Consider the following 144,179-nt stretch of genomic DNA (forward strand, 5'->3'; position numbering starts at 1 on the left):
AAAGCTTCAAATGGCACTGTGTGAAATTTAGACCCACTGTTTTTAATTACACAGGATGAATCATAAAAATCACTTCAAAACATCCTTTACCCCATACAGTGAATAGAGACGTAAATGTCTAAAACTGTTAATTTAAAGCCTAATGAGATGCTCACAATTTCAAGGAAATGGAAATTAGCATGATGGAGCCTCAGAGGTGCATGCCCATATATGGGTTTCCTGCCAAAGTAAGGAGCCGATCTGTCTAAGAAAAGGTTTGAAAACACAAACATTTTCAGGGATTGTAATTTTTGACAACTATTTGTAAAGTGATCCCTGCTGTGAAATTGAAGAAATGAAGGTTGACCAGCAAAGACACATGTTATAGTGTGACTACTTGAATTCCAATTTTTTTTTTTAAACAGCCTGAAAATTTAAATAACTATATAACAATCTATAATTTGCTGGATTTTTGTATAATTTTAAAGACTGCATAGAAATGAATGTATATATGGGAGATAGATTAAAATTTTGTAATAGATTAAATGGCAATTGTGATAATCCCATTGTTGAAGTATATATAACATGGTTTTTCTATCTTTCAGATGGGGCTAAAAGATACTAAATACAGGATTGCATGCATGGGATGATCTGAGTCATGTCATTTGAATATACACTAAATGTTTATGAAAGTTTAAACACATCTCTGAAAATATAACAGATGTATAAATGCTATAATTTTGGAATAATTAACAGTATAATTACTTTGATATAATATAATGTTGAAAACATAAGGTGCTTGGTATTGGGGTAAACAGGAAAATGATATGATACTACCCAATCTATAATTAATATTGTAATTGATTAATGCTATGTTATAGTATTGTTTAAATGACCATTATATGGGAGATATTTCAGATATAGCAAAGATGAATGTTAAGAATGAATCTGTTTTGTTTGTCATGTTGCCCCCCGGTGTTGTGATGCGAGAATTACAGCCAGAAGGCCTTTTGGCTGTTACAAATGAAATTTCCCAGGGCCAATCCGATAAGATATCCCAGATATCCAATCCATGCTCAGCTCCGTAAGGGCCAATAACAAAGCAGGTTTTCTGAAAGGGCCTCCCATATTCTCACCTATGATGTAAATATATATAAGCTTAATGCAATATAGGAGAAGGGACAGATGCTGCTAAGCTGACTTGTAACTGGTTACTGGGCATTTGAAATACCATTACTCTAGCAAAGCTGGCCTACCTTATCTCATTAATTGCAAAATATACTTATTCGTATTCTGAGATGAGATTGGACCTGTTGAGAAACATTGGAAACTGGATATCGATTTGTTTATTTGGTAAAGTATATATATAAAGGTTATTAATTACATTAATATTTAACACAAATATATGCATAGTCACTGCAGTTTAAATTATAGTTGATAGATTAAAGAGAGTAGTTTGTATTTTAGCTTATATTCATAGTCTGTGTATTGTTAAACATATATCCTTAAAGGGGCATGCCACTCACATTTTTTCTTTTATGATTTATAAAGAGAATGTAATTTTAAACATCTTTCTAATTTACTTATATTATCTAATTTGTTTTATTCTCTTGATATTCTTTGATGAAAAGCATATCTAGATATGCTCACTAGCTGCTGATTGGTTGCTGCACATAGAAGCATCATGTGATTGGCTCACCATGTGCATTGCTTTTTCTTCAAATAAGGATATTAAAAAAATGAATCAAAATAAATTATGGAAGTAAATTGTAATGTTGCTTAAATTTCTATTCTCTATCTGAATCATGAAAGAAAGATTTTGGGTTTAGTGGCCCTTTAATGCTAAGTTGTTTTATCTGTGCAAATATAGAGTTATAACTCAGAGTTTGGTTATCGGCACAAATAATATTTACAATTTCTGATGTTTTAATAAAAGTGTATATTATCCTATTGTTTAACTTAGCACTGTTAATTGTTGCTGAATGTTAGTAGCTGCTATCTTAAGTCTCATTGTGATATTTTAAATGCAACTCTGATTTGGAAGGCTATTGTGAATAAGGCTATTTTTAAAGGTAAACTTTTATGAGCATTGTAAGGAGTATAGTATATTTTAATAGTTTTAAACGTGTATAATATTGATTCATATTCTGGTTCCTACAAATATATTTCAAAGTGTTCATAGAACTAATAATAAATAATTTAGGAATTTATATTAATTTTATGGTTTCTAGTATATGCATATTTTATTGGGTACAGATTAAATGATAATTATTAAATATATTCACCTAGATTTAGAGTTTTGCGGCCAAAGGGGTGCGTTAGCTACGCGTGTTTTTTCCCCCCGCACCTTTTAAATAACGCTGGTATTTAGAGTTCTCTGAAGGGTTTCGTTAGGCTCCAAAAAGGGAGCGTAGAGCATAATTTACCGCCACTTCAACTCTAAATACCAGCGTTGCTTATGGTAGCTTGAAAAACGTGCATAGGAAACAATGGGGCAGTTTGAGCTGAAAAAAAACCTAACACCTGCAAAAAAGCAGCGTTCAGCTCCTAACGCAGCCCCATTGTTTCCTATGGGGAAACAGTCTCTAAGTCTGCACCTAACACCCTAACATGTACCCCGAGTCTAAACACCCGTAACCTTACACTTATTAACCCCAAATCTGCCGCTCCGTACACCGCCGCAACCTACATTATCCCTATGTACCCCTAATCTGCTGCCCCCAACGTCGCCGACACCTACATTATATTTATTAACCCCTAATCTGCCCCCCCAACTTCGCTGCTACATTACCTAAACTTATTAACCCCTAATCTGCCGACTGGACCTTGCCGCTACTCTAATAAATGTATTAACCCCTAAACCACCTTACTCCCACCTCGCAAACCCTATAATAAATTTTATTAACCCCTAATCTGCCATCACTAACATCGCAGACACCTACCTTCAAGTATTAACCCCTAATCTGCCTACCGGACCTCACCGCTACTATAATAAATGTATTAACCCCTAAAGCTAAGTCTAACCCTAACCCTAACACCCCCCTACGTTAAATATAATTTAAATCTAACGAAATAAATTATTTCTTATTAAATAAATTAATCCTATTTAAAGCTAAATACTTACCTGTAAAATAAACCCTAATATAGCTACAATATAACGAATAATTATATTGTAGCTATTTTAGGATTTATATTTATTTTACAGGCAACTTTGTATTTATTTTAACTAGGTACAATAGCTATTAAATAGTTAATAACTATTTAATAGCTACCTAGTTAAAATAATTACAAAATTACCTGTAAAATAAATCCTAACCTAAGTTACAATTAAACCTAACACTACACTATCAATAAATTAATTAAATAAACTACCTACAATTACCTACAATTAAATCAACTAAACTAAATTACAAAAAAAACTAACACTAAATTACAAAAAAATAACAAAAGATTACAAGAATTTTAAACTAATTACACCTACTCTAAGCCCCCTAAAAAAATAACAAAGTCCCCCAAAATAAAAAAATGCCCTACCCTATTCTAAAATAAAATGTTAACAGCTCTATTACCTTACCAGCCCTTAAAGGGCCTTTTGCGGGGCATGCCCCAAAGAAATCAGCTCTTTTGCCTGAAAAAAAACCATACAATACCCCCCCCAACATTACAACCCACCACCCACATACCCCTAATCTAATCTAAAGCCCCCAAACCCCCCTTAAAAAACCTAACACTAAGCCCCTGAAGATCTCCCTACCTTGTATCCGATTGAACTTGAATCTGATTGGCTGATTCAATCAGCCAATCAGATTTTTCCTACCTCTGACAATGCAACCAATCGTGTTGCGAAACGCGTAAGGCTCCGCCCCCCCGCCACACGTGTTGCCTGATTCTCGAAGCACCAGTACAAAACAGTACACTGTATCACACACATTATTGTGTGATCGTGTTCAACTGGTATTTGGTGCAGAGATGGCTTATATTTTTACACTACAAGCAGCTAAATAACGGTAGGCATATAAGTTATATATATATATATATACACTTACCCTATCCGTTAGTGCTGCATATATCAGTTACTACAACAAAAGAAGCAGACACCAGGTAATGGCAGTTTCGAAATCCAAATTTATTTCTGTGAGACAGTGCAGGAACAATGTGCCCCAAACATGTAGAGAGAACAAGGCCTCTTACGCATTTCGTGTGAGAAAACACACTTCGTCAGAGAGACCTTGTTCTCTCTACATGTTTGGGGCACATTGTTCCTGCACTGTCTCACAGAAATAAATTTGGATTTCGAAACTGCCATCAGTTACTACCACACGTGGTTTCTATGTATTGTGATTTTACGTATATGTAATCGTCTATGTACTTTGTATCAATAAATCTGATTCTTTTACATACATATATATATCTCTGCCTATAACTGCCCCTATATATCCTAAACGGCCCCTGAGTCTGCAAGTGGATTAACCCTCCAGATCCCAGTCTGGAGACGTAGAGACTGCACAGCCACAGCTCAGGAGTAAAGGACCTGCAGTGGGAATTCGATAAGGAGAGCAGAGGGAGAGATCAACTGTTACCAGTGTCTTATCTATACCTCATATTGGATGAGGTTGAATCACGTGAGTCGTTTACTTTATTTGCGTTGTTTACCCTAACAATATAAACAGGCTTCACTAGGGGTGCCTTTCTTGTGCACTTCTTCACTCTTTATTTTTCTATATATATAAATAAGATTCCAAAATACCAGAGTAATGCGGTATGAAATGATACCTTTATATTGTACTAACTTAATACTTAAAAGACAAGCTTTCAAGAGTTTTCCTTTCTTCCTCAGTTATTGCTTCAGTGCAAAACTCTCAAAAGCTTTTCTTTATAGTTTAAAGCAATTTTAGCAAACACCAGGGCTCTGTAAATCAGGGTTCTTCAAACTTTTTATCCCCAAGACCCAGTGCCATTATACCACATACCTTTGTGACCCTATGTTTGTGTTTGGTCTGAAAAAACAGACACACTCACCCTCATACTACACACATACCTCACCTCATATTACACACACACACACCACACACTCACCCTCATACTACACACACACACACTCACCCTCATACTATACACACACACACACCACACACTCACCCTCATACTACACACACACCACACACCCTCATACAATACACATACCACACCTCATATTACACACACACCACACACTCACCCTCATACTACACACACACCCACACACCCCACACTCATCCTCATACTTCACACAGACAACACACCCTCGTACAACACACACACCATAAACACACTTTAATACAGCACACACACACACTCATACCACACACCACACACTTACCCTCATACTACACACACCCTCATACTACACACACCACACCCTCACCCTCATATTATACACACACCCTTTTAATACACACACTCACCATCATACAACACACACACACCACACACTCACCCTCATACAACACACACACCACACTCATATTAATATAACTCACTCACCCTCATACAACACACACACACACCTCACTCACCCTCATGCAAAACACACACCACACTTACTCTCATACAACACACACACCACACACTCACTCTCATACAACACAAACACACCACACATTCACCCTCATACAACACACATACACCACACACTCTCATACTACACACACACACACACATACCACACACCCTCATACAACACACACACCATGCACATACTCATACTACACACACACACCCTCATACTACACAGACCACACACTCACCCTCATACAACACACACTCACCCTCATACAACACACACACACATACTCACCCTCATACAACACACACACCCCACACTCACCCTCATATAACACACAAACACACCACACTCACCCTCATACAACACACACTCACCCTCATACAACACACACACCACACACTCACCCTCATATAACACACAAACACACCACACTCACCCTCATACAACACACACACACACCACACTCATATTAATATAACTCACTCACCCTCATACAAAGCACACTAACCCTTAGACACCTCACTCACCCTCATACAACACACACCACACACCCTCATACAACACACACCACACTTACCCTCATACAACACACACACACACACACCACATACTTACTCACCCTCATACAACACACACACACCACACTCACCCTTATACAACACACACACACCACACACTCACTCTCATACAACACATACACACACATATATACCACACATCCTCATACAACACACACCACACACTTACTCTCATACAACACACACACCACACACTCACCCTCATACAACACACACCACACACTCTCATACTAAGCACACGCACATACCACACACACTCATACAACACACACACCATACACATACTCATACTTCACACACCACACACTCACCCTCATACTACACACACACTCACCCTCATACAACACACACCACACTCACCCTCATACAACACACACACCACACTCATATTAATATAACTCACTCACCCTCATACAACACACACTAACCCTCATACACCTCACTTACCCTTATACAACACACACACACCCCACTTACCCTCATACAACACACACCACACTTACCCTCATACAACACACACACACCACACACCACACACTCACTCTCATACAACACACACATCATACACATACTACACACACCTCACCCTCTTACTACACACACCACACAACCCCCCTCATACTACACACACCACACACTCACCCTCATACAACACACACACCACACACTCACCCTAATACAACACACACACTCACACTCATACAACACACACCACACACTCACCCTCATACAACACACACAACACACACACCACACTCATATTAATATAACTCACTCACCCTCATACAACAAACACTAACCCTCATACAACACACACACCTCACTCACCCTCATACAACACACACACCCCATTTACCCTCATACAACACACACCACACTTACCCTCATACAACACACACTACACACTCACCCTCATACAACACACACACCACACCCTCACCCTCATACAACACACACACACATCACACTAACCCTCATACAACACATACACTCATCCTAATACAACACACTCACCCTCACTCAAAACAAACAGCCTCACACAACACAAACACCCCTCTCAACCTCATACAACACACACACCCCTCTCACCCTCATACAGCACACACACCCCTCTCACCCTCATAGAACACACACACACCACTCACCTTCATACAATGCATTCACACCCCACTCACCCTCATACAACACACACACCACACACTCATCTTAATACAACATACATTTACCCTTATACAATACACACACCTCACTCACCCTCATACAACAAACACACACACCCTCATACAACACACACACATTCGCCCTCATACAACACACACACCCCACTCACCCTCATACAACACACACACACACGCTCATATAATAATAATAATGTTACGGTTACCCTTAGTCTCGCTGAGAGATGGACCGCTTAGTAGCCTGGATTCCTATTGCTGAAGAGGGGAGAAGCTGCTTTCCATAGTATTCTATATGAGTCTCGCAAATGTAGAATAATCCCCCTTAGCTGTAGTACAGCTAGGATACCCTTCTGCCCACAAAAACGAGTCAACGCTGCGATTGAGGGACAACCAAAACTGAGGACTGGGATGCCCAGCCTGCTTTTTATTTAGGTTACATGCACACAGGACACTCCCAGGGGGGGAAGCATAAAATCCCCCATCACACATTTAGACAACGCCCTTGTGACAGGCCACCGCAGATAACAAGTACACACAAGAAAACAATTGAGTCCTTCTTATCACCTAGCAGTGAATGCTTATCACATAAACTTAATTAAAGTACACAATATGCTAGGAAACCTGCCTCAGAAAATAGTTTTCTCAAAACTGAACAGAGTTAACCCTTTATGAAATTATACTTGTTACAGTTTTCTTGGAGCCCTTCTTAGGCGCTGGCTTGGCTGGTTCAGGCATTGCTGCTGGGAAATAAGTTCTTCACAACAAAATAACTAATACTTCTGTAACAGTGCTCCCTTTCTGTGGAACACTCTGGCAGACACGGTCTGACCCCTTTTCGGGGCAGACTAAGGCTGTCCAGACCGTTGGTTATGCGGGGCTGAGGTCGGTTTGTCTGGACAACCCGTCGGCGTTGCCATTCTGTTTCCCAGGTCTGTAAGTAATGGTGAAATTGAAGGGTTGCAATGATAAACTCCAACGTAATAGCCTGCCGTTATCTCCAGAGACCCGGTTCAGCCACACCAACGGGTTATGGTCGGTGACCAGAGTGAACTCCTGCCCATATAAATAGGGAGTCAATTTCTTTAATGCCCACACCAAAGCCAAACACTCCTTTTCGACCTCTGCATAGCTGACTTCGCGGGGCAGGAGCTTCCGGCTGATGTAGGCAACTGGATGCTCCCCTCCATCTTCGCCTACTTGGCTGAGGACGGCTCCCAGCCCGAACATGGAAGCATCTGTATGGACGATAAAACGTTTGTCAAGGGCTGGAGCCGCCAAGACAGGAGCGTTAATTAGAGCATTTTTGAGAGCCTGGAAAGCCGTTTCACAGTGGGGAGACCACAGGACCTGTCGAGGTAAGTTCTTCTTGGTCAAGTCAGTCAGGGGTTTGGCAAGTGTGCTGTAGTCTGGTACGAACCGTCTATAGTACCCTGCCGTGCCCAGGAAGGCTAGGACCTGAGTCTTAGTGATGGGGGTGGGCCAATTGGCGACAGCTTCTATCTTGGCCGGCTCTGGTCGCTGCTTTCCACACCCCACCCGGTGACCCAGGTACTGTACCTCGGCCATCCCAAAGTGGCATTTTTCTGGCTTCAGAGTCAGGCCAGCAGCCCGGATCTGATCCAGAACCATTCCTACGTGAGCTAAGTGGTCCTCCCAGGACTCACTGTGGATCGCTATGTCGTCCAGGTAGGCGCAAGCAAAACTCTGGAAGCCATCCAGGAGCCTATCCACCAAGCGTTGGAATGTAGCTGGGGCATTCTTCATCCCAAACGGCATTACCCTAAACTGATATAAGCCGAATGGGGTGACGAATGCCGACTTGGGGATAGCCTCCGGGGCCAGGGGAATCTGCCAGTAACCTTTGCAGAGGTCAATAGTGGTCAGGTAATTTCCCCTGGCTATACGATCGAGTAGCTCGTCTACCCTGGGCATAGGGTAAGCGTCCGTCACAGTCTTTTCATTGAGCCTCCGATAGTCTACGCAGAACCGGGTGGTCCCATCTTTCTTGGGCACCAAGACAACTGGGGAGGCCCAGGGACTATCGGAGGGCTCAATTACCCTGAGTTGGAGCATCTCATCGATCTCCTTCTTCATTCCTATCCTAACTGCTTCGGGGATTCGGTACGGAGCCTGGCGCAAGGGAGCTTGTCCCGGAGTATCTACCTGGTGGGTGGTTAAAGTAGTGTACCCTGGCTTTGGGGAGAAGGTGAGGTGTTTGGACTGTAGGAGTTGGTTGAGCTGCTCCCTTTCAGTGGGGCTAAGTCGGTCTCCTATCTGAACCTGAGCCACTATACCTGTGGGGAGACTCTTTTCTAATAGGTCTGGAATGGGTAGACTGTCGGGGCCTTCCTGAGGGGAACAACATACGGCCGTCACGTTCTCTGGTCGCTCAAAATATTCCTTGAGCATGTTTACATGGAATGTCTTTCTAAGATTGTTGTCGTGGCAGCTAGCTATCACATAAGTGGTGTCTCCCCTTTTCTCTACGATCTGGTAGGGGCCCTGCCAGGACGCCTGCAATTTGTCTGTCTTCACCGGCTTAAGTACTAACACCTTTTGTCCTATGGTGAAGATTCTCTTTCGGGCCCCCCTATCGTACCATACCTTCTGTCTTCTCTGGGCCAACTGGAGATTAGCCCGCACGGATTTGGCTAATTGCTCCATTCGGTCCCTGAGTTCCAGCACGTATGGCACAATGGGGACACCGTCAGCCTCCATCTCTCCCTCCCAGTGCTCCCGGATCAGGTTTAGGGGTCCCCGTACCTTTCTTCCGTAGAGCAACTCGAAGGGAGAGAACCCTGTCATTTCCTGGGGCACCTCCCGATAAGCAAAAAGGAGGTGCGGCAGGAAGCGGTCCCAGTCTCGGTATTCCTGAGTGAACGTCTTGAGCATTTGCTTGAGGGTCCCATTGAACCTCTCACACAGCCCGTTCGTCTGGGGGTGGTATGGGGAGCTCAGGAGGGACTTAATTTTGCAAACCTGCCAGAGTTGTTGGGTCAATTCAGCCGTGAATTGGGTGCCTCGGTCGGATAGGATTTCTTTTGGAAATCCTACCCGGGAGAACACCTGTACTAGTGCATTCGCTACCGTATCCGCTTGTATGTTGGATAGGGCGACAGCCTCTGGGTACCTGGTAGCGTAGTCCACTATGGTAAGAATGTAGCGCTTACCGGAGGGACTAGGGGTAGCGAGTGGTCCCACTAGGTCAATAGCAACCCGGCTGAAGGGTTCCTCTACAATGGGCATATTTACTAGATGGGCTTTAGGGTGATCGCCTCGCCTTCCTACTCGTTGACACACGTCGCAGGTGTTACAGTAAGTTCTAACGTCAGCGTGTACCCCTGGCCAAAAGAACGTGTGAGTAATGCGGTGTAGGGTACGGGTTACGGCTAGGTGGCCTGCTACGGGGATGTCGTGGCCTATCTTGAGGATTTCTTGACGGTATTTGTGGGGCACTACCAGCTGTCGCCTACGCTGTCCCCTTTTCTCTGTCCAGCGGTATAGTTTCCCTTTTTCCCATAAGAATGTTTCGTTATCTGCCCCGCCCCCTCCGGTCTCTGCTCATTCCCGGTACTTTTGTAAGGTCGGGTCAGTCTTAGACTCTGTCTCGAAAGCATCTGGGGTGTCCCAGGGTATGGGGCCTAACATGTCAGGCAAAGTCGGGGTAGGTCTTACCTGTGTCTCCCGCACTGGTGAGAGTTCTCGCTCCGTCCGGGCTTGGGCCCGTGTAGTCACTGGGTCCGCCTCGTGGTGGCATACTGGAGCATAGGCAGAAGTCATGGGGCCCAAATCATTGCCCAGTAGTACTTCGGCAGGTAAATTATCCATTATGCCCACGTTCACAGCCCCCTTTCCCGCTCCCCAATCAAGATGCACTTTAGCTGTTGGAATTTTGTACACATCCCCCCCCGCCACTCTAACGGCCACAGTCTGTCCAGATCGCTTGTGCTCCGGCACCAAATGACTCTGTACCAGCGTGATAGTAGCCCCTGTGCCTCTCAATCCCTCGGTAGATCGCCCCTCGAGCCATACCTTCTGCCGATGGTGCTGGCGGTTATCTGAGGCAGCATATACAGGGTCCGCCTCGTGAAGCGGCCCCAAATATTCCTCCATAGGGGCCTCTTGGTTAACACAGAGGGTCCGGGCCGGACGATATGCCCCAGAGGGGTAATTGTAATTCCTGGGTGTCTGGTGCGTATTAAGGGGGCAGCTAGCCATGAAATGCCCTGGTTGCTTGCATCGGTGGCAAGTCGGTCTGGGACGCTCAGAGCTGTTATTGGGTGGTCCTGAGTGTCGGGCGGGCCCTGCGGGCACCGGGGCTCGGAATTCAGCACGAGGGGGTGTACGGTAAACCTCTCTGGGTTCGACCCGTGCTGGAGCTCGGTAGTTCGTGGGTTTGTGAAGACGGGAGTCATAATGTTCATCGGCCAATTTGGCTGCTTCTTCTAAGGTAGAAGGTCGCCTGTCTCGCAGCCATTCCTTCCCTTGCTGTTCCATGCCATTATAAAAATGTTCTAAGAGAAACAATTGTAAAATTTCCTCACCAGTCACCGCTTTACTTCCGCTCATCCAGTGATTTGCCGCTCTCCGCATTCGGTGCGCCCATTCCATATGGGTATCGTTAGGCTTCTTTTTCGTGCCCCGAAACTGTCGGCGATATGCGTCCGGAGTTACCGCGTACCGTCGCAACAGTGTCTCCTTAACTAGCTCATACTGTGTCACTTCCTCAGCACCCAGAGTACGAAAGGCTTCCAGGGCTCGCCCGGATAGTTTCCCAGACAATATCGTGGGCCACTCCCTGTTGGGAATCTGGTGCAGGGCACATTGCCTTTCGAAGTCCGCCAAATATTCATCAATCCCTGTCTTGCTCTCTAGGAAGGGTCGAAATGCCGCATAGGGTATCTTGGGCCTCCCAGCATTTTCGACAGGGATGATTACCTGCGGGGCTTCAGCATTGCGGTGTGCATTCGCTAGGTTGAGTTTGTGGGCTTGAGTCTCTCGTATATCCTTGTCCGCTTCTGCCATCAACTGCTGTACCAATTCCATGGAGGGGTTCGGCCCGTACAGTGAGAGCCTCTCCCGAACAATCCTGTTTTTTTCGTCACTAATCGTGGTCGGTGTTTCCGCCATTGTGAAGCTCTGATCCAGTTCGGTCAATTCTGCGATCAGCTCTCTCCTCGGCCGGTTGCTGGCGTACCCCCCTCTGCTTTCAAGTAAATCCTTTAGGGTTGTACGCTTCAATTTTTTGTAAGCGCTCTCCATCCGTTCTGTACCTCTCCTAGGAAATCCAGGAAAAATCCCACCGCTGCCGCCAAATGTTACGGTTACCCTTAGTCTCGCTGAGAGATGGACCGCTTAGTAGCCTGGATTCCTATTGCTGAAGAGGGGAGAAGCTGCTTTCCATAGTATTCTATATGAGTCTCGCAAATGTAGAATAATCCCCCTTAGCTGTAGTACAGCTAGGATACCCTTCTGCCCACAAAAACGAGTCAACGCTGCGATTGAGGGACAACCAAAACTGAGGACTGGGATGCCCAGCCTGCTTTTTATTTAGGTTACATGCACACAGGACACTCCCAGGGGGGGAAGCATAAAATCCCCCATCACACATTTAGACAACGCCCTTGTGACAGGCCACCGCAGATAACAAGTACACACAAGAAAACAATTGAGTCCTTCTTATCACCTAGCAGTGAATGCTTATCACATAAACTTAATTAAAGTACACAATATGCTAGGAAACCTGCCTCAGAAAATAGTTTTCTCAAAACTGAACAGAGTTAACCCTTTATGAAATTATACTTGTTACAGTTTTCTTGGAGCCCTTCTTAGGCGCTGGCTTGGCTGGTTCAGGCATTGCTGCTGGGAAATAAGTTCTTCACAACAAAATAACTAATGCTTCTGTAACAAATAATAATATTATAGTAAAAAAAAAAAAGGAAACATTTGAGCAATAGTCATTGTGTTACACTGCTTGTCACTGGTGCCTAGAACAGGTTCAGTAAGTAAGTATACATAAAGCAAATGGAGGGGCGGGGGCTTAAACACTGGCAGCAAATAAAAGCTAGTGTCCTACTTGTGGCTAGCTGCTGAATACAGCGTTGGAATCCCCAGTCCCCTGCACTTCACTGTCAGGTAAACATTACACCAGCAGGAATGCAGCTGAAACGTCCTGTTGTTGCTGGCTGAAATTAAACGTCGCAGCAATCTTTTGTGGTGGAGTGCAGAAGCTGGATGTGCCCACCGTATAGATAAACCAGAACTAGTAGCAATTAGCAGGAGGGGGGGATTATTATGTGTAGGGACCAAAGCAGAGTTTAGACGTAACGGAGGAGGAGCTGCTGCAACCATGCTGATAACATATGAAAAGAAACACACACACAAACACTGTACATATACATACTTATACACATACAAATACACACTTACATATACACATACAAACTCACACACACACACAGGCACACTTACATATACACATACAAACTCACACACACACACACTTACATATACACATACAAACTCACACACACACACAGGCACACTTACATATACACATACAAACTCACACACACAGGCACACTTACATATACACATACAAACTCACACACACGCACAGGCACACTTACATATACACATACAAACACACACACACACACAGGCACACTTACATATACACATACAAATCACACACACACACAGGCAAACTTACATATACACATACAAACTCACACACACACACAGGCACACTTACATATACACATACAAACTCACACACACACACAGGCACACTTACATATACACATACAAACTCACACACACACACAGGCACACTTACATATACACATACAAACTCACACACACACACACAGGCACACTTACATATACACATACAAACTCACACACACACACAGGCACACTTACATATACACATACAAACTCACACACACACACAGGCACACTTACATATACACATACAAACTCACACACACACACAGGCACACTTACATATACACATACAAACACACACACACACAGGCACACTTACATATACACATACAAACTCACACACACACACAGGCACACTTACATATACACATACAAACTCACACACACACAGGCACACTTACATATACACATACAAACTCTCTCACACACACACACACACACATGCACACTTACATATACACATACAAACTCACACACACACACAGGCACACTTATATATACACATACAAACTCACACACACACACACAGACACTCTTACATATACACATACAAACTCACACACACACACAGGCACACTTACATATACACATACAAGCTCACACACACACACAGGCACACTTACATATACACATACAAACTCACACACACACACACACACACAGGCACACTTACATATACACATACAAACTCACACACACACACAGGCACACTTACATATACACATACAAACTCACACACACACACAGGCACACTTACATATACACATACAAACTCACACACACACACACACAGGCACACTTACATATACACATACAAACTCACACACACACACAGGCACACTTACATATACACATACAAACTCACACACACACACAGGCACACTTACATATACACATACAAACTCTCACACACACACAGGCACACTTACATATACACATACAAACTCACACAGGCACACTTACATATACACATACAAACTCACACACAGGCACACTTACATATACACATACAAACTCACACACACACACACACAGGCACACTTACATATACACATACAAACTCACACACACACACACAGGCACACTTACATATACACATACAAACTCACACACACACACACAGGCACACTTACATATACACATACAAACTCACACACACACACACACACAGACACACTTACATATACACATACAAACTCACACACACACACAGGCACACTTACATATACACATACAAACTCACACACACACACACACACACACACACACACACACACACACACACAGACACTCTTACATATACACATACAAACTCACACACACACACAGGCACACTTACATATACACATACAAACTCACACACACACACAGGCACACTTACATATACACATACAAACTCACACACACACACAGGCACACTTACATATACACATACAAACTCACACACACACACACACACACACACACACACACAAATACATATATACTTATACACATAAAAATTCACACACACACTTACATATACACATACAAATTCACACACACACAAACTACATATACATACATACATACTTATATACATACATACATACTTATACACATACAAACACACATACACACAAACAAATACATATATACTTATACACATACAAATTCACACACACACTTACATATACACATACAAACTCACACACACAGGCACACTTACATATACACATACAATCTCACACACACACTTACATATAAACATACAAACTCACACACTTACATATACACATACAAACTCTCTCACACACACATACACATATACACATAAAAATGTACACATTATCATACACAAATATATACATACACACGTGTGTGCCTAACAATACATTTTTAGTTATTTACTGAGCAGACAAATCATTGATTCTGATAAGGAACGTGATAGATCATCTTCTATATTTCTGCCGCCTCACAGTTATGCTGAGACCTTCTCTGTAGCTGTAGAAACAAAGTAAAATTAATACTCAGCACTTAACCCTTTATGGAGCAGAGACACATTTATGAGCAGAGACAAATTACCTTTGCTGTCACACCACAGAACAATTATTGCAATAGCAACTAGAATCAGGACCCCAAGCACAATTCTGGTCAAGTTGTGGATAAAGATGTTTTCTTTATTGTGTAGTCCATCTGGCTTAACTGTAAAATAAAAGCCATAAGGTAAATAAACTTCTAAACATCTGACATTTATAACAAGGGTTATATTAAATGGACACTCAAGTCAAAATTAAACTTTTATGATTCAGATAGAGCATGCCATTTTAAACAACTTTCCAATTTACTTCCATTAACAAAATGTGCACAGACTTTTTATATTTACACTTTTCGAATCACCAGCTCCTACTGAGCATGTGCAATAATTCACAGAATATGCATTTGTGATTGGCTGATGGCTGTCACATGATACAGGGGGAGTGGAAATAAACATAACTTTGAAATTTGTCAGAAAAAAAACTACTACTCATTTGAAGTTCAGGCTCAGTGCTATTGCATTGTCTTTTTATCATGCATTTCTTGATTATGCAAATCTGCTGTATATACTGGTCCTTTAAGTTGTCAGAGAAAATGTTGGTAGATGCACAGAATAAGAAAATCTATATATATAACAGTCATTATGGTTCCTAGTAGCAAACATGAAGCAGTGATTTTATTCCTCAGTGGCCACTAAGAATATTTAAAGAGCAGTGATATTACCATCCATGGCTATGGAAACCCATAGGGCAGCATTTTAGACATGTGTGTCATGAACACAAACAAAGCTACAATATTCTACCAGTAATGATTTTTTGCAAGATCAGTACCAATAACCCATCAAGCAGTGATTCAACCCTGTGTGTGAGTAGGAGCAGTATATTAAAATAATGCCAAAATTGACACTTTTAAAAATCAGGTCCAGCATCTAAGCAATTCCCTAGTTTTGCATAACCAGCACTGTTATAGAAATATACTTCTTACCTCTGTAATTACCTTGTATCTAAGCATCTGCACACTGCCTCCTTATCTCAGATCATTTGACAGACTTGCATTTCAGGCAATTAGTGATGACTTAAATAACTCCACATACATGAGCACAATGTTATTTATATGAAGCACGTGAACTAATGCCCTCTAGCTGTGAAAAACTGTAAAATGCATTTGGATGAGAGGCGGCCTTCAAGAGCTTAGAAATTAGCATATGAGCCTACCTAGGTTTTAGCTTTCAACTAAGAATACCAAAAGAACAAAGCAAATTTAGTAATCTACTCACAATCATATACACAAACACATAATAACAATAGATAGGGAGATGTTATTGCCCATCTGTGCACAGCTGTTCTGTTATTGATATGAACAACTCTCAGAGCTTTCATGCAGAATGTGCCATCACAGCTTTAGCAGGACAGGTATAGCTATAGTGCTTAGTGCTGCCTGTCACACAGATTACACTCTCACAGCTTTAGCAGGACAGGTATAGCTATAGTACTTAGTGCTGCCTGTCACACAGATTACAATCTCACAGCTTTATCAGGACAGGTATAGCTATAGTGCATAGTGCTGTCTGTCACAGATTACACTCTCACAGCTTTAGCAGGACAGGAATAGCTATAGTGTTTAGTGCTGCCTGTCACACAGATTACACTCTCACAGCTTTAGCAGGAAAAGTATAGCTATAGTGCTTAGTGCTGCCTGTCACACAGATTACACTCTCACAGCTTTAGCAGGACAGGTATAGCTATAGTGCTTAGTGCTGCCTGTCACACAGATTACACTCTCACAGCTTTAGCAGGACAGGTATAGCTATAGTGCTTAGTGCTGCCTGTCACACAGATTACACTCTCACAGCTTTAGCAGGACAGGAATAGCTATAGTGCTTAGTGCTGCCTGTCACACAGATTACACTCTCACATCTTTAGCAGGACAAGTATAGCTATAGTGCTTAGTGCTGCCTGTCACACAGATTACACTCTCACAGCTTTAGCAGGACAGGTATAGCTATAGTGCTTAGTGCTGCCTGTCACACAGATTACACTCTCACATCTTTAGCAGGACAGGTATAGCTATAGTGCTTAGTGCTGCCTGTCACACAGATTACACTCTCACATCTTTAGCAGGACAGGGATAGCTATAGTGCTTAGTGCTGCCTGTCACACAGATTACACTCTCACAGCTTTAGCAGGACAAGTATAGCTATAGTGCTTAGTGCTGCCTGTCACAAAGATTACACTCTCACAGCTTTAGCAGGACAGGTATAGTTATAGTGCTTAGTACTGCCTGTCACACAGATTACACTCTCACAGCTTTAGCAGGACAGGAATAGCTATAGTGCTTACTGCTGCCTGTCACACAGATTGCACTCTCACAGCTTTAGCAGGACAGGTATAGCTATAGGGCTTAGTGCTGTCTGTCACACAGATTACACTCTCACAGCTTTAGCAGGACAGGAATAGCTATAGTGCTTAGTGCTGCCTGACACACAGATTACACTCTCACAGCTTTAGCAGGACAAGTATAGCTATAGTGCTTAGTGCTGCCTGTCACGCAGATTACACTCTCACAGCTTTAGCAGGACATGTATAGCTATAGTGCTTAATGCTGCCTGTCACACAGATTACACTCTCACAGCTTTAGCAGGACAGGTATAGCTATAGTGCTTAGTGCTGCCTGTCACACAGATTACACTCTCACAGCTTTAGCAGGAAAGGAATAACTATAGTGCTTACTGCTGCCTGTCACACAGATTGCACTCTCACAGCTTTAGCAGGACAGGTATAGCTATAGGGCTTAGTGCTGTCTGTCACACAGATTACACTCTCACAGCTTTAGCAGGACAGGAATAGCTATAGTGCTTAGTGCTGCCTGTCACACAGATTACACTCTCACAGCTTTAGCAGGACAGGAATAGCTATAGTGCTTAGTGCTGCCTGTCACACAGATTACACTCTCACAGCTTTAGCAGGACAGGTATAGCTATAGTGCTTAGTGCTGCCTGTTACACAGATTACACTCTCACAGTTTTAGCAGGACAGGGATAGCTATAGTGCTTAGTGCTGCCTGTCATGCAGATTACACTCTCACAGCTTTAGAAGGACAGGTATAGCTATAGTGCTTAGTGCTGCCTGTCACACAGATTACACTCTCACAGCTTTAGCAGGACAGGTATAGCTATAGTGCTTAGTGCTGCCTGTCACACAGATTACACTCTCACAGCTTTAGCAGGACAGGTATAGCTATAGTGCTTAGTGCTGCCTGTCATACGGATTACACTCTCACAGCTTTAGCAGGACAGGTATAGCTACAGTGCTTAGTGCTGCCTGTCACACAGATTACACTCTCACAGCTCTAGCAGGACAGGGATAGCTATAGTGCTTAGTGCTGCCTGTCACACAGATTACACTCTCACAGCTTTAGAAGGACAGGTATAGCTATAGTGCTTAGTGCTGCCTGCCACATAGATTACACTCTTACAGCTTTAGCAGGACAGGCATAGCTCTAGTGCTTAGTGCTGCCTGTCACACAGATTACACTCTCCCAGCTTTAGCAGGACAGGTATAGCTATAGTGCTTAGTGCTGCCTGTCACACAGATTACACTCTCACAGCTTTAGCAGGACAGGTATAGCTATAGAGCTTAGTGCTGCCTCTCACACAGATTACACTCTCACAGTTTTAGCAGGACAGGTATAGCTATAGTGCTTAGTGGTGCTGACACACAGATTACACTCTCACAGCTTTAGCAGGACAGGTATAGCTATAGTGCTTAATGCTGCCTGTCACACAGATTACACTCTCACAGCTTTAGCAGGGCAGGTATAGCTATAGTGCTTAGTGCTGCCTGTTACACAGATTACACTCTCACAGCTTTAGCAGGACAGGTATAGTTATAGTGCTTTGTGCTGCCTGTCACACAGATTACACTCTCACAGCTTTAGCAGGACAGGTATAGCTATAGTGCTTTGTGCTGCCTGAACTCTCACAGCTTTAGCAGGACAGGTATAGCTATAGTGCTTAGTGATGCCTGTCACACAGATTACACTCTCACAGCTTTAGCAGGACAGGTATAGCTATAGTGCTTAGTGCTGCCTGACACACAGATTACACTCTCACAGCGTTAGCAGGACAGGTATAGCTATAGTGCTTAGTGCTGCCTGTCACACAGATTACACTCTCACAGCTTTAGCAGGACAGGTATAGCTATAGTGCTTAGTGCTGCCTGTCACACAGATTACACTCTCACAGCTCTAGCAGGACAGGAATAGCTATAGTGCTTAGTGCTGCCTGTCACACAGATTACACTCTCACAGCTTTAGAAGGACAGGTATAGCTATAGTGCTTAGTGCTGCCTGTCACACAGATTACATTCTTACAGCTTTAGCAGGACAGGCATAGCTCTAGTGCTTAGTGCTGCCTGTCACATGGATTACACTCTCCCAGCTTTAGCAGGACAGGTATAGCTATAGTGCTTAGTGCTGCCTGACACACAGATTACACTCTCACAGCTTTAGCAGGACAGGTATAGCTATAGTGCTTAGTGCTGCCTGTCACACAGATTACACTCTCGCAGCTTTAGCAGGACAGGTATAGCTATAGTGCTTAGTGCTGCCTCTCACACAGATTACACTCTCACAGTTTTAGCAGGACAGGTATAGCTATAGTGCTTAGTGGTGCCTGACACACAGATTACACTCTCACAGCTTTAGCAGGACAGGTATAGCTATAGTGCTTAATGCTGCCTGTCACACAGATTACACTCTCACAGCTTTAGCAGGGCAGGTATATCTATAGTGCTTAGTGCTGCCTGTTACACAGATTACACTCTCACAGCTTTAGCAGGACAGGTATAGTTATAGTGCTTAGTGCTGCCTGTCACACAGATTACACTCTCACAGCTTTAGCAGGACAGATATAGCTATAGTGCTTTGTGCTGCCTGAACTCTCACAGCTTTAGCAGGACAGGTATAGCTATAGTGCTTAGTGATGCCTGTCACACAGATTACACTCTCACAGCTTTAGCAGGACAGGTATAGCTATAGTGCTTAGTGCTGCCTGACACACAGATTACACTCTCACAGCTTTAGCAGGACAGGTATAGCTATAGTGCTTAGTGCTGCCTGTCACACAGATTACACTCTCACAGCTTTAGCAGGACAGGTATAGCTATAGTGCTTAGTGCTGCCTGTCACACAGATTACACTCTCACAGCTTTAGCAGGACAGGTATAGCTATAGTGCTTAGTGCTGCCTCTCACACAGATTACACTCTCACAGTTTTAGCAGGACAGGTTTAGCTATCGTGCTTAGTGCTGCCTGACACACAGATTACACTCTCACAGCTTTAGCAGGACAGGTATAGCTATAGTGCTTAGTGCTGCCTGTCACACAGATTACACTCTCACAGCTTTAGCAGGACAGGTATAGTTATAGTGCTTAGTGCTGCCTGTTACACAGATTACACTCTCACAGCTTTAGCAGGACAGGTATAGTTATAGTGCTTAGTGCTGCCTGTCACACAGAGTACACTCTCACAGCTTTAGCAGGACAGGTATAGCTATAGTGCTTAGTGCTGCCTGAACTCTCACAGTTTTAGCAGGACAGGTATAGCTATAGTGCTTAGTGCTGCATGTCACACAGATTACACTCTCACAGCTTTAGCAGGACAGGTATAGCTATAGTGCTTAGTGCTGCTTGACACACAGATTACACTCTCACAGCTTTAGCAGGACAGGTATAGCTATAGTGCTTAGTGCTGCCTGTCACACAGATTACACTCTCACAGCTTTAGCAGGACAGGTATAGCTATAGTGCTTAGTGCTGCCTGACACACAGATTACACTCTCACAGCTTTAGCAGGACAGGTATAGCTATAGTGCTTAGTGCTGCCTGTCACAGATTACACTCTCACAGCTTTAGCAGGACAGGTATAGCTATAGTGCTTAGTGCTGCCTGTCACACAGATTACACTCACAGCTTTAGCAGGACAGGTATAGCTATAGTGCTTAGTGCTGCCTGTCACACAGATTACACTCTCACAGCTTTAGCAGGACAAGTATAGCTATAGTGCTTAGTGCTGCCTGTCACACAGATTACACTCTCACAGATTTAGCAGGACAGGTATAGCTATAGTGCTTAGTGCTGCCTGTCACACAGATTACACTCTCACAGATTTAGCAGGACAGGTATAGCTATAGTGCTTAGTGCTGCCTGTCACACAGATTACACTCTCTATATTATAGTCTATGGAGCAGATAGTATGGCTCCTGAGTAATGGTGCTGGTTGGACTATATTAATAGATAGATAGTTTGATAGATGGATAAATGGATGATAAACTAATAGTTAGATGATAAATTAGTAGATTAAAAAATTAATAGCTAGATAGATGATAAATTAATAAATATATGATAGATAGATACATGATTGATAGATATATAAACAGATAGATAAATGATAAATAGATAGATAGATAGATAGATAGATAGAGAGCGAGATAAACAGATAGATAGACACATGATAGATCTATAGATGATAGATAGATAGATAGATGATAGATAGATAAATAGATAGATATATAGATAGATAGATAGATAGATAGATAGATAGATGGATGATAGATAGATCTGATAGATAGATAGATAGATAGATAGATAGATAGATAGATAGATAGATAGATAGATAAGCAGATATATAGACAAATGATAGATATATAGATGATAGATAGATAAACGATAGATAGATATAAAGATAGATGATAGATAGATTATTGATTGATAGATAGATGATAGATAGATAGATATATGATAGATAGATAGATAGATGATAGATAGATAGATAGATAGATAGATAGATAGATAGATAGATAGATAATAGATAAAAAGATAGATAGATGATTGATAGTTGATAGATAGATAGATAGATAGATATATGATAGATAGATAGATAGATAGATAGATAGATAGATGATTGCTAGATGATTGATAGATGATAAAGACTTAATAATAGCATTATAGGTGTGTCATTTTCAGCAAAGAAAATAATAAATAACAGTGCATTTGGTTTCCTCAGGAAGTGATCTTTTTAGCATGACCCTCTGTGCTGATGTGCAGAGGAAGAAAGACAACTGAAATAACCAAAAATGCAGAATAGAGACAAAGGTAACTGACTATACCAGCACTGTTTGCAGGAAAATATAAAGTGCAATGTGCACAGCCTAAACTAATTTACTCCTATTAAAGGGACACTAAACCAACATTTCTTTCTTTAATGATTCAGATAGAGCAGCAATTTTAAGCAACTATCTAATTTACTCATAGGCCTCTATTTATCAAGCTGTCAACCGCAAATACGCTGGAGTTCTGCAGCGTATTTGTGGCGAGCCTGATTCGCCGTAGTTATCAAACCCTACAGACCGGCAAAAGTAGAATTTAGTGACGTAACATACGATCCGCCGGACTCAGTCCGACACAGATCGATGGTTACGACACTCCAGATGTTCCGAACACAATCTGACTACTTTTGGAAGATATCAAAGAACTACCAGGTACGCTTGCCACTTTTCCGGCCCAGCATACCTGGTTTTCAAACCGTCGCCCTGGAGGCGGCGGATGCCATAGGAATCAATGGGAGTCTGACAGCAGCGAAAGCTTATGTTCGCTGCTGCCCGATATCCCATTGATTCCTATGGTAATGTCTAAACCTAACACCCTAACATGTACCCCAAGTCTAAACACCCCTAATCTGCCGCCCCTACACCGCCGCCACCTACATTATACTTATTAACCCCTAAGCCGCTGCTCCCGGACCCCGCCGCAACTCAATAAACTTATTAACCCCTAAACCGCCGCTCCCGGACCCCGCCGCAACTCTAATAAATGTATTAACCCCTAAGCCTCTGCTCCTGGACCCCGCCGCCACCTACATTATACCTATTAACCCCTAATCTGCCGCCCCTTATACCGCCGCCACCTACATAAAGTTATTAACCCCTATCCTGCCAATCCCGGACCCCGCCGCAACTAAATAAATTGATTAACCCCTAAACTGCTGCTCCCGGAGCCCATCGCCACCTATATTTATTTTAGCTAGGTAGTTATTAACTAGGTAATAACTATTATTAATAGTTATTAATAGTTAATAACTATTTAATAACTATTCTACCTAGTTAAAATAAATACAAAGTTGCCTGTAAAATAAAAATAAATCCTAAACTAGCTACAATGTAACTATTAGTTATATTGTAGCTATCTTAGGGTTTATTTTACAGGTAAGTAATTTAGTTTTAAATAGGAATAATTTAGTTAATTATAGTAATATTTATTTAGAGTTATTTAAATTATATTTAAGTTAGTGGGCGTTAGGTTTAGGGTTAGACTTAGGTTTAAGGGTTAATATGTTTATTATAGTGGCGGCGGTGTAGGGGGGGGCAGATTAGGGGTTAATAAATATAATGTAGGTGGCGGTGGGCTCCGGGAGTGGCGGTTTAGGGGTTAAACAATTTATTTAGTTGCTGCGGGGTCTGGGATCAGCAGGATAGGGGTTAATAACTTTATGTAGGTGGCGGCGGTATAGGGGGCGGCAGATAAGGGGTTAATAGGTATAATGTAGGTGGCGTCGGCGTCCGGGAGCAGCGGATTAGGGGTTAATACATTTATTAGAGTCACAGCGGGTCCAGGAGCGGCGGTTTAGGGGTTAATAACTTTATTTAGTTGTGGGGGGCTCCGGGAGCGGCGTTTTAGGGGGTAAAACAGTATAGTATAGTGTGGGTGCTTAGTGACAGTATAGCAAGAAAGCTGCGAATAAGCCGAAGAGCAGCGAGATCGATGACTGTTAGTTAACAACAGTCCGCTGCTCATCGCACCGTACTTGGTGCGTGGCTTTTTGACAGCTTTCTTGATAAATTTGGCGAACGTATTCAGGTCCGCGGCGGCGATGTTAGGCGATCATAGGCGAGCATATTGGTGTCGTCGAATGCAAGAAAGTCGACGGCTTGATAACTAGAGGCCCTATTATCAATTCTTCTTCAGTATCTTGCTATCTTTATTTAAAAAGCAGGAATATAAAGCTTACGAGCCGGATGATTTCAGGTCTAGCACCCTGGATAGCGCTTACTTAATGGTGACTATATTTAGCAAACCAATCAGCAAGCGTAACTCAGGTTCTGAATAAAAAATGAGCCGGCTCCTAAGCTTACATTCCTGCTTTTTAAATAAAGAAAACAAGAGAACGAAGAAAAATTGATAATAGGAGTAAATTACAAAGTTGCTTAAAATTTGCAAACAAAAAATCTCAAAATATATTCAAACTACTAAATCCTTATAATATTTTCTAGACATGTGCACGCCGAAAAAAATTAGTTTTGTTTCGTTTTCATTAGTTAAATAAATAATTTTGTTACAGCATATTAGTTATGTTAAGTTAAATCGTTTTTCGGATCCATTCGTTATTTCGGATCCATTCGTTATTTCGGATCCATTCTTTATTCATATTTATTATTCCATTCTAAAGTTTAGAATAGATAATGAATATGAATAAAGAATGGATCCAAAATAACGAATGAATCCGAAAAACTATTTAACTTAACAAAATTATCTAAACCGCCACCCCCCCACATCGCCAACGCTAAATAAAACCTATTAACCTCTAAACCACCCTCCCCTACATCGCCAATACTAACTAAAAACATATTAACCTCTAAACCGCCGTCCCCCCACATCGCAAACACTAAATAAACCCATTAACCTCTAAACTGCCATCCCCCCACATCACCAACACTAAATAAACCCATTAACCCCTAAACTGCCGCCCCCCACATCGTCAACACTAAATGATCTTATTAACCCCTAAACCACCCCCCACATCGCCAACACTAAATAAAGCTATTAACCTCTAAACCGCCATCCCCCCACATCACAAACACTAAATAAACGTATTAACCTCTAAACCGGCATCCCCCCTAAACTGTTGCCCCCCCACATCACCAACAATAAAGCTATTAAGCCCTAAACTGCCATCCTCCACATCGCAACTACCTAAATTAAACTATTAACCCCTAAACCTAACACCCCCTAACTTTAACATAATTAAAATACACCGAAATTAAAGTTACAATTACTAACTACCTAGTTAAAATAAATACAAACTTACCTGTGAAATTTAAATAAAACCTAAGCTTAAACAAAAAAAAAAATCATTACTTGTTTAAAAAAAAATACAAAAATTAAAAAACCTAACATTACAAAAAAAAAAATACAATTACAAAAAATAATAAACACTACAATTACAAAAAAAAAAAACTTCCATTACAAAAAAAATAACAAACAACATTATCCAAAATAATAAAAATTATTCCTATTCTAATACCCCAGTTTAAAAAAAAAAAAACCTAATCTATAAATAAACTACCTATAGCCCTTTAAAGGGCCTTTTGTAGGGCATTGCCCTAAAGTTAACAGCTCTTTTTCCAATAAATTAAACCAAATACTCCCTAGCATTACAACCCCCACCCTCCCAAGCCCCCCCCAAAAAAACTAACTAAAAAAATGGCATTTGTATGGGCATTGCCCTTAAAAGGATATTCAGCTCTTGTTCAGCCCATTAAAAATAAAAAAAGCCCTTATGTAAAAAAAAAAACATCCCAAAAATAAAATTAAGCCTAACACTAACCCCAAAATCGGTACTCACCATTGCTGAAGTCCGGCAAAACATCTTCATCCAGGAGGCTCCATCTTCATCCATCGAGGGTCCATCTTCTATCTTCATGGTTTAAGTGGAGCGGTTGGAGGATGCGCGGAGGCAAAGCAGAGGCCGTGGTCCATCGTTCCGACATGGAGGTCCTCTTAATGCAATCATCTGCCGCATGGGGTACCCTTGCATTCCAATAGGATGAGAGCTGCTTAAATCCTATTGGCTCTCACTAGTATAGGATATGTGCATGTTCTTTTTCAACAATGGATACCAAGAGAACAAAGTATATTTAAAAGTGTAATTGAATTTAAAAGTGACTTAAAATAACATGCTGTATCTGAATCATGCAAGTTTAATTTTTCCTTTCCTTAACCTTTTTAAGATTAACACCATATGATTTTGTCAAATACTAATAAAATGTTCTGCTCTCCTTTCTCTAGCACAATACATTGATAGGTTTTTAGCATATGGCAATACCTATCTTTCATTACTTATATAGGGTTAGATTAGTGGAGCGCTAATTTTTTGCATGCCCGTAAAAGGGCAAATTTGCCCATTTGTTGGCACGCGATTAATAACCAGCCATTACAAGGTGCCAAGGTATAAATTGTATTAAATATACACATTGCAAATTGGATGTGCAAAAAACACCAGGAGCGAAACTACAGGGGGTGCAGAGGGCGCAACTACTGTGGTCCCTTTATAAAGTACTGGGGTGGGTAGGGTCAGGCCAGCCATCTCACTGGCAGATTACAGACTGTGTCACTGACTCACTATATACAGTACTGGTGGGTTAAACAGTGTCACTATATACAGTAATAGGGGGTCAGACCATCTCACAGACTGTGGGCACAGGGTACCGCCTTTTGCAGACTGATTCAAATGTTAAAAAAAAAGGATATGTATCAAATTCACTTTTTTGGGGCGGGGGGTTTTGGGGGGGCCCTTCTTAGATTCTTGCACCTGGGCTCTGTGGTTTCTAGTTACGCCTCTGAAAAACACATAAAGTTGTACTTATAAGTACAAAACACAAAGTGGACTAAAGATATGCGTTTCATGGGCGTGTATGAAATTGTCTCGCAAATCCAACAATAATTATATAAACATTTACTAAAAGAAATAAGATAGGAGCGCCTAAAGACTAGATGAATCCTGCTACTAATACAGTTAATCCCTCAAATGAAACCAAATATGATGCAAAAAACAAATGTGTTATTAGCAGCGCTAAAAGCTTGGATTAATTAAATATCAAGTTTCAGTTAATAACTGATTTAATAAAACATATAAAATCTAGCATTCAATTAAGGGATGTCTACCAATAAGAAACAATGAAGCAGCACAAACAATGTTGTAGAACAAACATATAAAATATAACAGCACAAATTAGGAATGTCACAGTGTTGCAACACAAAAATACATATTTAAAATGTCAGTTAAGACAAATGCATTTGAGCACAATCTATCAAAAACTCTGGAGTTAGGGAGATTTGAATAAACTTGCTGCCGGTCAATGTATGGCAGTTCACAATCCCCTCTGCAGATCTCAAACCCAACCAGAGGGATGGTACAAGTTATGGAGATAGGCGTTTACCTTTACTATTTTCCCCTTGGCGGGACTGACCGCGTCCAGAGGGATTAAAAGGGTAATGGATGTAAAAAAGTACCTTTGGTTGGTTCAAGAACTTCAGTAGAGGTTTCCTTATTACCCCATTGTTCTATCCTCCTTGAAAGTAATTAGGGTTTGTGTTTGTGAGGCTCCGATTGCGAGTGGGTGGTCACCTGACTCCCATCTATATTTCAGAGGTCAGAGGTCAGGTTACAGCCCAACTGCTACGGATGACAACAATGAATGTACTATGCAATCCTCTCTGAGTTTTAACTGGTTTAGCAGATAAAGAGTCTATTTTACACCTACTCCTATATGTATCCTAGGCGCCTTAGGGAAGGAATTTGGTTGGTATAGCACCGTCACAGAGATTCATCGAAACCTCAAAAATTGGACAAAAGTTCCAGTAAACAGCCAAATATAGGTGGCTGGATGTGGCAATAGGTCTGTATAAAAGTGGCAGCAAGTCCTGGTCAACGCGTTTCATGTGGGCTTTATCAAGACATGCTCATACGTCTTACTTGTAGACTTAAAAAGGCCTCCCTTCTTTTTAATTGGTTAAAATTCATCCTGTTGTGTCTTTTAATAAAGGTGGTATTTATTTAGGGAGGAATCTTTGGATTGATTTCCAAGTTCATCTTTTTACATAAAAATAGTATAATAAAATGCTGCATAGCATATATATAAGCCATTTGTGCTGCTATAGAACATTTTATATACATTGTATGTAATGGGTGTATACAAAACTGAGATTACATACACAAAATAGTTTGGTCAAAAACTAAAAAAAAAGAAAGAAAAACAATATAAGTAAGAATATACAATTAAACGATGAGCCTGATTTTAGAGGAAATTTCAATGAAAATATAGATTTATTGGGCATAGTATCTAGAATTTCTAAAGAGTGGAATAGAGGGAAAGGGAAGAATAAGGGTTGGGACATTATTTATAGAAAGGGGGAGATATCAATTTCAGAATTTAAACCTCCTGGTTGTAAAGTATCTAATTTATAGATTATTCCTGCTTCTGCTCTGAGTAATTTCTTTTACCAATCTCCCCCTCTTCAATCTGGTTTTATTTTCTTAATACCCCAGTATCGAAAATGTTTAAGGGTATTATTATGTATTTCCCTGAAGTGACTATAAATATCTGGATCTAGGTTACCCCTATCGATACATGACAGATGTTCCCTGATTCTTTTACGTAGTGTTCTGGTCGTTTCACCAATATAGAGTTTTTTACATGAACACTGGATTGCATAAATTATACCTTTGTCTTGGTATCTAATCATATCCCTAAGGTTAAATTCAAAGTTGTTTATCTCTGATTTGAGGACTATTAATTTACTGCTGTATTGACACGCCCTACAGTCAAAACAGAAAAAAAGCCATTTAGTTGATTCCATTCTATACTTACTTCACAGCTCTTGGTTTTAAATTTTTAGTTCACTGGGAGCTAGTAGGCTTTTCAAAATTTTTGCTTTTCTATATATCACTTTGTACTGGTCCGTTACTTTTTCACCTATAATAGGGTCTGTTTGAACCAGATGCTAGTGTTTTTTTAGATTTTTTTGCTATTAATCTGTTATCATGATTGTAGTTAGTAATAGACAGCACATCTATTATAGGAGAGTCTCTTTGTTGATCTTTCCATTTTTTTGGTTGATATGTAAGGTAACTATTTCCCTTTTATCAGTTTCTTGTTTGGCTTGTTCAATTATTATTAGGTCATAACTTCTTTCTATGAATTTCTGTTCTAGAATCTGGATTTGCTTCTGATAGTCTAATGTTCTTGAACAATTTATTTTAATCCTAAGGTATTGTCCCTTAGGGACATTATCTTTCCATTTTTTTAAGTGGCAACTGTTATAATGAATTAGGTTGTTAGCATCAACCTCCTTGCAGTGTGTTTTAGTTACCAGGTTGTTGTCTATAAGCTTACTATCTAGGTCAAGAAATGTTATACAGGTTTTACTATAATTATGAGTGAATGAAATACCCATATTATTTCTATTCATATCAGTTATTATATGGTCTAGTTCAACTTCACTCCCTCTCCAAATAAAAAACAGATCATCGATATATCTTTTATATAGCACAAGATTCGCACCCAGACTATGACTGGGGAAGAAATGGTCCTCCCAATATCCCATAAAGAGATTCACATAGCTGGGTGTGAATCTTGTGCCCATGGCTGTGCCTCTCTTTTGAATATAGAATTTTTTCTTAAATGAGAAATAGTTATGATAAAGGATGAATTTGATTCCCTCCATGATAAAATCTATTTATTATTTTAGTAGTGTAGAGTCCTTATCCAAATTGAATTGTATAGCCTTCATCCCTAATTGGTGATCTATAATCGTGTATAACGATGAGACATCGCATGTCACTAATATATAGTGTGGTTCCCATTCTACTCTATCAAGGCATTTCAAAATGTCAGTTGTATCCTTTAGATAGGAGGGTAAGGTTTTTACATAATTTTGCAAGTAACAATCTTTATACTTAGAAAGATTGGATGTGAGTGAATTAATACCTGATATTATGGGACTACCCGGGGGATGAGTCAAACTTTTATGAATTTTGGGTAAGAAATATAGAATAGGAATTTTTGGAAATTTAGGACAAAGAAATTTGTATTCCTTCATATTTAAAATTAATTTAGATTTTGCATCATCTAATATATTGGTAAGTCTCAATGAAATTTCTTTTTATTGGATCTAGTTTTAGTTCTTGATATGTGTCTGTTTCACCTAGAAGTCTATGTGCTTCTTTTGTATAGTCAGACCCCCTTTGTCAGCTAGTTTTATTATTATTTGTTTATCATTTTGCAATTCTTTTAGGACTGACCTCTCTTTAAATGTCAGATTCCATGGTGTATTTTTATTTATTTTGGCCATTTTTACGTCCTTCTGTACCAGTTTTTGGAATAGTTCCAGATTTCTCCCCTTCTCATTGGTGGGGTAGAATCTGGACTTGGGTTTGAGGTCTGAATGTACTATTTAAGGGGTATCAGGGGTGTTTCCTGTATCAGGAAGAGATACATTTGTTTGTGGTTTATTATTTGGCTAATTTCTTTCTATTGGATCACACATAAAATATTTTTTGAGTGTCAGCTTCCTGACAAATTGACTTACATGGATATGAGTATCAAATTTGTTTAACCTAGTGGATGGGGCAAAACTAAGACCTAAGTATAGAATCCTTTCTTCCTCATTAGTTTTTACTTAAATTAAAAATACCATTCCTTTTATTTGTATTATTTCACTCTTTTTGTTTCTCTCTCTCTTTATTTTTCCTCCATTACTTCCTCTCTTGTTCTTTTCCTTATTCCTATTGGTGGGTCTTTTTTGTGCTCTGTATTTTTTGAAGAGCATGGTCTTTGTGGGCTCATTTGTAAAAAATAATTTACACTTTCTGGGTGTTTGTCTTCATCTAGAATTTGGAATCTGTTGTTAGTATTAACTCTCCAATTTCTAACATGTTCCCTGGAATGTGGTGAGTAATAATTAGATTGTTGATTATTGACTGTATTCCAATATCTATTGTATCCATCATTCTGCCTAAGGTTTTTTATCTTTCTATTATTTGACCAATCTGTATTGGTCATATAGCTTTTTTGTTTGTTATAACCTCCACGGTACCCTTCATAGCTTCTGTTTAGTGATGTCGCGAACCTAAAATTTTGCGTTTGCGAACGGCGGACGCAAACTTCCACATCTGTTCGCGAACAGGCGAACCGGGCGGGCCGCCATAGACATCAATAGGCAGGCGAATTTTAAAACCCACAGGGACTCTTTCTGGCCACAATAGTGATGGAAAAGTTGTTTCAAGGGTACTAACACCTGGACTGTGGCATGCCGGAGGGGGATCCATGGCAAAACTCCCATGGAAAATTACATAGTTGATGCAGAGTCTGGTTTTAATCCATAAAGGGCAAAAATCACCTAACATTGCTAAATTGTTTGGAACAACGTGCTTTAAAACATCAGGTATGATGTTGTATCGATCAGGTAGTGTAAGGGTAACGCCCGCTTCACAGTGACAGACCAAACTCCCCATTTAAAGGGACAGTCTACACCAGAATTTTTATTGTTTTAAAAGATAGATAATCCCTTTATTACCCATTTCCCAGTTTTGCATAACTAACACATTTATAATAATATACTTTTAACCTCTGTGATTATCTTGTATCTAAGCCTCTGCAAACTGCCCCTTTTTTCAGTTCTTTTGACAGACTTGCAGTCTAGCCAATCAGTGCCTGCTCCAAGATAACTTCTCGTGCACGAGCACAGTGTTATCTATATGAAATACATGAACTAACACCCTCTAGTGGTGAAAAACTGTTAAAATGCAATCTGAAAGAGGTGGGCTTCAAGGTCTAAGGTGGGCTTCAAGGTCTAAGGTGACACTGTGCCCTGGCAGGCAGGCACTGAAACGCACACGTGTGAAGGAAACTGACTGCTATTATTTAACACAGTCAAAAAAGTGTTTGTTTTTTTTCAAAATCTACACTACTGTTACACCACATATGAGTTGCACTGCTGTGACACTGTGCCCTGGCAGGCAGGCACTTAAACGCACACGTGTGAAGGAAACTGACTGCTATTATTTAACACAGTCAAAAAAGTGTTTTTTTTTTTTAAATCTACACTACTGTTACACCACATATGAGTTGCACTGGGGTGACACTGTGCCCTGGCAGGCAGGCACTTAAACGCACACGTGTGAAGGAAACTGACTGCTATTATTTAACACAGTCAAAAAAGTGTTGTTGTTTTTAAATCTACACTACTGTTACACCAGATATGAGTTGCACTGGGGTGACACTGTGCCCAGGCAGGCAGGCACTGAAACGCACACGTGTGAAGGAAACTGACTGCTATTATTTAACACAGTCAAAAAAGTGTTGTTTTTTTAAATCTGCACTACTGTTACACCAGATATGAGTGGTGGGACTGGGCAAGTGGGCACAGTATACGCTGTGAGCCTGATACACACGCTGGCAGGCAGGCAACTGCAATTAGATTACACAGGGGAAAAAAAAGCAGCCCTAAAAAGGGCTTTTTGGGGTGCTGTCCTTACAGCAGAGATCAGATGAGTCCTTCAGGACTGTAGTGGACACTGAATACACTAGCCTAGCTATAGATTTCCCTACTAAATCAGCAGCAGCTACACTGTCCCTCCTCTCACTAACAATGCAGCTTCCGAATGAATCTAAAATGGATGCTGTCCAGGAGGTAGGAGGGTCTGGGAGGGAGGGTCTGCTGCTGATTGGCTGGAATGTGCCTGCTGACTGTGAGGTACAGGGTCAAAGTATTACTCAATGATGACAAATAGGGGGCGGATCGAACATCGCATATGTCCACCCACCGCGGCGAACGCGAACATGCTATGTTCGCCGGGAACTATTCACCGGCGAACAATTCGCAACATCACTACTCCTGTTGCTTTCATTGTGTGAATATTCTGTATCATTTACATCCTTCCTTGATCTATTAGAATCTCCTCTAGATTGATAGTGTGTTGGTGCCCTGTCATATGTGTTTCTATATTCCGGTTCATCTCTATATCTTCTATTATATGTCATTCTATCTGATGGCATTCTTTCTCTTTGAGGAAATTTCGATTCATTCATGATCTCTGTTTATATGTGTTTTGTCATTCTTTTTGCTGTCTATTTGGTGGAATTTCTGTTGAGGTAAATACTTCTGTATTATTAACCCCTTCTTCCTCTGTACTAGTTGTCTTAGAATTATCTCTTTTTTAGTTTTTTTAATCTTACTTCACATAATTTGTGATTTAAAGTGTTTAATTTTTTCATAATTTCTCTTTGTGTGGTTTTATAATTCGTGGTTTCTTTTTTATCGACTAATTTATTTTTTAGTGTGACTATATCATTTTTTACAATTTCAAGTGAATATTCCCGTGATTTCTTTAACCCCTTAACGACCGAGGAGGTGCCAGGAACGTCCTACTAAAAAACACCCTTAACAACCAAGGACGTTCCTGGCACGTCCTCTGGTCTTTCAAGCGCTGGAAGCGATCCTGATCGCTTCCAGCCACTTTTGTGGTATTGCAGTGATGCCTCGATATTGAGGCATCCTGCAATACCAATTTTTTACAAACCAATGCAGAGAGAGCCACTCTGTGGCCCTCTCTGCACCGGTAGGGATGGTGCCGATCGACCATCGTTGGTGGGTGGGAGCATTGGCAGCTGGGTGGGAGCGTGCAGGGGGGCCTGTGTGGGGTGCGCGCGTGCATGTGTGCGCACGTGCAACAAACCATTACCATCAATGAAAGTGAATGGTTAGGAGGGAGAGGGAGGGGGAAAAATAAGGATTGGAGGATCTGGGAGGGGAGAGGGAGGGGGGTTTTGAGGGGGGGCTTTTTAGATACATTTAGATACATATACAGTTTTGTATACACCCATAACATACAATGTATCTAAAATGTTCTATAGCAGCACACATGGCTTATATATATGCTATGCAGCATTTAATTTTATGTAAAAAGATGAACTTGGAAATCAATCCAAAGATTCCTCCCTAAATAAATACCACCTTTATTAAAAGACACAACAGGATGAATTTCAACCAATTAAAAAGAAGGGAGGCCTTTTTAAGTCTACAAGTGAGCAGTATGTGCATGTCTTGATAAAGCCCACGAGGGAAACACGTTGACCAGGACTTGCTGCCACTTTTATACAGACCTATTGCCACATCCAGCCACCTATATTTGGCTGTTTTGTCCAATTTTTGAGGTGTTCAATGAATCTCTGTGACTGTGCTATACCAACCAAACTTCTTCCCTAAGGCGCCTAGGAAACATATAGGAGGAGGTGTAAAATAGACTCTTTATCTGCTAAACCAGTTAAAACTCAGAGAGGATTGCATAGTACATTAATCATTGTCATCCGTAGCAGTTGGGCTGTAACGTGACCTCTGACCTCTGAAATATAGAGGGGAGTCAGGTAACAACATGCTTGCAACTGGAGCTTCGCAAACACAAAGCCGAATTACTTACAAGTAGGATAGAACAATGAGGTAATAAAGAAACCTCTACTGAAGTTCTTGAACCAACTAAAGGTACCTTTTTACATTCATTACCTTTATAATCCCTCTGTCCCTCTGGGCGAGTTCAGAACCGCTGAGGGGAAAATAGTAAAGATAAACGCCTATCTCCATAACATGTACCATCCCTCTGGATGCGGTTGAGATCCGCCGAGGGGATTGTGAACTGCCATACATTGACCGGCAGCAAGTTTATTCAAATCTCCCTAACTCTAGAGTTTTTGATAGATTTTCTCAAATGCATTTGTCTTAACTGACATTTTAAAATACGTATTTTTGTGTTGCAACACTGTGTCATTCCTAATGTGAGCGGTTATATTTTATATGTTTGTGCTACAACATTGTTTGTGCTGCTACATTGTTTGTTATTGGGACACGTCCCTTTATTGAATGCTAGATTGTTACTAGATTTTTATTTTTTATGTTTTATTAAATCTGTTATTAACTGAAACTTGATATTTAATTAATCCAAGCTTTTTTTTTAATTAATAACACATTTGTTTTTATATAAACATTTATGCCATACAGATCTCACTTTTTTCCTTGAAAATTAAAAGTTAGCGAGCTGTTATCAAAATACTCAAAACACTAATTACTCTGAAAGGAAAACCTATGCATATAAAAAATAACAGGAATTTTAAGGTACAGTGGACTGTATTTCGTTTTGTATTAGGCGTAATATTACAGTTGAAACATATGTCGGGTTCTCCGTGTGTTTTTCATCCTCTATTGCAGAGCGCTCTCATTATTTCTATGGGAGACATCTCGCCACTCGCAGGGACAGACCCTTTTTTATAGAATTCCAAGAGAGCTGTCCCTGTGTGTGTTGGCGTGGGAACCACATCTAGACCAATTTTTGGAATCAGCCCCAAAGTCAATATAAATATAGCAGAACTAGCAAGCCATCCATCCACTTTAGCCAACTCTCATCTTTGCAAATGCCCCCCACTTATGTCCTATGCATTTGCCAATCAGGGAGTGATATACATGATCTTCTGCATATATCAAGCAATCACTTTGTAGTATGTACAATGGTCACAGTTCTAAATTCCACAGAATGTACTACAGCCTCTCTGGGGCAGTGGAAAACTACATTTGTAGATCTAAAGGGGCATTGTACCTCAAAAATGACTTGTTCTAATTCATTAGTGCATGTAATTTTATCACTATTCACCTCTTTCCCTTCTCTCCTCTAAGCTATACATATTTAGGTCATTCAGTCTTTCCTGGTAAATTGTATTTCTTTAGACCATGTACCATTTAGTAGTCTTCCTCGGAGGTACAGGATAGTGTAGGGCACTCCCAGGTCTTCCTAGAAGTACTGGCAACATTGCCATTAAAATGTGTGGTGATGTCAACCCTTTGCATAGTTATAAACAAGCAACAGTGCAAGAATAATATGGTCTAGGTAGGGATGGGTGAATGTTTCTAAAAATTTGAAATTTGAAATTAATTTTGATACACTCGTTCATTTGAATCAAATTTTTAATGTTTATATAGCATTCTAACATTCTATTTTGGAATTTTCATTTTCGAATTTTTCAATAACATTCGAAAATATTTGTGCGAAATAATAGAATGTTTAGCTATGTATTTTATATCACATTCAATTTCGAAATGTCACATTCAAATTCAAAATAGTATTTCTAGTCTACAACTGTGTTTTATAAATGTAATATTCAAATTTGAATGTGACATTCAAATTTGAATCTGACATTCAAAATCGAATGTGACTACATTCGTTCTGACATTTAAATTAGAATATAAACACATTCGCCCATCCCTAGTTCTAGGACAAGGCACGACAAACCAATTAGCCAAGGAAGCCACTGGCTCCTAGAAATTTACCCCTGGCTCCTAACTTTTTGGTTTATTCTCCATATATCTACATACAACTACCAGTGTCTGGCTACTAAAAGTATGTCTGGTTGCAAAATGATAAACAGATTTGTCAACCCCTGTTTGGACCCCTTCTCTAGGACATTAGAGCATTTTCTTTTGCTCCATAACTCATAACCCTACCTGCCACAGTCAGTAATGTCCCAAGGCCGTATCCTGATACCTTTTCAAAATTAAATGCAACGTGACAGATATACATCCCGTTGTCTGATGGGCCCACTCTGTGCAATACGATATTGGCCGATCTGTTTTTGATAAAATCCTCCCGACTTCCTTTGGAGATGCGGCCCATGAAGTCTGGATTACTATCAGAAACCACAGACATGTTTATCTCATGTTTGTACCACCTGAACCAGCCAACCCAGTGCACATCTTCACTGCTTATGGTGTAGTTACAGTGTAAGGTGACATTACTGCCCGGCAATGTGGTCACTGCAGGGATCTGAGATACATAGATAGTCTGTGAGTGAGACTCTGAAAAAACAAAGTGCAGAGTAAGTGGGAGAATTTGTTAAGACTGGTGTTATGCATCTGAACTAAAGCAAAGGTTAAATAATCAGCTGATCAGTAACCATGGTTACTAACCCACTCTCACCATCATCTGATTATTTCACCTGTTCTCTAGTTCAGATATCATGAAAATATGGCTTGTTAGTGTGCCCTGGACTGGAGTTGAAAAGCATTGTTTGCCTTATCTTGCTAAACTGAACATAAATAACAATCATATGAATAGAGATATGGTCGAGATATGGTCGATTATAAAAACACAAAAGATAAAGATACAACTAGTGACACTCAACCATTTGAATCAGAGACAGATAAACCCCAACAAGAAAATGATCAAAAATGGAGGATCTTCTCTAAAAAGAATAATAAAAAGAATATTAAATTTAATTCTAATATGAATAGAACTAATCTAAGGAATGATAATACCAACTATGAATATAACCAAAAAGGCTCTTTTTCAAATTTAAGACCTTCAGGTGAATATCTAAAACAAAATCCTAATTATAATTATAACAACAATTGGAATAGAGATAATGGAAACAGAGAGAGACATTTTGACAACTACAGCTCTCCTGCTTATCGAGGAAATAATTATAGAGATAGGAAAAATGACAATTATGGTTATTCTACATATCAAAGAGATAGTTATAATTATAATAGGCCCAATTATAATAGACAAAATTGGAGAGCTAATAAAGATGATTGGAGACAACCTGAACAAAATTGGTCTAATCACAATAGATTTGAACCCCTAAGAGATTTAGATCTGAGAACAAATCTAGATAGTCCCCAACAAGGTACCTCAGTCTCTTTTTTAGGAGAGGACAAAAGAGAAACAGAAAGAATGAAACAGAAAAAAAGAGAAAGAGAGGAACCAGAGGTAGAGGAGGAAAGAGAGAAAATGAGAAGAATGAGATAGATAAACAAGGGATTTTTAATTTAAGTTCCTTAGAATTAAGTGAAAACCAATATAAAGTATTGCAAAAAGGTCTAACATTTGCACCATCAAATAAACTGAACAAATTTAATACTCTAATAAATGTAAATAGTTTCATTAGAAATGTTACTCTTAAAAGATATTTTATAAAAAATCCAGTTGCACGTGAAATAACAAATGATAATAGAGGCTTTCATCATACCAATTTAAAGCCTAAATCACAATTTTTTCCATCCTCAGAAAAAGGTAGAAACATAGAAATGTTTGAAAGGGCAGTAAAAAAGGATATAGAGAACCTGAATTTAGATAAAATGAAATATAATTTAACAAAAAAAGAAAATGATATTTTAAAGAATTTACAAAACAATTCATCAATTACCATAAAGCAAGCGGACAAGGGGGGGGGGGATTGTTTTATTAGATACTATTGATTATTTAAAAGAGGCTAACAGGTTATTAGATGATGTTGAAACATATAAGAAAATTAAAATCAATCCAACTTCGAAATTAAGTAAAGAATTGATAAAATTATTAGATGAAGCACACAGCATAGGAATTATAAATGGAAAGGAATATGGCTTTTTAAACGTACAATACCCTAGAATTCCTATTTTTTATTACCTTCCAAAAATCCATAAATCCCTTAAAAATCCCCCTGGAAGGCCTATAATTTCTGGGATTGAATCTATTTCATCAAATTTATCGGAATATGTGGATAATTACCTTCAAGACTATGTAACCTGTCTCCCATCTTATTTAAAAGACTCTACTGAGTTATTAAAAATTTTAAAAAATATAAAGTGGGAGAAAGATTTTATCCTTGTAACTTGTGATGTGTGCTCGCTATACACTAATATTAGACACCATTTAGGCCTCCAAGCAGTAGAATATTTTCTAAATAAAAGAAGTGATATGCCTTTGGAACAAATACAATTTTTATTGGATAGTATTTCGTTTATTTTAAATAATAATTATTTCAATTTTAACAATCAATTTTATCTACAAATTAAGGGAACGGCGATGGGCACCAAGTTCGCCCCCAGTTATGCAAATCTTTTTATGGGATACCTAGAAGAGAAAATAATACATGGATCCCATTGGGAGGCGAACTTGGTGCTCTATCGTCGTTTCATAGATGATATTATTTTAATTTGGAAGGGTGACAGAGAAATTTTAGATATGTTTTTAGAAGATTTTAATACTAATGATTTTGATATTAATTTAACATATGAAATTAGTACAAATGAGACTAGCTTTTTGGATATAGATATAGAAATCCAAAATAATGAGATTATTACAAAAACTCATTTTAAAAAGGTAGATTCAAATGGTTATATTCATAACACTAGTTGCCATTACAAGAAATGGCTGGAAAATATTCCAAAAAATCAATTCTTACGAATTAAAAAAAATTGTACCAAACAAGAGGATTTTGAAAAACAAGCTATATATTTGGAAAATAAATTTAAAAAGAGAGGCTATAAAGAGAAAATTATAAATGAAGCCAAAATAGAAGCTAGAGAAAAAACACAACATGAACTATTACAGCATAAAATAAAGAATGTCCAGAATGAGGGATTTTTAAATATACCATTTATTACAGATTATAATATTAATCACAGTAAATTAAGAGGAGTTTTAAATAAGCACTGGCACTTACTTCAAAGAGACCCCTATATTGGTGAGGCCTTAACAGATAAACCAAAAATAGTTTTTAAAAAAACAAGAAACTTGAAAAACATTCTGGCACCTAGCACTTTTAAACCAATTAAAGCAAATCCCTCAGATGTAGACTTAAAAAGACAGAAAATAGAAGGATTTTTTCCATGCTTATCTTGTAAAGCATGCAAATACAGTAACAAAAAAACAAGTGTAAAATCAACTGTTACTCAAAAAGATTTTAAAATCAGAGATATAATAAAATGTTCTGATAAAAACGTAGTATATTTAATTGAATGTCCTTGTCATAAGCAGTACTTGGGGGAAACCTCACGTATGTTGAGGGATAGAATTAGAGAGCACATCCTAAATATTGAACATGGATATGAGAAACATCTGCTCTCTAAACATTTTAAAGAAAAACATAATCAGAATCCAAAAGGTTTAAAATACTGGGGCATAAAGAAAATTAAACCAGACTGGCGTGGGGGAGATATAAATAAAAAACTTTTAAGAACAGAAGCTGAATTAATTTTTAATTTTAAAACCCTGACCCCCCTAGGCCTTAATGCAGAGTTAGATCTTAATCCTTTTTTGTAAGTTTTAGTCCCTTTAGGACCTCCCCCCCTTTTTTATGATCCCCTTTTTTGATTTATCTAGACTATATGTATTTAATTAAAGATAATTTAAAAAAGTTTTATTTTAGTTATTTATTTATTATAATGGGAATCTCCTCACCGGGAGTATTCCATGGTGTGGAAAGTTCCAATATCCTGCCCTCAATGTTTCATGCAGAACCAAATAGATGGTCAAGGGTAACCAATGAAAGAAAATATTAACCCATTTTTTAATATGTACACTTTTTTATATGTACATTTTTATTGTAAATTCATGGTTGTATTTTAAGAAATTTCATCATCTAGTCTTTTAAATTATATTAAATAACCATACCATAACATCAATGGGAACTGCAAATATCAATATGCTTAAAATTATATACTTTCATTTTTTTGATGAATTTTTTATATTTGTATATATGTATTAGAACTGATATTCCATTATCATGATATCTCCTCCAAAAAGATGTATTTATTATAAACACCGAGGATAAACTAAAGTGAGAAACTTAAAGAAATGAGAGGTCCCTTTAAGAGAGTGAAAAAACTTTCCCTTGAAGAATTCCGGCATAAAAGACTCCCTGACAGGATGCAGCTTATCTTGACAAAGGCACTCCTGCTGAAACGCGTAGATGGTATTGGATAAGATCCGTTGGGCTGGCCAGCTTCGGTAACGGAACTTTTCTCTTGCTCACTCCTGTGGACAGCATCTTCTGTGGGAGACGGAATTCTACAGTAAGAATAAGCGGACACCTCAATAACAAATATTTTGTGCTCCTGGTAGCACTGCGAGAAAAGAACTGTACGAAAGTTTTTTGAAATAACTAACACCGGCAACCTGGTAAAGCTATTGGTGCGGCTAAGAGGTCACGTGAAGGTATACACGCCAAGGCAAAAGTAACGGCTGACCCAGAAACGCCACACAGCACCGCAAGGAAAAAGCTGATCCGGGGAAAGGTAACATTATCGTAAGCCTTTCGAATTCCGGTGAGTGTTGTTAAAACTTTCAATTTGGATTTAAAAAACCAAAAAACTTTTTTCATATAAATGCTAATAGAGGATATATCGCTACCAAATAATTGACCCTGAATACCATAGTAACTATCATAAAAAAAGGGATACCTCACAATAAGGAACTGACAACTTTAAAAGTTTATCTCCTATGGTGTTGTCTCCACTGAAAAGTTATTTATTAGTCCAAACGATACATTGGAACTAAGGACACGTTTTACTGACAATCCATTTTTGATACATAAGTTTCTCAGCAATAAATTTCTGGCAACAAATCTAGTACAACAAAATACTGACTAAATAGTATTGGAGAGATATCTTAGGATCGTGATAGCTTTTATCAATTCATGTGTTTTTAAAAATATCAATTTATATGAATTTAAAACTAATTTTGATTGTAGTATATATGAAATAAGGTGCACCTTATATATAAGTGTTTTTTGTGTAATAAAATTTAATAGTGTATAGATATATTGTATTTGTTTTTACTATATATAGTGTTTGATAAATGACATTATTTATATTATAATTTCTCTGATATTCAATATAGTGTTATTAAAATATAGGTAGAGCTGTTTAGCGCACTCTAATTGTGTATACTTATTACTTTTTGTGTGGGTACTGGGAAACCACACTTTGTAGAGTTGCTTTTATCTACCACTAAAGGGTTTAACCCTTTTTTTGCATAAATAACAATCATAACAATAACTGTCCCTGCATTCCCTATTTATTCTTATCTCTGTAAATTACCCAGACATGCTAGAGTTTCTAATATACCTCTGTTAACAAATATCAGGTTTGATCACAACTCTTTAGTCAGATTTACCTAAGGATTATCAACAGAAAAACACCATTATAGTCTATTAGGATTTTTGTAGATAAATATTTTTTTTTATGTTTTTCTAATTAATTATGATAGACCCCTTAATTAATTCTCTTGGTTTCTTTTCTTGAAACCTTCGATGAAAGCAAACTGAGGTAGTCTCTGGAGTGTGCACGTGATGATTTGCGAACTATATGGCAGCAGTGTTTGCAGCGTTATACATTAAGTGCCATAGACATGTGCACAGTCCTGAATCTCAATGCTCTCATGGAATAGAGCTAAGTTTCATACATTATGGGGTCGATTTACTAAAGTGCTAGCGGACATGATACGATGTAGCGTATCATGTCCACTGCACATCGATAAATGCCGACAGCATACACTGTGAACTGCTTGTGCAATACTGCCCCCTGCAGGGGGTGTCAATCAACCCAATTCGCCTCAGAGGTGGCGGACGAGTTAAGAAGCAGCAATCTTAAGACCGCTGCTTCTTAACTTACGCTTCAGGCTGACCTGAAGCGGAGTGGGTCAGAAACTGCATCCGCTGCTTCATAAATCGACCCCAAAGTATCTAAAAAATGTGCACACTCCTGAACCTCAGAATGCTCTCATGGAATAGAACTAAGTTTTATACATACCATTATAAATAAAGGGTCCAAGACAGCTGCACACTCTTGAACCTCAGAATGCTCTCATGGAATAGAACTATGTTTTATACATAACATTATAAATAAAGGGTCCAAGACAGCTGCACACTCCTGAACCTTAGAATGCTCTCATGGAATAGAACTAAGTTTTATACATAACATTATAAATAAAGGGTCCAAGACAGGTGCACACTCCTGAACCTTAGAATGCTCTCATGGAATAGAACTAAGTTTTATACATACCATTATAAATAAAGGGTCCAAGACAGGTGCACACTCTTGAACCTCAGAATGCTCTCATGGAATAGAACTAAGTTTTATACATACCATTATAAATAAAGGGTCCAAGACAGGTGCACACTCCTGAACCTTAGAATGCTCTCATGGAATAGAACTAAGTTTTATATATAACATTATAAATAAAGGGTCCAAGACAGGTGCACACTCCTGAACCTTAGAATGCTCTCATGGAATTTTAAGAAATTATACCAAGAGGAAGAGGTACATTTGATAACAAAAGTATTTTGCATTCTCTAGCTGAATCTTAAAAGTTTAATTGTGACTAAACTGTCCCTTTAATGCTTTGTTTCTATAGTATTGTATGCAGAAATAATTTTGTTAAAAAATGTAAAATTTGAATAAGTAAAACAATACACAAAATGATAAGAGTGAGTCTAAATCATATGATGGGCTAATTTGTGGTATAAACACAACACCCCATACCTGCCTCATAAGTTCATTAGTATGTTACCTATATTGCTGCAACTTTAACCCATTTTATACTGAAACAATTCTCTCCAGTTCTCACCTTTCAAGGTTCCAAGTATGAGGAGCAAAGACAAACTGTTCATCATGTCACAGTGAGAGGTGACAGAAAACTAACTGACACCAGTTTAATAAATAAAAAAAAAACACAGCGGACAGCTAAAGAGAAACTATACAGTATGCAAAGACTTCCTGTCTTAGAGCTAAAAAGCTGGCATTTGATGATATAACTGATCAGTGATGCTTCAAGGGTACTAACTTGGAGGATGCTGTGAGTTGAAAAGATAAATTGGGTCAAAAAGTAACTTTCATGATTCGGAATAGAGCATACAAATTTAAAGTGATGGTAAATCCAAGTGTTTAAAACAAAGCTAGGATTTGCCATCGCTAAAAATAAACTGTAGTTTCAGTTATCATTTAGTAAAAAAAAATGCCTTTTTGTTAATGGCTAACCAACTGTGTAACAGTAGTGCATTGCTGTTTTGAGGCTAATTGTAATGCCATAAAATTCTTAGTTAAAGGGACATGAAACCCAATTTTTTTTCTTTCATGATATAGAAAGAGTATGCAATTTTAAACCACTTTCTAATTTACTTCTATTTTCTAATTTGCTTCATTCTTTTAATATTATTTGCTGAAAAGCATATCTAGATAGGCTCATTAGCTGCTGATTGGTGACTGCACATAGATGCCCCGTGTGATTGGCTCACCCATGTGCATTGCCATTTCTTCAACAAAGGATATATAAAAAATGAAGCAAATTAGATAATAGAAGTAAATTGGAATGTTGTTTAAAATTGTATTCTCTACTTGAATTCTGAAAGAAAAATGTTGGGTTTAGTGTCCCTTTAACGTACACAGGATACATTGTATTCAATGTACACAGTAGGGGTTGATTAGAATTGGTGCACACATTTTGTATTTCCTCTCGCAAGCAAACGTCACTAGAAATAAGCTTTTAATGCAGGTGGGTTAGCGTGCGTATTACAAGTTGAAAGTAAAAAGGTTGTGGAAGAGCGTAACCTGATGCGCGGTAACTTCAGGACTTCAAATATTGCAAACATGTTAGGTACTTCTCCTCATAGACTTCAATGGAGCGTGCAACTTAAAAAGACTGAATTTGAGGATAAAGGTAAATTTGAAAGTTGTTTAAAATTGCACTCCCTATCTGAATTATGAAAGTTTCATTTTGACTAGACTGTCCCTTTAAAAAGGTTTCACCTGCAGCTGTTAACATGCCAATAATTATAAAATGATCAATGATTGCGATCAACATCATGGTTAGCAAAAAAAAAACAGCAATGCAAAAATTATAAGCAATAAGAAATTTGAGCAATTACTTTGAGAATGTGCTTACACTGATGCATAGTTTTATGTCTCATAGCTCACAAGAAATACCAAACTAGAGGAGTTGAACAGGACTTCCCATTCTCAGACTCTGTTTCCGTGCTTAGACTAGAGGTGTTAGATACAGATGGCTTTGTACAAATCTCCCATCTCTGGACTCAGCGAATACAGAGATTTAAGATAAATCTCTTATGGAGATAAAGACACCTCTGTGGTCAGGGTTAGCTGTTAGCTGAGCTCAGCGTTTCCCACACCTGCTCAGTCCCTGTACCTGTCCTTGGACGCTATAGGCCGCACTGGGTCATCTGACCACACTGGGCTGTAAAATCCGTTGTGGAATTAGGGCAGATTGGATTTGGAAGGACAGGGGGGAGAAGTCTCATTCCACCGTCCGTCCGAGTGGTGGTCACATTACCAGCTCGGAGGGACCAAAGAGATTCGCTGTCCCCTGTATCCCATAAGGAAGGTCCCTCCCAGAAAACTTTTTTAGCAAGGAAAAGAGGTTCAAAGGGATCAGCCTCCTCCCTCATCAAACGGGAAGATGGGAGCTGGAGCCAGCGCAGAAGAAAAACATTCTAGGGAGCTGGAGAAAAAACTCAAGGAAGATGCAGAGAAAGATGCCAGGACAGTCAAATTGCTCTTGCTGGGTGAGTATCCGGGGCAGTCATTTCTGGGGACAGAATTACAGAGGGTGACACTGGTTAACATAAGCACAGCAGATATTTACTGTTTGTCAAGAGATACACAGGGAGAATAGACACAGTGACAAAAGAAGGAGAGAGTAATGAGAGAGGTGACAGATCATATATATTATAGACCTATAAAGTGACAGTAGGGAAACTGTATTGGTACATTCACAGAAAGAGACAATAGGGACCAGTGTGGGACAAAATCTGGACAATTAGCAGCTCAACTGCTGGTTGGTGGTTCCCCCCTTATTCACAAACAAATCAAAGGGGTGCCAGCTGCCCAGTGTTTACAAACTAGTGTCTTATTTACATGTCCAGCGCTCTACACACAGGTAGAAGGGGGGGGGGGGGTAAAGGAAGGAGAATGGGGTTAAAAAAAAGATAGGAAGAGGTAATGGGGGATCTCTCCATCTGTACCATTCATTTGTGGTGACCATTATAGTCTCAAAGCAGCCCTGATTGGTACAGACAACTGACAGGTGTCGGAAAGTCACCAATAACAATGACACAGCCTCAGACAACAGTGACTGGTGTGGGATAATTCCAAAGAAGGCACAGGTATGTGATAGGGAAGGAAAGACCTGGGTTAGATTCAGTGCTTTAGATATAGACAGGCAGATATATAGGTACATACAAACATAGAATAATGTTTTTGTGCTCTAAATACACTAATATACTTGATAAGTTACCAGTCCAGTATATCACTATATTCCCTAGTGCTAAATAGAACAGACCATAAGTGTTTTGCCTTTTTACATGGTGTCTGATTTTTTTTTAAATTATTTCTTTATTTTGGTGTTTCTTGCAAAAAGTTATGTAGGATAAATTATATAAAAAAAGCATTCCCCCTTCCCAAAATCATATGGAAAAAAAATCTTTTAAATTTTACTATTCCTATTAAGCTAATTCTTTGTGATTTATATACCTCCCACACTTTTTTTTTTTTATCTGTGAGTTAAAGTGTTAAACAAATTACCATTACAGAGAAACTGGCAATATACACTGACAGTAATAAGAGTGATCAAGACAGAGTACAGCTAATCTGAGCTGTCTGCTTTATCCCATTAAATCTGTCCTGCCCTATCAGAGGTTTAACCCTGCACAAAGAGGAGGGTGCCGTTGTTTAGGCTTTGTGCAAATCACATATGCAATGAACAACATTATGCTCACAATTATTCACTTAACTTTAATTTTTTGGAGATTAAATAAAATCTGTTAATCCTATTATTTTATTTTTTTAAAATATCACATTGTTTTTCAGCATTGTATTACTGAAGGCACACTAATTAAATTGTTATGTAATTAGGGCTGAATTTCAAAGGCTTTTTTCTCCACCATGCCACTTCTCTACAAGTCTCCATTTACATCACATAGAGGGCTCGTTTTATCAAGCGAGGGGGGACAGGGGTCTCTGGCGGGCAGAAATCCACTGCCGGAATTTACCATTGCGCTCAAGCACAACATTGCAATCTAGCCCCCTGTCTGCGCACAGCCAATCACACATGAGCAGACCGGGGAGATGAAAATTCTCCACCTATGAGGTGCAGAAAGGGTTAGGACGCTGCGGTCTGATGACCACTGTTTTATAAATCCTGATGGCAGGTTCTCTTGTGCAGTTAAAGGAGAGGAGAAGGGTTTCATAAATCGAGCCCAAAGTGTTCACTCTCAAGCTAAACTTTTAACTTTGCTCATTCTTTCCCTCCGGCATACACTTTTATAGATCTGTGTCTGTTTATATTCGTTTGTAAGCAGATGCCATTATATATTGCTAAAGAATAAATATGAATGAATTAATTAAATAATGAATATGCATTTGTTGCAAGAAATAGAATTTCTAAAATGTTACTGCCCCAGCAAGTGTCACCTGTCTTTTGAAATAAATGAATACTTGTGTTTTAAAGGGATATTCTGGTCAAAATTAAAATGCACATATTTGCAATATAAATGTATTGGCAAAAATGCTCCTAGTAGAAGTTATCACTGTTTTGGTGTCAAAGGGACAGTAAACCTAGAAAATAATGTTATATAATTCTGCACATAGTGCTGAATTATATAACATTATCTTAGCCAAACTTTATTCAACATAATATTGCCGGTGAAATTTGATTAAGAGGGTTTTTCAGACCGCCGCTCTTGCTCTACTGAGCGGGTCTGGTTTCCCCCGTGAGCGCATCTGGGCAGCTGTCTAGTCACAGCCCGGCCCGATCGCGCCATTAAACTCAATGCAGCCCGCTCCTGCTCTGTCTGATAGTGGGAGCGAGCTGCATTGAGTGTAATGGCGCGATCAGGCCGGACTGTGACTAGACAGCTGCCCAGATGCGCTCAGGGGGAAAACCAGACCCGCTCAGTAGAACAAGAGCGGCAGTCTGAAAAACCCTCTTTTTTTAATCAAATTTCACCAGCAATATTATGTTGAATAAAGCTTGGCTAAGATAATGCTATATAATTCTGCACTATGTGCAGAATTATATAACATTATTTTCTAGATTTACTGCCCCTTTAACATTTTTCTATGCACGTGCATGTGAAGCATAGCTAGATATTCTCAGTGCACCAGCATTTAAATACTGCAGCTGTTAAGAGCACCAGTGGGGATTGTATCATGTCAGCAATTAACAAATTAAAGGGACACTGTACCCAAAAATTTTCTTTCGTGATTCAGATTGAGCATGAAATTTTAAGCAACTTTCTAATTTACTCCTATTATCAAATTTTCTTCATTCTCTTGGTATCTTTATTTGAAATGCAAGGATGTAAGTTTAGATGCCGGCCCATTTTTGGTGAACAACCTGGGTTGTCCTTGCTGATTGGTGGATAAATTCATCCCCCCCCCAAAAAAAGTGCTGTCCAGAGTACTGAAACCAAAATAAAGCTTAGATGCCTTCTTTTTCATGATAGCAAGAGAACGAAGAAAAATTGATAATAGGAGTAAATTAGAAAGTTGCTTAAAATTGCATGCTCTTTCTGAATTACAAAAGAAAAAATGTGGGTACAGTGTCCCTTTAAGTCATTATCAGATACAAGAACCTTAGGATCTCTGAGAAAGTCCTGTGTTTAAAATGCTGGAGCACAGTGCCTATATTTAAATACACATTTAAAACAGCTATAGCTTTTGTTAAAAGCATTTTTGCAAGTACATGTATATGACAAAAAATGCTTCTATTCAAAAACGAAATGCATCTATGTGAATTCCAGTTTGGCTGGAATGTCCCTTTAAATCATTATTAGCTAGTTATATAATATAATAATAAAAGTTTACAACATTTTCATAAAGGTACACAGCACTATTACACCAATCAACACTATTATTATTACAATGTAGAAGATTTGTTTTAATGTAGAATTATTTGCCATTTGCATTACAACTCTGAATATACATATTTTTTAAAGAAATAAAGTATTATACAGTTCCACTGAGTCAGTATATAAATGTTCATAATTTTTAAAGAACAATCAGGTAGATTACAATGCAACAGAAGTTGCGTTATTTCACCCTCTATTACGAGTTTTTGAAAAGCCGGCTTGTGCGTGCGATATGGTTGAGTTGAGCTGGTTTGACGTGCTCGTGCACGCTTTCCCCATAGACATCAATGGGGAAAGACATCAATGGGGAGAGCGGGTTAGAAAAAAACCTAACACCTGCGATCGCGGAATTAAAAGCTCTGTAACGCAGCCCCATTGATGTCTATGGGGGAAAAAAAGTTACGTTTAAACCTAACACCCTGACATAAACCCCACATCTAAACACCCCTAATCTGCTGCCCCCGACATCTCCGACACCTACATAATGTTATTAACCCCTAATCTGCCGCTCCCGATATCGCTGCCACCTAAATACATCTATTAACCCCTAATCTGCCGCTCCCAATATCGCCGCCACTATACTAAAGTTATTAACCCCTATTCCCTTGCACCCCAACATCGCCCATACTATAATAAATCTATTAATTCCTATTCAGCCGCTCCCCGACATCGCCACCACTAAATAAAGTTATTAACCCCTAAACCTCTGGTCTCCCACATCACTACCACTAAATAAACCTATTAACCCCTAAATCACCTGCCCCACACATCGCAACAACCTAATTTAAACTATATTAACCCCTAATCCTAACCCTAAACTTAACCGTAACCCTAAACTTAACCGTAACTCTAACACCCCCTAACTTTAACATAATTAAAATAGACCTAAATTAAAGGGACACTGAACCCAATTGTTTTCTTTTGTGATTCAGATAGAGCATGCAATTTTAAGCAACTTTCTAATTTACTCCTATTATCAATTTTTCTTTGTTCTCTTGCTATCTTTATTTGAAAAAGAAGGCATCTAAGCTTTATTTTGGTTTAGTACTCTGGACAGCACTTTTTGATTGGTGGATGAATTTATCCACCAATCAGCAAGGACAACCCAGGTTGTTCACCAAAAATGCATCTAAACTTACGTTCTTGCATTTCAAATAAAGATACCAAGAAAATGAAGAAAATTTGATAATAGGAGTAAATTAGAAAGTTGCTTAAAATGTCATGCTCTGTCTGAATCCCAAAAGAAAAAAATGTGCGTTCAGTGTCCCTTTAAAGTTGCAATTATTAACTAAATAATACCTATTTAAAACTTAAACCAACTTACCTGTGAAATAAAAATAAAACCTAATCTAGCTACAATATAACTAATAGTTATATTGTAGCTAGCTTAGGTTTTATTTTTATTTTACAGGTAAGTTTGTAATTATTTTAACTAGGTAGTCTAGTTAGTAAATAGTTATGAACTATTTACTAACTACCTAGTTTAAATAAATACAAACTTACCTGTAAAATAAAAGTAAAACCTAAGCTGCCAAAAGAAAAACAAACACCCCCTAAAAGTATACCAACCCCCACACCCCAAAATAAAAATAAAGTTATACCTAATCTACCCTTGGCCTTAAAAGGGCATTCAGCTTTTTTGCAGCCCATTGAAAATAAAAAAAAATGGCTATTTAAAAAAAAAGAAAAGAAAAAAAAACATTACACAAAGGAAAAAACGATTTATTAAAAATAATAAAAATTATTCCTATTCTAATACCCCTGTTTTAAAAAAAACACCCCAAAATAAAAGAACCCTAATCCTATATAATAAAAGGCCAAGTGTGTTTGTCCGAAGCTGTCATGTGCAGTAGAGACTGCGCAAGGACAAACACACCTGGCCTTCCAACTGACCTGGCGTTGTGTGGTGGAGTGGGCGTGGCTGAGTGGATGCAGAGTGGGTTTGGCCGGGCGGGTGCAATGTGGGCGTGACCGGACGGGTTAGGCATGGGCGTGGCCTCGTGGGTCCGATGTTGGCGTCGGCGGGGCTGGGCGGGACATTACGGGGCCGGGTGCCGGGGGCTGCTGCAGAGAGACACAGAGAGCTCTAAAGAGGGGGGATAGAGAAAGAAGAAGAGGGTGGATAGAGAGAGCAGAAGAGGGGGATATAGAGAGGGAGAGAGAGACAGCAAAAGAGAGAGGGGGAGAGAGACAGCAAAAGAGAGGGGGGAGAGAGACAGCAAAAGAGAGGGGGAGAGAGACAGCAAAAGAGAGGGGGGAGAGAGACAGCAAAAGAGAGGGGGAGAGAGACAGCAAAAGAGAGGGGGGAGAGAGAACAAAAGAGAGGGGGGAGAGAGCACAAAAGAGAGGGGGAGAGAGCACAAAAGAGAAGGCGGAGAGAGCGCAAAAGAGAGGGGGAGAGAGTGCAAAAGAGAGGGGGAGAGAGCGCAAAAGAGGGGGGAGAGAGCACAAAAGAGGGGGGAGAGAGCACAAAAGAGAGGGGGTAGAGAGCGCAAAAGAGAGGGGGAGAGAGCGCAAAAGAGAGGGGGGAGAGAGCGCAAAAGAGAGGGGGAGAGAGCACAAAAGAGAGGGGGAGAGAGCGCAAAAGAGAAGGGGAGAGAGAGCAAAAGAGAGGGAGAGAGACAGCAAAAGAGAGGAGAGAGCAAACGAGAGGGGGGAAGAGAGAGAGCAAAAAAGAGGGACAGAGACAGCAAAAGAGGGGGAGAGAGAGAGAGAACAAAAGAGAGGGAGAGAGACAGAAAAAGAGGGGGAGAGAGAGCAAAAGAGAGGGGGGAGAGAGAGAGCAAAAAAGAGGGGGGAAAGAGAGAACAAAAGAGAGGGGGAAGAGAGAGAAAAAGAGAGGGGTGAGAGAGAGAGAGTAAAAGAGAGGGGAGAAAGAGAGAGCAAAAGAGAGGGGAGAAAGAGAGAGCAAAAGAGAGGGGGGATAGAGAGAGAGCAAGGGGTGGGACTGCTGTACTGCAAAAAATGGCCCGTGTACACAGGCTTTAGGACTAGTCTATAATAAAATACCAATAGACCTTAAAAGGGCCTTTTGTAGGGCATTGCCCTATAGAAATCAGCTCTTTTTCTAAAAAATAAAAACAAACAACCCCTAACATTACAAACCCCCAACCCTCCAAACCCACAAAATAAAAAACCTATGCTACCCATTGCCATGAAAAGGGCATTTGTATGGGCATTGCCCTTAAAAAGGCATTCAGCTCTTTTTCTTGCCCTTAAAAGGGTATTCAGCTCTTTTAAGACAAGCCCAAACCCTAATCTAAAAAAAAAAAAACACCTAAAAAAACACTTACCCCCTCTTTAGGTACTCACAGTTGCTGAAGTCCGGCTTGAACGATCTTCATCCCAGCGGCTCCATCTTCATCCATCAAGGAACCGGCATCTTCTTCATCCCTGCGGAGAGTTCCAGGCGGAGGTCCATCGATCTAACGTGGAGGTCCTCTTCATGCGATCGTCTGCCGCACACTGAGGATTCAAATGCAAGGTACCCCTTTTATACTGGGGGTACCATTGCATTCCTATTGGCTAAAAATTTAAATCAGCCAATAGGAATTAGGGCTGCTAAAATCGTATTGGCCTTTTGTTGGCCCTTAAAGGGCCTTTTGTAGGGCATTGCCCTAAAGAAATCAGCTCTTTTGCTACAAAAGAAAAACAAACACCCCCTAACAGTATACAAACCCCCACCCACCAAACCCACAAAATAAAAATAAAGTTGAAACTAATCTACCCATTGCCCTGAAAAGGGCATTTGTATGGACATTGTCTTAAAGAAATCAGCTCTTTTTTCTAAAAAATAAAAACAAACCCCCTTTAACATTACAAACCCCCACCCCCACAAACCCACAAAATAAAAAAAACCTAATCTACCCATTGCCCTAAAAAGGGCATTTGTATGGGCATTGCCCTTAGAAGGGCATTTAGCTCTTTTAAGATTGCCCAGTAGCCCTAATCTAAAAAAAAAACACACCCCAAAAAACCTTAAAAAAACCTAACACTAACCCCTCTTTAAGTACTCACAGTTGCTGAAGTCCGGCTTGAACAATCTTTATCCCGCGGCTCCATCTTCATCCAGGCGGCTCCATCTTCATCCAGGCGGATCCATCTTCACCCATCGCAGGACCGGCATCTTCTTCATCCCTGCGGAAGCGGAGCGGTCGATGCACGGAGGCGGAGGTCCAGGCGAAGGTCCAAGACGGAGGTCCAGGCGGAGGTCCATTAATCAGACATGGAGGTCCTCTTCATGCGATTGTCCGCTGCACACTGAGGATTTAAATGCAAGGTACCCATTTTATACTGGGTGTACATTGCATTCCTATTGGCTGAAAAATTTAAATCAGCCAATAGGAATTAGGGCTGCTAAAATCCTATTGGCTGTTCAAATCAGCCAATAGGATTTAAGCAGCTCTCATTCCTATTGGCTGCGATTTTCAGCGTTAAAACACAAACGCAAAACTCGTAATCTAGGTGTTAGTTGCTTCTGTAATACATTTACACTTGTTAGAATTGTTCAGGGATATTGGTCTAAGGATATAATTTCCTTCGTTTACAAAGTAAACTTTTGTGGTGGGGGGGTCAATTTAATGTCAAAAGGCTGGGAGTCTTGGGGAAGAATTGGTAGTTAAATATATCCAGCTTATAGAAACATAAAAGCTAAGTGAAGTTTGTTTTATAAATCCACTTTCAACTAATCCTTGACTCCCCTCTAGTGGTGATAATTAGTAGCTACATCTTATCTCAAAATGAATAATTTTTAATCCACATTCTTCGACTTAATAGATCAGAAGAAATATCTCAGGCAATCTTGGGGAAATTACGTATTATTGTCTATCAAGCTTATGGAGGGATACTCAATCTGTGCCTTACTATTCGCCATTAAATCCTGATGAAATAAATCATGCTGGTATATTCTAACTGAACATTTCTAGTAAATCTTATTGTAAACATATGCTGAGTTTCCATATATAAGGGTTCTAGTAGAATTTCAGAATTATACTATACAGTCTCATAACTTATATATAAAAAAAACTTCTAGGTTGGATACTGTCACAGTGAATTACTATCAAAACAAATTATTATCAACGTTAGTAAGATAGCTTCTGCATCTCAAATGGGTGTGTGTATTTAGGACATATATATATATATATATATATATATATAAACATTCTTAATATCCCACTATTCATATTTTCAGTTTCCTTATAGATTAAAGTTTTGCTTGTGATAGTGGTGTACTTTTAATATATTTAAGCCAGCATAAAACCATCATTAATCTGCCCTACCAATACTGTAATGTGAGGGAAATTAGCTATTGATAATCCTTCAGTGATATCACCTGAGTATGGGCCCTATACCCAAGTAGCGTGCTGTTTAAGCACATCAATGTATAGGTAATGATTAGCAATAAACTTCTAACATATTGGTAGCGGCTAAAGTCATGTAACCCAGGGCTAGGTTGCTGTCCCCATATAATATTTATTATCAGAAAAATAGAAAGGCAATAACTAATAAAACTAACTATAATATTAACATTATCCCTATTTAGTGTCCTATAAGTTAACTTGGAGACACTGTTATATAACTCTATAGTAATTGTAGGGACAAATATAGAACCATATAGATGGTACAAAATCAAAAATTCAAACAGATAGCTCAGCATGCAAAGGCACTGTGGTTGAGCTCTGTAGCAACCCAAGAGCTGCAGGTTCGATCCCCGGCGAGGTTCACTCAGCTTTTTCATCCTTCAGTGGTTGATAAAATGAACAGAGCCTTGCAGGGCCGCCATCAGGGGGTGACAGGGGTGACTCCTGTCAGGGGCCCAATGGGCCAGGGGGGCCCCATGAGGCAAGAACTAAAAAAAGACCAGTGGGTACTACAGCAGAGTGCTAATTGAGCATGGGAAATGTTATTACAAGGAGTAAAGTATTAGCATTTGAGAGGATTTCTGAGTGTGCACTAAACCACTATGCACAGTGTGAGACAGCCTTGGCACTTTGTTTGTACAGTGTGTGCCTGAGTCAGACGGCAGATCACTTTCATTTGCAGAGGAGGTAGGACTTACTTAGCAAATGTTTTTTCTTTGTGCAATTTCAGATTGTAACTTCAGTGTGGTAGTAGTTGTATGGTGGGGCCAGGGGTCCATAAAAACAATTTTTTAGCAGCAGTGTATTTAGGATTATTTGACAATGCTGTAGAAATTCTATGTTTAAAACCATGCAGAAATGTTTCCTCCTCAATAAACAAATGGTAGGTGCCCTTTTGGCAGATATGCATTTTTTTTTAATTTATATATATATCATTCCAGTTTACTGCCCCTTTGTTTGAAATGAGACAGGTTAACTTAAAACTGTTCAGTTTATACTACAGCTGACTTAATTTTGAAATACATACCAACAAGCCTAAATCCTTTTTCTTCATCTAGCCATCTACCCAGATCATTAATGTACAATTTTGAATTCACTGAATTATTTTTTGTTTACACATTTACAAATATGATTCTTTAAAAAGTGATCTCTTAATGTCTGCAATTGTCTGTTCCTTTTTAGGACATTTTGATCTTACTACTGATTATTCACATCTTTCTACAGACTTTGAGACTAATGAGACCTTTATGGAAGTCACCAATCCACCATTTAACCTTTAAATTATTGTTTAGGCAGTTCAGGGCCCTTCCTTTCAACCACTGTATGCTGTTGTCATCATTTAGTTTTCATCTTCCTTTACAAAAAGATAATCAGAACTCCATATTTTGTTTTCTAAATCTCCTTTTTTTTTTTTTACAAAACTGTAGTTTACCTCATTACTTGTCAGGTCAATGTAAACAAGTGTTGAGTGTCTGTTTGAGTGTTTCTTTGCGTGTCTGCTAGAGTGTCTATATGTGAATCCTTATGTGTGAGTGTGTTTGTGTGTTTCAGTGTATGAGTGTGTCTGTGTGTGTGTGTATGTTACTACCTTTACAACATTTCCAAGTTTAAATAGACACTTAAGAATAAAGTGCATATACGTTTTAGTCACTTGGTCAAAAATTGCACATGTCAAAGGGGGGGGGGGCCCTGATGAATGGTTAAGTCAGGGGCCCCAAAATTTCTAGTGGCAGCCCTGGCGCCTTGAGACCCTTATGGGTGAGGTGATTAGCTGCGCTTTACAAGTACCCAATACATACATACAAACTATAGCGAGACCTCATGTCCATGGCAGCTAGAGTTACTACAGTCAACCTATTCCAAGTTTGTAAGATGGAAATACATTTTTAGTAGTCTCTTTCCGATCAAAAAGTTAGGACTCTTCTCCTCCAAATTCTCCAGCTTAAAAAAAGGTGGTGATCTGATTTGTAGATTTTCGCTCTTGTCGGCTAAATCTCCAGTGTGGTGGGCTGCATTAATTGTGGCCTGGTCCGGGTTATTGGCCGCATCCCGCAAGAGCAGGGCCTGTCCAACATGTTTGAAGTGTCCACTGTCTTCCCTCTGGCTGGCTGTAGGTAATGATACTGCAGAAGTAAGTGTCAGGGGTGTAAGGGCCCTTGTCCTCACATCTGTAATTGGCTCAAGCCAGCTGGTAAAGCCTCTGAGCAGCGTCGTCTCAAAGTCCAGAAAGAGGGCCTGTATGGTCTGCAAACTGGCCATGGTGAGTAATATGGAAATAGACAGCTGGAGTTGCACAGCTTAAAGGGACACTGAACCCAAATTTTTTTTCTTTCGTGATTCAGATAGAGCATGCAGTTTAAAGCAACTTTCTAATTTACTCCTATTATCATTTTTTCTTCATTCTCTTGATCTCTTTATTTGAAAAAGAAGGCATCTAAGTTTTTTTTTTTTGGTTTAGAACTATGGACAGTACTTTTTCATTGATGGATCAATTTATCCACCAATCAGCAAGAACAACCCAGGTTGTTCATCAAAAATGGGCCGGCATCTAAACTTACATTCTTGCATTTCAAATAAAGATACCAAGAGAATGAAGAAAATTTGATAATAGGAGAAAATTAGAAAGTTGCTTAAAATGTCATGCTCTATCTGAATCACATGCAAAACAGAATGAGAAGCAGTCTGCCAGGAACGAACAGCAGCATCAATAGCTTGTTCTATGGCCCGGTTACCACCTGGTAGTAGCTTCTTTCTGCCCAATTGTGCTTTTCACAGAGGAAAACTTTCCTGTAGTATATCAGTCTGATCCCGCCGACATGGTCAGTCCAGCCCCTCTCTTTGTATGCAAATTATTATGACCCTGGGGAAGTCTCCCTATGGGTGATGGGGGAAACCAGACGTGGACTCCTTGCCCAGTGTGCTTAGAGGAATATGGCTGTACCTCACTGACCCATAGGAGGACGAAACGATCGTCTGGGGTTGTCATGTTCCTTGTTCAGAGGAGAATTGCCTGGTATTTCGGGCTGGACTGACCTTACTTGGCAGGATCAGACTGATATACTTCAGGAAAGTTTTCTTCTGTGAAAAGCACACTGGTCTAAAAGAGGCTGCTTCCGGGTGGTAAATCACCATAGAACAAGCCACTGAGCTGTTGTTCGTTCCTGGTAGAGCGCTTCTCTCTTTGTATGCAAATTATTATGACCCTGGGGAAGTCTCCCTATGGGTGATGGGGGAAACCAGACGTGGACTCCTTGCCCAGTGTGCTTAGAGGAATGTGGCTGCACCTCACTGACGAGGCCCATAGGAGGCCGAAACGATCGTCTGGGGTTGTCATGTTCCTTGTTCAGAGGAGAATTGCCTGGTATTTCAGGGCTGGACTGACCTTACTTGGCAGGATCAGACTGATATACTTCAGGAAAGTTTTCTTCTGTGAAAAGCACACTGGTCTAAAAGAGGCTGCTTCCGGGTGGTAAATCACCATAGAACAAGCCACTGAGCTGTTGTTCATTCCTGGTAGAGAGCTTCTCTCTTTGTATGCAAATTATTATGACCCTGGGGAAGTCTCCCTATGGGTGATGGGGGAAACCTGACGTGGACTCCTTGCCCAGTGTGCTTAGAGGAATGTGGCTGCACCTCACTGACGAGGCCCATAGGAGGCCGAAACGATCGTCTGGGGTTGTCATGTTCCTTGTTCAGAGGAGAATTGCCTGGTATTTCGGGGCTGGACTGACCTTACTTGGCAGTATCAGACTGATATACTTCAGGAAAGTTTTCTTCTGTGAAAAGCACACTGGTCTAAAAGAGGCTGCTTCCGGGTGGTAAATCGCCATAGAACAAGCCACTGAGCTGTTGTTCGTTCCTGGTAGAGCGCTTCTCTCTTTGTATGCAAATCTATCTGAATCACAAAAGAAAAAAATTGGGTTCAGTGTCCCTTTAAAGTGCCGGTTACATGAATTAGGCGCACCAACTTAGATAGCCCTGTTCCATAGCAGATGTATCTATTAACAAGTGCCGATCATGCTTCTGCTTACTGGTTGCTCCAGTCTGAGTATTTGGGACAATCTGTAATTTCGCCCTTGCGTTGATGGATTACCACATGAATGGGAAGATGGCTGCTTTCATGCAATCTGTTTATCCGTTTATCCAAAGAGTCTTGACTATCTCCTTCTCAGTATACTTGTCTGGCCCCAAAAGCAGTCGCTGGTAATCTCAAAAGTACCTAGGACTTCTGGTGTGGATTTGACCTGAACCTGATGGTCGAAAAAGCAGGTTTTATGTACAATTTCAGCTGAGCTGAAGTAATATGTGACCGATCAGCTTCTGAATTCGCTCTGCCCCCCATTTTTAAAAAAAATAAAAATAAAGTATTATTACACAGTTCTATAGAGTTAGACTATAAATGCACATTTTTTTTTTAAATGAAACAAAGTATTATACAGTTTTACTAAGTTAAGATTTACATGTACACTATTTATTTTATTTTATTAAAACAATGATGCTTTACCTAGCTTAATGTCATTGTTAGAGCTGCCAAAGTATCAACAGCCCAAAACTATTCTGACTTCTTCAAGACTGCACAGGTTTTGCGTCTCTTTCCTGTAAATGTCCTGGTTTTATATAGTGAAGGTGAGGAACTCCTAAACTCCTCCCTAAACACCTGGCCAACCCCTGAATTTCTTAGCCACACCTCCTGTCACCCCCAACTCTTCCTTCAGGCACTAATTGTGTCCCCAGTTTCCCAGGGTATATTTATAATATTACTGTTCACATTGTTTAGGATATAAACCGAGTATCTAGTGAGATAAGTAATTGTCATTTATACATGAAACATATGTTATCTAGAGGGTCATGTGACAACCATGTTATATCTAGAGAGACATATGACAACTATATGATATCTAGAGGGCCACGTGACAGCTAAATTACATCTAGAGGGTCATGTGATAACCATATGACATCTAGAGCATTGCTCAGCAACATTGGGCCCCCAGATATTTTGGAACTACATTTCCCATGATGCTGAGACACTCTTTAAGCTGCCTGACCATCATGGGCAATGTAGTTCCAAAACATCTGCGGGCCCAAGGTGACAACCATATGCTATGTAGAGGGTCACATGTCAAACATATGATATCTAAAGGCTCATGTGACAGCTATATGACATCTAGAGGGTCATGCGACAACCATATGCTATCTAGAGGGCCGCATGACAACCATATAATATCTAGAGTGTCACATGATAACTATATGATATCCAGAGGGTCATGTAACAACGATATGATATCTAGAGGGTCACATGACAACCATATGATATCTAGAGTGTTATATGACAATTACTCAATTTCTATAGGGTCATGTGACAAATATATGATATCTAGAGGTTCATATGACAATGACTCAATTTCTAGAGGGTCCTTTGACAACCATATGATATCTAGAGGGTCATGTGACAACTTTATGATATCTAAAATGCTGACTAGAAAATATCACCTTAACATCTCTATATAATTTTAACTCAAAATTTCCTCAGTAGCCACTTTAAGCAGCCAATCAGGATACTAGTCCAAGCACTTGCAAGGGAGTGTGCACATGGCATATGCATGCACAGTCATTTTATTTCCCTGCTCAGTTTAAGGACATTCACTATGAAATATCTCGATATTTCAGTTAAATCTCAAGAGATTACAGTAAAGCAAAGTGTGACATCAGCATTGATGAAGCTGACTGGCTCTTTCTTTTCAACCTCTAGTTACAGTAGCTGAAGTATAACTGTTCATAGAGCATTTAGTATTATGCGTTAAAGAAATTTTGAGGTAAAGGTCATATTTTCATGTCAGCTATTCTGCATCAATTTCATGGGATTTAGCATATGGGTATTATGTCCTTTTAAACTTAAAATATTAATAGCAAGCCAATTGACATAAAAACTAGTAAAATCACCGCTTTCAAAATTACCAACAACAGGAAGAGGTTTATAATCTTGCCAGAAAACAGCAAGCCGTGATTTATCAAAACACTCGCATACAAATATTTCAAGATTTGTCCGCAAGGACTCTACAAAAAAGAAGGGACTTCTCGGCCTTGACCTCCCATTTGAGACAACTAAAAATTCCCTATAGATGGGGATTCCCTACCTCAATAATTGTTACAAAAAATGGAAACCGTCACGACTGTAGATCAATGTTGGATGCCGAAAAGTTCTGCACGGCACTGGGTAACCCAGCCCTGTCTGCAGAAGTTAGGAAACACATAAGTCATACTCCTTTGGACCAGCTGGCCCCGAAACCACAGAGGAGACCTCTATCCAATAACCAAGTCAACCAACCTAAACGACGACAGACAATCCCGACTACTTCCACAGAGGAGGATGTACAACAACCTGGGTAAAACTGCTATGTTTTCTTGGCCCCACCTTTGTTAATGACATATGTGACATTTGTGAGCCAGACTCACCCTGGAGATGTTCACGCGGCTCTGAGCATCCTGTCAACTCCTGAAACACCTTCAAAGACCCAAAGGAATGTGGCAAGTATAAAAGATACTGTTATGGAACTGGTATGCACTTACTTATTGACTTTAATAACCATGGGTTTGGACCAGACAAGCCTATGGTTATGGGTCTGGACTGAATCCTGTTTAGCCTTTCCTAGAAGAAGCCAACATACTACTAAGGCTTCATCTGTAGGCCATAAGCCAATGTTTGTATTTTCTGTTCATTAAGCATATAACTGTTGTTGAGTTGCTGTGATTGTGTGTTCTTTGTTTTAGATAGCTATAAGTCACTGAAGCAAAACGCTCACAAATATTACTTTTGGCTGTAACCAGCTCTAAATAATATTAAAGTAGGTAAAGCCTACAGCCCTATTGCAAGGTCACTCTCTACGGCTTACGCTCATTGTAAAATGTGATTATTCTGCTAGATGTAGGGAGACAAACCTCCTCTGATATGATTTAAATGTGGAGGCATGGGTTTCCGGCCTTGGCTGCCTAGTTTAGTCGCTCTGGGATCCTCTATCCTTGATGTGGGTGGAGCAGGTCGGAGACGCAGGCATTAATACCACACAATTGCCTAACTTATCTGCCAAATTTTTCTATATTGCTTGTTATTATTTTTGTAATGTTGTAGAAATGAAAGCAAGAATTATGATAAGAAATATTTGAAAAACTTGCAATGCCTGTTATATAGATATTTTACAAATGGTTATATAGCGATGATTGACCCTAAGCAAGTACCCGGCTTGTTTATCTGCCTCGATTGTACTTGTTCTAGCATTTGTTACTGTTTAATAATATTTTCTTTTTTTTTTATCATACGTTTTGTTTTCCCTTTACTCTCTTAACCTAAGACCATCATTCCCTGAGCTTTTTATCGGTATCAGGGTACCAGGATATGACATATACCTTCCAACTCTTTATACCCCCTCCTTTTCTTTTCTTCTCCCTATTCCCTTGCCCTTTCTATCCCTATCCATACCCTCCAACCACTCCAGTCAGTCTCCCGGCAGGACCCGAATCAAATACCTCAGCCTGCCCACCCCCTACACAGAAAACAAAACACTTGTTGTCACTAACAACTAGCTTTTTGCATTTATTATGAACACGTTAACAATAGCTAGTCAAAATGTGAAGGGGTTTCTCTCGGCAGAAAAACGTTCCATAGCTTTCTATGATTTCCATTAAAAAGAACATAGACTTCATTATGATTCAGGAAACCCATTTTAAAAAACGTAACAAACCTACACTAGCTACCCGATATTATGATAGACATTTTTTTAGCTCTGGACCAAATAGAAAAAATGGGGTATGCATCTCTGTTAGGAGAAATGTTCCTTTTGAACTTTTGCAGAAATACTCAGATTTGGAAGGTAGACTTCTGATTCTTGTTGGGCTGTGCTACGGCCGCCCGATCACTATAGCCAATATATACGCCCCTAACAGACCTACACCCTCCTTTTTTAGGTCTGTAACTAATAAATTAATGGCCATCTCCAAAGGCCCGGTTATATTGGACGGCGATTTTAATTTTACAATGACCCCTGCCCTAGATAACTCAAAGGGAACATCATATCTCAGCAGCAACATGCGAAAAACAAACTGTGCAATGCTACACTCCATCTCATTATTTGACACTTGGAGGATAGCCCACCCTACACAAAAATACCATGTTTTTCTCACACCCCAAACATACATACTCACGCCTAGATTACTTAATGTGTGACCAATCACTCCTTACCGACCTGACGCAATCTCGCATTCTTCACACACCCTGGTCAGACCGCAGCATGGTATTATCCACCTTCTATTGGTCTACCAGACCTAAGAAAACCTCAAATTGGAGACTAAATGATTCCCTTCTAACAAACCCAGAAATTCTAGAGGACCTGACTAAGGCGACGGACAAATATTTTTTGATAAATAGACCTGATGACACATCTGCCATGAATAATTGGGAGGCGTACAAATGTTACATTAGGGGATATCTAATCAAACACGCTGCTAAAATACGAAAATTAAAATCTGCTCAATTTTCCCTTCTTACTTCCAACCTTCACCAAGCAGATGTTGCTCACAAAACTGACCCGACCTCAGCTCAAAAACTCTCCAATCTGTCCCTAGCAAGAGATAACCTTAATAAATATTTGACTCTAAATGCGCACTTAAGGGCACTCACTTCTAAAGCTAAATTCTACTCCGAAAGTAATAAAGCTGGCCGCCTCCTAGCCAGATCGCTTAAAAAAAAGAGATTCAACTCCTTTATTAGATCTATCATGCACCCCTCAGGGAACCTGGTGAGCAAAAATGAAGATATAGCTAACTCCTTTGTTTCTTATTATTCAAAATAATAATAATTCCCAAGAAAAACTTAGCAACATTGATAACTATCTAAAAACACTGGAGACATCAGAACTTTCGGAAGAGGACAGACAATCCCTTGATTCCCCTATAACACTTCAAGAAATAGCACTCACCATTAAAGCCCTCCCTAATGGCAAGTCCCTTGGTCCAGACGGTCTAACAGCCAAATTCTTCCAACTGCTACATAACCAATTGGGCCCGCCACTAAACACGCTGTATACCTCAATAGACAAAGGAGAAACTTTCTCCCAACCCCTGCTAGAAGCCCTTATAACGGTCATACCGAAATCAGACAAGCCACCCGACCAACCAAGTAGTTATTGCCCCATTTCTCTCTTAAATATAGACATAAAAATGTATGCAAAAATACTCGCTAATCGCTTGAACAATATTCTACCGAATTTAATAAACCCAGACCAGGTTGGATTTGTCAGAGGCAGAGAGGCTAAAGATAACACAATTAGAGTATTACATTCCTTACAGACCGGATATGAAGACAAAGTCCCTCTCACCCTTTTATCGACAGATGCCGAGAAGGCTTTTGACAGGGTAAACTGGCATTTTATGTGGGGGGCCCTGTCAAAGTTTGGCTTTTCCCCTACTTTTAAATCTCGGATCCAGGCCCTATACTCCAAACCTCACGCAAGAGTTTAGATTAATGGTACAGCTTCCCAATTCTTATCCATAACGAACGGAACCCGACAAGGCTGCCCGTTGTCACCATTACTGTTTGCCATTACAATTGAGACCCTGGCCATAAAGATTAGAGAAAACCCTGAAATAATCGGAATACAATATAAACATATAAATAAAAAATGCCTGTTGTTCGCAGATGACGTGATCTTCACACTTCAATCCCCGTCCACGTCTCTTCCGGCTTTGATCCATACATTGGACGAATATGGACGAGTATCTGATTTCTCCATTAATATGGAGAAGTCCGGAATATTGGTGCTAAATGTGCCTACTCAGGATGTAGAATTCATTAGAACCCACACAAGATTTAGTTTGAATAACAAACTTAAATACTTAGGTCTCTTACTCCCTAGCACCCATCAAGAGCTTTTTCTATGTAACTATGCCAATCTCCAGTGATCAGTGCAGGCCCTCCTCGAAAGCTGGCACAAACAAAATCATTTGTACTGGATGGGAAGAGTTAATGCAATTAAGATGATGATCATTCCAAAATACCTTTACCTTTTCCAAACTCTACCAATGGCACTCCCCACTTCTTATCTTCAAACCCAACAAAGAATGATTAACTCCTTTATTTGGTCCTACGAAAAACCTAGGGTCCCCCAAGACACTTTATTTCTCACCAAAGAAGATGATGGACTGAATGTCTCTCATCTCCTGAACAACTATAAAGCCGCACATCTAACTAGAGTGCTCTCCTGGACCCGCCACAATCCCTCGCCCCCATGGGTACAAATTGAATGTACCTTGCTGAAAATTACATCCATGAGAGATCTCCCATGGCTCCCTAGGCCTTACCGACCACCTCAAGCACATAAAAACTGCTATGTTAAGACCACTTGAAACATTTGGGACCAATTACTTAAACATAACAAAGGGATATCCACCCCTATCTCCCCTCTAACCCCTTTACTAGGTAATCAGATATTCTTCCGACAACCATTCTTTGCTCAGTCAACCACAGCGACACACATGCAGAATCTGCCTATTTACACTCTATTAGATTCAGGAACACTCAAGGACAGAGCAGAACTAATCAACGAATTAGGTCCACCCTTTCACAACTGTTACTCATATTTCCAGATCTGGCATGCACTTTATAATAGTACGCATAAACTAAATATCCTCAGATCATTAACAATGTTTGAACGGCTTTGCTCCAAACCTGAAATCCAGAAAAAAATTCTCTCAATATGCTACAAATTGCTCAGAGGGGCTTTTCCCCTACAGAGATCTTCCTTTCTGAGGAAATGGAACACAGAAATACATGGTGATATTACAGATGATGAGTGGAGATCATGCTTTAAGGCAGGGGTGTCCAAACTTTGCTCTCCAGAGGTTTTGGAACTACATTTCCCATGATGCTCAGCCAGCATTTTATCTAGATGAGCATCATGGGAAATGTAGTTCCAAAACCTCTCGAGAGCAAAGTTTGGACACCCCTGCTTTAAGGCTACCCACTCGGCATCTTCTTCATTACTCATGGCAGAAATAAACTATAAAATAATCTCTTGCTGGTATTTGACACCACTACGACTCCGATATATCTTTCCTACGGCATCTTCTGCTTGCTGGAGACGTTGTGGAGGCACGGGCACTATGACTCACATATGGTGGGATTGCCCCTCTATCTATGACTTCTGGAACAGAGTTGAATCCAGCATAAATAAAATTCTAGGCTCAAACATAACACTATGTCCTAAACGTATTCTTCTTAATCTTCTCCCGACACTCCACTGTATGTACCGCACAAAATTACTCCAGATTATGCTGACTGGTGCTAAAAGACTAATACCAAGACTGTGGAAATCCCAAACAATCCCGTCACACACTACTTGGATATCAGAGGTTAAACACATCCTGGTTTTGGAAAAACAGTGCTATTGCTTTTCTGGTAAACAAGATTTCTTTACAGATATGTACTTTATTTGGGAACAGGGAATTTCTGAACTAACCACCAATATCCCTGTCCCTCTTGACTTATAATTATCTGAGGCAAACTGTCACTACCTCTTTGCAAATATATTCTTTCCAAGAGCCACGACTAACTTAACCTATATCCTCATAATTAGCCACATGACACATGCAATTAAGCAAACTTAAGCAACCCAGTAGGAGGTTTATACTCGTATATCACCCTTCCCTACCCTTCCCTTCTCTCCCTCTCTCCTCCTTAATACTTCTTTCTTTTTACTTTTTAATACATAATGTATGAACCAACTCTTCAATTTATATTTGTTATTACCTTCAAAAAATGTTTAAAAACCTTGGGTAAGACGATATTATTTATTTATGTTGTATTACAATCATACTTATTGACGTTATTCTCTAATTACGAACTGGCTTACTCAATTGTCAATGTATGCAACTTTGTGAACCCAATAAAAAACTTTTTGAATAAAAAAAAAAAAACCTGGTAAAATCAATAACCCAACAAGCACACTGTACCTATCATGCCCATATGCAAATCCATTAGAGAGACAAATACATATATTTCTATGGCGCACAACAGGTTTACGTGTCACATGTTAGCATCAATAAACATTATCAAAAAGAATCATCATACAGATCCTTCAACCTGCAATATTGTTGCTAAACCCCAGAAATTGCCATTTTGTTAGTGTTAAATCCCTTCATTTTAATTAAGATTAACAAGTGTTGTTGCTATCCCTTTAATACCTGAATTATGAAATTTAAATCTTTATATTAACTACAAGATTTCTTCTCCTTTAAGTAAATGTTATCAGTGGTGTATGGATTTATTTTTGACTGAGAATAAATACATCTAAGATAGAAGCTCTCATTATGCTAATGTGTGTCTACTCTCTAGCCAATCATCAGTGTTGATATTCCAGCCTCTTTAGATACCCAGTTGTCTTGTGTGTTTCAATTTGGTCACTGCCCTGCACAACCTGCACTTCCCCCTCTCACTCTCTGGTTTGGGTTACAGGAGCTGGTGAGTCAGGCAAGAGCACCATCGTAAAACAGATGAAGTGAGTATAACTGGTCTGCCCCCAAATAATTCACATTTCCTACACTGCTCCCCCTATACCCAACACTTTTACTGCTCCCCCCACACCCAACTCTTATACTGCTCCCCCCACACCCAACTCTTACACTGCTCCCCCTACACCCAACTCTTATACTGCGCCCCCCACACCCAACTCTTACACTGCTTCCCCGACACCCAACTCTTATACTGCTCCCCCCACATCCAACTCTTACACTGCCCCCCCACACCCAACTCTTATACTGCTCCCCCACGTCCAACTCTTACACTGCTTCCCACACACAACTCTTACACTGCTCCCCCCCACATCCAACTCGTACACTGCTCCCCCTACACCCAACTCTTTCACTGCTCCCTCCATACACAACTTCTACACTGCTCCCCACACCAAACATTTACACTGCTCCCCCCACACCCAACTCCTACACTGCTCCCCCCACACCCAACTCTTACTCTGCTCCCATCAAACCCAACTCTTACACTGCTCCCCCCACATCCAACTCTTACACTGCCCCCCACACACCCAACCCTTACACTGCTCCCATCAAACCCAACTCTTACACTGCTCCCCCCACATCCAATTCTTACACTGCCCCCCCACACTCAACTCTTACACTGCTTCCTCCACACCCAACTCTTACACTGCTCCCCACACCCAACTCTTACACTGCTCCCCCCCATCCAACTCTTACACTGCTCTCCCTACACCCAACTCTTATACTGCTCCCCCCACACCCAACTCTTATACTGCTCCCCCCACACCCAACACTTACACTGCTCCCCCCCCACATCCAACTCTTACCGTGCTCCCCCTACACCCAACTCTTATATTGCTCCCCCTACACCCAACTCTTACACTCCTCCCACTTAACCCAACTCTTACACTGCTCCCCCTACACCCAACTCTTATACTGCTCTTCCCACACCCAACTCTTACACTGCTCACCCCATATCCAACTCTTACACTGCTCCCCTACACCCAACTCTTATACTGCTCCCCCACACCCAACTCTTACACTCCTCCCACCTAAACCAACTCTTACACTGCTCCCCCTACACCCAACTCTTATACTGCTCCCCCCACACCCAACTCTTACACTGCTCCCACCTAACCCAACTCCTACACTGCTCCCCAAACACCAACTGTTACACTGCTCTCCCCACAGCCAACTCTTACACTGCTCCCCCCACCCTCAACTTTTACACTGCTCCCCCTACACCCAACTCTTACACCGCTCCCCCAACACTTAACTCTTATACTGCTCCCCCACACCCAACTCTTATACTGCTCCCACCTAACCCAACTCATACACTGCTTCCTACACCCAACTCTTACACTGATACCACACCCAACTCTTATACTGCTCCCCCACACATCCAACTCTTACACTGCTCGCCCCCTACACCCAACTCTTACACTGCTCCTCCGCACTAAACTCTTACACTGCTCCTCCCACACACAACTCTTACACTGCTCCCCACACCCAACTCTTAAACTGCTCCAACCACACAACTCTTACACTAATTTCCAACACCCATCTCTTACACTGCCCACCACACCAACTCTTACACTGCTCCCCACACCCAACTCTTATACTGCTCCCCCACACATCCAACTTTTACACTGCTCCCCCCACACCCAACTCTTATACTGCTCCCCCACGTCCAACTCTTACACTGCTCCCCACACACAACTCTTACACTGCTCCCCCCCACATCCAACTCGTACACTGCTCCCCCTACACCCAACTCTTTCACTGCTCCCTCCATACACAACCTCTACACTGCTCCCCACACCAAACATTTACACTGCTCCCCCCACACCCAACTCCTACACTGCTCCCCCCACACCCAACTCTTACACTGCTCCCATCAAACCCAACTCTTACACTGCTCCCCCCACATCCAACTCTTACACTGCCCCGCACACACCCAACTCTTACACTGCTCCCATCAAACCCAACTCTTACACTGCTCCCCCCACATCCAACTCTTACACTGCCCCCCCCACACTCAACTCTTACACTGCTTCCCCCACACCCAACTCTTACACTGCTCCCCACACCCAACTCTTACACTGCTCCCCCCATCCAACTCTTACACTGCTCTCCCTACACCCAACTCTTATACTGCTCCCCCCACACCCAACTCTTACACTGCTTCCCAGACACCCAACTCTTATACTGCTCCCCCCACACCCATCTCTTATACTGCTCCCCCCACGTCCAACACTTACACTGCTCCCCACACACAACTCTTACACTGTTCCCCCCAAAAACCAAATCTTACCGTGCTCCCCCTACACCCAACTCTTATATTGCTCCCCCTACACCCAACTCTTACACTCCTCCCACTTAACCCAACTCTTACAATGCTCCCCCTACACCCAACTCTTATACTGCTCTTCCCACACCCAACTCTTACACTGCTCACCCCATATCCAACTCTTACACTGCTCCCCTATACCCAACTCTTATACTGCTCCCCCACACCCAACTCTTACACTCCTCCCACCTAACCCAACTCTTACACTGCTCCCCCTACACCCAACTCTTATACTGCTCCCCCCACACCCAACTCTTACACTGCTCCCACCTAACCCAACTCCTACACTGCTCCCCAAACACCAACTGTTACACTGCTCTCCCCACAGCCAACTCTTACACTGCTCCCCCCACCCTCAACTCTTACACTGCTCCCCCTACACCCAACTCTTACACCGCTCCCCCAACACTTAACTCTTATACTGCTCCTCCACACCCAACTCTTACACTGCTCCCACCTAACCCAACTCATACACTACTTCCTACACCCAACTCTTACACTGATACCACACCCAACTCTTACACTAATACCACACCCAACTCTTACACTGCTCCCCCCCCTACACCCAACTCTTACACTGCTCCTCCCCACTAAACTCTTACACTGCTCCTCCCACACACAACTCTTACACTGCTCCCCACACCCAACTCTTAAACTGCTCCAACCACACAACTCTTACACTACTTTCCCACTCCCATCTCTTACACTGCCCACCACACCAACTCTTACACTGCTCCCTACACCCAACTCTTTCACTGCTCCCTCCATACACAAGTTCTTAACTGTTCCCCACACCAAACATTTACACTGCTCCCCCCACACCCAACTCCTACACTGCTCCCCCCCACACCCAACTCTTACACTGCTCCCATCAAACCCAACTCTTACACTGCTCCCCCCACATCCAACTCTTACACTGCTCCCCCACACCCAACTCTTACACTGCTCCCATCAAACTCAACTCTTACACTGCTCCCCCCACATCCAACTCTTACACTGCTCCCCCCCACACCCAACTCTTACACTGCTCCCCACACCCAACTCTTACACTGCTCCTCCCATCCAACTCTTACACTGCTCTCCATGCCCAACTCTTACAAAGCTCCATCCCACACCCAACTCTTACACTGCTCCCCACACCCAACTCTTACCGTGCTCCCCACACCCAACTCTTACACTGCTCCCCACACCAACTCTTACAATGCTCCCACCACACCCAACTCTTACACTGCTCCCCCCACACCCAACTCTTACACTGCTCCCGCAACACACATCTCTTATACTGCTCCCCTCAACACCAACTGTTACACTGCTCTCCCCACAGCCAACTCTTACACTGCTCCCCCCACACACAACTCTTACACTGCTCCCCCACAACCCAACTCTTATGCTGTTACCACATCCAACTTTTACACTACTTCTCCCCACTAAACTCTTACACTGCTCCCACCCCACTCAACTGTTTTACTGTTCTCCCCCAAAACCCAACTCTTACACCGCTCCTCCCCACACCCAACTCTTACACTGCTTCCTCCACACCCAACTCCTACACTGCTCCCACCACACCACCTCTTACACTGCTCCCCCCGCACCTGTCTTTTACACTGCCCCCCACACCCATCTCTTACACTGCTCCCCCCTGCACTCAACTCTTACGCTGCTCCCAAACACCCAAATCTTTCCTCCCTATACCCAACTCTTACACTGTTCCTCCCACACCCATTTGTTACACTGCTCCCCCACACCCAATTCTTAGACTGCTCCCCAAATCCAACACTTACACTGCTCCCCCAAACCGAACTCTTACACGACTCCCACCACACCCAGCTCTTACACTGCTCCCCCCACACCCAACACTTACACTGCTCCCTACACCCAACGCTTACACTGCTCCCCACACCCAACTCTTACACTGCTCCCCACACCAAACTCTTACACTGCTCCCCCCACATCCAACTCCTTCACTGCTCCCCAAACCCAACTCTCACACTATTCCTCCCACACCCAACACTTACACTGCTCCCCACACCCAACTCTTACACTGCTCCCCACACCAAACTCTTACACTGCTCCCCCCACATCCAACTCCCACACTGCTCCCCACACCCAACTCTTACACTGCTCCCACCAAACCCTACTCTTACACTGCTCCCACCAAACCCAACTCTTACACTGATACCACATCAAACTCTTACACTGCTCCTCCCCACTAAACTCTTACACTGCTCTCACCACACCCAACACTTAAACTGCTCCCACCAAACCCAACTCTTAAACTGCTCCCACCAAACCCAAGTCTTACACTGCTCCCAACAAACCTAACTCTTACACTGCTCCCCCCACAACCAATTCTTACACTGCTCCCCCCCACACCCAACTCTTACACTGTTCCCCACACACCCAACTCTTAAACTGCTCCCCCCACACCCAACTCTTTTACTGCCCCCCCACACCCAACACTTACACATTGCTCCTGCCAAACCTAACTCTTACACTGCTCCCCACACCCATCTCTTACACTGCTCCCACCACACCCAACTCTTGCAAAGCTCCCACCACACCCAACTCTTACACTGCTCCCCCCCCAAAACCAACTCTTTCACTGCTCCCCACACCAATCTCTTACACTGCTCCCACCACACCCAACTCTTACAATGCTTCCACCACACCCAACTCTTACACTGCTCACCCCCCACACCCAACTCTTATACTGCTCCCCCCACACCCATCTCTTACACTGCTCCCCCGACACCAACTGTTACACTGTTCTTCACACAGCCAACTCCTACACTGCTCCTCCCCACTAAACTCTTACACTGCTCCCACCACACCCAACACTTAAACTGCTCCCACCACACCCAACTCTTACACTGCTCCCCCCCACACCCATCTCTTACACTGCTCCTCACACCCATCTCTTACACTGCTCCCACCACACCCTACTCTTACAATGCTCCCACCACAACCAACTCTTTCACTGCTCCCTCCATACACAACTTCTACACTGCTCCCCACACCAAACATTTACACTGCTCCCCCCACACCCAACTCCTACACTGCTCCCCCCACACCCAACTCTTACACTGCTCCCATCAAACCCAACTCTTACACTGCTCCCCCCACATCCAACTCTTACATTGCCCCCCCCACATCCAACTCTTACCGTGCTCCCCCTACACCCAACTCTTATATTGCTCCCCCTACACCCAACTCCTCCCACTTAACCCAACTCTGACACTGCTCCCCCTACACCCAACTCTTATACTGCTCTTCCCACACCCAACTCTTACACTGCTCACCCCATATCCAACTCTTACACTGCTCCCCTACACCCAACTCTTATACTGCTCCCCCACACCCAACTCTTACACTCCTTCCACCTAACCCAACTCTTACACTGCCCCCCCCTACACCCAACTCTTATACTGCTCCCCCCACACCCAACTCTTACACTGCTCCCACCTAACCCAACTCCTACACTGCTCCCCAAACACCAACTGTTACACTGCTCTCCCCACAGCCAACTCTTACACTGCTCCCCCCACCCTCAACTCTTACACTGCTCCCCCTACACCCAACTCTTAAACTGCTCCCCCAACACTTAACTCTTATACTGCTCCCCCACACCCAACTCTTACACTGCTCCCACCTAACCCAACTCATACACTGCTTCCTACACCCAACTCTTACACTGATACCACACCCAACTCTTATACTGCTCCCCCACACATCCAACTCTTACACTGCTCCCCCCCCCTACACCCAACTCTTACACTGCTCCTCCCCACTAAACTCTTACACTGCTCCTCCCACACACAACTCTTACACTGCTCCCCACACCCAACTCTTAAACTGCTCCAACCACACAACTCTTACACTACTTTCCAACACCCATCTCTTACACTGCCCACCACACCAACTCTTACACTGCTCCCTACACCCAACTCTTATACTGCTCCCCCACACATCCAACTCTTACACTGCTCCCCCCACACCCAACTCTTATACTGCTCCCCCACGTCCAACTCTTACACTGCTCCCCACACACAACTCTTACACTGCTCCCCCCCACATCCAACTCGTACACTGCTCCCCCTACACCCAACTCTTTCACTGCTCCCTCCATACACAACTTCTACACTGCTCCCCACACCAAACATTTACACTGCTCCCCCCCACCCAACTCTTATACTGCTCCCCCACGTCCAACTCTTACACTGCTCCCCACACACAACTCTTACACTGCTCCACCCCCACATCCAACTCTTACACTGCTCCCCACACCCAACTCTTAAACTGCTCCAACCACACAACTCTTACACTACTTTCCAACACCCATCTCTTACACTGCCCACCACACCAACTCTTACACTGCTCCCTACACCCAACTCTTATACTGATCCCCCACACATTCAACTCTTACACTGCTCCCCCCACACCCAACTCTTATACTGCTCCCCCACGTCCAACTCTTACACTGCTCCCCACACACAACTCTTACACTGCTCCCCCCCACATCCAACTCGTACACTGCTCCCCCTACACCCAACTCTTTCACTGCTCCCTCCATACACAACTTCTACACTGCTCCCCACACCAAACATTTACACTGCTCCCCCCACACCCAACTCCTACACTGCTCCCCCCACACCCAACTCTTACACTGCTCCCATCAAACCCAACTCTTACACTGCTCCCCCCACATCCAACTCTTACACTGCCCCCCACACGCCCAACTCTTACACTGCTCCCATCAAACCCAACTCTTACACTGCTCCCCCCACATCCAACTCTTACACTGCCCCCCCACACTCAACTCTTACACTGCTTCCCCCACACCCAACTCTTACAATGCTCCCCACACCCAACTCTTACACTGATCCCCCCCCATCCAACTCTTACACTGCTCTCCCTACACCCAACCCTTATACTGCTCCCCCCACACCCAACTCTTACACTGCTTCCCAGACACCCAACTCTTATACTGCTCCCCCCACACCCATCTCTTATACTGCTCCCCCCACGTCCAACACTTACACTGCTCCCCACACACAACTCTTACACTGCTTCCCCCCACATCCAACTCTTACCGTGCTCCCCCTACACCAAACTCTTATATTGCTCCCCCTACACCCAACTCTTACACTCCTCCCACTTAACCCAACTCTTACACTGCTCCCCCTACACCCAACTCTTATACTGCTCTTCCCACACCCAACTCTTACACTGCTCACCCCATATCCAACTCTTACACTGCTCCCCTACACCCAACTCTTATACTGCTCCCCCACACCCAACTCTTACATTCCTCCCACCTAACCCAACTCTTACACTGCTCCCCCTACACCCAACTCTTATACTGCTCCCCCCACACCCAACTCTTACACTGCTCCCACCTAACCCAACTCCTACACTGCTCCCCAAAAACCAACTGTTACACTGCTCTCCCCACAGCCAACTCTTACACTGCTCCCCCCACCCTCAACTCTTACACTGCTCCCCCACATCCAACTCTTACACTGCTCCCACCTAACCCAACTCATACACTGCTTCCTACACCCAACTCTTACACTGATACCACACCCAACTCTTACACTAATACCACACCCAACTCTTACACTGCTCCCCCCCTACACCCAACTCTTACACTGCTCCTCCCCACTAAACTCTTACACTGCTCCTCCCACACACAACTCTTACACTGCTCCCCACACCCAACTCTTAAACTGCTCCAACCACACAACTCTTACACTACTTTCCCACTCCCATCTCTTACACTGCCCACCACACCAACTCTTACACTGCTCCCTACACCCAACTCTTTCACTGCTCCCTCCATACACAAGTTCTACACTGTTCCCCACACCAAACATTTACACTGCTCCCCCCCACACCCAACTCCTACACTGCTCCCCCCACACCCAACTCTTACACTGCTCCCATCAAACCCAACTCTTACACTGCTCCCCCCACATCCAACTCTTACACTGCTCCCCCACACCCAACTCTTACACTGCTCCCATCAAACCCAACTCTTACACTGCTCCCCCCACATCCAACTCTTACACTGCTCCCCCCACACCCAACTCTTACACTGCTCCCCACACCCAACTCTTACACTGCTCCTCCCATCCAACTCTTACACTGCTCTCCATGCCCAACTCTTACAAAGCTCCATCCCACACCCAACTCTTACACTGCTCCCCACACCCAACTCTTACCATGCTCCCCACACCCAACTCTTACACTGCTCCCCACACCAACTCTTACAATGCTCCCACCACACCCAACTCTTACACTGCTCCCCCCACACCCAACTCTTACACTACTCCCGCAACACACATCTCTTATACTGCTCCCCTCAACACCAACTGTTACACTGCTCTCCCCACAGCCAACTCTTACACTGCTCCCCCCACACACAACTCTTACACTGCTCCCCCACAACCCAACTCTTACGCTGTTACCACATCCAACTTTTACACTACTTCTCCCCACTAAACTCTTACACTGCTCCCACCCCACCCAACTGTTTTACTGTTCTCCCCCAAAACCCAACTCTTACACCGCTTCTCCCCACACCCAACTCTTACACTGCTTCCTCCACACCCAACTCCTACACTGCTCCCGCCACACCACCTCTTACACTGCTCCCCCCGCACCTGTCTTTTACACTGCTCCACCACACCCAACTCTTAGACTGCTCCAACCACACCCATCTTTTACACTGCTCCCACCACACCCAACTCTTTCACTGCTCCCACCATGACCAAATCTTTCCTCCCCATACATAACTCTTATGCTGCCCCCCACACCCATCGCTTACACTGCTCCCCCCTGCACTCAACTCTTACACTGCTCCCAAACACCCAAATCTTTCCTCCCTATACCCAACTCTTACACTGTTCCTCCCACACCCATCTGTTACACTGCCCCCCCCACACCCAATTCTTACACTGCTCCCCAAATCCAACACTTACACTGCTCCCCCAAACCGAACTCTTACACGACTCCCACCACACCCAGCTCTTACACTGCTCCCCCCACACCCAACACTTACACTGCTCCCTACACCCAACGCTTACACTGCTCCCCACACCCAACTCTTACACTGCTCCCCACACCAAACTCTTACACTGCTCCCCCCACATCCAACTCCTTCACTGCTCCCCAAACCCAACTCTTACACTATTCCTCCCACACCCAACACTTACTGTCATGAGCGCTTCCGTTCATCGCCGTGTCGCCGCGGCTCCCGGAACTCCTCTGTGTCTCTGACGTCATGTTGCTTAGCAACATGACGCTTTCTCTCACACCCCTCTGATGACGGTTACGCTCCTGCCCTTTAAATCTCGGCGGGAGATCTGAATCTGGGCCCGTTTGTTTGTTTCCCTGGATTGTGAGTACCATATCAGTTTTATTCTTCTGTGTACCGACTTCTGCCTGCCTGACCAAGCCTCTTGCCTAATCCCTACTTGCTGATATTTGGACATTGACTTCTGCCTGCCTGACCTTGCCTGTAGCTATTACCCTTTTGCTGACACTTGGATGCCGACTTCTGCTTGCCTGACCCTGTCTTTTGCCTATACCTTTTGCTGATATTTGGATGCCGACTTCTGCCTGCCTGACCTTGCTTTGGCCTTTACCTTTAAACCTATTCTTTGTTAAACAAGACCTGCTTAAAGGGACATTTTACTTTTACAAGCTGCAAAAGAGAACTTTGCCTTTCTGTTTGTTATACACCTGCTTAAAAGGGACATTTACTTTTACAAGCTGCAAAAGAGAACTTTGCCTTTCTGTTTGTTATACACCTGCTTAAAAGGGACATTTACTTTTACAAGCTGCAAAAGAGAACTTTGCCTTTCTGTTTGTTATAAACCTGCTTAAAGGGACATTATACTTTTACAAGCTGCAAAAGAGAACTTTGCCTTTCTGTTTGTTATACACCTGCTTAAAAGGGACATTTACTTTTACAAGCTGCAAAAGAGAACTTTGCCTTTCTGTTTGTTATAAACCTGCTTAAAGGGACATTATACTTTTACAAGCTGCAAAAGAGAACTTTTCCTTTGTTTTACAAGCCTGCTAAAGAGGACCTTTTTCAGAAGCTTCAAAGTAAGAGCATTTCCTTTTTGTTCTTTGTACTACTTAAAGGGACGTTTTATCCTTTGTGGCTTTCCTGCATTCTGGAACAATATTCATTTTTGTTATCTTCTAATCTGCTTCCTGAGTGGGTCACGTCCTGGATATTTCTCAGTGTGCTAGCGTGTGCTTTCAATTCACGCTAGCAGTTGGGTTACATCCCGGATTGATTCCAGAGCGGCTGACATTACAAACGGGACATAAAAATGGACCCCACTGAATTATCTATGGCCGTGGCTCACCAGGGACAGCTCTTGGGTTCTCATGCCACTCACTTGCAGTCTCTGGACACTAAACTTGATCAAATTACTGCTCTATTACAAAATTTGGTTGCTACCGCACCTCCCAATCCTAATCCCAATCCAAATCCGATTGAGGCATTACCTCCTCCGATTCCTAACAATCAGTCTCAGGTACAACTAAGTCCCAGGATTCCTCTTCCGGATAAATATGATGGGAATCCTGAAGAATGTAGAGGCTTTTTGAATCAATGCCGTCTTCATTTCCGAAATAGCCCTACTCTCTTTGCTACTGCCTCTTCTAGAATCACGTTTCTTATTTCCTTAATGAAAGGAAAAGCCTTGGCTTGGGTGTCACCTTTGCTAGAAAAGAATGATCCTATACTGTTGGATGTTGATACATTTCTATCTACATTCTCAAACGTATTCGATAAACCTGGAAGGTCATCCGCTGCTGAAGCAACTCTCCTGGATTTACGTCAAGGAAATCAACCAGTCTCTCAATATGCAATTGAGTTCCGCACCCTTGCCTCTGAAACCACTTGGAATCAGGGAGCACTCAGAGCCGCTTTCCGTAAAGGACTTTCTGAGCGTCTCAAGGATGAATTGGTGTATCGTGAACTTCCAGAGTCCTTAGAAGCCTTAATAAATCTCTGTATCTGTCTCGACGCCAGGTTTCGTGAACGCCAACAAGAAAAGGATAGAACACAGAGGACTGCCACTCGAACTCCTTTTCGTTTAGCTCCTCGTTTTTCTAGTCCAGTCACTCCAGCCTCTCCTACTACTGATCAGGCTGAACCCATGGAAGTAGGAAGTATAAAATTAACTGAGACTGAACGCTTAAGAAGACGGACTCTTGGCTTATGTCTGTACTGTGGCCTTAAAGGACATTTATTAAGGGATTGTCCTACTAGGCCAGTAAAAGCCAGGGCTTAACTCTAGTCCAGGGAACTGAGTTAAGCCAAAATAGTGGTCATTCCCTATACAAGAAACTCTTTGTTCCAGTAACTCTTCTAATTGGACAAAAGAAGATCTATACCCAAGCCCTAATTGATTCTGGTGCTGGAGGTGTGTTCATTGACTCTACATTTGTTTCTACTCATTCTATACCCTTACTAAAGAAGGAGTATTCCATTTCAGTCTCTACGGTCAGTGGAGATCCTTTGGGTTCTGGATACATTCAGTTTTCTACTCAACCCTTAATCCTCACCGTAGGAATACTTCATTCTGAGACAATTTGTTTCGATGTCATTCCCACTCCGCAATTTCCCATTATCTTGGGATTACCCTGGCTCCAGATTCACAATCCCATTTTTTCTTGGACTTTCGGTGAACTCACTTCCTGGGGATCTACATGCCAGACTAAATGTCTTCAAGAGATTACTAAGTTACCACTCACTATTGCTCTCACAGTTGAAACTCCGGAATCCTTACCTATGCATTACCATGACTTTGTGGATGTCTTCTCCAAAAAAGAAGCGGAACGTCTTCCTCCTCATCGCCCTTTTGATTGTCCCATTGACCTCCTTCCTGGGGCTGCCTATCCTCGAGGCAAAACATATCCACTTTCTAAACCAGAAAACATGGCTCTGGAAGAATATATAAAAGACAATCTGGCTAGAGGATTTATTCGACCCTCCTCTTCCCCTGTAGGGGCTGGTTTCTTTTTTGTGGGAAAAAAGGATGGCGGATTAAGACCCTGTATTGATTATCGTGGATTGAATCAGATTACCATCAAGAACAGTTATCCTCTGCCCCTTATTCCTGAACTTTTTACTTATCTTCAGGGAGCCACCATTTTCACCAAACTCGACCTACGTGGTGCATACAACTTGATCCGTATACGCAAAGGAGATGAGTGGAAGACTGCCTTTAACACTCGATTTGGGCATTATGAATATTTGGTCATGCCCTTTGGGCTATGCAATGCTCCGGCGGTTTTCCAGCATTTTGTAAATGAGATCTTTCGTGATTTTTTGAATATTTTTGTTATCATATACCTGGACGACATCTTAATTTTTTCTCAGAACCACCAAGATCATGTGCACCACGTCAAGAAAGTACTTCAACGTCTAAGAGAATTCCATCTGTTTGCTAAACTGGAGAAATGTTCTTTCCATCAAAAAATCATACCCTTTCTGGGTTATGTAATATCGGCATCTGGATTCGAAATGGACCCTACTAAACTTTCTGCCATTTTGGATTGGCCTAGACCTGATTCTTTGAAGGCTTTACAACGTTTCCTAGGCTTCGCCAATTATTACAGAAAGTTCATCAAGAATTTTGCTACTATTACTTCTCCTCTTACTTCTCTCACAAGAAAAGGACAAAACTGTAAAGTATGGCCGTCTGAGGCTATAGAAGCTTTTGAATCTCTCAAAGAAGCTTTTTCCTCAGCTCCTATCCTTCGTCATCCAAATCCTGAGTTTCAATTTATTCTGGAGGTGGATGCTTCCTCTGTTGCTGCTGGAGCGGTTCTGTCTCAACGAATACCAGAGACTGGAAGGATTCATCCTGTTGCTTTTTTCTCTAAAAAATTCACTCCTTCCGAATTTAACTATGACGTAGGGAATAAAGAGTTGCTTGCCATCAAGATGGCATTGGATGAATGGAGACATTGGCTGGAAGGTACTTCTTTGCCATTTACTATACTTACTGATCATAAGAACCTTCTGTATCTCCAAACAGCCAAACGACTAAATTCCAGGCAAGCACGCTGGTCCTTATTCTTCTCTCGGTTTCACTATAATTTGTCTTACATACCTGGTTCAAAAAATATTAAAGCAGACGCACTTTCCAGACAATTTCAAGATACCCCAGTTCCTGAGTCTGGTACCATTCTCCAACCTCATGAAGTCATTGCCCAGTTAACAACTTCTTGGTTACAAGAATTACAGTCCGCTCAAGAGCGTCTTCCTTTGTCCTGTAAACCTCCCAATGGTTTACTCTTTGTTCCTGAACGCCTTCGTTCCAAGATTTTATTTTGGGCTCATGATAGTCCCCTTTCTGGACATCCTGGCATCAGTATTACCACTCGAAACCTCAAACAACATGTCTGGTGGCCTACACTCTCTCAAGATGTGAAGGATTACGTCTCAGTATGCACACAATGTGCCATGAACAAAACTCCACGCCAACTTCCTTCAGGATTACTCCAACCATTGCCTATACCTCACCAGCCTTGGACTCATGTATCCATGGACTTTATTACCGATCTTCCCTTGTCCACTGGGAACAATACTATCTGGGTGGTGGTCGACAGGTTCACTAAGACGGCTCATTTTGTACCCTTGCCAGGATTACCATCTGCCAAAAGACTCTCTGAACTTTTTATTCTACATATTGTAAGAATCCATGGATTTCCTCTTGATATTGTTTCAGATAGAGGGGTACAATTCGTTTCTCGATTTTGGAGGTCACTTTGTAAACATTTTGGTACTACTATATCTCTCTCTACTTCTCACCACCCACAATCGAATGGTCAGACTGAAAGAGTAAACCAGTGTCTTGAAACATATCTTAGACATTATGTGGATCATTATCATTCTAACTGGACTTCTTACCTTCCTTTGGCTGAATTGGCCCATAATGCCCGGTACAATTCCTCCCTTCAGACTTCTCCTTTTCATGCAGCTTACGGATATCAGCCTAGGACGTTCCCTTTGCATACTTCCTCCACAGTGAATCCTGCTTCTGATCTTACAGCCCGAAGATTAACTCGACATTGGCAGAAGATACATCGTATTCTTTCTGTAACTTCTAGACGTTACAAGTTCTTTTCGGATCTTCGACGGAAAAAGGCTCCCAAATATCGCCCTGGTGATAAAGTTTGGATTTCCTCTCGATTTCTTCGCCTGAAACAACCTTCTAACAAATTGGGACCACGATATGTGGGTCCTTTCCGAATACTGGGTCAGGTATGTTCCACTGCTTATCGGGTAGCTTTACCCAAGTCTCTCAAAGTCCATCCGGTATTCCATGTTTCTCTTTTAAAACCTGTGATGATTAACAGGTATTCTAAGCCTTTTTCTAAACCTCCACCGTTATTGGTGCATGGACATCCTGAGTTTGAGATCAGCCATATTCTAGATTCCAAATTGCGGGGCAAGAAATTGTATTATCTCATTCATTGGAAGGGTTATCCAGTCACGGAACGTTCTTGGGAACCTGCTCATCAAGTAAATGCTCCAATATTGGTCAAGACCTTCCACAAGACTCATCCTGATAGACCTGGTCCTGTCCCCCGGAGGGGCCCTTGAGGAGGGGGTGCTGTCATGAGCGCTTCCGTTCATCGCCGTGTCGCCGCGGCTCCCGGAACTCCTCTGTGTCTCTGACGTCATGTTGCTTAGCAACATGACGCTTTCTCTCACACCCCTCTGATGACGGTTACGCTCCTGCCCTTTAAATCTCGGCGGGAGATCTGAATCTGGGCCCGTTTGTTTGTTTCCCTGGATTGTGAGTACCATATCAGTTTTATTCTTCTGTGTACCGACTTCTGCCTGCCTGACCAAGCCTCTTGCCTAATCCCTACTTGCTGATATTTGGACATTGACTTCTGCCTGCCTGACCTTGCCTGTAGCTATTACCCTTTTGCTGACACTTGGATGCCGACTTCTGCTTGCCTGACCCTGTCTTTTGCCTATACCTTTTGCTGATATTTGGATGCCGACTTCTGCCTGCCTGACCTTGCTTTGGCCTTTACCTTTAAACCTATTCTTTGTTAAACAAGACCTGCTTAAAGGGACATTTTACTTTTACAAGCTGCAAAAGAGAACTTTGCCTTTCTGTTTGTTATACACCTGCTTAAAAGGGACATTTACTTTTACAAGCTGCAAAAGAGAACTTTGCCTTTCTGTTTGTTATACACCTGCTTAAAAGGGACATTTACTTTTACAAGCTGCAAAAGAGAACTTTGCCTTTCTGTTTGTTATAAACCTGCTTAAAGGGACATTATACTTTTACAAGCTGCAAAAGAGAACTTTGCCTTTCTGTTTGTTATACACCTGCTTAAAAGGGACATTTACTTTTACAAGCTGCAAAAGAGAACTTTGCCTTTCTGTTTGTTATAAACCTGCTTAAAGGGACATTATACTTTTACAAGCTGCAAAAGAGAACTTTTCCTTTGTTTTACAAGCCTGCTAAAGAGGACCTTTTTCAGAAGCTTCAAAGTAAGAGCATTTCCTTTTTGTTCTTTGTACTACTTAAAGGGACGTTTTATCCTTTGTGGCTTTCCTGCATTCTGGAACAATATTCATTTTTGTTATCTTCTAATCTGCTTCCTGAGTGGGTCACGTCCTGGATATTTCTCAGTGTGCTAGCGTGTGCTTTCAATTCACGCTAGCAGTTGGGTTACATCCCGGATTGATTCCAGAGCGGCTGACACTTACACTGCTCCCCACACCCAACTCTTACACTGCTCCCCACACCAAACTCTTACACTGCTCCCCCCACATCCACCTCCTACACTGCTCCCCACACCCAACTCTTACACTGCTCCCACCAAACCCTACTCTTACACTGCTCCCACCAAACCCAACTCTTACACTGATACCACATCAAACTCTTACACTGCTCCTCCCCACTAAACTCTTACACTGCTCCCACCACACCCAACACTTAAACTGCTCCCACCAAACCCAACTCTTAAACTGCTCCCACCAAACCCAAGTCTTACACTGCTCCCAACAAACCTAACTCTTACACTGCTCCCCCCACAACCAATTCTTACACTGCTCCCCCCCCACACCCAACTCTTACACTGTTCCCCACACACCCAACTCTTAAACTGCTCCCCCCACACCCAACTCTTTTACTGCCCCCCCACACCCAACACTTACACACTGCTCCTGCCAAACCTAACTCTTACACTGCTCCCCACACCCATCTCTTAAACTGCTTCCACCACACCCAACTCTTACAATGCTCCCACCAAACCCAACTCTTACACTGCTCCCCCCCCCCACACCCAACTCTTTCACTGCTCCCCACACCCATCTCTTACACTGCTCCCACCACACCCAACTCTTACAATGCTTCCACCACACCCAACTCTTACACTGCTCACCCCCACACCCAACTCTTATACTGCTCCCCCCACACCCATCTCTTACACTGCTCCCCCGACACCAACTGTTACACTGTTCTCCACACAGCCAACTCCTACACTGCTCCCACCACACCCAACACTTAAACTGCTCCCACCAAACCCAACTCTTAAACTGCTCCCACCACACCCAACTCTTACACTGCTCCCCCCACACCCAACTCTTACACTGCTCCTCACACCCATCTCTTACACTGCTCCCACCACACCCTACTCTTACAATGCTCCCACCACACCCAACTCTTACACTGCTCCCCACACCCATCTCTTACACTGCTCCCACCACACCTACAAAAGGGAAGCATCTACAATGCTCCCACCACACCCAACTCTTACACTGCTTGCCCCAACACCCATCTCTTACACTGCTCCCACCACACCCAACTCTTACAATGCTCCCACCACACCCAACTCTTACACTGCTCGCCCCCACATCCAACTCTTACACTGCTCCCCCCACATCCAACTCTTACACTGCTCCCCCCACACCCAACTCTTACACTGCTCCCCACACCCAACTCTTACACTGCTCCTCCCATCCAACTCTTACACTGCTCTCCATGCCCAACTCTTACAAAGCTCCATCCCACACCCAACTCTTACACTGCTCCCCACACCCAACTCTTACCATGCTCCCCACACCCAACTCTTACACTGCTCCCCACACCAACTCTTACAATGCTCCCACCACACCCAACTCTTACACTGCTCCCCCCACAGCCAACTCTTACACTACTCCCGCAACACACATCTCTTATACTGCTCCCCTCAACACCAACTGTTACACTGCTCTCCCCACAGCCAACTCTTACACTGCTCCCCCCACACACAACTCTTACACTGCTCCCCCACAACCCAACTCTTACGCTGTTACCACATCCAACTTTTACACTACTTCTCCCCACTAAACTCTTACACTGCTCCCACCCCACCCAACTGTTTTACTGTTCTCCCCCAAAACCCAACTCTTACACCGCTTCTCCCCACACCCAACTCTTACACTGCTTCCTCCACACCCAACTCCTACACTGCTCCCGCCACACCACCTCTTACACTGCTCCCCCCGCACCTGTCTTTTACACTGCTCCACCACACCCAACTCTTAGACTACTCCAACCACACCCATCTTTTACACTGCTCCCACCACACCCAACTCTTTCACTGCTCCCACCATGACCAAATCTTTCCTCCCCATACATAACTCTTATGCTGCCCCCCACACCCATCGCTTACACTGCTCCCCCCTGCACTCAACTCTTACACTGCTCCCAAACACCCAAATCTTTCCTCCCTATACCCAACTCTTACACTGTTCCTCCCACACCCATCTGTTACACTGCCCCCCCCCACACCCAATTCTTACACTGCTCCCCAAATCCAACACTTACACTGCTCCCCCAAACCGAACTCTTACACGACTCCCACCACACCCAGCTCTTACACTGCTCCCCCCACACCCAACACTTACACTGCTCCCTACACCCAACGCTTACACTGCTCCCCACACCCAACTCTTACACTGCTCCCCACACCAAACTCTTACACTGCTCCCCCCACATCCAACTCCTTCACTGCTCCCCAAACCCAACTCTTACACTATTCCTCCCACACCCAACACTTACACTGCTCCCCACACCCAACTCTTACACTGCTCCCCACACCAAACTCTTACACTGCTCCCCCCACATCCACCTCCTACACTGCTCCCCACACCCAACTCTTACACTGCTCCCACCAAACCCTACTCTTACACTGCTCCCACCAAACCCAACTCTTACACTGATACCACATCAAACTCTTACACTGCTCCTCCCCACTAAACTCTTACACTGCTCCCACCACACCCAACACTTAAACTGCTCCCACCAAACCCAACTCTTAAACTGCTCCCACCAAACCCAAGTCTTACACTGCTCCCAACAAACCTAACTCTTACACTGCTCCCCCCACAACCAATTCTTACACTGCTCCCCCCCCCACACCCAACTCTTACACTGTTCCCCACACACCCAACTCTTAAACTGCTCCCCCCACACCCAACTCTTTTACTGCCCCCCCACACCCAACACTTACACACTGCTCCTGCCAAACCTAACTCTTACACTGCTCCCACCACACCCAACTCTTACAATGCTCCCACCACACCCAACTCTTACACTGCTCGCCCCCACATCCAACTCTTACACTGCTCCCCCCCACATCCAACTCTTACACTGCTCCCCCCACACCCAACTCTTACACTGCTCCCCACACCCAACTCTTACACTGCTCCTCCCATCCAACTCTTACACTGCTCTCCATGCCCAACTCTTACAAAGCTCCATCCCACACCCAACTCTTACACTGCTCCCCACACCCAACTCTTACCATGCTCCCCACACCCAACTCTTACACTGCTCCCCACACCAACTCTTACAATGCTCCCACCACACCCAACTCTTACACTGCTCCCCCCACAGCCAACTCTTACACTACTCCCGCAACACACATCTCTTATACTGCTCCCCTCAACACCAACTGTTACACTGCTCTCCCCACAGCCAACTCTTACACTGCTCCCCCCACACACAACTCTTACACTGCTCCCCCACAACCCAACTCTTACGCTGTTACCACATCCAACTTTTACACTACTTCTCCCCACTAAACTCTTACACTGCTCCCACCCCACCCAACTGTTTTACTGTTCTCCCCCAAAACCCAACTCTTACACCGCTTCTCCCCACACCCAACTCTTACACTGCTTCCTCCACACCCAACTCCTACACTGCTCCCGCCACACCACCTCTTACACTGCTCCCCCCGCACCTGTCTTTTACACTGCTCCACCACACCCAACTCTTAGACTGCTCCAACCACACCCATCTTTTACACTGCTCCCACCACACCCAACTCTTTCACTGCTCCCACCATGACCAAATCTTTCCTCCCCATACATAACTCTTATGCTGCCCCCCACACCCATCGCTTACACTGCTCCCCCCTGCACTCAACTCTTACACTGCTCCCAAACACCCAAATCTTTCCTCCCTATACCCAACTCTTACACTGTTCCTCCCACACCCATCTGTTACACTGCCCCCCCCACACCCAATTCTTACACTGCTCCCCAAATCCAACACTTACACTGCTCCCCCAAACCCAACTCTTACACTGCTCCCACCACACCCAACTCTTACACTGCTCCCCCCACACCCAACACTTACACTGCTCCCTACACCCAACGCTTACACTGCTCCCCACACCCAACTCTTACACTGCTCCCCACACCAAACTCTTACACTGCTCCCCCCACATCCAACTCCTTCACTGCTCCCCAAACCCAACTCTTACACTATTCCTCCCACACCCAACACTTACACTGCTCCCCACACCCAACTCTTACACTGCTCCCCACACCAAACTCTTACACTGCTCCCCCCACATCCAACTCCTACACTGCTCCCCACACCCAACTCTTACACTGCTCCCACCAAACCCTACTCTTACACTGCTCCCACCAAACCCAACTCTTACACTGATACCACATCAAACTCTTACACTGCTCCTCCCCACTAAACTCTTACACTGCTCCCACCACACCCAACACTTAAACTGCTCCCACCAAACCCAACTCTTAAACTGCTCCCACCAAACCCAAGTCTTACACTGCTCCCAACAAACCTAACTCTTACACTGCTCCCCCCACACACAACTCTTACACTGCTCCCCCCCCCACACCCAACTCTTACACTGTTCCCCACACACCCAACTCTTAAACTGCTCCCCCCACACCCAACTCTTTTACTGCCCCCCCACACCCAACACTTACACACTGCTCCTGCCAAACCTAACTCTTACACTGCTCCCCACACCCATCTCTTAAACTGCTTCCACCACACCCAACTCTTACAATGCTCCCACCAAACCCAACTCTTACACTGCTCCCCCCCCCACACCCAACTCTTTCACTGCTCCCCACACCCATCTCTTACACTGCTCCCACCACACCCAACTCTTACAATGCTTCCACCACACCCAACTCTTACACTGCTCACCCCCACACCCAACTCTTATACTGCTCCCCCCCACACCCATCACTTACACTGCTCCCCCGACACCAACTGTTACACTGTTCTCCACACAGCCAACTCCTACACTGCTCCCACCACACCCAACACTTAAACTGCTCCCACCAAACCCAACTCTTAAACTGCTCCCACCACACCCAACTCTTACACTGCTCCCCCCCACACCCAACTCTTACACTGCTCCCCACACCCATCTCTTACACTGCTCCCACCACACCCTACTCTTACAATGCTCCCACCACACCCAACTCTTACACTGCTCCCCACACCCATCTCTTACACTGCTCCCACCACACCTACAAAAGGGAAGCATCTACAATGCTCCCACCACACCCAACTCTTACACTGCTTGCCCCAACACCCATCTCTTACACTGCTCCCACCACACCCAACTCTTACAATGCTCCCACCACACCCAACTCTTACACTGCTCGCCCCCACACCCAACTCTTACACTGCTCCCCCCACACCCAACTCTTACACTGCTCCCCCCACACCCAACTCTTACACTGCTCCCCACACCCAACTCTTACACTGCTCCTCCCATCCAACTCTTACACTGCTCTCCATGCCCAACTCTTACAAAGCTCCATCCCACACCCAACTCTTACACTGCTCCCCACACCCAACTCTTACCATGTTCCCTACACCCAACTGTTACACTGCTCCCCACACCAACTCTTACAATGCTCCCACCACACCCAACTCTTACACTGCTCCCCCCACACCCAACTCTTACACTACTCCCGCAACACACATCTCTTATACTGCTCCCCTCAACACCAACTGTTACACTGCTCTCCCCACAGCCAACTCTTACACTGCTCCCCCCACACACAACTCTTACACTGCTCCCCCACAACCCAACTCTTACGCTGTTACCACATCCAACTTTTACACTACTTCTCCCCACTAAACTCTTACACTGCTCCCACCCCACCCAACTGTTTTACTGTTCTCCCCCAAAACCCAACTCTTACACCGCTTCTCCCCACACCCAACTCTTACACTGCTTCCTCCACACCCAACTCCTACACTGCTCCCGCCACACCACCTCTTACACTGCTCCCCCCGCACCTGTCTTTTACACTGCTCCACCACACCCAACTCTTAGACTGCTCCAACCACACCCATCTTTTACACTGCTCCCACCACACCCAACTCTTTCACTGCTCCCACCATGACCAAATCTTTCCTCCCCATACATAACTCTTATGCTGCCCCCCACACCCATCGCTTACACTGCTCCCCCCTGCACTCAACTCTTACACTGCTCCCAAACACCCAAATCTTTCCTCCCTATACCCAACTCTTACACTGTTCCTCCCACACCCATCTGTTACACTGCCCCCCCCACACCCAATTCTTACACTGCTCCCCAAATCCAACACTTACACTGCTCCCCCAAACCGAACTCTTACACGACTCCCACCACACCCAGCTCTTACACTGCTCCCCCCACACCCAACACTTACACTGCTCCCTACACCCAACGCTTACACTGCTCCCCACACCCAACTCTTACACTGCTCCCCACACCAAACTCTTACACTGCTCCCCCCACATCCAACTCCTTCACTGCTCCCCAAACCCAACTCTTACACTATTCCTCCCACACCCAACACTTACACTGCTCCCCACACCCAACTCTTACACTGCTCCCCACACCAAACTCTTACACTGCTCCCCCCACACCCAACTCTTACACTGCTCCCCACACCCAACTCTTACACTGCTCCCACCAAACCCTACTCTTACACTGCTCCCACCAAACCCAACTCTTACACTGATACCACATCAAACTCTTACACTGCTCCTCCCCACTAAACTCTTACACTGCTCCCACCACACCCAACACTTAAACTGCTCCCACCAAACCCAACTCTTAAACTGCTCCCACCAAACCCAAGTCTTACACTGCTCCCAACAAACCTAACTCTTACACTGCTCCCCCCACAACCAATTCTTACACTGCTCCCCCCCCCACACCCAACTCTTACACTGTTCCCCACACACCCAACTCTTAAACTGCTCCCCCCACACCCAACTCTTTTACTGCCCCCCCACACCCAACACTTACACACTGCTCCTGCCAAACCTAACTCTTACACTGCTCCCCACACCCATCTCTTAAACTGCTTCCACCACACCCAACTCTTACAATGCTCCCACCAAACCCAACTCTTACACTGCTCCCCCCCCCACACCCAACTCTTTCACTGCTCCCCACACCCATCTCTTACACTGCTCCCACCACACCCAACTCTTACAATGCTTCCACCACACCCAACTCTTACACTGCTCACCCCCACACCCAACTCTTATACTGCTCCCCCCACACCCATCACTTACACTGCTCCCCCGACACCAACTGTTACACTGTTCTCCACACAGCCAACTCCTACACTGCTCCCACCACACCCAACACTTAAACTGCTCCCACCAAACCCAACTCTTAAACTGCTCCCACCACACCCAACTCTTACACTGCTCCCCCCCACACCCAACTCTTACACTGCTCCTCACACCCATCTCTTACACTGCTCCCACCACACCCTACTCTTACAATGCTCCCACCACACCCAACTCTTACACTGCTCCCCACACCCATCTCTTACACTGCTCCCACCACACCTACAAAAGGGAAGCATCTACAATGCTCCCACCACACCCAACTCTTACACTGCTTGCCCCAACACCCATCTCTTACACTGCTCCCACCACACCCAACTCTTACAATGCTCCCACCACACCCAACTCTTACACTGCTCGCCCCCACATCCAACTCTTACACTGCTCCCCCCACATCCAACTCTTACACTGCTCCCCCCACACCCAACTCTTACACTGCTCCCCACACCCAACTCTTACACTGCTCCTCCCATCCAACTCTTACACTGCTCTCCATGCCCAACTCTTACAAAGCTCCATCCCACACCCAACTCTTACACTGCTCCCCACACCCAACTCTTACCATGTTCCCTACACCCAACTGTTACACTGCTCCCCACACCAACTCTTACAATGCTCCCACCACACCCAACTCTTACACTGCTCCCCCCACACCCAACTCTTACACTACTCCCGCAACACACATCTCTTATACTGCTCCCCTCAACACCAACTGTTACACTGCTCTCCCCACAGCCAACTCTTACACTGCTCCCCCCACACCCAACTCTTACACTGCTCCCCCACAACCCAACTCTTACGCTGTTACCACATCCAACTTTTACACTACTTCTCCCCACTAAACTCTTACACTGCTCCCACCCCACCCAACTGTTTTACTGTTCTCCCCCAAAACCCAACTCTTACACCGCTTCTCCCCACACCCAACTCTTACACTGCTTCCTCCACACCCAACTCCTACACTGCTCCCGCCACACCACCTCTTACACTGCTCCCCCCGCACCTGTCTTTTACACTGCTCCACCACACCCAACTCTTAGACTGCTCCAACCACACCCATCTTTTACACTGCTCCCACCACACCCAACTCTTTCACTGCTCCCACCATGACCAAATCTTTCCTCCCCATACATAACTCTTATGCTGCCCCCCACACCCATCTCTTACACTGCTCCCCCCTGCACTCAACTCTTACACTGCTCCCAAACACCCAAATCTTTCCTCCCTATACCCAACTCTTACACTGTTCCTCCCACACCCATCTGTTACACTGCTCCCCCCCACACCCAATTCTTACACTGCTCCCCAAATCCAACACTTACACTGCTCCCCCAAACCGAACTCTTACACGACTGACACCACACCCAGCTCTTACACTGCTCCCCCCACACCCAACACTTACACTGCTCCCTACACCCAACGCTTACACTGCTCCCCACACCCAACTCTTACACTGCTCCCCACACCAAACTCTTACACTGCTCCCCCCACATCCAACTCCTTCACTGCTCCCCAAACCCAACTCTTACACTATTCCTCCCACACCCAACACTTACACTGCTCCCCACACCCAACTCTTACACTGCTCCCCACACCAAACTCTTACACTGCTCCCCCCACATCCACCTCCTACACTGCTCCCCACACCCAACTCTTACACTGCTCCCACCAAACCCTACTCTTACACTGCTCCCACCAAACCCAACTCTTACACTGATACCACATCAAACTCTTACACTGCTCCTCCCCACTAAACTCTTACACTGCTCCCACCACACCCAACACTTAAACTGCTCCCACCAAACCCAACTCTTAAACTGCTCCCACCAAACCCAAGTCTTACACTGCTCCCAACAAACCTAACTCTTACACTGCTCCCCCCACAACCAATTCTTACACTGCTCCCCCCCACACCCAACTCTTACACTGTTCCCCACACACCCAACTCTTAAACTGCTCCCCCCACACCCAACTCTTTTACTGCCCCCCCACACCCAACACTTACACACTGCTCCTGCCAAACCTAACTCTTACACTGCTCCCCACACCCATCTCTTAAACTGCTCCCACCACACCCAACTCTTACAATGCTCCCACCAAACCCAACTCTTACACTGCTCCCCCCCCCACACCCAACTCTTTCACTGCTCCCCACACCCATCTCTTACACTGCTCCCACCACACCCAACTCTTACAATGCTTCCACCACACCCAACTCTTACACTGCTCACCCCCACACCCAACTCTTATACTGCTCCCCCCACACCCATCTCTTACACTGCTTCCCCGACACCAACTGTTACACTGTTCTCCACACAGCCAACTCCTACACTGCTCCTCCCCACTAAACTCTTACACTGCTCCCACCACACCCAACACTTAAATTGCTCCCACCAAACCCAACTCTTAAACTGCTCCCACCACACCCAACTCTTACACTGCTCCCCCCCACACCCAACTCTTACACTGCTCCTCACACCCATCTCTTACACTGCTCCCACCACACCCTACTCTTACAATGCTCCCACCACACCCAACTCTTACACTGCTCCCCACACCCATCTCTTACACTGCTCCCACCACACCTACAAAAGGGAAGCATCTACAATGCTCCCACCACACCCAACTCTTACACTGCTTGCCCCAACACCCATCTCTTACACTGCTCCCACCACACCCAACTCTTACAATGCTCCCACCACACCCAACTCTTACACTGCTCGCCCCCACATCCAACTCTTACACTGCTCCCCCCACATCCAACTCTTACACTGCTCCCCCCCACACCCAACTCTTACACTGCTCCCCACACCCAACTCTTACACTGCTCCTCCCATCCAACTCTTACACTGCTCTCCATGCCCAACTCTTACAAAGCTCCATCCCACACCCAACTCTTACACTGCTCCCCACACCCAACTCTTACCATGCTCCCCACACCCAACTCTTACACTGCTCCCCACACCAACTCTTACACTGCTCCCACCACACCCAACTCTTACACTGCTCCCCCCACACCCAACTCTTACACTACTCCCGCAACACACATCTCTTATACTGCTCCCCTCAACACCAACTGTTACACTGCTCTCCCCACAGCCAACTCTTACACTGCTCCCCCCACACACAACTCTTACACTGCTCCCCCACAACCCAACTCTTACGCTGTTACCACATCCAACTTTTACACTACTTCTCCCCACTAAACTCTTACACTGCTCCCACCCCACCCAACTGTTTTACTGTTCTCCCCCAAAACCCAACTCTTACACCGCTTCTCCCCACACCCAACTCTTACACTGCTTCCTCCACACCCAACTCCTACACTGCTCCCGCCACACCACCTCTTACACTGCTCCCCCCGCACCTGTCTTTTACACTGCTCCACCACACCCAACTCTTAGACTGCTCCAACCACACCCATCTTTTACACTGCTCCCACCATACCCAACTCTTTCACTGCTCCCACCATGACCAAATCTTTCCTCCCCATACATAACTCTTATGCTGCCCCCCACACCCATCTCTTACACTGCTCCCCCCCTGCACTCAACTCTTACACTGCTCCCAAACACCCAAATCTTTCCTCCCTATACCCAACTCTTACACTGTTTCTCCCACACCCATCTGTTACACTGCTCCCCCCACACCCAATTCTTACACTGCTCCCCAAATCCAACACTTACACTGCTCCCCCAAACCGAACTCTTACACGACTCCCACCACACCCAGCTCTTACACTGCTCCCCCCACACCCAACACTTACACTGCTCCCTACACCCAACGCTTACACTGCTCCCCACACCCAACTCTTACACTGCTCCCCACACCAAACTCTTACACTGCTCCCCCCACATCCAACTCCTTCACTGCTCCCCAAACCCAACTCTTACACTATTCCTCCCACACCCAACACTTACACTGCTCCCCACACCCAACTCTTACACTGCTCCCCACACCAAACTCTTACACTGCTCCCCCCACATCCACCTCCTACACTGCTCCCCACACCCAACTCTTACACTGCTCCCACCAAACCCTACTCTTACACTGCTCCCACCAAACCCAACTCTTACACTGATACCACATCAAACTCTTACACTGCTCCTCCCCACTAAACTCTTACACTGCTCCCACCACACCCAACACTTAAACTGCTCCCACCAAACCCAACTCTTAAACTGCTCCCACCAAACCCAAGTCTTACACTGCTCCCAACAAACCTAACTCTTACACTGCTCCCCCCCACAACCAATTCTTACACTGCTCCCCCCCACACCCAACTCTTACACTGTTCCCCACACACCCAACTCTTAAACTGCTCCCCCCACACCCAACTCTTTTACTGCCCCCCCCACACCCAACACTTACACACTGCTCCTGCCAAACCTAACTCTTACACTGCTCCCCACACCCATCTCTTAAACTGCTCCCACCACACCCAACTCTTACAATGCTCCCACCAAACCCAACTCTTACACTGCTCCCCCCCCCACACCCAACTCTTTCACTGCTCCCCACACCCATCTCTTACACTGCTCCCACCACACCCAAATCTTACAATGCTTCCACCACACCCAACTCTTACACTGCTCACCCCCACACCCAACTCTTATACTGCTCCCCCCACACCCATCTCTTACACTGCTCCCCCGACACCAACTGTTACACTGTTCTCCACACAGCCAACTCCTACACTGCTCCTCCCCACTAAACTCTTACACTGCTCCCACCACACCCAACACTTAAACTGCTCCCACCAAACCCAACTCTTAAACTGCTCCCACCACACCCAACTCTTACACTGCTCCCCCCCACACCCAACTCTTACACTGCTCCTCACACCCATCTCTTACACTGCTCCCACCACACCCTACTCTTACAATGCTCCCACCACACCCAACTCTTACACTGCTCCCCACACCCATCTCTTACACTGCTCCCACCACACCTACAAAAGGGAAGCATCTACAATGCTCCCACCACACCCAACTCTTACACTGCTTGCCCCAACACCCATCTCTTACACTGCTCCCACCACACCCAACTCTTACAATGCTCCCACCACACCCAACTCTTACACTGCTCGCCCCCACACCCAACTCTTACACTGCTCCCCCCACACCCATCTTATACACTGCTCCCCCCGACACCAACTGTTACACTGTTCTCCCCACAGCCAACTCCTACACTGCTCCCCCCACACCCAACTCTTACACTGCTCCCCGCACCAAACTCTTACACTGCTCCCCCACACCCAACTCTTACAGTGTTCCCCCCCACAACCAACTCTTAAACTGTTCCCCCCAAACCCAACTCTTACACTGCCCCCCCCACACCCAACTCTTACAGTGTTCCCCCCACACCCAACTCTTAAACTGCTCCCCCCACACCCAACTCTTTTACTGCCCCCCCACACCCAACTCTTACACACTGCTCCTGCCAAACCTAACTCTTACACTATTCCCCACACCCAACTCTTACAATGCTCCCACCACACCCAACTTTTACACTGCTCCCCACACCCATCTCTTACACTGCTCCCACCACACCCAACTCTTACAATGCTTCCACCACACCCAACTCTTACACTGCTCGCCCCCACACCCAACTCTTACACTGCTCCCCCCACACCCATCTCTTACACTGCTTCCCCAACACCAACTGTTACACTGTTCTCCACACAGCCAACTACTACAGTGCTCCTCCCCACTAAACTCTTACACTGCTCCCACCACACCCAACACTTAAACTGCTCCCACCAAACGCAACTCTTAAACTGCTCCCACCACACCCAACTCTTACACTGCTCCCCCCACACCCAACTCTTACACTGCTCCCCACACCCATCTCTTACACTGCTCCCATCACACCCTACTCTTACAATGCTCCCACCACACCCAACTCTTACACTGCTCCCCACACCCATCTCTTACACTGCTCCCACCACACCTACAAAAGGGAAGCCTCTACAATGCTCCCACCACACCCAACTCTTACACTGCTCGCCCCCAAACCCATCTCTTACACTGCTCCCACCACACCCAACTTTTACAATGCTCCCACCACACCCAACTCTTACACTGCTCGCCCCCACACCCAACTCTTACACTGCTCCCCCCACACCCATCTTATACACTGCTCCCCCAACACCAACTGTTACACTGTTCTCCCCACAGCCAACTGCTACACTGCTCCCCCCACACCCAAATCTTACACTGCTCCCCCACTAACCAACTCTTACACTGTTAACACATCCAACTTTTATACTGCTCTTCCCCACTAAACTCTTACATGACTCCCACCACAACCAACTTTTTTACTGATCTCCCCCAAAACCCAACTCTTACAGCGCTCCTCCCCACACCTAACTCTTACACTGCTCCCTCCACACCCAACTCTTTCACTGCTCCCTCCACACCACCTCTTACACTGCTTCCCCCCCACACAGGTCTTTTACACTGCTCCCCGCACACCCATCTCTTACACAGCTCCCAGCACACCCAACTCTTACACTGCTCCCACCACAACCAAATATTTCCCTTCTATACTCAACTCTTATACTGCTCCCTCCCACACCCAACTCTTACACTGCTCCCACCACACCCAAATCTTTCCTCCCCATACCAAACTCTTACGCTGCTCCCCCCCACACCCATCTCTTACACTGCTCCCCCCCCCACACCCAACTCTTACACTGCTCCCACCACATCCAAATCTTTCCTCCCCATACCCAACTATTACACTGCTCCCTCCACACCCATCTCTTATATTGCTTCCTCCACACCCATCCCTTACACTGCTCCCCCCCACACCCAATTCTTGCACTACTCCACAAACCAGACTCTTACACTGCTCCCCCAAGTCCAACTCTTACGCTGCTCCCATCACACCCAACTCTTACACTGCTCCCACCACATCCAAATCTTTCCTCCCCATACCCAACTATTACACTGCTCCCTCCACACCCATCTCTTATATTGCTTCCTCCACACCCATCCCTTAAACTGCTCCCCCCCACACCCAATTCTTGCACTACTCCACAAACCAGACTCTTACACTGCTCCCCCAAGTCCAACTCTTACGCTGCTCCCATCACACCCAACTCTTACACTGCTCCCCACACCCAACTCTTACACTGCTCCCGACACCCAATTCTTTCACTGCTCCCGACACCCAACTCTTACACTGCTCCCCACACCGAACGCTTACACTGCTCCCCACACCCATCTCTTACACTGCTCCCCACACCCATCTCTTACACTGCTCTGCACACCCATCTCTTACACTGCTCCCCCCCACACCCAACTCTTACAATGCTCCCCCCACACCCAACTCTTACACTGCTCCCCTCACACCCAACTTTTACACTGCTCCCCCCACATCTATCTCTTACACTGCTCCCCCGACACCAATTGTTACACTGCTCTCCCCACACCTAACTCTTACACTGCTCCCCCCACACCCAACTCTTACACTGCTCCTCCCATAACCCAACTCTTACACTGTTACCACACCCAACTTTTACACTGCTCTTACCAACTAAACTCTTACACTGCTCCCACCACACCCAACTCTTACACTGCTCCCACCACACCCAAATCTTTCCTCCCCATACCCAACTCTTACACTGCTCCCTCCACACCCATCTCTTACGCTGCTCCCCCACACCCATCTCTTACACTGCTCCCCCCACACCCATCTCTTACACTGCTCCCCCCCACATCCAATTCTTACACTGCTACTCAAACCCAACTCTTACACCACTCCTACCACACCCAGTTATTTCACTGCTCCCATCACACCCAACACTTACACTGCTCCCCCAAACCCAAATTTTACACTGTACCCCTAGATTCAACTCTTACACTGCTTGTACCACACCCAGCTCTTACACTGCTTCACACTCCAAGCTTGCCTCCCTTACATCACTCCCCCCACACCCAACTCTTACAATCCTCCCACTTAGATCTTTTACAACCCCCCCCCCCCCCCGGCAGATGTTTTACATTATTCACCCTAACACCAGCTTTCATAACCTGCCAAAAGGTTTTTAATTTGCCAAATTATCCTTCATAATTTCTCTATATACAGAATTATTCACCAGGATGGTTATTCCTTGGAAGAATGTTTGGAGTTTATCACAATTATCTATGGCAATACACTGCAGTCTATGCTTGCTATTGTGAGAGCCATGAACACACTCAACATTCAATATGGAGACCCTGCCCGGCAGGTGAGCATGAAAACATATGCAAAAGTGAATGCATGCATGAAATAACCACAGAGCAAGTGACACAGAAATGTAGCACCATGTGCTCCACACAGTGCAAGGTGATCACACAGCAGGACCGCTGACAGGCTTGCATTTAGTGTATTGTAGGAAGTGTTACTGCCCATTACTAGAGGATCTCAGTATCCCTCTAACCAGACTGTGCTCCAGCTCCTCCTACCAGCAGCAGCAGTGTTTACTGAAGCATTTCTGTTCACTGTCCAGGGGGAACTTAGTTCCACCTGCAAAAATAGCGCAGGAACTCCGTTCCCGTGCGTTCCCACTGGACTTGACCCCTGACAATCTGTAGCAATATTGTGTTGTGCTCTAGTCAATACCAATTAGATATTATGGTTGCCATTTAACAATGAACATCTCTGTGGGCGGACAGCATATGCTGTCTGCAATTAACATTGCACAAGCATTTCACCAGAAATACTTGTGCAATGCCGCCCTTGCTTACTGACGGCCAATCAACTGCTAGCAGAGGCTGCCAATCATGGATCGGAAAGACTTCAATATGTCACCTTTTTGAAGTGGACAGGTTATAAAATGTTCTGTTTTGAAAATACATTTCTTTCTGGGTAATTAAAACTTGTCTTCTTTCCATGAGAACATACTGAGGTAGGCTTAAGAGCGTGTATGTGTCTTGAGCGCTATATTGCAACTGTGTTTGTAGCGATGTTATGAGCCCAGTGTTTATCTCATGTGCAAGTTCATGAGCCTACCTCACTATGCTGTCATGGAAAGAACATACGTTTCAACAAAAGAGACAGAGAGAATAGGGTAACATTGATAATAGAAGTGCACTGGAACCATTTTTGAACAATTGTATGCACTGAATCAAGAAAGTTCACTGTTGACTTCCAAAAAAAAGCTAAAAATAAATTAGAAAGCTAGAATCTTTAACAACCAACAAGAAAATGCTTAATCTTAGTTTGTCCGATGATAATCTTCTTAATGTTCATAAAACACCCCATTTACCAGTTATTCCAAAATCAACCAATAAGGGCTAATCGTACATTGATAACAAAAATATAGTAAAGTCCATAATGTTCTGAGCATAACTGTTACCTGCAAACGGGCCACGTGTTATTGGTAGAGATGGACGAATGTTTCTAAAATTCAAAATTTTACAACAAATTTTTATACATTTGTTCGTTCTAAACGAATTTCGAATGTGTAGTTATGTATTTTATATCACATTCAGTTTTGAAATGTAATATTCGGATTTGAATGTGACATTTGAATTGGAATATAACATTCGAATTCGAAATAGTATTTCTAGTCTACAACTGTTTTATAAATGTAACATTCGAATTCGAAATAGTATTTCTAGTCTAATACTCTGTTTTATAAATTTAATATATTCAAATTTAAATGCTACAATCGAATTGGAATGTCACATTTGAATTTGAAATAGTATTTCTAGTCTACAACTGTGTTTTATAAATGTAATATTCGAATTTGAATACCACATTCGAATTCAAATGTCACATTTAAATTCGAATATTACATTCTAAAACTGTAAATAACATTCGATAATAGAATTTTTATGAATATTCGTTCTTATCAACATTCGATTATGTAAATAAAACTTTTACAATAACATTCAAATTTGAATATAAACACATTCGCCCATCCCTGGTTATTTTCTTGCCCTCAGGATGATGCCCGTAAACTCATGCATCTAGCAGACACTATCGATGAGGGTTCCATGCCTAAAGAAATGTCTGACATCATTGGACGCCTTTGGAAGGACACAGGAATCCAGGCATGCTTTGACCGTGCATCTGAGTACCAGCTGAATGACTCGGCTGGATAGTGAGTTTCATCTACCTGCTGCTACACTCTTCTATTATAGATATAGTATACCCCCAGTATAATCTACTAGTCCATTCCCCGCTATATGCTACAAATTATTGTACCTAACTGCTTGGTCTAATATACAGCTCTCTCAGATGACTATTCTGCAACTTTGAATCCTCCAAAGACTTGAGTTTTTGAGTAGCACAATGCTGATAAAGAATCTGATGTTTTCTCGTCTAATTTTGTCCCCAGTTATCTAAATGACTTGGAGAGGTTGGTGACCCCTGGATATGTCCCTACTGAGCAGGACGTGCTGAGGTCTAGAGTGAAGACCACCGGTATTATTGAGACCAACTTTGGTTTAAAAGATCTCAACTTTAGGTAAACACCCCTGTTAGTTTCTTCTCTGCACTCATGTTCTGTTCCCTAGGGCGAGTTTACAATTTGGCAGGTGTAAAGGTATTAAAGGGAAACTATCATGGGTCAGATAGAGTATACAATTTAGTTTTCAATGTACTTCTATTATCAAATTGTGTACAATATTATTTTATATACACACTTTCTGAGGCACCAGGTCCTACTAAGTATGTGCAAGAGTACACAGTATATACGTATGTGTTTTGTGATTGGCTGATTGCTGTCACATGAAACAGGGAGCTGGGAAAACAGAAGTAACTTTAAACTTTGTCAGAAAAACACTACCAAGCAGTTGAAACTTAGACTAAGTGATATTGTATTGTCTTTTTATTATGCATTTCTCGATTATGCCATTCCACTGTATTTAATGGTCCTTTAAGTATTAAAGTGATGGTAAATCTTAGCGTTAAGAACAAATAAAGGGGACTTTCGGTCATGAAGTATAAAATAGCCGTACGAGCCAATGTATGGGAAGTTACCTTATTTAGGTATATTTTTGTAATTGAAATAGCTGTCTCTTCTAATTGAAACCCCAACGCCAGTGTAATGGGTTGAGCTTGCATACAGAGTGCAGACCTCATTAGTGTATGTCTCTATATTTACAGAAAATCTTCCTTATCTTATCTCTCTATACACAATACTCTCTATAACCAATACTTATAGAACATTATAGTACCTCTCTGTCAAACCCCCAACTGGGAGGTTGATTTTTTTTCTACACCTTCTTATTTAAAGAACCTTTCAGAATAGCTGGGGATAAAAAAAAGACAACAACTGCTATTTTCAAAAACAAAATAAAGGTAAAGGAGTGGTTTGAAATTAATTTAATACACTGCAGCAGGTAAAAGGGATTATTTGAAACACAGTAATGGAGAGAGAAAAATCAATACGTCATCCCATTAAATACTCTTTCATGTATTGCCTAACTTTGTCTGTCTCTGGTACAACGGTTTGCACTCTGTTTCTGCCTATTTGCAGGATGTTTGATGTTGGCGGTCAGCGCTCAGAACGCAAGAAGTGGATCCATTGCTTTGAAGGCGTGACCTGCATTATCTTCATTGCTGCCCTGAGTGCGTACGACATGGTGTTGGTGGAGGATGATGAGGTGGTGAGTGTAAAGATGGGAATGGAGATGCAACCCATGATACATGGAAAAGTCAGTTTGGCCTGTGCATCACAACAGGAGAGAAATAGCAGGGACAGAAAACAGTTTGACAACAACGCATTTTGAGCAGGGAAATGTATGATATTTGTTGTACTTAGACATTAAACAATAACTGCATAAAATGTATTAAATGTTTTTAATGGGATAGATAGATAGATATATATATGATAGATAGATAGATAGATGATAGATAGAATAAATCTATTCTAAAGGTTGCATTTTTTTAACCCTTTTTATATGGCATCCATTATATTCCTGACCAACTGTATACTGCAGCAAGCTAACAACCATTTTGCTGCCATAAAACACAACATACCAATGTGATAACCACTCTAAAATCAAATTCTTACTGCTTCTGCTGCTAGTATTAGCTGGTTACAAGGGGTTGGATAATGCCCCCCAATTCCTCCTTTAGAGGCTGAAATACACAGCTAGAAATGATTACATACTACGCACACCATGTGAATATATGGCTTTAGTTTCACATGCATATTGCCATCACTATTGTTGCAAATTTTACAGGATAAACCTGATCTGAGACCTCAGTCCTGCCCTATTCAGGGTATCTACCAAATGTGATAAAAACAATACTTCTGCAGGGCAACAGAATTAACTGCATACTCACTACCTATGGTTGCCTAAGAATATATGAGTAAATACTGATAGCAAGTATACACACATAACTGCATACTGTGCCATAAAGAGCAGTCCATGCAAGCCACAGACCCCTTAAAGGGACATGAAACCCAACATTTTTCTCTCATGATTTAGGTACTTCTATTATCAAATTTGTTTAATTCTCTTGGTATCATTTGTTGAAGGAGCAGCAATGCACTACTGGTTTCTAACTGTGGTGAGCCAATGACAATCAGTATATATATGCAGCCACCAATCAGCAGCTAGAACCTAGGTATTTTGCTGCTCCTGAGCTTTACTAGATAGACCTTTCAGCAAAGGATAACAAGAGCAGGAAGCAAATTAAGTAATAGGAGTAAATTGGAAAGTTGTTTAAAATTGTATGCTCTGTCTGAATCATGAACCCCTTGAGTGCTAAAGACGGCTCTGAGCTGTCGCAGAGTTTCCCACTCTGGTGCTAACGACGAATCAGAGCCGTCGCTAGCACTCTCCCACCTTGAGGGAGACCTGAGGGCTCCCACCCGCTACTACCCCGGCGATCGGGCCTGCATAGTGACAGGCATCGCCGGGCTTCACGTTTTGCACGGTGACATCACCGGCAATGACGTGATGACGTCACTGCGCAATGACGTGATGACGTTCACTGCACAACTTTATTAAAAATGTACAATACAAAGTATAGGGAAAGAGGGCATGCTGCTTAGACGTCTCTATCTCAGGCATCTAAGCAGCTACAGATCCCAAAAGACCCACCGTTGGAAAGGTAATCGCCTAACCTTTCCAACTGATCTGAAAAAAAAAATACAAAAGTTAAAAAAAAAAATTTTTTAAAAAAATTCCAAAAAAACTTAAATCACCTTAGCACCCAGGTGGGAAAGTGCTTAGCACTCAAAGGATTAAGTACAATTCCCAATCCACACTTCTTCTGCAAGGAAGTCCCATCTCTTTAAATCCAGCCCTAAATTTTATAACATAACAAAAGTAATGAAAAGAGAATTACATTTTATCTTTATAAAAAAATATTGAAGTATTATTGCTAATTATAATCATCCTCATTGCAATAATAATCACAATCACAAATTAAATATTTCAGGATTAAAGATAATCTATTAAAACACGAAACAGTCGAGACTGCAAACGTCTATAATTATTATTTATTTAACAGATAAAACATCCTAACAGTAAAATTTTAAGATTGGAGACAGTTAAAAACAAATAATAATTCAGTCCAGCGAAAGGGACATAATACTCATATGCTAAATCACATGAAAGTAATGCAGCATAACTGTAAAAAGCTGACAAGAAAATATCACCTGAGCATCTCTATGTAAAAAGAGAAGATATTTTACCTCAAAATGTCTTCAGCACACTAGAGTAAGTGCTGTGTAAATAGCTATACTTCAGCTGCTGTGCAGCTGCAAGTTGAAAAAAACAAAAACTACTTAAACTGAATAGGAAAATAACATGACTGTGCCTGCACATGACAGGTGCACACTCCCTAGTTTGTCCTGGGACTAGCATTCTGACTGGCTGCTTAAAGTCTCTTTACAGTGGGGTGTGAATACATAGGACATGTGAGGTAAAATATCTTTCTTTTTTACATAGAGTTGTTCAGGTGATATTTTTTAGTGAGCTTTTTATAGCTGTGCTGCATCACTTTTATGTGCTTTAATATTTGGGTATCATGTCCCTTTTATCATGTGATGCACTTTTATTTATCCTTATTATTTATTTAAAGAAATATTATCTGTAAAAGACACCTATGGATACTTGTACAGGGAACAATGGCGGTAGCCTGTTCAAAGAAAGATGGTGGAAAATTCATAGTAGTTGCTTTTGTCCTCTTTCAGAATCGAATGCATGAGAGTCTGCATCTCTTCAATAGTATTTGTAACCATCGATACTTCGCTACCACCTCCATTGTACTCTTCCTTAATAAGAAGGATGTCTTCACAGAGAAGATTAAGAAAGCCCATCTTAGTATCTGCTTCCCAGATTATGATGGTGAGAAAACCCTGGTGTTGGACTTTTGTGCATTTCCACTACCAATGGCATTAACCCATCTTCTTTTCACATAATTTCCTTTTCTATTTCACTGCAGGTCCCAACACGTATGAAGATGCAGGAAATTACATCAAAACTCAGTTTCTGGAGTTGAACATGAGACGAGATGTGAAAGAAATATACAGTCATATGACCTGCGCCACTGACACAGAGAACGTCAAATTTGTGTTTGATGCCGTGACAGACATTATCATCAAGGAGAATCTGAAAGACTGTGGTCTTTTCTGAAGAGGTATGAGTATCTGATGGTCACAATAGCACAGATATCTCTGCTTGTTCACAGAACAATTATCCTACCCAGCACAACAATGTACACAACAATGTTAATAGTACCAGGTAGGAGAACTCAGCAGTACATGCAAGGAATGTCTACACTGAGTCCACAAGCAGGTCGCTTGCAGCGGGAAGTTGCATGCTAAAGCTTTATGGTCCACTGCTGAAAAATAGCCCTAGGGGTGGCCCACTTTAATAATATTTTACTGCATTCACTTTTAAAAGTAAAATATTATATAAGGGCACCTGTGAGTACAAATTAAACTATGATCACATCCTTAAAAGCGGGGGAGGACTCACAACTTTTGGCGTAGGGGGCAAGTACTACCCATTGGCTCAGGTATATTAACCCCCCCCCTTTTAATATGCTATATTTTAAATTTCACGAAATAGCAAAATGGTAGCAGGTCCTCAGTTATTATGTGGCCTCTTTTATGACATGCATGTAGGGCATGCTACTTCTATAATAACTAGGACCTATGGGGAGTACATATAGAAACCCAACCGCTAAAGTGCATAGTAAATTGGGAACTGGGCTGGGCAGGCACAGTTCTGTCAACAAAGCGTGGCAGTTTAGAGCACACAGTATGATGTGAATATATCAACAGTACAAACAAACTCTACAAACCCATATATATATAAACATATGTTTATATACACATGCTGTAGACAGACAGACATACATACAGACAGATACACATTGAAATTGAAAATAAATTTGCACGGGCCCTAATCAATCAGCAAGAGTGACCTGGGGGGCAGTTGCCATCCTGCCCCCCTGACCCAGTCCACCCCTACTTAAGAGCATAATTAAGGGATAAAAAACATAATTGACTTTAAACTTTAATGATTCAGACATTGTGTACAATAAAAAAAGGACTTTCCAATTTACTCCGATGATCAAATTTACCTAATTTTCTTGGTCTCTATTGCTGAAAATTATCTTAAGCACTTTATGGCAGCAGTGCTTGCCACAATGTTTGCAACAATGGTTACACATATGGCTCTCAAGCAGGGATAGGCAAGATGTCCGTACACTGACACTGGTGTCCGTGACTGGCCCTTGCAGTGTCAGCCGCCCATTTTGCTGTGGGGAGGGAGGTGTAAGACAGATGAATACTGGTCCTGACTCCTCCTTAACACACGCGGCGCCACGTTTTGCAGCGTTGTTGCCACTCCCACATGATGCCACTTAGTACCAGAAAATTACTCTGAGTGAGACAGAGAGAGAGGGAAGATTCAAGAAGCAAGCTGCCACTGTGTCCCTGGAGCTTTAAATGCAAAGGTAAAGCACTTTAACCAGCACCTGAGGTTTATTATAAGTAGTATTTAAATAGAAAGAAAAGATATAGTAAGGTTGTGAATCATAACCTTAGTATATCTTTTCTTTCTGATTAAATAATAGAAAAGGGAAAAAAATTTGTGTGAATAAAATTAGTGGCTTGTCAAGAGACTGCTAGCAATATTGGGTGATAAGTTATGGAATAAATAAAGCCTGAGTGAAATACTGGATGTGTATCTTCTGCATCTGTATAATAACACCCAGCTCTATACAAAGACACAGAAGTGACACTGGCACATGTATATAGCCAGACAAGGGCTGGTTATAGGATCAGTGGTATCTGCATCAGTATAATAAAATTCAGCACTATAAAATAATAGTTTTAATTGTAAATGTACCTTGGTGTCCTTCACTAAAAGTAATTAATTTAGAAAATGTCCGCCACAGCCTTGGCTCGTGCCTATCCCTGCTCTCAAGATATGTGAACAATCCATGGTTTTTTAAAAGCTGAATGCCACCAATATGACCTGTTCAATGACAAGAAACCAACATTATTCCAAACGTGTTCCAAAAGTCTGTATATTTCCTTTGATACTCACTTGATATTGACTTTATCAAACACTTATGTTGAATAATGCAACCTGAATTTGATAAAAATCAACATAAGCCTCCCTGATTGTTATTTTAACTACTAGCAAAGTTTATGATTTTCTTTCCAACAGATAACCTCAAATTTCTACTGGAGGCTCTGACCCAACCTTCCTCTTGCCCCAGAATTCCAAAAACCATGGAGTGTCTCTCCCATCTCCTAAAAAGGGGCTTGCAGCTACTTGAGACAGAGGAGTGAAAGATATCGTCTATAAACCCTCCTGCACACCAGTCTTAACTTCCCCATCTTAATGGGAGTGCAAAGACTTTATATTCTAATTCTTCTAATTATGTCAATCTTCATCCATTCATTGGCTTCTAAGTTCCCTTGAAATGCATTAGAATTTTGGGAAATAACCAAAGAATTGTATATTTTAAATTGACTAAGAGGAATCATTAATAGACATTCAGATGTGGTCAGGCCTTTGTATTAAGAAATGTACAATATTTCTTTCCTGTTTTTAAAAATGCAATTCAATTGTACCCATTATAAGGGTCTAATAGGCAGTTTGGCTTAGAGAGATCATTCATAATGTGTGGGATGGCACACTGACCTCAAGCAGGCCAATTTAAAAGGGACTCATAATGTAAGGTTTTGCCAGCCGATCTCATAACAAACTTTTTAGTAGGCAGGAGAGCACTGAAAATGTGACCTTTTAATAAATATGAGGTCAGCATTAGAGATTGTCTCACATATTTTAACAAATTATATCCTTGTGTGACCTGCATTGGATGTACTGAATCAGCCACAGACCACACAAGAAAAAGCTTATTTTCTATTGCTAAATTTTTCATAAATGTCTGCAATAATGTTCATGCCCCTGGTTCTACAAATTGGGGTTTTGACTTGTATTTATATTTTGTAAGTAAAAGAACATGTAACCCATCTCCCCAGCCCACAATCAGCTGTACATATAGACTGTAGCTGTATCCTATATCAGACTGCTCATAAAATAAATGCCGTTGTTAGACGGATGTCACAAAAAGCCTCTTCTTTCATTAACTGCTACATTTGAAAAGTAAGTATATGTGAAATAATCAAGAGTTTGTACCAGGATCATGTACAAATGAATTGTGAGTTAATCAGGAGGTAGTATCATACGAATCCTGATGATAGGCTGTGATTGAATCACTCAGAAGGTTGTAGTTTAATATGTTTAGAATGGGCTATAGATGTTAAGAATACGAAGGTGATAGACAGAGCATGTTCAGTATTGGCTATGGGTTAAATCAATCAGAAGGTAGTAAAATGAGCATGCTCAGTATGAGCTATGAGTAGAACCAATCAGAGATGGCATAATGAATATGCTCATTATGGGCTATAGATTAAGCCAGTAAAGGGTTAGTGCTTATGGTGTCATTACCACATACAATACACTTGTCAATCCTAGAAGTGAATCCACTGGCCAAGGTAGGAGAACGCTACCTAACCAAAACCCCTTGGATCTAGACTTGAACATGATGAAAGTATGTGGCTGAGACTCAAATAAAAAAGATAACTTGCTGTAGCGGTCACATAGATAGAAAACAGATCTGGAACAGCTATGAAGCAACAGGTACAGTTCCGCCGTCCAGGTCCCGACACAACAAGTAAGGAATAGTAGAATCATAATTCAGGAGGTAGTTCAATGATGCAGGTGAGGTCACACACCATATGGAAGAACACTCTCAAGAAAGAACTCAGTACACTAGAAATGCCCCATACACAGCCCTGAAATAAATAGGTAATAGTGAGTCAAACTACATTCTGTCAAACTTAGACACGAAAATATGCCACAACAGATACAAGGTGAAAAAATATATACAAACAGGATGGTATGACAATGAACATGTGAATTATGCACTGGGGTGGAGTCAATCATTATGTGTTAATAGGACAGTAAATACCTGGTTATTAATTCCAAGACATTTCTGTTGTGTTGCTATAGAACAGTGATGTTTCAGAACTACCTTTCCCATTAAACTCAACTAAACTGCAGAATGTCTAAGCATGTAGTTCCAAAACACCTGGGGTGCCAAGATATTTTATACTGAAATTGTTTTTTAATAACCAAACTCCACCCCCATTTGCCTAATTTGGAGGAGCTAATATTGTCTTAAAGGGGCATACAACACTAAATACATTTCATGCGCTTCCCTCTAATTATGGGTGCAGCCATTTTGGAACCTAAGTTACACTGCAGGTATGTGAAGAAGAGTTACTGCACATGTGCAAACACATATCAGCATTGGAAGGCATGGAAAGATAGGTTTCAAGATTGAGGCTCCAATGACTAGAGAAGGGCGAGGAATAATCTTAATACTAACTAAACTAAATATTTTATATAAAAACCATAGCTCAAAGAATAATAAAACCACCACACACAATTAAATCAAATGGAAAGTTTAATTAAACATTTTATATTACAATTTCAAACTCCCAAGCATTCAGCATTCGAGTATAACTTAAATTTGTGTTAAATTATTGTTATATATTTTTTATTAACATCATATTCACACATAAAATATTTACTAAATAAACTGTGAATGTCAACCTAAAATTTTAAATTAAATAAGAGAAAAAACCTATGCATTAAATAAAAAATCTATTGATGATACACAGAAAACAATTACTGCTGAGGTAGACCTAAACCATAAAAACTGTTATATATTTAGGTAACTATTCATGTGTATAAAAATCATAACTTTGTCACTTGGCATCAATATCTGTAAAAATGTTGCTCAGTATTTTGTACTGTAAAAAAATATTTCATTTAAATTGATTCAGCCATTTGGGTTATGGTCATGACTAGAATTTGTCATTACACCACATGGAAGCGAAATAAAAATTGGCATTATTACCTTGTTTTTTTTGTTTACCAATATACGGTGAGTGTATATGTACACTCACCCGCCAATTCATTAGGTACACCTTGCTAGTACCAGGTTAGACCATGCCAAATTCTGACCCTACCATCTGAATGTCGCAGCTGAGACTCCTCAGATCAGGCAACGTTTTTCCAATATTCTACTGTCCAATTTTGGTGAGCCTGTGCGAATTGTAGCCTCAGTTTCCTGTTCTTAACTGACAGGAGTTGCCTAACCGGTGAGGTCTTCTACTGCTGTAGCCCATCTGCTTCAAAGTTCGACGTGTTGTGTGTTCAGAGATGGTATTCTGCCTACCTTGGTTGTAACAAGTGGTTATTTGAGTTACTGTTGCCTTTCTATCATCTCGAACCAGTCTGCCCATTCTCCTCTGACATCAACAAGGCATTTTCGTCAACACGACTGCCACTCATTGGATATCTTCTCTTTTTCTGACCATTCTCTGTAAACCCTAGTAATGGTTGTGCATGAAAATCCCAGTAGATCATCAGTTTTTTAAATACTCAGACCAGCCCATATGGCACCAACAACCATGCCACGTTCACTCAAAATCCCCTTTCTTCCCCATTCTGATGCTTGGTTTGAACTTCAGCAAGTCATCTTTACCACGTCTAGATGCCTAAATGCATTGTGTTGCTGCCATGTGATTGGCTGATTAGCAATTTGTTTTACCAAGCAATTTAACAGGTGTACCTAATAAAGTGGCCGGTGAGTGTATATACACTGTACAAACTGCACCTACCTCTGTATGATCTCATTAGCTCCTTTATTGAAACTTGGCTCCTTTCAATGAAAGCATACTGAGATAGGCTCAGAAGAGTGCACGTCTTCAGCACTATATGGCAGTAGTGATTATAACAATGTTATACATATATTACTCAAGACATATGCATGTTTCTCAGGCTACCTCAGTATGCTCCCCATGCAAACTTAGTTTTAACAAATGATACCAAGAGAAAGACGACAATTGAATAACACAAGTTTCTATTTTTTTGTCTTTCTAACTCTATGTTCTACGAACAAGAAGAAAGGTTTCGGCTCACCATCTGTCCCAAAACACAAAGTCGAAAGCCAGGATGCTTAAAAAATAATTCAAATTTATTGGTGCACTATAAAAACAAAAAGTAACAGTAACAAAGTCATCTAAAAAAATAGATGACTGAAGGTAGCAACAGCAGACGCGTTTCATGCGGGACTACCGAACTTGTTCACTGCATAACAAGCTAGTCTGCCTCCAATCTATTTATAGGCATAGCCTTAATTGAAGTAATCAAATTTAACTATTTTCTGTCTGAAACTCATATCTTTTTGCAGCATATAACTAGACATACCATATCACAATTATATATATTATAAGAGATAGTATGTATAATAATTTAACCTTAATGGAAATATCTTTACATTTTATTCATTACATTTTAAACCTTTAATTGTCATAAACTTTTTTGTTATTCCAGAAATATAACTATATCCAAAGTTAATTAAATTAATAGTTTTACATCTTCCTCCATATTTATATCCCATGGGTTTCTAGTATGCAAATTAAAAATCCACTGTGCTTTTTTGCTAAAAATAAAATTCCCTATCCCCTCCTCTTTTAGAGAAAGGGACATGATCAATAGCCTGAACTTGTACTAATGAAGAGTCACCAACATTTTCATTTTTAAAATGTTTAGCTACTGGTGTATAGATGTCTGGATTCTCAATATCCCTAATATGTTCCAACGCTCTGTCTTTAAACATTCTTGTAGTTTTTCCTACATATTAGATATTGCACTGCCTACAGGTGAGAAGATAAATTACATTTGTCAATTTGCAATTCAGTGTATGTTATATTTTATATTCTTTACCAGTTATATTAGAGACAAAAATGTCACCCTCCTTAGCGTATCCACAAGTTTTGCATCTAGTGGCTCTACAACGAAAAAAAACTTTTTTTTCTACTTGGCCAAGTACTTTTTTTCCTTTCATGTAAAAATGAAGATGCAACATAATTTCTAATGGTTTTAGCAACAAATTGAAAGCCTGTGGTCATTACTTGCTCTAAAACAGGGTCTGTTGTCAATATTGGTAAACATTCCCTAAATATATTGCAAATACGTTCATATTCCAAACTGTATGGAGTACTGAAAATTATTTTATTATCTTTCAAATTATTCCTTTTCCGTTTCTTCTTTCTATTAATGTTTGTCTTTTTATACCTCAAGAGTGTCTCTCGTGGAATGTCGTCTCCTAGTTCTTTTGTAGTTTGTAACAATTTGTAATTGTTTCCCCTGGCTATCAGTCTTTCTTTCAAAATGTTACATTGTTGTTGATAAGTAGGTTCATCAGAACATACACGCTTTACTCTAATGTATTGGCCCTTAGGAATCACTTTTAGTATGTGGTTAAGGTGACAAGATATAAAATTTAGGATAGTATTACCACCTGTGGGTTTTCTATACAGATTAGTTTCTATTTAACTAGAACTTGACTTTGCTTTCAGCTCTATGTCTAGAAATTGAATTTTGGATGCATCCTGTGTACCTACAAATTAATTTGTATTCAGGTAGGTAAAAAAAATTATTCCACAGAATTTTCATCCCCATCCCACACCAGTAGAAGATTGTCTATATAGCGACCAAAATATATAATATGCTTTTAAAAGGGGTTACTATCTGCATAAACGTGGAGCAACTCCCACCATCCCATATAGAGATTGGCGTAGGAGGGGGCAAAAACTTCTCCCATCGTGGTTCCACGTCTCTGCAGATAGTAATTACCCTCAAACAAAATATAGTTATGTGACAGTAAAAATTCCAATGTCAGAAGCAAAAATGTTTTATATCCTCTGAATAGTTTGAACAATTATCTAAAAAAAAAAGGATATAGCTTTTAAAGGGACAGTCAAGTCCAAAAAAACCTTTCATGATTCATATAGGGCGTGTAATTTTAAACAACTTTCCAATTTACTTTTATCACCAATTTTGCTTTGTTTCTTTTGGTATTCTTAGTTGAAAGCTAAACCTAGGAGGTTCATATGCTAATTTCTTAGACCTTGAAGGCCGCCTCTAATCTAAATTCATTTTGATAGTTTTTCACCACTAGAGGGCATTAGTTCCATGTGTTTAATATAGAGTACATTGAGCTCATGCTCGTGAATTTACCATGGAGACACCTCTGATTGGCTAAAATGCAAGTCTGTCAAAAGAACTGAAATAAGGGGGCAGTCTGCTAAGGTTTAGATACAAGGTAATTACAGAGGTAAAACGTGCATAAAGTAATTAAGAGATTATCTATCTTTTAAAACAACAAAAATTCTGGTGTTGACTGTCCCTTTAACTCCGTCTGGTGTGGGAGGGAGATGTACAATGATGATAAATCTACAGTAATGAATCTATATGTGGATTTCCATTCAAGATTCTAAACTGTTTTCAATACTTGAGTTGAGTCTCTTATATACTGCAGCTCATATGTTTGCCCACTAGGAGCTGTAAAAAAACATCAATTAATTCAGATGTAGGTATAGGGATCCTATGCCCGATATAATGGGCCTTCCAGGGGGATGTACAGGGTCTTTATGCAACTTAGGCAAAAAGTAAAAAATGGGAATATTAGGAGTTTGTGGTAATAATTGATCATACAATTGTTCAGTGACACTGACTACACCAATACAAGTACTAAAGGACAGAATATGTTGTAGTATTTGTCTAAATTTTTGAGTGGGATTCAAATCTAGTTTCTCGTATACTTCACTATCTCTCAGTTAATGTAAAGCTTCAAAAATATAGTACTCTCTATCCATGATTACCAGATTTCCGCATTTATCGGATGCCTTTATTACTATATCAGTATTGCTTTTTAATGTTTGTAAAGCTTTAAATTGTTGACTAGACAAATTATTTTGATTTGTTTTTTACTTAATATGTTCTGTCTGAATGGTGAAAGTTTGATCTTAACTTCCATTTAAGGGAATCCTGAATTTTTACTGAAAGTTCCAAAATTTCTGTGAGCCAATGAGGGGGTGCGAAGTATGGAAAGTGGGCATTATGAGCACAGAGTTTTGGACTGATGTGATGAAACATTAAAGGGACAGTGTACAACAATTTTCATATAACTGCATGTAATAGACACTACTATAAAGAAGAATATGCACAGATACTGCTATAAAAATCTAGTATAAAACCTTTTAAAAACTTACTTAGAAGCTCCCAGTTTATCACTGTTGATGAGGTTAGTCTGGGACACCCAGTGGAAGGGGCTGGGAAAACAGGAAAAGCAGACACTCCCCCCTTCCCTGCATATGAAAAGACAGATAACACAAATATGAGCAGAAGGAATCTGTAGACTTCAGTATACATCTAAAACTTTGGGGCTTGGTTAGGAGTCTGAAAATCAGCACAATGTTATTAAAAAATAAGAAAAACTATTCATTGTTACAAAAACATTCCAAGATGGACTATATGAATGGATCATCTACAGACATTTATGCAAAGAAAAATCACAATGTCCCTGTAATAGGCTACAATATGCTTACAATAAAGTTACAGACATATTACACCATTAGAATCTGAAGATAACAAATTCTATTTTAGTTTATCTGAAGACATTTGATAATACAAAAGAGAGAAAGTATGGGGGCTGAAAGCACTATTCCCTACTGATAAAACAAAGCCTTTATTAATAAATAAAAATCATTAAAGGGATACTAACCCCACATTTTTTCTTTTATGATTCAGATAGAGCATGCAGTTTTAAGCAACTTTCTAATTTACTCCTATTATCAGTTTTTCTTTGTTCTCATGTTATCTTGATTTGAAAAAGCATTAATAAAAGGTCAGCAGCTGGCCCATTTTTTAGTCCAGCACCTTGGTAGAGCTGCTGATTGGTTTGCTACATTTAGCCACAAATCAGCAAGTGCTACCCATGTGCTGAACAAAACATGGTCTGGCTCTAAAGCTTACAGTACTGCTTTTTCAAATCAAGATAGCATGAGAACAAAGAAAAATTGATAATAGGAGTAAATTAGAAAGGTGCTTAAAATCTCATGCTCTATCTGAATCATGAAAGAAAAAAAATTGGGTTTAGTATCCCTTTAACCCCTTAATGACAACTGACGTACCAGGTACGTCATGCATTAACAAGCAGTTAATGACAATGGACGTACCTGGTACGTCAGTTGTCTAACAGAGTGCTGGAAGTGATCACAATCACTTCCAGCAGCTCTGAGGGTATTGCAGTGATGCCTCGATATGGCGCGCGTGCACGTGCACACATTAGCCACACTGACACCAATGAAGTAAGGAAGGGTAAAAAAAAAAGTTAATATTTTTTATTTACATATAAAAGGATCTGGGAGGGGGAGGGGTGGGGGTATTGTGGGGGGACTGCTACACTACAGAAATAATTCAAAATAAAAATAAAAGTTATAAATAAAATTTAAATACTTTGGTTTGTGGGGCCAAACTGGGTACTGGCAGACAGCTGCCAGTACCCAAGATGGCTGTAATTAGGTAGGGGAGAGGGTTAGAGAGCTGGAGGGGGGATCAGGGAGGTTGGTGCTAAGGCAGGGGTCCATCACAACTAAAATATTTTATTATTTTTATTTAAAAAAAAAAATAAACTTTTATTTTACTCTTTTATTTAGTACTGGCAGACTGGCAGTACTTAAGATGGTGGGAACAATTGTGGGGTGGGGTAGGGAAGAGAGCTGTTTGGGAGGGATCAGGGGGTGGGATGTGTCAGGTGGGAGGCTGATCTCTAAAATTTAACCCCTTCACTGCTGGGCATAATTCAAGTGTGGTGCGCAGCAGCATTTAGCGGCCTTCTAATTACCAAAAAGCAACGCCAAAGCCATATAAGTCTGCTATTTCTGAACAAAGGGGATCCCAGAGAAGCATTTACAACCATTTGTGCCATAATTGCAGAAGCTGTTTGTAAATAATTTCAGTGGGAAACCTAAAGTTTGTGACAAAATTTGTGAAAAAGTTAACTTTTTTTTTTTTTATCGCATTTGGCGATGAAATGGTGGCATGAAATATACCAAAATGGGCCTAGATCAATACTTTGGGTTGTCTACTATAACAAAATATATACATGTCAATGGATATTCAGGTATTCCTGACAGATATCAGGGTTCCAATGTAACAAGCGCTAATTTTGAAAAAAAGTGGTTTGGAAATAGCAAAGTGCTACATGTATTTATTGCCCCATAAATTGCAAAAAAAGCAAAGAACATGTAAACATTGTGTATTTCTAAACTCAGGACAAAATTTAGAAACTATTTAGCATGGGTGTATTTTGGTGGTTGTAGATGTGTAACAGATTTTGGGGGTCAAAGTTAGAAAAAGTGTGTTTTTTTCCATTTTTTCCTCATATTTTATCATTTTTTTTTTAGTAAATTATAAGATATGATGAAAATAATGGTATTTTTAGAAAGTCCATTTAATGACGAGAAAAACGGTATATAATATGTGTGGGTACAGTAAATGAGTAAGAGGAAAATTACAGCTAAACGCAAACACTGCAGAAATGTAAAAATAGCCATTGTCATTAAGGGTAAGAAAATTGAAAAAATGGTCTGGTCATTAAGGGGTTAAAGAAGGTAATATCTAATCTTCCTGCTCACATACCCCCCTCCCACTGGGTAAGGTTTTATAGTACTGAAAAAAAGCAGTGTGAATAAGAAAATAAACAGAAATATTTAAAAAAAGAAAGCATCACTCTAATCCCAAAGAGTACTGGAACCTCGGCATCAGATTAAATGATTCACTCGGCTTTTTCAGTGCTATGTAACCCTACCCAGTGGGAGAATGTTGTGTGAGCAGGGAGATTAGATATTACCTTCAGTTAATGATTTTAGTTTATTAATAAAGGCTATGTTTTATCAGTGGGGAATAGTGCTGTAAGCCCCAATACTTTCTCTCTTTTGTGTAATTTATTTTTTATTTTTGGAGTATTATTACCTGCACCTTATCATAGAAATATTTTTATTTGATAAGTTTTTCCCACTTTTTTGGATTGTAGTGCCAGTTTCCCCTTGTTTGTTAAGCAGACATTTAATAATAGCATTGCAAAATACAAGAGAGAAGATTTCCAAACCACATATATGGGAGCCGATTTATCATTTGTCTGGCAGACATGATACGCTGTCGCCATTTATCATTATACAAGCAAGTGTCACATTTATACAAGTGTCACATTTCTAGACACTAAGGTATCCAAAAGTGGTAACAAATCAGAGTTTGATCTGTATACTAAAGACACTGATAAAAATACTCTTCTCAGATTTGATAGCTTTCATTCAAGAAAATTAGTTGAATCATTACCCAAAAGCCAGTTACTGAGAGTGAAAAGAATAGTTAGTGATGAGAATAATTGCAATCTCAGAATTCAAGAAATGTCAAACAAGTTCCTTAATAGAGGTTACCCTAAAAACTAATTGAAGAAAAGAAAATGGATATTTTCAACAAAGATAAGCTACAAAAAAATTTAAGTGATAAGGAAAATAGAATGGTCTTCATATCACAGTCAGGGCCGGACTGGGAATAAAAAGCAGCCCTGGAAAATTTGGAGACCAGACCTATTTTCTATTCACTCAGTATAATGCACACACCCCATTTTACTGGGATACTCCTTCCCCCAATATTTTATTTCAGAATGATATTAGTTTGAATTTAAATAAAGTTCCAGATTGTTGTTATATGCACTCTAAAGCCCAATTACATCCATTAATCACCCCTTTAAATTATAGCTTTCCAGCCCCAGCTGCTGCAGCCCACCGGGAAATCTCCTGGTATCCTGGTAGGCCAATCCGGCCATGATCACAGTACAGTCCCCTTAGTAATGAAATATCTAAGAGTATACGTAAACATTGGCATATATTAAGGGCCTGTAATGACAAAGTATCCATACAGTGTGACAAAACTGAAGCTCCTGTCTTTAGCCATTTTATTGAGAAAGGTCATAATATTAGCCAGATGCGATGGCAGATCATAGACCATATACAAATACAGAGGAATGGTCAAGATAGGGGGAAATTGCTTAGACAAAAATAAACATGGTAGATACATAAATTGGAGACTTTGGTCCCTAAAGGTCTTAATAAAGATTATGACATGTCAGTATATTTGTAATTTCCATCCTTTAACCCCTTAATGACAACTGACGTACCAGGTACGTCATGCATTAACAAGCAGTTAATGACAATGGACGTACCTGGTACGTCAGTTGTCTAACAGAGTGCTGGAAGTGATCACAAATGCTTCCAGCAGCTCTGAGGGTATTGCAGTGATGCCTCGATATGGAGGCATCCTGCAATACCATTTTACAAGCCCCCGATGCAGAGAGAGCCACTCTGTGGCCCTCTCTGCACCGGTAGCGATAGTGCCAGCCGGGTGCACGATGCGCGTGTGCACGTGCACGATGCGCGTGCACGATGCGCGTGTGCACGTGAGCGTGCATGTGCGTGTGCACGGGGGGCGTGCACGTGCACGCGCGTGCACGTGCACCCATTAGCCACACTGACACCAATGAATGAGGGCAGAAAGGGGAAAAAAAGGGAATTTTTAAAAAAAAAAATATAAAAGGATCTGGGAGGGGGTGGGGGTGGGGGTATTGTGGGGGGCTGCTACACTACAGAAATAGTTTTTTAAATAAAAAATAAAATAAAAATACTTTTTGGGGGGTTTTTGGGGCCAAACTGGGTACTGGCAGACAGCTGCCAGTACCCAAGATGGCTGTAATTAGGTAGGGGAGAGGGTTAGAGAGCTGGAGGGGGGTTCAGGGAGGTTGGGGCTAAGGCAGGGGTCCATCACAGCTAAAATACTTTATTTTTATTTTAAAAAAAAAAAACCTCTTTTATTTAGTACTGGCAGACTTTCTGCCAGTACTTAAGATGGCGGGAACAATTGTGGGGTGGGGGAGGGAAGAGAGCTGTTTGGGAGGGATCAGGGGGTGGGATGTGTCAGGTGGGAGGCTGATCTCTAAAATTAACCCTGCAAGCTCCCTACAAGCTCCCTAATTAACCCCTTCACTCCTGGGCATAAAACACGTGTGGTGCGCAGCGGCATTTAGCGGCCTTCTAATTACCAAAAAGCAACCCCAAAGCCATATAAGTCTGCTATTTCTGAAAAAAGGGGATCCCAGAAAAGCATTTACAACCATTTGTGCCATAATTGCAGAAGCTGTTTGTAAATAATTTCAGTGGGAAACCTAAAGTTTGTGACAAATTTTGTGAAAAAGTGAACTTTTTTTTTTTTTATCGCATTTGGCGGTGAAATGGTGGCATGAAATATACCAAAATGGGCCTAGATCAATACTTTGGGTTGTCTTCTAAAAGAAAATATATACATGTCAATGGATATTCAGGGATTCCTGAAAGATATCAGGGTTCCAATGTAACTAGCGCTAATTTTGAAAAAAAGTGGTTTGGAAATAGCAAAGTGCTACTTGTATTTATTGCCCCATAACTTGCAAAAAAAGCAAAGAACGTGTAAACATTGGGTATTTCTAAACTCAGGACAAAATTTAGAAACTATTTAGCATGGGTGTTTTTTGGTGATTGTAGATGTGTAACAGATTTTGGGGGTCAAAGTTAGAAAAAGTGTGTTTTTTTCCATTTTTTCCTCATATTTTATTATTATTTTTTTAGTAAATTATAAGATATGATGAAAATAATGGTATCTTTAGAAAGTCCATTTAATGGTGAGAAAAACGGTATATAATATGTGTGGGTACAGTAAATGAGTAAGAGGGAAATTACAGCTAAACACAAACACTGCAGAAATGTAAAAATAGCCATTGTCATTAAGGGTAAGAAAATTGAAAAATGGTCCGGTCATTAAGGGGTTAAATGAACAATGTAAATATTAGATGCATTTTCTACTAGTAGCAAGCAGCATCAAATTATGTATAAGAATGTTTAACAACCCATAAGATTGTATATAACCTATTTGATTTTAATTTTGGAACAAAAATTGTATTATACGGATTCACCACTTGGTGGAGGTAGAGATGCATGAAACTTTGGAAATTAGCCCTTTGGCACTAAAACCTATGGTATAAAAGTTTGTAACATAGACCATTAACCCATGCATGATTAAGGGGTGTTAACCCCGAAACGTCGCTGTAACTTTGATGTCCTAATAAAAGTCATTGATATTTTTAAGTGCTGTGGACATTTATATATATTGTATAACTTTTGGGTGAATAGGCAGCTCACCTGTCTTCACGAGCACTGGATACAGATAGTGCTGTTCTAACCATACAGTCTTGAATCTTATTAAAAGGGGAATTTAATGATCAAGCTACATAAGTCACATAAATCACACACTGACAATGTTGGCTTGCTGTTGTGTCCAATGCTCTTTTTTGTTCCCTGCAATCTTTTCATGCGAATGTACAAAAATTACACTTGGTTACAAACCATGCTTCTGTCACGTACAATATTCAGAGTCTCCGCTCTTATTATGGTCACTTCAAATCATCCCTCAAAGTGCCTCTCTTCTGTTGGATATCAATGGATATCTCCACTACATCCAATATGAATCATGTAAAAGTATTAGAAACTTATCCAAAACATTCAGGGCTGTGAATATTAAAAATGCAATCCTTTATTATTAAAGGGACAGTCTAGGCCAAAATAAACTTTTATGATTCAGATAAAGCATGTCATTTTAAACAATTTTCCAATTTACTTTTATCACCAATTTTGCTTTGTTCTCTTGGTATTCTTAGTTGAAAGCTTAACCTGGGAGGTTCATATGCTAATTTCTTAGACCTTGAAGGCCACCTCTTTTCAGAATGCATTTTAACAGTTGTTCACCACTAGAGGGTATTAGTTCACGTATTTCATATAGATAACACTGTGCTCGTGCACGTGAAGTAATCTGAGAGCAGGCACTGATTGGCTAAACTGCAAGTCTGTCAAAAGAACTGAAATAAAGGGGCAGTTTGCAGAGGCTTAGATACAAGATAATCACAGAGGTTAAAAGTATATTAATATAATTGTGTTGGTTATGCAAAACTGGGGAATGGGTAATAAAGGGATTATCTATCTTTTAAAACAATAAAAATTCTGGTGTAGACTGTCCCTTTAATACTTAAAAACAGCAGGGCACAGAAAGGTCAACGAGGGTTCTGTATTTCACAGAATGCACTCCAGCCTCTCTGGATATAGTGATATACAATAATTGAAACATTTACCTTGCAGGCAAAATAATAGTAGTAGTGCAACTCTACTACACTACAACCTTTTAAATTTAATATCCATTTAAAGGGAAATGTAACTGCACAATTCTAGGAAACATAAAAGGCATCAATTTAAAATTGGTAAAAAAAAATACATCTTCTTTGCATGGCTAAATAGTTACTGTTTAAGCTGACATTAAAACTAGGAGACAATGCAAAATCATATATGAGCACCTGTGACACATAAGGCAAATAAGGATCAATTATTATTGGTTGATAAAGACTACCTTTCCTCACACCTTAATTGGTTAACAGTTGCACTGAAAACAAAACACATTGCTTTACCAGATGTGAACTAAATAATAAATGATTAAATAAATACATTAGTGATAAAATAATTAAATAGGTTAAATAAATAAATTATGTAGATTCATAAATAAATGATTAATTAATCAATTAATAAAATGCATAAATAAATAAGTAATTAGGTAAGTAAATAAATAGAATAAAATCAATAAATAGCATACATACAAAAATAAATGATTAATTAATAAGTAATAATTATTAAACAAATAGGTAAGTAAATAAATAGAATTAAAAAAATAACTATCATATGTACAAATACATTCAGCTAGATTACAAGTTTTGAGCGCTATAGGGATTTTAACGACCACCACAAAAGCGGCGCTATTTCACCTACCTATAGCGTTGGTATTACGAGTTTTAAAAAAGCAGGCTTGTGCGGGCGAAATGGTTGCGTTGAGCTCCATACCGCACCGAAAACAAGCGCTGCTTTGACGTGCTCGTGCACGATTTCCCCATAGACAGCAATGGGAAGAGCCGGCAAAAAAAAAGCCTAACACCTGCGATTGCGGAAACAAAAGCTCCGTAACACAGCCCCATTGATGTCTATGGGGAAAAGAAAATAATGTTTAAATCTAACACCCTAACATAAACCCGAGTCTAAACACCCCTAATCTGTTGCCCCCGACATCGCCGCCGCCTACATACAGTTATTAACCCCTAATCTGCCGCCCCCAAAGTCCCCGCCACCTACATAAAACGATTAACCCCTAATCTGCCGCTCCTGGTGTCGCCACCACTATACTAAAGTTATTAACCCCTAAACCTCTGGCCTCCCACATCACTACCACTAAATAAATCCATTAACCCCCAAACCTAACGTAACCCTAACCCTAACCATAACACCCACTACCTTTAAAATAATAAAAATATAGCTAAATTAAATTTACAATTATTAACTTAATAAACCTATTAACCCCTAAACCACCAGCCCCCCACATCACAACAAGCTAAATTAAACTATATTAACCCAAAACCTAATCCTAAACCTAACCCTAACCCCCCTAACTTTAACATAATTAAAATAGAGCTAAAGTTACAATTATTAACTAAATAATACCTATTTAAAACGTAATACTTACTTACCTGTGAAATAAAACCTAAGCTAGCTACAATATAACTATATTGTATCTAGCTTAGGTTTTATTTTTATTTCACAGGTAAGTTTGTATTTATTTTAACTAGGTAGACTAGTTAGTACATAGTTATTTAAGGGACACTGAACCCAATTTTTTTCTTTCGTGATTCAGATAGAGCATGAAATTTTAAGCAACTTTCTAATTTACTCCTATTATCAAATTTTCTTCATTCTCTTGGTATCTTTATTTGAAATACAAGAATGTAAGTTTAGATGACGGCCCATTTTTGGTGAACAACCTGAGTTGTCCTTGCTGATTGGTGGATAAATTCATCCACCATTAAAAAAGTGCTGTCCAGAGTCTGAACCAAAAAACTTAGATGCCTTCTTTTTCAAATAAAGATAGCAAGAGAATGAAGAAAAATTGATAATAGGAGTAAATTAGAAAGTTGCCTAAAAGACCCCACAGGACTAGCAGTGGCGTGGAGTGCTAGCACGAGGCTCTACACTGAAGGGCATTATCGATCTCCCCATGCTGCCGTGTGTCCTTGGCCGGTATCGAGTGTACCTGGCCCAGATCTATTATTTGCAGCGCCAGAAGCCCCATATCGCAAATAGGCTCATGTGCTGAGTCATTACGCCCGCTGGCGTTCTGCTGCATACCCAGTCCTACTACCTGTTCCCCCTGCTGGCTGAAGATAAGCCTCCCGACAAGTGGCAGCCAAGGGATAGACGACAGACCTAACCTATCTACAGAGTGGCGGCGGGACCTGGGAAGCAGAGAGATAGGTGCACGGTTAATACCACAAAGAAGAGCCGAAGCACCTCTACCGGCTGGACAAGGTTGCGGCCGCAAGTATTGAGCACCTGGCCAACACGAATACCTGGCAGCAAAATGCTGAGGAAAGAGACCGAGGGATAACCGGGACTCCGTATAAACCGAGAAAACCGGCAAGTAACTGCGAGTTTGCATACTCTACTAAGGTACTGGTGAAAGTGTTTATAAAATCGCTGGCTGTGTTTGCTGCAGGGACGAGTAGGGGGAGCAGAGTATAAGTAATATTGTTATCCGGGTATGTGATTTTCTTGCGCTGAGCATGAAAGGTTTGATGGAAGTTTACCAAGCCCATTCTAAAATGATGAGGTGTGCACTAGTCTGAAAAATAACTTTTGATCAAGCAGATCCCAAGAGTAGGAGGTCCCCATTAAGAGCTCCTCTTATAACAACAGGAGGCTCCATTAAAAGTGATAAGGTGCTGGTTATTAGAACTGACGTTACAACAGCCTGTAAGAGGGCATCCGGAAGTTAGCCTAGACTGACTAGACATATAATCTCTGCAAGACTGAGTTCTGCTGGTGCATTGAATGCTAACAAAATAACGAGCTACGCTTCTGGCTGCTATACTAACTTTGGCTTGACGCATATTGACAATAAAGGAGACTGTAGTATAACAAGTCAACGTAAAGAACAGGAGTTGGCTCTATAACAAGAGAATGCTATTAATAGGTAGGCTGACCATACGTCCCGTTTTGAAAGGGACAGTACCGTTATTTTATGTTTCTTCCCCCGTCTCGTCGTTTCTTTAATAATCTTCATTTTGTCCCGTTTTGAGGGTTATCAGACCGTGCGGCCAGCGCCTGTAATTTTTTAGCAGACACACCACTTACTAAAAAATGTTAAACTCCCCGCCGGCGGGGAGGGCAGTTTTTTTTTTAACTGCAGGGTTGGGGCTGGGTGGCCGTGCTCACATGATCTACAGCACAGCGTCTATGCCGCCCACGCTCAAAATTAAGGGCGTGATCATTGAAAGCAAGTGACAGCAGGTCAGTACTCGTGAGCTGTCAGACTGAGCTGAGGAGAGAGACTGGTCACGAGAGGGAAGTTAGAACTATTAGCTAGTGCCTAGTAAGGACAGGAGTTGGACTAGATCTGTCATCATCTGATGTGATGATCATCTGCCTCTGCCATCATCCGAATTAGCGGCTGACCATCACCAGAGAGATCATTCTTGCCATCTTCATATGTCACACTGTGAGCATACAAACATAGTGATCAAGTAGATCAATTGTCTAAGTTCTGCAAGAATTGTGCACGGCTAAGGTAAGACCAGTGTCTGTGCCTGTCAATCAATTTAATTGTCATTCATTATGCTTATTATTATGCTACTGTAGTGATGGTTGTACAGACATTATAACTAAAGGTTATCATTATCAAGTAACTATTTCCACATTTTTCTCAGTTCTTTCCACCATGTAACAATGATTTTGGGCAACTCAGCTAAAATAAATCTACAACTACTAATCCAGATCTTCAAACCAAACGCCTGTTCAGAGGCTACAGTTTTACCCTTTAAAATCAGTCAATATGGGGGAATTTGCCTTGACAACATAGAGGATAATTTCAATTTTGGAAACATTGAGTTAAGGACATGTGATTAAGAAATATACACATGTCGCATTCCCAATTTAGATCATGGGAACATTGTGAAAACAGTGTGGATTGGTATTTAGATGTTATAGCTCTGCGCCTAGTTCTTCTGTCACTGAAGGATAATTGTTGGTTCAATAGTTTATATTCATGTCATAAAACTCTTACTTTTTTTCCTATGAATAAAGAATATTAACCCCGTCCCGTTTTTGACATCTCAATGTCCCGTTTTTGTCTCAAGGTAATATGGTCAGCCTATTAATAGGAGACTGTATAGAATAAGCTAAACGCTTACAGCAGGATACGGTATTAAAGGCAACAAGGTCCTGGATATTTGAATTGAGGATATAAATGCTCTGAGCTGGGATCTGGAAGGTTGCCTAGGCCGAATAGCCACTAAAAATATAATACTGACATCTGCTGTGGCTTGGAATGCCAGTGAAATAACAAGCTGCTGCAATATTCGTACTAACCTCTCTACTAATCTTGCTATAAGTAAACTCTTGCTAGTTTACTCTTTTCTAGTTGGACTTTGGGCACTGATTTAAACCTGATAAAGAATTAGGCTCTTCTTTACTGCTATAAACGCAAATGTATATTCTTTGTGTCTTTTCTCTCCTTTTCCTTTGTCCTTTTAAGGTTCTTTTCTATGCATAGCGGTTTGGTGGGGACATTTCTGGTTTAATTCTGTATTTTGAGTTTGTGAAAGCATTGTTATTACTGTTGAATGCCCGCCAGAAGATACAGTCAAAGACTTACCGTAAGGGGAGTTGATATTTTGGGCCTATAGATAGAATGTACTTCTGGGCTGAAATACTAACGCCTAGATTTTGAGTTCTGCGGTAGCCGTCAAAAGCAGCGTTAAGGGCTCCTAACGCTGCTTTTGGCCGCCTGCTGGTATTTAGAGTCAGGCAGGAAAGGGTCTAACGCTCACTTTCAAGCCGCGACTTTTCCATACCGCAGATCCCCTTACGTCAATTGCGTATCCTATCTTTTCAATGGGATCTTCCTAACGCCGGTATTTAGAGTCTTGGCTGAAGTGAGCAGTAGACCCTCTACCGACAAGACTCCAGCCGCAGAAAAAGTCAGTAGTTAAGAGCTTTCTGGGCTAACGCCGGTTTATAAAGCTCTTTACTACTGTGCTATAAAGTACACTAACACCCATAAACTACCTATACACCCCTAAACCGCCACTATAATAATTTTTTTTAACCCCTAATCTGCCGACCGCACACCGCCGCCACCTAGATTATCCCTATGAATCCCTAATCTGCCCCCCCCCACGTCGCCGCTACCTACCTACACTTATTAACCCCTAATCTGCCAACCGGACCTCGCCGCTACTATAATAAATGTATTAACCCCTAAACCGCCGCACTCCCGCCTCGCAAACCCTAGAATAAATTGTATTAACCCCTAATCTGCCCTCCCTAACATCGCCGCCACCTAACTTCAAGTATTAACCCCTAATCTACCGACCGGACCTCGCCGCTACTATAATAAATGTATTAACCCCTAAAGCTAAGTCTAACCCTAACCCTAACACCCCCCTAAGTTAAATATAATTTTAATCTAACGAAATAAATTAAATATTATTAACTAAAGTCTTCCTATTTAAAGCTAAATACTTACCTGTAAAATAAACCCTAATATAGCTACAATATAACGAATAATTATATTGTATCTATTTTAGGGTTTATATTTATTTTACAGGCAACTTTGTATTTATTTTAACTAGGTACAATAGCTATTAAATAGTTAATAACTATTTAATAGCTACCTAGTTAAAATAATTACCAAATTACCTGTAAAATAAATCCTAACCTAAGTTACAATTAAACCTAACACTACACTATCAATAAATAAATTAAATTAATTAACTACAAGTACCTACAATTATCTACAATTAAATAAACTAAACTAAATTACCAAAAAAAACAAACACTAAATTACAAAAAATAAAAAAAGATTTCAAGAATTTTAAGCTAATTACACCTACTCTAAGCCCCCTAATAAAATAACAAAGCACCCCAAAATAAAACAAAATCAGATTTTCTTACCTTAATTCCGATTGGCTGATAGAATCCTATTAGCCAATCGGAATTCGAGGGATGCCATCTTGGATGACGTCACTTAACGGAACCTTCATTCGTCGGTAGTCGTCGGAAGGAAGAGGATGTTCCGCACCGGAGGTCTTGAAGATGGAGCCGCTCCTCGTTGGATGGATGAAGATAGAAGATGCCGCTTGGATGAAGATGTCTGCCGGTCCGGATGTCCTCTTCTGCCCGGATAGGATGAAGACTTCTGCCGCTCCGGATGTCCTCTTTTGGTCCATCGTTGCCCGGCTGGGTGAACACGACTCAAGGTAGGGAGATCTTCAGGGGGGTAGTGTTAGGTTTATTTAAGGGGGGTTTGGGTTAGAGTAGGGGTATGTGGGTGGTGGGTTGTAATGTTGGGGGGTGGTATTGTGATTTTTTTTTACAGGCAAAAGAGCTGATTTCTTTGGGGCATGCCCCGCAAAAAGCCCTTTTAAGGGCTGGTAATAGAGCTGTTAACTTTTGTAATTTAGATTAGGGTAGGGATTTTTTTTTATTTTGGGGGGCTTTGTTATTATTATTTTAACTAGGTAGCTATTAAATAGTTATTAACTATTTAATAGCTATTGTACCTATTTAAAATAAATACAAAGTTGCCTGTAAAATAAATATAAACCCTAAAATAGATACAATATAATTATTTGTTATATTGTAGCTATATTAGGGTTTATTTTACAGGTAAGTATTTAGCTTTTAATAGGAATACTTTAGTTAATAAGATTTAATTTATTTCGTTAGATTAAAATTATATTTAATTTAGGGGGGTGTTAGGGTTAGACTTAGCTTTAGGGGTTAATACATTTATTATAGTTGCGGCGAGGTCCGGTTGGCAGATTAGGGGTTAATACTTGAAGTTAGGTGGCGGCGATGTTAGGGAGAGCAGATTAGGGGTTAATACAATTTATTCTAGGGTTTGCAAGGCGGGAGTGCGGCGGTTTAGGGGTTAATACATTTATTAGAGTAGCGGCGAGGTCCGGTCGGCAGAATAGGGGTTAATAAATTTAATATAGGGGTCGGCGGTGTTAGGGGCAGCAGATTAGGGGTTCATAGGGACAATGTAGGTTGCGGAGGTGTCCGGAGCGGAAGATTAGGGGTTAATAATAATATGCAGGTGTCAGCGATAGCGGGGGCGGCAGGTTAGGGGTTAATAAGTGTAAGGTTAGTCGTGTTTAGACTCGGGGTTCATGTTAGGGTGTTAGGTGCAGACATAACTTTTATTTCCCCATAGGAAACAATGGTGCTGCGTTAGGAGCTGAACGCTGCTTTTTTGCAGGTGTTAGGTTTTTATTCAGCCCAAACTGCCCCATTGTTTCCTATGGGGGAATCGTGCACAAGCACGTTTTTCCAGCTAGCCGCTACCGTAAGCAACGCTGGTATTGAGGGTTGAAGTGGCGGTAAATTCGGCTCAACACTCCCTTTTTGGAGCCTAACGCAGCCCTTCAGAGAACTCTTAATACCAGCATTGTTTAAAAGCAGCGCTGGAAAAAAAAAGACGCGTAGCTAACGCACCCCTTTGGCCGCAAAACTCTAAATCTAGGTGTAAGATTTTGTTGATTTGGGTTATAAATATTTGTTTAATCCCTGCAGTATAGGTGGGAGTGACTAGCAAACAACAGTAGGGGAGGTACAAGAACAAGGGCTGGCTAGTAATGCCCTGTCTAGGTATTTGGATTACTATACAGGTTGTTTAGATTGTAGAGAATTTTGACACATACCAATTAACATTTTTTAATATTCAGTATTATAGGTGTCCTACGTCTAGGTTCTCTCTGTTTCCTCTTATTCACACTTGATGTGAATCCTATTAAGGATAGTGTGGGTTTGTGCTACCCTTTTAAAGGTAGTATTATTTAGGCTCACACATTCTAGATATACAGATATAAATATAAAACAGATTAGTTGACTTTTTTCACGAGCACATAGACCTAATCAGTGGCTAGACCCACTAGGTCCCACCCCTTTTTTTTCTCACTACTGATTTTTTCACTACTGATTTTTTATGGAAAGATTTATTTCCCACCCATGCCACCAAAACAGAGAGACAAGAAATCGAAACCCAATGATAGTACCCTAGAGGCACACAGTGAAATAGGTATGGCCAATCAGGATAACACAGTGTTAATTCAACAAATTTCAGCACTCATAACCCCACAATTTGAGTCACTAAGACAGGAGATGATCTCACTGACTAGTGAAGTTAAACAGTTTTCTGCTCGGATGAACGAATTAGAAACAAGGATCTCTGACCTTGAAGATAGATCACTAGCTATGGACCAAGTAGTTAACTCCCAGGAAAGTAAATTAAGTTCAATTAATCAGAAATTGGAAGAACTAGAAGATAGGTCCTGCCGTAACAACCTTAGGGTTGTGGGGTTACCTGAGACGGGGGAATTCCAGAACTTAATCAGTTTTGCTTCCACTAGATTGCCCCAGTTGGTCGGCAGTAATGCTGACAATATAAGGATACCAGTAGAAAGAGCCCATAGATTGATATTATTAGATTAGATTTCTGAACTACCAAGACAAGTTACATATTCTGAGGCTTTACCGTAAAAATAACAAGATTATGATAGGGCCACATAAGATTCTGCGATTTCAGGATTTTTCTGTTGAAACTCAGAATAAACGTAGGGAAATGGCACCATTTTGCTCTAAATTGATCAAGGCTAATTTCAAAGCAAGACTTGTCTACCCAACCAAGATTATTGTGGATAGGGAGGGTGAAATTAATATTTTCAGCCGACCTGAAGAAATTCAGGCTTTTTGCCAGAGTAAAGGGGTTGAATAAGATCCTACGGTAGAAAGTTTAGATATTATTTACTGTATTTAATGAGGAGGTTAATATTTTTATTTTTAATTTATAGCAGAGTGAACATATCTCAGTTTATTCATGAAAGTGTTATTGTCCATTTGCTATTATGCCTTTTAGGGAGCAGTAGCGCTCAGGTTAAGTATAAAATAATACTGTTGAATTATTGTTTTAAACATTTCAGGTTAAGCTTATTCCTGTTAGTAGATGAGTGTCCGTACCCCTGGGGGGAGAAGAATTCCCTTTTTTTTTTTTTTTTCCTTTCTCTCCTTTTAATTTTTAAAAGAGGGGAAAAGGGGAATTTTTTTTTTTGAATGGTTAAACTAAGACTAGTGTCCTGGAACATAGGAGGGATTTCATCTCCCAGGAAGAGGAAGCAAATGATTAGACATCTTGGGGCCAAAAACCCGGATATAGCTTTTATTCAAGAGACACATCTAAAGCCCCTAGAGGCCGCTAAACTTAAATGTAAATGGGTCGGATAGGTGGTGTTTACCCCCTATGATAAGGCGAAATGAGGTTTGGCTATACTGTTCCATAAGCACCTGAAGTACCATATAGTTTCAGTAGATAATGATTTTAATGGGAGATATCAAATTATAGAAGTAGATATAAATGGGAGCATTTTTATTTTTTGTAACATATACGGGCCAAATTCAGTTGAGGCAGAGTTTTGGGAGAACATTAGTTTGAAACTGTTTCCCCATATTGGGAAGGATATAGTGATGGTAGGTGACTTCAATATGGCCTTCTCGCATATCTTAGATAGATCCAAAGTAAGAAATACCACTACGAAAACCAGAGAAACAAGAATATTATGGAGGTTATGTCAGAAGCTTTCACTCCAGGACATATGGCGGGCACAGAACCAAGATAGTAGGGAGTATACGTGTGTCTCTGGGGTACATAAATCCTTTTCAAGAATAGATTTCTTTTTGATGGCCAAACACCTGATGAGGTTGGGGATTAAGTCAAGTATACAGGAAATAGTAGTATCTGACCATGCCATTACCATTATCACAATGGAAATAGGGCTAAAAGATCCTCTCTCAACCAATAATGCCAGGCTGTTTTTCCCACAGTATCTTGTCAACAATGTTCACTTTAAAACTTGGCTCCAGAAGAGATGGAGACAGTTTGATGAGGAGAATGCCGAATATCGGGACAAACCAGAGATATTCTGGGAAACCGTTAAGGCAGTATTTAGAGGGGAGATCAAAGCATACCTGGTTAGGACCAAGTCTATTAGGATTAAGAGGGAAGAACAACTCTCTAATACTCTCAGAAATAACTATCGGAATTATATTAATGAGCCCTCGTTGTTTTCCTGGAATAAATATAAAGACAGTAAGACTGCATGAGAGATATACCTCAAAAAATATTAGAAGAACAAAAGCAGAAAGCATTTTTTGCAAGGATACAAGGGACCTCAGCTAAGTATTTGGCTAGAATCTCTAAAATCAGGCAGTCGAAGAATTACATCGCAGCATTGAAGTATAAAAATAACAGAATTACGGAGGCTTCAGAGATTAGGGAGACTTTTTCTTTTTTTTCAGGAACTATATTCAGCAAAACAGACCGAGGATGTGAGTAAAGAACAGTTTTGGCAGAAGATAAAACTCCCACAAATAGAGAAGAGTGATCTGCATAGGATAAGTGAGCCTATCACGACAATAGAAATAGTGAATACGATAAAAAAACTTAAATTAGGAAAGTCCCCAGGGCCAGATTCACTACCAGCTGAATTTTACAAACTACTCATTGATTTGATCCCTCCTAATTTGTGTGCGCTTTTTAATGACTACTTTATTAAGAATCAACCACAGTCAGCATTGTTTGCTGAATCTAATTTAGTACTGATCTACAAGAAAGGTAAAGATCCTAAGCTACCTGCATCGTATAGGCCAATATCCTTATTAAATCAGGATTATAAGATTCTTACTGCCATCATCGCAAAAAGGCTGAAATCCTGCCTAGGAAATATTATACACATAGATCAAACAGGATTTATGACAGGCAGGAACCCAGTCAAAAACCTTCGTAGAGTTCAGCTGGTGTTGGATGCTTTCTGGAATAAAACAAAGGACAAGAGCTCCCATGTTGGGCCAGACCTCGCCATTCTTACAGTGAATGCTGAAAAAGCATTTGACTCCATCATATGGGATCATCTTTTTACATCTTTGGAGAGGTTCGGCCTTACTGGAGTTTTTCACCAGTTTATTCGACAGCTATATCGGGCACCATTTTCAGCGATTATAGTGAACGGAGACACTACAGATAGATTCCCCTTAAAAAGAGGTACGTGACAAGGCTGCCCACTGTCACCACTACTTTTCAATGTAGCGCTCGAGCCATTAGCGATCCTCTTGAGGTAAGAATTACAGGGTATCTATATAGTTAGGCAAAAGTTAGTGTTGTCTCTTTTTGCAGACAACCTACTTCTCTATCTGAGTAACACCGCAGTCTCGGTCCCACGTGCGCTAGGTTTCTTTCATCTATTTAGCTCCTTCTCAGGATATAAAATAAACTATGAGAAATCCGAACTCCTATGGATATGCAAACCCTCTAACCCTATTCTACACCCTTTTCAGGAAACGGAACAGATTAGATATTTAGGGATTACGTTGGCATGTAATCCAAAGTTGTGGTATGGCTTAAATTTTGTTCATTGTATTAGAGGAATGGCAGATAAATTACAGACATAGGGTGATCTCCCACTTTCGGTGACTGTGCGGATTATGCTAATTAAGGGGGTTTTGTTCCCAAAATTGCTTTACTTTCTTCAAAATCTCCCTCTCCTTCTGTATAAAAAAGACATTATTTTCCTTAATAGGATTTTCAATCAATTGCTTTGGAAGGATAAGAAGCCACGTATATCCCTTTATAAATTAACCCTACCGAGGAGATATGGTGGTCTGGCCTGCCCAAATGTTAAATTCTATAATTATGCTGCCCTTTGTAAATATGCCCTAGATTGGATTGCAGAAAAAGAGCCGGTTACATTTTCTGAAATAGAAGCCAGCATGATAGCACCCTTCCCTTTGCGTTACAAGCAATTTTACATTATCCGGCCGCTAAACTCCCGAGTAATATCGCGCAGTTTTATACATTTAAATTCATTATTCTCACGTGGCAGCAAATGTGTGGGGAGATTAAATAAAATTTTGCTAAATCAGAGTTCCTTCCGTTGATAGGTAACCCAGACTTTCCCCCTGGAGTAGGTACCTCTGTTTATGCAGCATGGGCGGAGAGGGGATTAAAGTATGTATCACAAATGTGCGAGGATAAAACTTTGACAACAAAGAACTTCCTAGATTTGTCGCAGGAATACAACCTTCCAAAAGCTCACTTTTACGCCTACCTCCAGGCTAGACATTGGATAGGGGATTTAAGACAAAAAACAGGGCCAGATCTGGACACCAGAGATTTAAGGGCCGTAATTAGGGAATATCAGGAGGGGGTGGGAACCATCTATTCAACTTATAAGATACTATTGAAACTATCCGGAGAAAGTAACATTCTGGATATTAAGGAAAAGTGGAGCAGGGTAAGAGTAGATGTAGATAGAGAAATATTAATACATAGCACAATACTAGCTTCTAAAGCAACGGTACTAAGTAGTTATAAAGAATCGCATTTGAAAATAGTAAATTTGGCCTATCTGACCCCAGATAGAATGGCAAAATGGGCACAGGTTCAAGGAAACTGCTCTAGGTAGGCTTTGATAGAGCAGATATTGTACACTGCTTTTGGTCATGCCCAAAAATTTACCAATTTTGGCAAAAAGTTACCTTTTGGGGCTGCAAAATTTTAGGAATACGATTTAAATTTAATTTGTTGCAGATATTTTTTCTATGCAAATATTCCCCGGAGCTGCCCAATGTTAGATTCATAAACCTACTCATATTGATTAGAAGGAATCTAATATTAAAGACGTGGAAGGGGAAGAAAGGACCCAAATTTACAGAGTTTCTTAATAATGTTTAGTATCAGAGTGTGGTGGAACAATTTAACTTAAAAAATCCTAACCCCAAACAAATTGCCAGGTTTTTCAACAAATGGAAGTGTTACATCTACTCTTTGCCTAAAAGAGCCCAATGCCAACTTACCCTCCCCTTTAAAAATTCTAGCTGGGTCCAACGGCAGCTAGAACAAGGGCTACTCCCTATTAATTGGTTTACAAACGAATAGGCCCCCCTTTTTCCCCCACAGCCAAACCCCCAAATAAAATAACTATCTAAAAAATCTTAAGCTCTCCATTGCCCTGAAAAGGGCATTTGTTTGAGCATTGCCCTTAAAAGGGTATTTAGCTCTTTTACATCCCCAGACCCTAACCCACCCAAAAAACCCTTAAAAAAACCTAACACTAACCCAGACGATCCACTTACAGTTCTTGAAGTCCCACTTGAAGGATCCATCCAGCCAGCGAAGTCATCATCCAGGCGACAAGAAGTCTTCATCCAGACAGCATCTTCTATCTTCATCCATCTGGCGCAGAGCGGGTCTATCCTGAAGACATCCAGCGCGGAGCATCCTCTTCATACGGTCGCCCCCATAAACTGGAACTTCAATGCAAGTGACGTCATCCAAGATGGCGTCCATTGCATTCCTATTGGCTGAAAGATTTCAATCAGCCAATAGGATTTGAGCAGCTCTCATCCTATTGGCTGTTCCAATCATCCTATGACTGTATGAAGAGGATGCTCCGCGCCGGATGTCTTCAGGATGGACCCGCTCCGCACCGGATGGATGAAGATAGAAGATCCGTCTGGATTAAGACTTCTTGACACCTGGATGAGGACTTCGCTGGCTGGATGAAGATCGAAGAGGCTGCCTGGATAAAGATCAAAGAGGCCGCCTGGATGAAGACTTCTTGCCGGCTGGATGGATCCTTCAAGAGGGACTTCAATAACTGTACTGTAAATGGATTGTCTGGGTTTAGTGTTAAGTTTATTTAAGGGTTTTTTGGGTGGGTTTTATTTTTAGATTAGTCTGGGCATGTAAAAGAGCTAAATCCCCTTTTAAGGGCAATGCCAATACAAATGCCATTTTCAGGGCAATGGGGAGTTTAGTTTTTTTTAGATAGTTATTTTATTTGGGGGGGTTGGTTGTGGGGGTGGTGGGTTTTACTGTTGGGGGGGTGTTTGTATTTTTTTTACAGGTAAAAGAGCTGATTTCTTTGGGGCAATGCCCCACAAAAGGCCCTTTAAAGGGCCATTGGTAGTTTATTGTAGGCTAGGGGTTTTTTTATTTTGGGGGGGCTTTTTTATTTTGATAGGGCTATTAGATTAGGTGTAATTCTTTTTTATTTTTTAAAACTTGTTTCTTATTTTTCGTAATTTAGTGGTTTTTTTTGGTAATTTAGTTGGTTTTTTTGTAATTAGATACTTTATGTAATTTTTAGAGTAGTGTTAGGATTTTTGTATTGTGTAGTTTAGTTTAATTTAATTATCTTAGTTTAATTGTTAGTTTAAAATTAATTTATTTAATTTGACAGGTAAGTTTTAATTTAATTTAAGATAGGGAAATTGTAATTTTAATATAAAGTTAGGGGGTCGTTAGGTTTAGGGGTTAATAGTATACTTTAGTATATTTCGTTTTGGGGGCTTTCGGTTTAGGGGTTAATAGGTTTATTATAGTGGCGGTGTGGGCGAATGGCAGATTAGGGGTTAATAATATTTAAATATTGTTTGCTATGCGGGAGGGCAGCAGTTTAAGGGTTATTATAGTGGCGACGATATCGGGGAGCGGCGGAATAGGGGTTAATACATTTTAATAGTGGCAGCGATGTCTGGAGCGGCAGAATAGGGGTTAATACATTTATTAGAGTGTTTGCGATGCAGGAGGGCCTCGGTTTAGGGGTTAATAGGTAGTTTATGGATGTTAGTGTACTTTTTAACACTTTAGTTATGAGTTTTATGCTACAGCTTTGTAACGTAAAACTCATAACTACTGACTTTAGATGGATCTTGTCAGTATAGGGTGTACCACTCACTTTTTGGCCTCCCAGGCAAACTCGTAATACCCGCGCTATGGGAGTCCCATTGAAAAAGGACTTTTTTAAAAGTGCAGTACTGACGTTGCGTGACTGGCTAAAAGGTGTGCTGTACACCTATACCGACAAGACTCGTAATAGCAACATTAGGGAAAAAGCAGCATTATGGGCCATAACACTGCTTTTTCACTCATAATGCCAAACTCGTAATCTAGTTGATTATTAGTTAAATAAAAAATTAATAGGTAAGTAAATTAATTCTGTACATACAGAAATAAATGTTTAATTAATTAAATAAATAATCAAATAGGTAAGTAAATAAATATAAAAACATAAATAGCTATCATATGTACAAAAATAAATGATTATTTAAATAAATAATTAAATAGCACCTAGATTACGAGTTATGCTCGCTATACAAAAGTTGCGTTATTTAATCCCCTATAGCGCTGCCATTACAAGTTTTCAAACAGCCGGCTTGCGCGTGCGATATGGCTGCGATGAGCTCCATACCGCACACAATACAAGCGTTGTTTTGACGTGCTCGTGCACACTTTTCCCAAAGACATCAATGGGGAGAGCGGGTCAGAAAAAAGCAGAAAGAAAAGCTCTGTAATGCAGCCCAATTGATGTCTATGAGGAAAAATAACTAACGTTTAAACCTAACACCCTAACACAAACCCCGAGTCTAAACACCCCTAATCTGCCCCCCACCAACATCGTCGGCACCTACATAATGTTATTAACCCCTAATCTGCCGCCCCCGATATCGCCACCACCTAAATAAAACTATTAACCCCTAATCTGCCGCTCCCGATATCGCTGCCACTATACAAAAGTTATTATCCCCTATTCCCCTGCACCCCAACATCGCCCACACTATAATAAATCTATTAACCCCTATTCCGCCGCTCCCCCGACATCGCCACCACCTAATAAAGTTATTAACCCCTAAACCTCTGGCCTGCCACATCACTACCACTAAATAAACCTATTAACCCCTAAACAGACAGCCCCCCACATCGCAACAACCTAAATTAAACTATATATTAACCCCTAAACTTAACCCTAATGTAACCCTAAGTCTAACCCTAAGCCTAACCCTAACCGTAACCCTAACCCTAACGTAACACCCCCTAACTTTAACATAATTAGAATATAGCTAAATTAAACTTACAATTATTAACTAAATAATTCCTATTTAAAACTAAATACTTACCTGTGAAATAAAACCTAAGCTAACTACAATATAACTAATTATAACTATTGTAGCTAGCTTAGCTTTTATTTTTATTTCACAGGTAAGTTTGTATTTATTTTAACTAGGTAGACTAGTTAGTAAATAGTTATTAACTATTTACTAGCTACCTAGTTAAAATAAATACAAACTTAACTGTGAAATAAAACCTAACCTGCCTTACACTAACACCTACCATTACAAAAAAAAACAAACACTAAAATAACAAATGAAATTATATAAAACAATTAAAATCATTCCTATTCTAATACCCTTTAAAAAAAACCACCCCAAAATAAAAAAGCCTAATCTACCATGGGCCCTTAAAAAGGCCTTTTGTGGACCCTTAAAAGGGCCTTTTTGTAGGGCATTGCCCTAAAGTTAACAGCTCTTTTGCTACAAAACAAAACAAACACCCCCTAACAATATACAAACCCCCACCCCCCAAACCCACAAAATAAAAATAAAGTAAAACCTAATTTACCCAATGCCCTGAAAAGGGCATTTGTATGGGCATTGCCCTTAAAAGGGTATTTAGCTCTTTTTCCTGCCCTTAAAAGGGCATTCACCTCTTTTATGAAATGCCCAAGCCCTAATCTAAATACATTACACAAAATAACAAACAAATTATCAAAAATAATAAAAAATATTCCTATTCTAGTAAATTTAGAATAGTTCAAATCAGCCAATAGAATTTCATTAGCTCTCATCCTATTGGCTGAGTTGAACAGCCAATAGGATTTCAGTAGCTCTCATCCTATTGGCTGATTTGAATTTCCAAAATCAAGTCAGCCAATAGGAATGCAAGGGACGCCATCTTGAATCACGTACCTTGCATTGAAGATTCACTATACGGCGGTAGCCGTATGAAGAGGATGCTCCACGCCAGATGTCTTCAGGATGGACCTGCTCCACACCGCCGGGATGAAGATAGAAGATGCCGTCTGGATGAAGATAGAAGATGCCACCTGGATGAAGATAGAAGATGCCGACTGGATGAAGACTTTTAGCCGCGTGGATTAGGACTTCGACACCTGTATGAAGATAGAAGAGGCCGCCTAGATGAAGATTTCTTACCGCCTGGATAATGACTTCGCCGCCTGGATGAAGATTGTTCAAGCGGGACTTCAAAAACTGAGTGGATCTTCGGGGTTAGTGATAGTTTTTTTTAAGGGTTTTGGTTTTTTTTTAGTTTAGGGTTTGGGCTTTCGTAAAAGAGCTGCATGCCCTTTTCAGGGCAAAGCAAAAGAGACAAATGCCCTTTTAAGGGCGATGCCCATACAAATGCCCTTTTCAGGGCAATGGGCAGCTTAGGTTTTTGCTAGAGTTAGGTTATTATTTTGGGGGGTTGGTTGGGTTGTGGGTTTTACTGTTGGGGGGGGTCTTTGTATTTTTTTTTACAGGTAAAAGAGCTGTTTAATTTTTAAGGGCTATTGGTAGTTTATTGTAGGCTAGGGTTTATTTTTAATTTGGGTGGGCTTTTCTATTTTGATAGGGCTATTAGATTAGGTGTAATTCTTTTTTATTTTTGATAATTTCGTTAGTTATTTTTCGTAATTTAGTGTTTGTTATTTTTTTGTAATTTAGTATTTTTTATTCTTTGTAATGTAGATAGTTTGTAATTTTTATAATAGTGTTAGGGATTTTTTTTAATGTGTATTTTAGTTTAATTTAATTGGTAGTTAGTTTCATTTTAGTTAAATAGTTTAATTGTTAGTTTAAACTTAGTTTTTTTAATTTGACAGGTAAGTTTTAATTTAGTTTAAGATAGGAAAATTATAATTTTAATATAAAGTTAGGGGGAGTGTTAGGTTTAGGGGTTACTAGTTTAAATTAGTTTATTGCAATATGGGGGGCTTTCGATTTAGGGGTAAATAGTTTTATTTAGTATATTTCGGTGTGGGGGCTTGCGGTTTCGGGGTTAATAGGTTTATTATAGTGGTGACGGTGTAGGGCTTAATAACTTTAGTATAGTGGGGGTGATGTGGGCGGACGGCAGATTAGGGGTTAATAATATTTAAATAGTGTTTGCGATGCGGGAGGGCGGCGGTTTAGAGTTTAATAACTTTAGTATAGTGGCGGCGATGTCGGGAGCGGCAGATTAGGGGTTAATGACTTTAATATAGCATTTACAATCCGGGAGGGCCTCGGTTTAGGGGTCAATAGGTAGTTTATGGGTGTTAGTGTACTTTGTAGCAGTTTAGTTATGAGTTTTATGTAACAGTTTTGTTGCATAAAACTCATAACTACTGCTCTCAGATTGCGAAACGGATCTTGTCGGTATAGACTGGAACGCAAGTTTTTTAGCCTCACTGCAAAACTCATAATGGCTGCGCTATGGAAGTCCCATGAAAAAACAACATTTTTACGAGTGTGGGACTGACATTCGTTACAGGCTAAAAGGCTTTTTGTAATGGCTGCGGTGGTGTTTTAACGCTGAAATTACCATTTTTTAGCGTTAAAACATGAATGCACAACTCGTAATCTAGGTGTAGGTAAGTAAATAAAAAATAGAATAAAATAAATAACATGCATTTATAATAAAAAAATATGAATTCCGAGGGCGTGGCTAAGCAAGGAACATGGCCGGTCGCAATTTCTAAGGCTCCAAAAGAAGATCAAGTAATCCGTCATATATCTTTTGAAATACTCAGCATCTCACGTTCATACAGCTATATAATGGAGCCTAATCACCTACTGAATAGAATGTTATGAACATCTTGCCGTATTATTTACCTTTTTGCTCTTTATGGACCCTCACTAGAAGACAGCCTGCCAAACATACTCTCCACCCTTCCCCCGGCTGCATGGGTTAAGCGGCAAACGCACTAACTTTCTATAAAACGAAAGGAACTAAAACAAGATAAGAACTACAATATTGACAAAAGAAAGCTGTCACATAAGCAAATAGGGAGGAGATACACTGCCTAATATCCACTCTTATACAGAATTTTGTGCAGGAATACTGTGCGAAAATGGCAGACTTAAGGACTGTACTAAAGTCAGAGATGGAGATCACGTACGGACACCCGCACCAAATGGTTCCCTCTATCGCAATTCCAACCATTCAAAACAAGTTGCTACCTGATGCCCTCAAACCCTCTCATCTCCCAATAAGGAAGCAGACTTTGATGGCGGACCTGGAACCAGAACCACACGATCTACAGATCGCACAGCTGCCTCAAGTTTGCATGACTACTGGGGTCCAATCATGGAGGAGTTTCCCGCTGTCATTATGCGGTGCAGGCGTCGGAGAAGAAACACCTAAAAATGATCGAACCCTCTACAAAAGAAAAATGGCACAGACCTGGGAGGATGTGTTGGGGGATGCGGCCGGCCCTCTGATACACCGAGCTGTTCCGTGCTCACTAGAACACCTGCTCAGAAGATGGTCCCGGCCCTGGCGACACCGGCTTTCAAACTCCTCATCAACAACGAGAGGCCTTTCTTTAACGGCGATCTGCAGTTTCTCCACCTTGACCCTATCGCTGTGCTGCCTTAAGACTGGCGTAGGGTAATGTTTCCTGTGACACCTCATTTCCTCACGGAGCTCTACCCCTAGGACACTGACTTTTCTCGCTGTGTTTTAGATGACAACAGTAATGTCTGATACTTGATCTCCCACTGCATAAGACTCTTTTGTTTGCTCAGTAGTTGAAAGCTATATGTATGTTGTAAATGTTTTTTACGGAAAGCCTTGATAAGGGGCAGTTAGTGCACAGGGTCTTACTTTACATATGTTTTTATGATCTATAACACAATGTGGAGGATAACTCAGGGATTCATGGTTATATTGCCACTAATATGGCCAAATATAGTTAAGACACATCTGCTTTTCATAGATCTCCCAAGACAGTGTACACATAATAGCCACACAGTAGGTGACGGTGAGAAGCCACCCTGATATAAACTCTTTAGGGTTGTTTGATAGGTCATATAATATTCCAATCCACTACCTACAGCCATTCTACTGCAATACTTTACTTTTATCCTTTTATCCAGCAACAAAAAAATGGGAACATACAGTAAGTACTATTGGAGACACGAAGGGCACAACGGAATTAGCCTAGGTATCATTGTGCTTCCTCCTACTATTTATGTGTATAACTTGAATATTTCTATGAGAACCCCATACTGTTACTCTAAGATTTATATAATCCCCACTAAGATGGTTTTGTAGTACATGCCACTATTGTAGTTCAAGGTCAGATATAGTATTATGTATATTCCTCTCCACTCTCATATGGTGCAACCTCCCCTTTCTCTACATTCCCTAAAACCCTATGTCAATTTAAAAAGCCTCGCCCCCTCCCCTCCTCTTTCCCCCACAAAGAGCGGCTTTTCGCCTGCTGTCAAATACTTCACTTAATCCCTCTCAGATGGTGTCCAAAAAGCTACTACTACACGCAACTATAGATTACCCCTATCCTCATCTTCTACAACTGGAATGTAGGTACTTCTCTCTCATTAACTCTAGGAGTACAACTCAATCTCACTTCTTATTCGTTAAAGATGTACTCAATTATACCTACTCTTACATAGCCAGCACCATAAGCCCAAACATGTCCTAGTGACTTATCATTTCCTATCACCATCTGATGAACTCAGGTTTCATAATTATATGTCCCAGATGATTCCCTGAAGCATACATCAGTTGAGATGTCTTTTCTCTTCATATCCATAAGGAATGTGTGATGTGGTACCATGGCGTTTGACAGCAGCTACCCTCTTATTTTAGAAAATGCCTTGTTATTGTACATTGATTGTCATTATTCATAGATGTAGCATCATAATGGTTGGGGTAGGGTGGATATGACTGCCATATTTGTATTTGGATGCTATTCCTCATGTCGGCATCTCACTGGATGTGTATATGCATATTATTATTGTGTTGAAATTGTCTTACGGACACATTTTACTCTTTGTTATTTCTCAAAACCTCAATAAAAATCTTAAATATAAAAAAAATAAAAAATATTAATTCCATAATAACTAAAACCCCTTTTCTAGATACAACAAACAAACAAGAAAATCCTATAATATAAAAGGCCAAGTGTGTTTGTCCGAAGCTATCATGCACAGTAGAGACAGTGCGAGGACAAACACACCTGGCCTTAGAGTCTACCTGATCTGCTGTCCACGGCGACCTGACATTGGTGGGCGGAAGTGGACGTGACAAGGGCAGAACGTGGCGCGAGAGGGGCCAGGCGTGGCGTGATGGGCATTGCGGGGGCGGGGTCGCTCGCGGTCGCATGCGTGAGAGAGACAGATCAAAAGAGAGGGGGGATAGAGCAAAAAAGATGGGAAAGAGCAAAATATAAGGGATAGAGAGCAAAAGAAAGGGGAATGAGCAAAAGAGAGGGGAGAGAGAGCAAAAGAGAGGGGAGAGAGAGCAAAATAGAGAGGAAAGAGCAAAAGAGTGGGAAGAAAGAGCAAAAGAGAGGGAGGAGAGAGAGAGCAAAAGAAAGGGGAGAGAAAGAAAAAGAGAGGGGGAGAGAGAAAAATAGAGGGGGAAAAGAGAGAGAGCAAAAGAGAGGGGGGAGAGAGAGAGAGCAAGAGAGAGGGGGAGAAAGAAAAAAAAAGAGAGGGGGAGAGAAAGAGCAAAAGAGAGGGGGAGAGAGAGAGCAAAAAAGAGGGGAGAGGGGGAGAGAGCGCAAAAGAGGGGTACAGAGAGAAAAAGAGAGGGGGAGAGAGAGCACAAAAGAGAGGGGGAGAGAGAGCAAAAGAGAGGGGGAAGAGAGTGCAAAAGTAAAGGGGGAGAGAGAGCAAAAGAGAGGTGGAGAGAGAGAGGGGGAGAGAGAGAGGGGGGAGAGAGAAAGAGAAAAAGAGAGGGGGAGAGAAAGAGAGCAAAAGAGCGGGAGAGAGAGCAAAAGAGAGAGGGGGAGAGTGAGAGAGGGGAGGGGAGAGAGAGGGGGGAGAGAAGGGAGAGAGAGAGCAAAAGAGAGGGGGGAGAGAGAGAGCAAAAGAGAGAGAGGAGAGAGAGAACAAAAGAGAGGGGGGGAGAGAGAGTGAAAGAGAGGGGAGAGAGAGTGCAAAAGAGAGGGGGAGAGAGAGTGCAAAAGAGAGGAGAAAGAGAGAGCACAAAAGAGAGGGGGAGAGCGCATGCGTGAGAGAGACAGATCAAAAGAGAGGGGGGATAGAGCAAAAAAGATGGGAAAGAGCAAAATATAAGGGATAGAGAGCAAAAGAAAGGGGAATGAGCAAAAGAGAGGGGAGAGAGAGCAAAAGAGAGGGGAGAGAGAGCAAAATAGAGAGGAAAGAGCAAAAGAGTGGGAAGAAAGAGCAAAAGAGAGGGAGGAGAGAGAGAGCAAAAGAAAGGGGAGAGAAAGAAAAAGAGAGGGGGAGAGAGAAAAATAGAGGGGGAAAAGAGAGAGAGAGCAAAAGAGAGGGGGGAGAGAGAGAGAGCAAGAGAGAGGGGGAGAAAGAAAAAGAGAGGGGGAGAGAAAGAGCAAAAGAGAGGGGGAGAGAGAGAGCAAAAAAGAGGGGAGAGGGGGAGAGAGCGCAAAAGAGGGGTACAGAGAGAAAAAGAGAGGGGGAGAGAGAGCACAAAAGAGAGGGGGAGAGAGAGCAAAAGAGAGGGGGAAGAGAGTGCAAAAGTAAAGGGGGAGAGAGAGCAAAAGAGAGGTGGAGAGAGAGAGGGGGAGAGAGAGAGGGGGGAGAGAGAAAGAGAAAAAGAGAGGGGGAGAGAAAGAGAGCAAAAGAGCGGGAGAGAGAGCAAAAGAGAGAGGGGGAGAGTGAGAGAGGGGAGGGGAGAGAGAGGGGGGAGAGAAGGGAG

At 41.7% G+C, this 144,179-nt stretch overlaps 1 protein-coding gene across 1 annotated transcript; it reads left to right on the plus strand.

The window, feature by feature from the left end:
• The first annotated feature begins 46,137 nt into the window (after positions 1–46,137).
• Positions 46,138–107,543, plus strand: GNAT1 (G protein subunit alpha transducin 1). Its single transcript, XM_053689035.1, has 9 exons — positions 46,138–46,243; positions 67,451–67,493; positions 98,893–99,034; positions 100,737–100,894; positions 101,132–101,260; positions 102,275–102,404; positions 104,948–105,101; positions 105,199–105,393; positions 107,439–107,543. The coding sequence occupies exons 1-8, from the start codon at positions 46,138–46,140 to the stop codon at positions 105,387–105,389; spliced, it is 1,053 nt and encodes a 350-aa protein (XP_053545010.1). The 3' UTR covers positions 105,390–105,393; positions 107,439–107,543.
• Positions 107,544–144,179: the final 36,636 nt, after the last annotated feature.

This window comes from Bombina bombina, chromosome 7 (assembly GCF_027579735.1).
Source record: "Bombina bombina isolate aBomBom1 chromosome 7, aBomBom1.pri, whole genome shotgun sequence".
NCBI lineage: Eukaryota > Metazoa > Chordata > Amphibia > Anura > Bombinatoridae > Bombina > Bombina bombina.

Bases quoted from the DNA above. Each gene is read 5' to 3' on its own strand.
- GNAT1 (XM_053689035.1), top strand. From the start codon at position 46,138: ATGGGAGCTGGAGCCAGCGCAGAAGAAAAACATTCTAGGGAGCTGGAG. The intron at 46,244-67,450 runs GTGAGTATCCGG...TTTGGGTTACAG, and splicing joins AGTCAAATTGCTCTTGCTGG to GAGCTGGTGAGTCAGGCAAG. The intron at 102,405-104,947 runs GTGAGTGTAAAG...GTCCTCTTTCAG, and splicing joins TGGTGGAGGATGATGAGGTG to AATCGAATGCATGAGAGTCT.